Source organism: Lissotriton helveticus, chromosome 4_1 (genome assembly GCF_964261635.1).
Source record: "Lissotriton helveticus chromosome 4_1, aLisHel1.1, whole genome shotgun sequence".
NCBI classification, from domain to species: domain Eukaryota; kingdom Metazoa; phylum Chordata; class Amphibia; order Caudata; family Salamandridae; genus Lissotriton; species Lissotriton helveticus.
The window spans coordinates 174,351,002-174,495,180 of NC_136063.1; the positions used below are offsets into that span (position 1 = coordinate 174,351,002).

At 46.7% G+C, this 144,179-nt stretch overlaps 1 protein-coding gene across 1 annotated transcript; it reads right to left on the minus strand.

The window, feature by feature from the left end:
- Nucleotides 1–16,250: 16,250 nt before the first annotated feature.
- On the minus strand, nucleotides 16,251–84,007 carry LOC144827096 (uncharacterized). The gene is made up of 4 exons (XM_078685539.1): nucleotides 83,949–84,007; nucleotides 70,710–70,880; nucleotides 43,363–43,482; nucleotides 16,251–16,581 (listed from the first exon to the last, which is right to left on the minus strand). The coding sequence occupies exons 1-4, from the start codon at nucleotides 83,998–84,000 to the stop codon at nucleotides 16,388–16,390; spliced, it is 537 nt and encodes a 178-aa protein (XP_078541665.1). The 5' UTR covers nucleotides 84,001–84,007; the 3' UTR covers nucleotides 16,251–16,387.
- Nucleotides 84,008–144,179: the final 60,172 nt, after the last annotated feature.

Consider the following 144,179-nt stretch of genomic DNA (forward strand, 5'->3'; position numbering starts at 1 on the left):
TAAGTTCGATCTAAAAAACAATTCATCTTGGACATCCTTCAACCCATATAATTAAGAATCTATTCTCAAAATTCTCACTGCCTTAAATCCTGTTAATCACTTTGTTGACCCTCTCCCTGCAAACCTTGTAAAAGCCTTCACCCCGCTGCTGCTACCTCTCTGGACCAAGATCATAAATAATTCCTTACTCCAAGGTTGCATCCCAGACACCCTCAAGGCCGGGCACGGATCCCCCATTCTAAAGAAACCTACGGCGGACGCTGCAGACTTAAACAATTACCGTCCTATTTCCAACATACCTATCCTGGCCAAACTCTGAGAAAAATGTGTACACCTCCAGCTGCTAAGACATATTGAACAGTTTAACCTACTCAACCTATACCAATCAGGTTTCCATGCAGGTCACATCACAGAAACGGCCATGACCCATAGAATCGACGATGGCCTACAAATCCTAGATCAGAACGGGGCCTGCCTACTTATCTTACTAGATCTTTACTCTGCCTTTGACACTGTCAAACACGATAATTTGATAGCTCTTCTGGAACACAGAATGGGTTTAGGTGGATCCGTTCAGGGCCGGACTGGCTACCGGGCAGTTGTGTGTGCTGCCGAGCAGGGGGATGATTTCGTTGATGGGGACCTGTGTGTGCAAAACGAAATTCGTTTTGCTTTTTTTATTTCAAAGCGCACGCAGGTCCCCATCAACGAAATAAGCCCATACCACCGAGAAATCATCCCGGTAGCCAGTCCGACACTGGATCAGTTCTAAGTTGGTTTTCCTCGTTCCTCCAAAACAGATCACAACGATTCAAGGTCAATCACTCCCTGTCCAAACCTGTTCCGGTCACTTTAGGAGTCCCACAAGGATCTGCATTATCTCCGACATTGTTCAATCCTTTAATGGAACCCCTCACTGAAATTCTCTATGCGTACAACGTGCAATACCACATGTATGCTGACAACACACAATTATACCTGAAGATCCATACCCTAGAAGATATCAAATCGCTCAAAAATATTCTCGGAAAAACTCAGACATGGCTGGCAGAAAATCATGTAAAACTGAATGCCCTCAAAACTGAATTCCTCCTCATCACTCCCCCTGCCCAAGTACCCATAATGCAAGATTGGAACAAACACCTTACTGCACTCAATTGTCCACCCCTCATCGTGGATTCAGCAAAATCGCTGGGAATATCTCTGGACAGAAACCTCAATATGCAAAAACACATCAGCAACGCAACAAAGGGAGCAAACTTTCAGATAAAGACTTTGAGAAAACTGAAACCTTTCCTGCCAGATAAGGACTTCAAACTTGCAGTACAAGCTCTAGTTGTCCCGAGAGCGGATTGCGGCATTGTCTCTCTCTGCTGCCTGCCCAGAGCGGCAACGGCCCCTCTAAGAGCCTCAATCAACGCCGCAGCGAGGCTTATCACTGGCTCCAAAAGAAGTTTCCATATATCCCATGACCTAAAATCCCTTAACTGGCTACCTTTTGAAGCCAGAATTCATTTGAAAAGTGCATGTATGACTCATAAAGCCATTCAACACAATACACCCAGCTATCTGGCACAGAAACTTCTGCCCTCATGTGGGGCTAGATCCTTAAGACGTACTAACAACCAAGAAAAAAACTTATAACCAAACTTTTTCAGGGAAGGCTCCCAGAATTTGGAATGCTCTATCCCCAGAAACCAGACTCAATCCATCTATTGCACTTTTAAAAAAAGAAGTGAAATTGCTTGTCATGGCTAAATTCACCTGAGCAGGGGCTAGTATCATTGGCGACCTAAGTATCCTCCACGTTAAACTTTATAATGTGCACTGCCCAGCCAGGTATCCTAGATATTGTATCTATATTATGCGTGATATACAGTGAACGCTTAGTTTTGTATCTTATACCATGGATCAATGATTGGTTGATTACACTACCATTGTCTATCAGCGAACTTTATGCTATTTACTGTGTCCTTATGTAACTAAGACTCTACCTTGTAAAGCGCTCTGATACCTGCAAGGGTCTTGTTCACACTGTAAAATTCTCAAAATAAATAAATAAAATAAAATAAATATCTTTGGGCAGATAAAGATCTTACACTCAAAAATGCTGCAGACATTCCTAAGATGATGGATTAGTCAGAGTACTGTATGAAGGAGATGGGTAAAACCGATACTGTGGGAGTGAGGGGACCCTTATTGAAACAAATGAAACAAAGGCGAAGGCCAGATTGGATGTTAATTCCATTCTCATGACCAGCAATAGACCCGTTAAACTCAGAATTCCGGTCAGAAATTATTCTGAAGAGTGTAATAGGTGTGCCATTAACAATGACTGTAGGAAATATGGCTGTAAAGGTCATTGCACCCATGTGTAGGGTGTTAGGAACATAATTGGCGCAGTGTATGATAATGGCCTGTTGTGACCACAGAGAAGGCCTATGGCAGGTTATGCTTTTGTGAGGAACATAGATTATTGAGTCAAAATATTGTATTTGACACCTTTCCATTATTCAACATTAACAAGCTTATTTTGTCACTGAACGGTGGTAAGAATTTTCCAAAGTTGGATTAAAAAATACTTAACCCCAAATTCATTTACATATTGACTCCAAACCACATACTGCTTTTATCACCACGGAGGATGCATGCCCTTTGGCTGTGTGTTTTATACAAGAATCAAACTGGGATTGGTGCTGTTGTATCTCAGTTCCATTATAGGAAGGAATTAACAGTGGCATTTGCATCCTGATATCGTACGACCTCGGAAAGGAATTATTCTGTCATTGATTGGGAGGCCATAGCAGCGACATGGGGTGCAGAATCGTTTTGCACATATTGGGAAACACTGCTTGTGCTACAAACTGATCATAAACCTTGGGTGTTCCCAGATGGAACCAATCAAATATCTACAAGATTGGCCGGACAAGCTGCCAGATTGCAAGAATTTCATTTTTTGAAGGATTGAGGAATGCCCAGTCGGACATCCTTCATCGTCTTTCGATGGATTGGAAATGAGTTGATGGACCTTCTGTGGTTGCCAGTGAGAATAAGGGAACGGTAGTTTCTGCACAGGATGCAGTTGATTCTGGGCCAGGCGCGTTTAGGTTTGAGGAGTGGGAGCGTTAGATGAACTCTGATCTTACATTAAAAGAGGTGTTAGTTATGTTTTTTTTGCGTTACAAGAGAGAAAGTGCAACCTTGTTGGCAGCAAGAGGTTTTGAGAAGAATTTGTAGGAATTGACAGATTGCGGAGAGAAGGTATTGATAAGGTATGAGAGCTTATTCGAATTAGGTCACGAAGCACATTTGGGCTAAACATTGACAAATGTAAGGTTAAAAAAAGTGTTCTAGTGGCCAGGGTTAGATGATCATGTGAGTTTGTGGGTGGAAAGGTATGATAATTGTGACGAATGTGTAAAATAATTAAAAGTGGGTGGGCAATCTCATGTTGATCACTTTGCTGACCTTGAAATACCATGTCATACAGTATGTTTAGATTTGTTTTTGCCCATGGAATAATCAATAAATGACTTGAAGTTTGCTTTGGTAATGGTTGATGGTCATTCCAAATAGTTAATTGTAAGGTTTATGAGAGAAGCAAGTACCATGATCGCCATTAATTAATCTTGAGTCGATTTTTGCTGAAGAAGGTGTATCATCTATTCTTTTCACAGGTAAATCAACTGAACTCATGTCTAGCGAGATGATGACATTGGTAGTGTCTTGTGGTATAAAGCATAATCGCACTTCACTTTACAATGCCCAAGCCAAGGGTATTGCGGAGAGTGCAAACAGACTGGTCAAGGGTACCATTCAGATGATGTTTGCAGACAGCTGTGATGTTTTTAGAGTGATTGCTGACATTGTATGAGCATATCGTACCAGAAAGAACAGTGTCACACAGAAGGCATCTTTTGAATTGATGGGGGGATGTATTCCAGGATCAAAATTAGTTCTGGCTCAGTCGAAGGATTGGCTTTTGAATGATGGCTGCGGAACAATGAGTTCTGAAAGTAATAAACTCAGAGTGGGTTATTGGGATAAAATTAGGTCAGGTAGCGTACGGGGGTCTGTTGAAGCTAAACGGTCCATTCAAGATTAAGCAGTTACATAGGTTCTTTAAGTGAGTGCTGAAGAGTATTTGTCCATTGGTTCTTGCAGGCACAGTTCAGATAATGGCAATGGAGGTCGAGCAAAACGACCTTCAAGCGATCATAGACCTCCCTTATGTCTTTATGTAGGAAGGTGGCTACCTGACTATGGTTACCCCAGATTTTTTGCCTGTGTTTAGCTGGTTTTTTGACTTAGTTGACCTGGTTCCCTGCTAATCAGGGCCCCAGGCCATCTGCTCTCTCTGTAAAATGGATTCCATGTACCCTAGGTACATACCACAATTGGAAATGGACTCCTTGTCAGCCCCTGTATAATGCACTATAGGTGCCCAGGGCACAGGAGCCACTAAGGCCTACCAGGGGCTGCAGCATATCTTTTGCCACCCCTGTCTGGTTCTTAAATTGACACAACTGGCTGATCACTCAGCTGGGGTAAGGTGGTGTACACACCCCTTGCTTAGATATAGTATACCTATGTCTAAACCTATATCTGGACACATGTAAACCTGTGAGCCACTCCTATAGACAGGCCTCACCAATCCTGGAGGCTGGGTGCATGGTTTTTATGTGAGATGGAGCTCTAGCATGAGCTGAGCCTGTCTGCAGCCGTCGGGAACAAATCCCTAAGCTGTTTCAGGATAATGCCATACCATATACTATTAAGTGCCTTATAATCCTCGCGGTTATTTAGCAACTCTGGTTTGGCTTTATCAAAACATGTCGTGTAAGGTGTCATACGCTTTGGAATACCATCCCCTCGCCAGTTCTGGCGACGGGGATGGCATTCCACCCCTCTAGAGGGGTAAGACATGTTACTTCACTTTAATGCGGTTGATTTCTCCAAAGGCCTTAAGATCCACAAAATGGATGCCTCTGCCACAGACAAATGTCTGGACCCCTGGAGCTGACCGAAACCCAGTCAAGGGGGTCCTGGACAAAGGGTTTCCTGTCACAGGAGGGTGTCACCGCCCTCCAGACAGGAGATAGTGTATTGTAGCAGGGAGGTTTGAAAGAAACCAGACACTGCCTGGGGCGCACAAGGCTGCCCCTTGCATAATCCGGCCAAACCGGTTCTGGGGCACTCCAGCCCTCGTGCCAGGGCGGCCTGGATCAAAGGAAGGGGGTGTATCCACCCACTTCCTGGGTCCCACCCATAGGAGGGGACCTAGCAGGTAATCACGCCCACCAGATTCGAATAAGAGTGGGAGCAGTGCCAATGCACATCAGATTTCCTGGAAGAAACATTTGAAACGATATTCTGGACCCTTCGCCCTCCATCTCAACGTGGAAGCCCGAAGAATCTCCCTTGTGGTCAAGGAGTGACCACCCTGCAGCAGCAGGCACCATCCAGCCCTCGACATCTACTTAGTTGCAGTTCCCGCCGGAACTCGAGCGACTGAGATCGACGAGATCAAGCCTGCCCAGCTTCTAACAGCCCGATCCACAGTCCATGCAAAGCTGAGACCCGTGGAGGCGACCGGAAGCGTGGGGCACGCCATCTTGAAGTGACCACGAGACGCTGACCGTGCAGCCCACGAGTGACCCTCGAAGCTGTACACCGGGGTTTGAGAAGCCCCCACCCTGAGCTACTCCTGAGCCGAAGTTCAGCCCTCCACACTCGACGAGTGCTGCGTGGGGCCCTTTGGCACGATTTGGCTCAACGCGTTGGCCCGGTCACTTGCCAGCTGGCTTGTGGTCCCTGTGCCGACGAACTACAAAAGAAGACTCGTGATTCTGGTTGCTCCAGATCCACACCAGCTCCCCTGAAAGGGAGCCCCGACTCTGACCTTCCTGGTCCGAGTAAGACGCCATCTTCCAATCCCGCGTGGATTGCTCTTACCAAGGCTTGTTTGCTCCAAACCGGAAGCCGACTGCACCGACGGTGAGAGCCTGCGTGGGACAGATCGTGACCTGCTCCTGGACGTCGCAGATGCCCCAGAGCCCACGTGACAGCGAAGAGAAGCGCCTCGACGACCACCTGATTGCGCCCGACATTGCCTGGTTCCGTCCTGGTTCCACCCTGGTCACTGCTGAGTGACCCAGACTCTGTCCCCTCTGCTTTCAGGTACTCTACAACTTGAGTCCACCCTTGGACTCCACCGGACACTTCGTCTTCACCCTGCCTGCAGCCCTTTCAGCTTCAAGCACCAAGAGCCTGCGTGTCAAAACCCGACGCCACTTCGACCCTGTGCACCCACTTCCTGTGGGTGAGGTAACTTTGCTCCGCCGGTGTTCCCACACTGGTGCACACCTCTAGGGTCTGTGTGTTAAGTTTTGTTCCTCTAGGTTCAGCGGAAGTGTCCTTAAACTTTAACTATTTGACTTTTACGCACCATTGGTTAACATTGGTGCATGCGTGCGCTTTCCGCACATCTCCCGAATCCCGAGGGCCATTCCCGACTTCAGCATTGCTTGTCCTGACTGCTCCCAGCGATTCCCTAGGCCCTAGGCCTAACCACTGTTCGAGTGGCCTCTCTTATACCACTTGTTTAGTATATGGTTTGAGTGGCCCCCTGCCCTCATCCATAATTGTGCAACTTTGTATGTTTAAACAGTGCTTTTGATTTAACGCTTGTGCCCCTTTATTCATAAAGAATACTGGGGATTGTTTTTAGTAATAAACACATATATTTTTATAATATATACTTGTGTGGTGTCCTTTCATTTGGTATTACAGGATTGTATGTGGTAAAACAGCTCGCTTAACACGACCTCTTAAGTTAAGCCTTTAGGCTGCTTAGTCCATGCTACCCCTAGGATAGCTTGTCTAATAAGGTTGACTTACAACCAGACACCATAAGGGGATTGTTTGGTCAGGTAGTAGGTGGTTCCAGAATTGGAAACATCCCCTACCAGGCCAACTTCTCACATTGGTGAGCAGCGGTGCGGATTTGAGCTTGCTGTTGTTTTACCATTGCAATCTTTATATCAAATTGAAAGATCACATCAAGTACCTCTAGGTACATATAAAATCAAAAGCTTAGCATATTAAGTTCTACTGAACTTAGTAGTTGTAGGTTGAAGGGATTAGCACACCCTGACTACAACTAACTAGCAAGGTACAGTAGGAAAACACTTAGTGTAGGTAAGTGCACCACTTACACCTCACTAGTAACCATGTCTGACACAGGAAAAGCCTCAGGGTCTGCTCCTGTGACAGTTGACCCTACCCAGGCAACTTTTGGATATGACAAACTAACCCGCAGAGACTTGATTGCCTTGTGCAAAGCAAGAGGGTTAAAAAGGGGCAGAAGCCCCACCTGCCTAACCCTGGTAGAAATCCTAGAACAGGATGACTTAGAGAAGGCTAAAGCAGCTTCCCTAGACACAGGAAATGGAGAGAACCCCCCTGTAGTTGATCCCCCTGAAGAGGAGGATGATGATGACTTGGATGAGGACTCAGATGTTGGGGACTTAGAAGTACAGGATCAGGGTAGCCAGGTTCCAGTTGGTAGGCTTAGCCAGGCCAACTTGGACCTACTGGGGAATGGAGAGGGCCAGCACCTCCCCAGAACCCAACATGTGATTCTCCCAGGCAACAGAAGAGTGAGATCTCCCTCAGGGGACTCTCATCTTTCTAGTGCCTCCAGAGAATCAGAGAGAGGCATGAGTGCTTCTCAGAAAGCTGAGCATAGGGCTAGAATGAGGGCTGTCAGACTCCAGATAGAGAGAGAGGAGGTAGCCCTGAGTCAAGCTAAGCTTACCTTAGCTCAAGCTAAACTTGCCTTGGCAAGAGAGCAGAAATTGTGTGGCTTAGATGCCACTGGTGGCAGCAATATTCCTAAAGAGAAACCCAGGTCCTATGATAGCAGAAACCTGACAAAGATTGTGCCCCCCTACAAGGAAGGGGATGATATCCACAAGTGGATAACTGCTCTTGAGAGAGCCTGCATGGTACAGCAGGTTCCTGAGGAACAGTGGGCAGCAATCTTATGGTACTCCTTTTCAGAGAAAGGGAGAGATAAGCTCCTCACTGTTAGACATGAGGATGCAAACAATTACAAAGTCCTGAAGAGTGTTCTGATAGATGGGTTTGGCTTAACCACTGAACAGTACAGGTTGAAGTTCAGAGACACCCAGAAGACACAGACTCAGGACTGGACTGATTTTGTTGATTGTGCAACTAAGGCTCTGGAGGGTTGGCTACATGGCAGCAAAGTACATGACTTTACAGGATTGTATAATTTGATTATGAGGGAGCAGATCCTAAGTAATTGTCAGAACCAGCTCTTACACCAGCACCTGGTGGACTCTGATCTGACCTCTCCCCAAGAATTGGGAAAGAAGGCAGACAAATGGGTCAGAACCAGGATTAGGCCTAAGAATCAGGACAGTAACCAGAAGAAGGAGTCTACCAAGCCTCAAGATAAGGGTGGGGATAAAAATAAAGAAAAGACTTCCCCAGGGCCCCAAAACTCCAAGAATGGGGGTGGGTCCCAAGACACTTCTTCAACAGAGAAAAAGCCTTATTGTTATGCCTGTAAACAGGTGGGGCATTACAAAACAGACAACTGTTGTCCCAAGAATAGCAATAAAGAAAATATACCTCCAAAACCAGCTTCAACACCTCCTGTTACTGTCAGCAGTAATCCCCCAGGAAGTGGAAGCACACCCAGGAATCTGGGTGGGTTTACTTTTGGAAATCAGGTGGACCCTGGCCTATCCAGGTCCCCATCACCCAATGATCTTGTTTATGAGGTTGGCATGGGGTTTGCCAACTTCTCTGCTTGCCCAAATACTTTGAGCAAGTATAGACAAGAACCCATCATCAATGGTTTGAAAGTTGAGGCTTTTAGAGACACAGGGGCTAGCATCACCATGGTGGCTGATGGCCTAGTCCCCTCTAAGCAACTTTTACCTGGTGCCACATACCAGGTTACAAACATTGATGGAATCCAAACAAATCATCCCATGGCAGTAGTAAGTCTCAGCTGGGGAGGTGTCATTGGCCCAAAGAGAGTGGCAGTGTCACCAAACTTGCCTGTAGACTGCCTACTTGGTAATGATTTGGAAATCTCAGCCTGGGCTGAGGTTGAACAGGAAACCCATTCTAGAATGGTGAATTCCCATGGAAAGGTTAGTGAGGCTGTACTGGCTACAGCCCCAATTCAAGATGTCCTTCCTGAAAAGGTTGGTAGGGCTGAGAAACTCTCTGCCCCATCTTTAGCAAAAGCTCTTCCTGAACAGAATAGCAAAGCTGTTATGATAACAGCAGAAACCCAAACTGAGTCTCCTCCTGAAAAGGTTGGTGGGGCTGTGATGGCCACAGCCCAAACTCAAACTGATATGTGTGTTGTGAAACCTGAAATGATGGATAACTCCACACAAACTGAGAGCATGGAGGAGGAAGAGAAATCTCCCCCTCACCAGACTTTAGGACAGGATCAGCCTCCTCAGGGAACTGATCTTACCCCTGATGAAGGAACTGCCCCAGAGGTGGTTGGGCCTAGCCTGACAGAACCTCTGATGTCAGTGGACCCTTCTCAGGTGGGACCCAGTATGGAGCAGGTAACCTGCCCCTCTCTACCTTGCCTTAGCCAGCCCAGGGCTGCAGAGGACAAGAAGGACAGTGAGACCCAGAGGGCCCCCTGTCAAATAAAGCACCCCCATCAAAAGATTAGGTGCACCAAAACTAGTAGCCCTAGTAAGGTGAAAACTTTAAAAACTCCTAAGGGAGCCCCCTTAAAAACAGTTAGGGACCTCCCACAGATGGATTCTGTTGGGCACAGCCAAACCTGGGACCCAAAGGGCCCAAACCTGAACTGTCCCTCCAGCAAACCAAACAGAGGGACCCAGCCTCCAGCTTTAGGTAGCCAGAGGTTGACCCTGAGAGCACAGTGCAACTCAGTTAAAGAAAGAAAGGCACACATGGTGGAAGATAATTGGAGGAAGCTAAGCCCTAAATTAGTAGAGCCTCACTTCAATACTCCATATCCAAACCAGCCTTTAACTTTGCATAAACACACCCAAGGTAGTGATTCCCTATGGTGGAGACCCTCTAATACCCAAAGGGTGAGGGACTGCTTAGTGGACCATGAGACAGGGGGTACCCATGCTAGTGCAGGTACTTCCTTATATGGCCACTCAGGCAATATAGGCTTACCTGGCCAAGGATAGCCTTATCTCCTTTCGTTTGGGGGGGGGTTATGTAGGAAGGTGGCTACCTGACTATGGTTACCCCAGATTTTTTGCCTGTGTTTAGCTGGTTTTTTGACTTAGTTGACCTGGTTCCCTGCTAATCAGGGCCCCAGGCCATCTGCTCTCTCTGTAAAATGGATTCCATGTACCCTAGGTACATACCACAATTGGAAATGGACTCCTTGTCAGCCCCTGTATAATGCACTATAGGTGCCCAGGGCACAGGAGCCACTAAGGCCTACCAGGGGCTGCAGCATATCTTTTGCCACCCCTGTCTGGTTCTTAAATTGACACAACTGGCTGATCACTCAGCTGGGGTAAGGTGGTGTACACACCCCTTGCTTAGATATAGTATACCTATGTCTAAACCTATATCTGGACACATGTAAACCTGTGAGCCACTCCTATAGACAGGCCTCACCAATCCTGGAGGCTGGGTGCATGGTTTTTATGTGAGATGGAGCTCTAGCATGAGCTGAGCCTGTCTGCAGCCGTCGGGAACAAATCCCTAAGCTGTTTCAGGATAATGCCATACCATATACTATTAAGTGCCTTATAATCCTCGCGGTTATTTAGCAACTCTGGTTTGGCTTTATCAAAACATGTCGTGTAAGGTGTCATACGCTTTGGAATACCATCCCCTCGCCAGTTCTGGCGACGGGGATGGCATTCCACCCCTCTAGAGGGGTAAGACATGTTACTTCACTTTAATGCGGTTGATTTCTCCAAAGGCCTTAAGATCCACAAAATGGATGCCTCTGCCACAGACAAATGTCTGGACCCCTGGAGCTGACCGAAACCCAGTCAAGGGGGTCCTGGACAAAGGGTTTCCTGTCACAGGAGGGTGTCACCGCCCTCCAGACAGGAGATAGTGTATTGTAGCAGGGAGGTTTGAAAGAAACCAGACACTGCCTGGGGCGCACAAGGCTGCCCCTTGCATAATCCGGCCAAACCGGTTCTGGGGCACTCCAGCCCTCGTGCCAGGGCGGCCTGGATCAAAGGAAGGGGGTGTATCCACCCACTTCCTGGGTCCCACCCATAGGAGGGGACCTAGCAGGTAATCACGCCCACCAGATTCGAATAAGAGTGGGAGCAGTGCCAATGCACATCAGATTTCCTGGAAGAAACATTTGAAACGATATTCTGGACCCTTCGCCCTCCATCTCAACGTGGAAGCCCGAAGAATCTCCCTTGTGGTCAAGGAGTGACCACCCTGCAGCAGCAGGCACCATCCAGCCCTCGACGTCTACTTAGTTGCAGTTCCCGCCGGAACTCGAGCGACTGAGATCGACGAGATCAAGCCTGCCCAGCTTCTAACAGCCCGATCCACAGTCCATGCAAAGCTGAGACCCGTGGAGGCGACCGGAAGCGTGGGGCACGCCATCTTGAAGTGACCACGAGACGCTGACCGTGCAGCCCACGAGTGACCCTCGAAGCTGTACACCGGGGTTTGAGAAGCCCCCACCCTGAGCTACTCCTGAGCCGAAGTTCAGCCCTCCACACTCGACGAGTGCTGCGTGGGGCCCTTTGGCACGATTTGGCTCAACGCGTTGGCCCGGTCACTTGCCAGCTGGCTTGTGGTCCCTGTGCCGACGAACTACAAAAGAAGACTCGTGATTCTGGTTGCTCCAGATCCACACCAGCTCCCCTGAAAGGGAGCCCCGACTCTGACCTTCCTGGTCCGAGTAAGACGCCATCTTCCAATCCCGCGTGGATTGCTCTTACCAAGGCTTGTTTGCTCCAAACCGGAAGCCGACTGCACCGACGGTGAGAGCCTGCGTGGGACAGATCGTGACCTGCTCCTGGACGTCGCAGATGCCCCAGAGCCCACGTGACAGCGAAGAGAAGCGCCTCGACGACCACCTGATTGCGCCCGACATTGCCTGGTTCCGTCCTGGTTCCACCCTGGTCACTGCTGAGTGACCCAGACTCTGTCCCCTCTGCTTTCAGGTACTCTACAACTTGAGTCCACCCTTGGACTCCACCGGACACTTCGTCTTCACCCTGCCTGCAGCCCTTTCAGCTTCAAGCACCAAGAGCCTGCGTGTCAAAACCCGACGCCACTTCGACCCTGTGCACCCACTTCCTGTGGGTGAGGTAACTTTGCTCCGCCGGTGTTCCCACACTGGTGCACACCTCTAGGGTCTGTGTGTTAAGTTTTGTTCCTCTAGGTTCAGCGGAAGTGTCCTTAAACTTTAACTATTTGACTTTTACGCACCATTGGTTAACATTGGTGCATGCGTGCGCTTTCCGCACATCTCCCGAATCCCGAGGGCCATTCCCGACTTCAGCATTGCTTGTCCTGACTGCTCCCAGCGATTCCCTAGGCCCTAGGCCTAACCACTGTTCGAGTGGCCTCTCTTATACCACTTGTTTAGTATATGGTTTGAGTGGCCCCCTGCCCTCATCCATAATTGTGCAACTTTGTATGTTTAAACAGTGCTTTTGATTTAACGCTTGTGCCCCTTTATTCATAAAGAATACTGGGGATTGTTTTTAGTAATAAACACATATATTTTTATAATATATACTTGTGTGGTGTCCTTTCATTTGGTATTACAGGATTGTATGTGGTAAAACAGCTCGCTTAACACGACCTCTTAAGTTAAGCCTTTAGGCTGCTTAGTCCATGCTACCCCTAGGATAGCTTGTCTAATAAGGTTGACTTACAACCAGACACCATAAGGGGATTGTTTGGTCAGGTAGTAGGTGGTTCCAGAATTGGAAACATCCCCTACCAGGCCAACTTCTCACACTTTATGACTATGTTAGATAACTTTACGATATATGCATATGTTTTGTTTTCATATTTTTGTAGTTTGTTTATTTTTCTTACTTTGTGTTTGTACGATTGTATTAAGGGTAGGGAATGTGTTATATTGTTTATTTTCAATGTTAGAAGAATCTTTATATTGATTCCAATGTTTGCATTCCAGACAGTGTCAGTTGGTGTCTTGCTGTCTTGGGATCATCATGCTATGGTTGTGTCTGCAATAAATCTCCTTACTGCTTCAATGAACTGATCTACACTAATTTAGAAAATAGTCCACTTGTTGAAGCATTAAAAGAAGTTCACCCATTGCAAATCCACCCATGTAACCAACTGTGTAAAAAGGTATGTCAAACATATAGTGTTCAAACTTAACCCCAATGTGCAACAAAGTGTGGTAACAAGAAGACGAACCCCACTCTTGGGTACAACATTCTTCATTGCTTGCTCACAGGAAGACAAATCAGACCTGTAGAGTATTCAAGAACTGACAATTTTAAAATACAAGATATGTGTTGTATGAAGCAGGAAATCTGCCTATATTTATCTTAGAAATCATGCTGATTTGCAGTTGTAGCCGCCCTAGAAGGTAGTTGAACATCATTGATCAAACAAATGCCATTTTCTTTTTTTTTATGAGGTTGACTTACTTTTCCAGGTGAATTGAACATTTGTTGGTGATTGGGTAAAGTTATAAACAAACCTCATGTGTCGCATTCATGACCATCCCTCAGTAATGGACACATAAAAACACAACGGTGCACAACGACATACCACTAACTGAGATTTATCTCTGTGCTCGTTGCCTCTTCCAGGACCTTATTGTATATATGCCCTTATTTTTATTTCCGTAACTAGCCATGCTTCTGTTTTTTTACTCCCCAAACTTGCAGTGCTGATGCCATGTAGTTCCCCAAGCCTGGAGGCAAAAAAAATATAATGGGCTTCATTCAGAAGAAGACAAGTACTTGTCTGCACCCTAAGGGGTCAGTCATGTGGAGTAGTGTGGCTCACTGGTAAGAGGCGGCAGACCTGAGAGCAGAAGTCGGCCCGGGACCAGGGTTCAATTCCCGATGCGGCAGGGTCGTGGACCTGGGTCAGCGGACTCAATAATTCTCGCTTCGGTTCTTACTCTAATCAGGGGTTCCACTCGGCAACTCTGGGCATTAGCTTGCCTTACCTCCACAACGGCCCGATCAATTCTGGGGATGCCTGGCTCCACCTTGGGGGACTCCCAGCAGGGACCATCCCACAGGGAAAGCCAGGACGGGTTCCCCAGAGTTATACAGCGCCAGGAGACCTATGGACGGGTAGCAGTGCGCTTTACAAGCTCAAATACACACACACATGGTACAGAATGCTTCCTTGGTGACCTGCAGCAGGGGGCACAGTATCACGTGATAACGCTGCATCATCTCAACAAGCTGAATTATCCTCACGATTATTATTCGCATAGGAGAAAACCACAGTTTTCCTCACACCGGAGCATGAGGACATCATGGCAAAACTCATCCATTGTTAGGTGGCTACTAGACAATTGCCCAGTCTCCTAGCCAATGTGTAAGTGTTCTTTAGAAAATTAAAGAGCCACCGGGATATGACCCCCTGCAGTTCAAATCCTTTATATTCTGCAGTTCACAAGTTCGAAGGGCAGATAGTAGTGGATGACATTGTCTATTTTTAGTGTGAAATTTTGTGCAAATGACACCACAATATGTGAAATTATGTATGTTGCGAAATGTGGTTTGCCAGTCTCTTGATTGACTTTTTTTTGTCAAGGGATTCCGCTGGTACTAAAGTCTTGCGAGATACCGACGCACACTGGCGAATATGTACAAGAAAGTGGAGGAGAGAGGCATTAGTCTTCCTGGCTTCACGCCTCTCTCCGCCACTCCTGAAACGCAAGGCTGCACAATATTTACAAGAATGTGGTTCAGCCTTGGGTTTCCCCTTGAGATGGTGCTAAGCCATTGCAGGGACCAAAGGCAGAGCACCAACGCCAAGCACCAACGCAGGCAGCCTTGCACCAGAGTTTGCGAGCAGGGGAAGATTGTTTATGTGTAGGAGGGTGTCCCTTCCTGCATTTAACAATCCTAGAAATGCCATCCTGTCACTTTCATGCGTGCTGCTTCATGCAGCACACATAAAAGTGACAAAATGGCATTTTTTAAAACGTTTGTTTTTGTACAGGAAGGGACACAAGGAAGTTGTCCCTTCCTGTACATAAACAAAACATGGAATTTTGGACGCAGACGCAAAAATAAGGAGAAATAATGCATTTCTCCTATTTTCGCCAGCTTAAGACCAGTTTTATACCTGGCCTTAATTTTGGCTATGCCTTCTTTGTACACCACCCTTGTACATAGGTGGCAGTGTCAAAAGGAATGGGTGTTGCGGTGGAATGCTCACTGCAACACCCACTGCCCACCCCTTTCATGCTAACCATAGCGCGAAAGAGGGCCTTAAGTACAAGGCAGCGGTAAGACACGTTAAGTGACTTAACGCTGCCTTTACATAAGGCGCAGCCCCTATCGCCACCACAACATCAAAACAGGTGACATTATGGTGGCGATAGGGGCTTGTACATATGCCCCACTGTCTCTCAACTGCGCTTTTACAATTCCTTAGAGACATTTCTGCTAGAACCAGTCTTATGAGGATGAAAACTTTGAAATTGCATAATGCTAATTTTCAATAATTTTTTTAATTCTCTATAATATGAATTTCGTGAAAATTCACATGTGTAATCACAGTTCTTCTTCAGGTCTAATCCGAGCACATATACTTCAGTCTTTCATCCTTCTGCGGTTGCTAAATTGGTTCAGAGTAACATCTATTTATTTGCAATACCTAGAAATGATAGGCATGGAGTGAAAAAATCCGAATAAAAATAAGTGATAAACATTCTAAATTATAATATTGCACAAAACAACTCCAATCCCCAAGATATATATTTGGAGTCTGAATAAATAAAATAGGAATCATGTTTTCACAGTTATTTGAACTTTTATGATATACCGTCAGCTAATATAAAAAAATTATGTTTAAATAACATGCACAGGAGTACTGCGACAAGATAATTTCTTTGCTATTTTGGATAGTGCTGATAGAATGTCATATGGGTCACAGAGAAAATAATTTGAGGTATTCTTATTTCCACAAAGGAGGCTAAAAGTCTGATCAAAATTAGATCTTTATCTAAGGTTTTGCCATTTATCTACGATCTTTGGTCCCATAATATAAGAAGAGGCACAATTGTGCAGTATGTAGATTATTTTCGCTGTGCATCTTGGGTATGTATGCATTGGTGGAAGCAGCCAAGATGGAGGCAGATCTGGCTTGTGTCCTATGCATGCGACGTACACTAGAACGAGAACCTGGAGAAGGCTGCGATGAAACATGCAGCGATGCCGAGGCTCAGGGGGCTGCTTGTCATGCAGGGCGCGCGGTTGGTGTTACACAAGTCGGTGGTGCAGCAGGAAATGGAGAAGGCTATCCCGTTGATTTCGTCGTTGATTGGTACGCAGGAAGATGCACAGTTTTTGCTGATGGTTTTACCTAGGAGACAGGGAAAAACCCAGAAATCAGATTTATAGCACCTCATGACTTTGATTTTTGATGTCCATAAGATGCAGCTTACAACAGATGGTCTGCAATTGAATACAACACAATGTGCTAAAAAGACCAGTGGTTTCACAGAAGTCTAGGTAGAGCTGCTAGTCGAGACATAACATGTTAACCAACAAAGTAAATTTAGAATTGGGGAACTGGTGAAGCAAACATTACTAAATATAGAAGACTTTAGCTGGTTTATAGTACTCCTACTCTCACCAAACCACATGTCTCACATACCTATTACACATACATGCAATCAACATGCACGAAGAATGTCAGTGCAAGAATCTGGGATTCTCATAACAGCGGAACTTTACATGAGAGGATCTGTAGCGTACCCTCACACTTGCATAGTGAAAATGGTCCATCTAAAGTTGGTAAGTTACCTCCACTATTAAAATGACTTACCTAGGGCATGGACAGCAGTCTTATGCCCACATGAGCACATGCATTGTGTGCCCCTCAAAGTCACAGAAAATGTTCTGGACCTCACATTACCAGGTGTAGGCCCATGTCTCTGTGCACAATTATCATAATTTCAGAGCCTAACAAAAGCCAGGAAACAAGTTTCACATGCAGTAAGGCACTCATGGCCGGTGTACACTCATTTACCGAGTAGGGGACATTCCCAGTCTAAAACACATTACCTTTTTTTTTTTGATTTTCCAAGAAGGCCCAGTTTACTTCATTGAGATACTACAAGAATCCAAAAATCATACCCCCAATATATTTTCATTTATATGTATATTTTGGAAAAGATCAAAGCCTCTGATCAACTATTAAAGGAGTCTAACCGTGAGCATGATGTCCCCCTATTCTGCAGTACACACATCACCCACATTCACATTTTTGAGGAGGCAATCAGCATCTGACACCACACTGAGAAACTTAGTCAAATGCCACCTGTAAATCCATCCAAGCTCACACAAAATTGTAGCCACCATTGAGGCTGCAAGTAAGAAGTATGCATGTGATATTCTTTAACTGTGTGTCAATCTATCTGTCTGAGTGAGAATCCCGTCTTGCCTGAGATACTGAGTATCAGCACGTGGCTCTGTGAGGCTCTTTGTGAGAATATGGGATTCTCCTCCCGGTTAAACTCTCTGTTTCTCTCTGTTTATGTGATGTAATGCCTGTGCCATACTCTCCGTGTTTGTGAGATGTTCTGCCTGTGTGGGACTCTGTTTGTTTTTGTGAAATATTTGAAGCTGGTTTACTTTTAGCATTATTAACTCTTTGGCTGCCCTTTGGTGATTTCTTTTCATTTTTCCAGCTCTTATCATTAGCATTTAAAATGGAACAAGAGAATCAATTTTTATCGCCAAAATTTAGATGAATTCATCCAGCCATCGGTACAACAGGCAGTGGATTCCTCTATAAAGAGAAACATGTTGGCATCTAACAGTGGTATGCATACATAGCATCCTATGCTGTTTTTTAATTTGAGCGGGTTCACTGAGTAAAAGAATAAAAGTGTTGTGCATCGAGTGAATCCTTTCAATTTTAACCACTATTTTTCCCACACCGTGAGGTGTGATTTATCCTTTCACTTCACTATACGCACCTGTACATTTCTGACACTTTCCTTTGGACACTTTTTCTGTTGGGCTTAATGACCGCCAATGATGATAATAATGGGCTTATCTGGTGAGTACCTGCCAGTTGCCCGCTTGGTGTTGCGCCCGTGAGGGGTCATTTCGCCTTTCTCACATTTTTTGACACAAATGAGTGTGTGTAAGGGACTGAATGCTTTCTTACGAGTCCCTGATATCTTAAAAACTGTCAACAAAGTATTGATAAAGGCTTTTTTATGTTATAAACACTACTGTTTAGAGTGAGAGGGCTATGTAGAAAACTATAAGTCTTCTGTCTGACTACATTAGGAAATATGATAAATTTGTATTCCTGTGGTCTTATGATTCTGGTCTTGTGGTTGTTTATGACTTTTCGAGTGGAGGGCGACCAGAATCTGTATTCCCTCTATGCTCCGTATTGTTGGTGTGAGTGGATTCCTCGATGTCAAAAATCACAAAAACCTTGTGAGCTCAATATGTGGAAAAAAGCAGAACACTTACATTTATTTCTACAAAGATGTCTACTGTGTCCGAGGATTCCCTTTCCAAAGGGATAGCAAGTTCCTACATTAAACCCAGTTGTGCTTCTATGGTTGGTGAGGCTTCTTCACATGCGGTCGAAGACGACGTTCCCCCAAGGCCTCTGACTCACCATGACAAAAGATATGATTGATGATTCCTTTAGTCCTAATACAGATGATATATTGGCCCCAAAACTCTGAGTTTTGGCTGGGGCCTCAACAAAAGAAAAGGAAGGTTCCATCTCCTAAATCTGATCCTCTTGCTTCCAATTCTAAACTAGATTCCGAGGGAATGCCCATGTTTCATCCCAAGTTTATCCACCATCCAAATTTCACAGAATGGTTCCCAGCAGAGTATACTTCTATAAGAATAAACCGGCCTTTGGATAAGCAGACCAGAGCATAATTGCTACCCCAGTTATAGACCCAAATATGTTAAGTTTTTTTTCAAAATTCTGGAAGGACCCTAGGAAGGGAGTTTGGTCTATGTGACAAGATACATTGTTGGATGTAGTCTGTCCATTATACAGCATATTTGATCTGGCAGAAATGGCTAGGCTGGATGATTCGACAGTTGATGCAGAGGAGTTATCTATGTGGATTCAGAGAGCATTTTGTCACTTAGGTAATGCTAACTCCTCCATCGTGCATGAGAGAAGGAAGGGTCTACTCTTGAAACTGGATCCCAAGCTGGCTAATCTGGCATTGTTAGATCCTAGGTTTAAAGCTGACAGACTTCTGATCTGTGATTCGTTCATAAAAGACTTGACCAAATATGTGACCACATTTGCCTCCATAGACAAGGCTCAACAATCACTGAGGAAGGTCTTTGCCCAATGGATTTTTGCCAGGGCCGGCTAGGGAAGAAGCCACTCTGTCAGCAGTGGCTTCAGAAGTAAATATTCTAGAGCATAGGTACTCACAAACTTTCTCTCTGGGCCAAATTTATAGTGTGGTTTGTGTCTGAGGGCCACACCGGTGAGGGCGGGGTCAGTGGGGTAGGGGGCGGGGCTAGAGCAACAAAATAAACTGTGACCATGAGGTTGAACACAGGTCCCTGTAGAGGACGCCTTCGTCCACTGAGCTACCAGACCCGGCATACACACATCTCTCTCTCTCTCTCTCTCTCTCTCTGTCTGTCTCCCTCCCTCCATTCCCCTCTCTCTCCCTCTCTCTCTCCCCTCTCTATCCCTCTTTCCCTCTGTTTCACTCTTACTGACTCACTCTCTCTCTCTCCCTCACTCTGACTCTCTGTCTCCCTCCCTCTCCTTCCCTCTCCTTTCCTCTCCTTCCCTCTCCCTCCCTCCCCTTCCCTCCCCTCCCCTCAATCCCCTTCCCTCACTCCACTTCCCTCACTCCCCTTCCCTCACCCTCTCCCTCACTCCTTCCCTCACCCCCTCCCTGACCCCCTCCCTCACTCCCCTTCCCTCACCCCCCTTCCCTCACTCCCTCACTCCCCTTCTCTCACTCCCTCCCTCACTACCCTTCCCTCACTCCCCTTCCCCCACTCCCTCCCTCACTCCACTCCCCTTCCTTTACTCCCCTTCCTTCGCTCCCTCCCTCCCGTTCCCTCACTCCCCTTCCCTCCGTCTCCCTCTGTCTCCATCTCCCTCTGTCTCCCTTCCTTTCCCTCCCTCTCTCTTCCTCTTCTCTCCCTCCCTTTCCCTCCCTCCCACCCTCTGTCTCCCTCCCTCCCACCCTCTGTCTCTCTCCCTCCCTCTCCCTCCCTCTGTCTCCATCCCTCTCCCTCTGTCATCTCACCCTGCCTGTGTGTCAGCCCGGGCTGAGACAGCTCCCGGGCACACACAGCCGCACAGGAGCACTTCACAGGTCTTTAAAAGACCATTTGCATGTTAATGAGGCTTTTGTTCACCTCTTAGCGCCCCTGCAGCCCCACTCTGACTATTGATAGAATGAATCGACGGGCCCCCACAGAGCAGCAGAGTCTCTACGAGTCTGCGCTGCTGCGGGGGTGTTTGCAGACACTCTTTAAAAATGTTTTGATGTCTCAAGGTCCACGGGCCGCCACTGAAGGCCTGCCGAGCCACTGGCGGCCCGCGTGCCGTACTATGAGTACCCGTGTTCTAGAGGCTTTAAGAAATACAACTTCCAAGAGTTTGGGTCCCAATTCTATCCCCAGAAGAATAGGGAATTCTGAAACAGAGGTCAAAAGAGCATCCATGCAGCAAACGCTACAGGTAGATCCTCCTTCTGTTCCTCTTTCAGTGGTGGATTGACTAAGATTCTTTTTCCACAAATGGCAGTCCATCACCACAGATCGCTGGGTGTTAGACGGCATCAAGGGCTGTTCAATAGAACTCTTTTCCAGTCCTTTTCAATTGCAGACCCCGGAACCTCTGCGTTTTACTTGAGAAATGGCTGTTGGGATATTCAAGAGCTGGTTTTTCCTCCATAGGGATTTCGAAGTTCTCTCGTTTTTGTTTGAAAGAAAAATGAAAAGATGGGACCAGTCATCCATCTCAAACAGTTCAATCAATTTGTAGTCTATCAACATTTTAAGATGGAAACCATCATCCATCTAAGAGATTCTTTGTCGCAAAACCATTGGATGGTCCATCCAGTTTTACAATAAGCATACTTAACAGTTCCCATTCATCCTTCTTCCAGAAAATATCTTCAATTTCAAAGGCAGGGAAAGACTTATCAGTTTGCCCACCTCCCCTTCATTCTCTCTTCAGCACCTTGGTGCTTTATAAAGATCATGAAAACTGTTGCAGCCCTTCTCAGGTCTCAGGGGGTCCATTTAATCATCCACCTGGATGTTATTCTTCTGATGAGTCAGTGTCTGTCAACCCTTCAATCCCAGCTTCAAATCACTTGTTCTCCGTTGCAAGAGCTAGGCTTCCTAATCAATACAGAAAAATCAATTATTGCTCACTCCTGACAGTAGGAGTTCTTGGGGGTTTTATAAATTCAGAGTCAACAACCCTACATTTACCCATAGCCATGGTCAAAGTGACCAAAGCTGAAATTTTGCACACTTTACTCACTGCTTCCAAGTTTCTCAGGACCCTTGCCAGGATTGTAGGTCTTCCATCCTCATCAAGTCAGGCCATCTTTCTGGGGCACCTTCATTATCGGGCTGTACAAAGACTCAAAATCTGTCATCTTCATCATGGCCTTTCTTATTCCAATCTAGTGCAATTGGACCCTGAGTCTCACTTGGAGCTTCAATGGTGGATAGATCATTTAGATGCTTTGAACAACAGGGAGATCTTTGCCAGGACCCCAGATCTTCTAAGAGAATTTGATACAAGCCTGACAGGTTGGAGGGTCCGATGTGGACAGACCACGACTGGAGGTACAAGGTCATTGATGAAGTCAAAACTGCACATAATTTGTTTAGAGATACTGATAGGCTTCATTACTATGCAGAGTTTTACCAAAAACAAAGTAAAGTGTCCCGTACTTCGTGGAATGGACAATCTTTCCGCAGTGCAATATATAAATCATCTCACAGGCACTAGGTCCAAATCTTTGGCAGATCTAGCAAACGTTTTTGGAAGTTTTGACTCCAGCGGAGTATCTCTGTCCAAGTGGAATATCTCCCAGGCACTCTGAACACTGTGGCAAACTGACACTCATGTGTACTTTACGAATCCAGTGACTAGCAATTACATCTTTCCACCTTCCATTCACTCTACCACCAATGAGGTCCTTACACAAAGACCTGTTTGCAGCCAGACTCAACTCACATCTTCCTCAGTTCTTCAGCTAGAGGCTGTATCCATTAGCACTGGCGATAGATGCCTTTCTCAAGGTTTGGTCCCAGGACACCAACTACGCCATTCCGCCTTTCATTATAATCAGCAGAGTACTGGCTCAGGTCAGACCTCAGGCAGCTATACTAGTTTTTGTGGTCCCCATTTAGAAATCTCAGGTCTGGTTCCCGACTCTCCTAGACTTGTCAACAGATCATCCCATGTTTCTTCCAGTCTTTCTGGATCTTCTTTTAGACCCCAAGAGATCCAGGCACCCTCTCATTCTTAACAACGCATTCTTACTATTCGCTTGGAAAGTAGCAGGATGGCCCAATCTCATCCAGACATTTTGGCAGAAGCTGCAGAGTATTTCAGCAAATCCTGGACTCTAGACACCACAAAGGCTTAGAAATCAGCTTGGTCTGCAGGTACAAGCTGGTGTTTGGGAAAATCTGTATATCCCTTTTCAGCAGATGTCACCTATGTAGTAAATTCTTTGGCCTCCCTGGCTAGCAAGGGAAAAATGTGTCATATTGTCAATTTGAACAAATCCCCAATTTCAGCCAATCATCCCCGAATTGAAGTAAAATTTGTGGGAGAGCACCCAATGGTGTGTCGCCTGTTAAAGGGAGTATAATTTTGTAGTCCTCCTCTTCCTAAATCCAGCAAGTTATGGGATGTTAATTTGGTTTTACAATTGCTTACAAATTGGCCAGATAATCTTTCTCTCTTGCTAAAAAGGCTGTTTGCTAAACTATGTTGCTATGTTTCATTTCTATCAAATCCATTTCTGATGTCAAAGCTCTAGACATTTCTTCTTGTCACTCTACTCCTACAGGGTTCCTTTTCAATATACAAAAATGCACAAAGACTAGTTTAACTTATGTGTTTTATCCTTTCTGGCCAATCTAAATGTGTGGGTGATTGCTTGAATGTGTATGAACAATAAACCAATCTTCTCAGAACGTCCTCCGATACTCAACTCCTCATTTCCTTCAAAAAACCCCATGACCGGTTTCTTCTCCTACCCTGGTTTGTTGGGTTAAGTGGGTGATATCTTTAGCCAGGATTGATACCTCCATTTTTGGAGCCCAGTCCTCTAGGGGGCCGTGGCATCCAAAACCTTTTGGGCTGGTTCACGTTTGGAGGATATTCTGAGGTTGGTGCAAATAATAATACTTTTCGTACTTTTTATTGCGAACCTATACATGCTGCTTTATGTGTGGAAATAAATATGCTTTAAAGAAGCATAATTGGATTCTTCTTGACTTGCCATCAAATCTAGATTTTCCTAGTTTTATGAAGGAAAGTATTAATTTGATTAAAGACACAAACGTGAGTATTATTCCACTGCAACATTTTATTAACAATGTTTCTCCAACCCTTCCCCACGTCTATCCTGACATGGTCTTTTCCATCATAGGCTCACCCTACTGGATCCAGATTCTTTGACTTTAAGCAGGAAATATTTACCCTTTTGTTAGCAGTCTAGCTGATTTTTCAAATTGTACAGTTAATCTATTCCTCTGCATGACTTCTAAAATAAGAAAAGAGGATTATTTATGTGAATGGGTCTTTGGGTGTGTGAAATCACAATATAGCTCTGTATACAGGTTGCTAACAGCCCTGAACCCAAGTTTAAGGGAGAGGCCTTTACCAAGTGGTATAGCCAGAGGCTGATGGGCTATAAGGCTCTTCGAACATTCCACCCACTGAGGGTCGAATGTTCCAAATTCAAAAAGAAGAAACAGAAGGACAAACTTTGGTATGTTGGTGCAGAAGGCATATACCAGCCAAAATAATCCCTGGGCCACTTCATTGTTTTCAATGGAGCCTTCAACATTCTGTGTTCAAATTATTGTTAAACTCCCTGCCTCTGATTTTAACTGTGAAACTCTATGCATTTGGTTGACGCTTTGTTTATGGGAGACTCTCTGGCAGCATATGTGAGAGACAGTGTGTGATACACTTACTGAATGTGTGAAATCCCTGAACGTATAGATATCATATTATATATGTGTCACTCTCTGGCTGGTTATGGTCGTTATATGCCTTCATGAACCTTGATGAATGTATAGGATGTCTACTCATTGACACTCAATGCCTATGTGATGCTTTCTATCTGTGTAGACTGATTGTGTGCGTAACAGTGAGTGAGATATTTTTATGCGAAGCTCTCTGCAAGACTTCCAATACAGTTTGAGACTCTGAGTGAAACTCTTATAATTGTGGGAAAGTCAGGCACATCTCAAAGATGGTTCACAGTTGTGTCATCTGCACATAAAAAAACTGCGGATCCTGGCATTGTGCTTCAGAATCTAGATTTGAAATGCCCAATGGCCCTTTTATTAATGCATATTAATCTGTTAGTTTGTGTGTATTTCTCACTTGAGCTTTGTGAAACTCTTTATATATCTGGTGATTTCTGTTTTTGTGATATTAGCATGTACATTATGTTTAGTATGTTACCTTATGAATTCTTTAGAGCCATAAATTAGTGAACCCATCTCCACCATTAAACATCATCTCTTTTTCTTCTCACTGTTTCCTCTTCCTCTACTGCTTCAGTCTTCTTCCTCCACCTTTACTCTCCTGAAGCAGAGGAAGTGCTGACATTGCCCAATAAGATGATAGAATCCATACTGTGGCGATTGTGCCTAGCTTCCTGTGTCAAGCAATTCCTCGTTTTAGAAGACATCACACACTTCATAAACTGCTCCCTGTCCAAGAGAGCATATTCCTACCTCATTGAAACATGCCCTCAACTTCCCACCCCTGTAAGAAACACACCAACAGGCTGACAAATGTTAGGAAATTATTGTGCAATTTTAAACCTACTGAACCTCAGAAAGATCATGGAAAGTGAAGTCCCAAGACAGCTCCAAGAACACATGGAACATAGTCACCTCATCCATGATCATCAGTCAGGATCCAGGCCAGTGCTTAATTTGTAAAATATTAAGTGCCAGGTCTCTGACTAGGAGGCCACTGCATTTGGCACAACCCATCGCCCCTATCATCTCTGCCAAAACAACTACTAACCATGTCTCTCGTATGTAAATGCAACAGTTCAGATTATTCAAGGTCCCCCAAAGCTAAAGGAATGGCTGGGGAGGCAGGTAATAGCGATTTTAATGTGTATTGTATTCCTAAACTACTGTTGTTCTTCTCATCTCTAAATTAGATGAGCAGCGCCACCATGTGGTAGACTGTTCCAAGCATGATGTTGACAATTAGATGCGGGTGCCGAGCTCCGGAAACCAATTAAGTGCTGGTGCTGAGGACCGGAAAGCACTAGCTCAAATTAAGCACTGATCCAGGCCCATCAGGGACACCAAATTCACCTTCACCAACATCACAGAAGCTCTTCTCCTCTCTATGGATGAAGATAATCTGCATGCCTCTTCTTTGACCTCTCCACCTCCTGTGATGTAAATTAGCTACCAGTAAGGTGAGACATATCTGGAACTGCCTTGCCTTGTATACAGAGAAATGTCTGTCCATTTGCATCCAGAAAACAAGAAGCAGCGCAGGGCTCAGTGGAATAGTCTTCTTCACTGGTGTCATGTGGAGGACCCCAGAGTTCACTGTTCTATTGCTTGCTCTTTGGCATCTACATAAATCCTTTGCCACAGCCAGTGGTGGCTGCCGCAGGACAAAAATGTGGGGGGGGAATAATAATTAAATTAAAAAAACTTACCTGAGTACACGATTGCCACCTCTTCTCCAGCTCTCCTCGAGTCCCAGCATGCACTGGGGCTCAGGCTCTGCACCAAAACCTGGCACTGCTCTCATGCTATGAGAGCAGTGCCAAGATTGGGATGAGCGGTGTGGTTCGCCGCTCAAACAGTGCCTAGGCTCAGACAGTGCCTAGTGATGTTTCTCCAACCTGTCTGTGGAACACAGCCGGGATGTAGAAACCTAAGTAATCATGTCTGTTTGGTCGGCCTAAGACGGCCAACCAAACAGACATGCGCCACTCTACCCTGCTGTGCCAGGCCCCGCCCTACACTGCTGGCATGAGTCCAGTTAGTCAGCGGTCATTTCCTTTAGTCCCCGGCCAGGTGAGGGGGGGTAGCCGCGCCAGCAATGACGTGGCGATCCCCCTGCATACCAACCAATGGTAGGAGGCGGTTTTGTGAACCGGAAGCACTTTGGGTGCTTCCAGCCCCAAAACGTACAGCCTGCGACCAGGTGGGCCGGTCTGGGCTCTTCTGCCTGGTCACCACCCTTATAAGGGGGAAGTGGGGAGCAGAACAGTCTCTTTTTCTTGCTCCCCACAGCAACAACAACCGGACCGGCTGCGGGCCCGTAGTCAGTTTCATTTTTAATAAACACGGACGGGGGGATTACACCCCCCAAATCCAAAAATATAAAATTCGGTGTGGTTTCAAATACTCTTAGCCTGCGAGAGGGAGGTGCCATCCATACCCCAGTGTCTGTAGTTGGAGTAGGGGACCTAGGTAAGTACCAGACCATATGGAGCACAAGTAGATGCATTTTTAAATGTATGTCAATGACACCCAAATTCACTTTATGCTGGTGAATGTTATGTTATAAGTTATGTTATTTTATGTTATGTTATGTTATAAGAGCTTATATAGCACACAGCTGCCCATCAAAGGGATGTCCCGGAGCTTCCAACAACAGAGAAACAAAACTGGTTACTACAACGAGAAGCTCTAACATAACAAAGGCCAGAAAACTATTTTAAAGGAAACAGGTATGTTTTGATACCTTTCCTAAAATCCAACAGACCCTCCAATCCACGTATATGAACCGGTAAGGAGTTCCATAATTTGGCCGCCAAGTAATGGAAGAAACGTCCTCCCGCTCGACAACGCTTCACCCGGGGAACAGTGACCAAACGCTGCCCCAAAGAACGCAGTGGGGTGGAACATACGGGGTCAGCAAGTTGAAGAGCAGATTAGGTGTGGCAAATTTCAGAATCTTAAAAGAAAGACATAAAGTCTTAAATTGAATCTGCTCCGCCATAGGGAGCCAGTGAAGTTTCCGATGGTATTGGCGATAGGATAGGACAAAACCAAAGGAGCCCTAACAAGGCTCTGGCCGCTGCGTTTTGGATACGCTGCATCCGGATAATCTCAGCTTGATTAGCCCCCAATAACAAGGAACTAGCATAGTCCAGATGAGAAAGAATAGTCGACTGGATAATCAGCTGACGAGTTGAAGGATCGAAAAACTTCAAAAGAGGTTTAAGACATCGCAAAAGGCCGAAGCATGTACCTGCCACTTTTTTGGTGTGGATACGGAAACTAAGAGAAGAGTCCATCCACCCCCCCAAGTTCATAACCTCCTCCTTAGGTTCTGGAGCCTTGCCTAGAGCATTTGGCCACCAGTGCTCACCCCAAAGGCTTGCATTCTTTCTGACTAGCAAAACTTCAGTTTTATATGCATTTAGTTGCAAATAATTAGAAGTCATTTATTCAGCACGGCCGTCAGGCTGCTTCTGAACCTAGAGGCGTTCAGGGTAGAATCTTCAGCTAGTGCAACCACTAGCTGCGTGTCTTCCGCATATGAGACCATCGAAAAATCCCACTGCCTGGAAACCGCCGCCAGTGGCTGAACATATAGGTTAAACAATGTGGAACTCAGAGCCGAGCCCTGAGGAGTCCCCTGCTCAATGGAACGGACCTGTGATAGAAATAGGGGAGTAGGGACACAGAAAGATCTTCCGGTCAAAAAAGATCTAAGCCATTCCAGAGCCAGGCCCGTAATTCCAGCCTCCTCCAGACATTGAAGCAGAACACCATGCGAGACCGTGTCGAATGCGGCACTAAGATCCAGCAGGATCAGTGTCGCCATTTGACCAGAATCGAGAATAGTCCGCAGGTGTTCAGTCATGGCCAGGAGATCCGTCTCTGTACTATGACCGGAATGGAAGCTGTGTTGCGATGCATCCAGAATGTTATTGGAGTGCAGAACATTGGTTAGAGTGATGTTGACATATGCCTCCGCAACCTTCCCCACCCAGCGAAGAAGAGAAATAGGCCTGAAGTTCTCAGGTTTAGTCGAGTCCAGTGCTGTTTTTTTAAGAATGGGGGACACCCATGCCTGTTTCCACTGCGCCGGCAACATGGTTGATGAAAAGGAGGAATTCATTATCTGACGAAGAGGAGTCAGAAAAGCAGAAAGGACTCCCTAAACTGATCAGGCTTTAGAGGGTTGACTGGAGAGCCGGACTTAATTTTCGCACTCAGCCTAATAAGCTCCTCATAAGAAATCTCAGGAATCACCATAAGACTGGAAGTCGGCCCTGGTCTTGAAGGAGTATGAGTAAGGGAAGAGGTCGTAGAAGGAAAGGACCTATAAATAGCACGCACTTTCTCCACAAGAAAGGAGGCCAGTGTTTCACAATGGAGTTCAGAAGTGATTATAGGCGCCAAATTTTTCCTGTCTCTGAGATCTATTAAGATTTTAAAAATGCATTTAGCAGGGTTAGAACTAACCTTGATCTCATTGGCATAATAGGCCACCGAGTCTTACAGACTTCTCTTTGGAATGACCTTGAATACCAGGCTAGCCTAGCTATGTGCTTTGATCATATCTTGTACTGGTTGAAGGAGAGTTGCTTTGCTCATGGGAGTGACTGCCCCATACTCCTTTTTCTTTTATGGCTACAGACTTTGGAAAACCCGCAGCAACTTCATCTAACATCAAGAACCTGGGAGTAATGTTTGATTCTGAGCTCTCCTTTGGCGAGGCTCTACATCTCCAATGATGACTCCAGTAAACGAAGACAGTTTTACTTCTTGAAGACTTTCAGCTCTCTGAAGTAACCAAAAGGAGTCGGAAAAGACTCTGCAGATAAAAGAAAAACAATAAATAACAAGCATTGGCTTAGCCAATAGGTCTCGCCTTTGGGACCTTATAAGTGTTTAGCCATGCAACAGTTGATGTTGTTGCACCATGGATATTGTGCTGCATAACTAAGTACTTAGAAGGTGCCAAAAGCAAGACCAATTGGCTATGCCAATTCTTGTTATTTTTTGGTTTTCGAAACCCCGGAAGAGGAAGATGCAAACAGGGGCCTCTAAAGAGATGCAACAGCGGCTTCGAACCGCGTCAGGCCATGGACTTCAAAGGGTATACAACCTTTACAACGAAACTTTTACAATGACCTACCATTACAACGCAACTTTTACAACGCAAACTATTACAACGCATTGCGCTGGGAGGCGCTCTAGGATAGGGAATAGGTTAATTTACTATCCAATAACCTTCCCTACTATCCACGGGGACTGGAGTTGGAATAGTAAATTAAACTATTCACTATCCAGCACCCCAAAGCTTATGCGTTGTAATGGTATGCGTGGTAAAAACCGCGTTGTAAAGGTAGGCGTTGTAAAAGTATGCGTTGTAACGTCATACATCCACTTCAAAGGGATGTTAAGCTGCCTGCTTGGTTTAAATAGAGTTTGTTACTCAGCTGCAGTAATATTACTTTTAAACTAAGTTTACTAAAAATTAAACAAGAAGGAGAGGAGGAAAGAAGAGGAAAGGGGATGTAAAATAAGTGAGAAGTGTGCCAGGAAGGCAATGAGAGAGAGGAAGACAACTGGAGGTTCAGTGGGGATAGAGAGTGTGAGAAGAGAAAGTGAGGAGGAAGTGAAGTGAGGACAGCAGGAAGAAGGGCCTGGATTTAGAAGGGGACTAGATAGGGCAAGGAGAGTGGGAGATGGCATGGGATCTAAAGATGAGAGAAGGGTGCGGGGAGATGAGGGAATATCGATGGAAAATGTGGAAGATGGAGGGAGGAGAACTAAAAGGTGATAAGATGAGGCAGGGTCACGAGGGGAGAGTACAGAAAAAGCAGAAGCTGGGGAAGGAGGGAGAAAAGAAAATAGAAGAAATGGGGAAGCTTAGGGCGGGAGTAGGAAAAAGATGGGGTGATGAGAGAATAAAGAGTGGGAGAGAACGACCAGGATAAAAGGATGGAAGGTGGAGAGAAGAGGGAAGTGGATGAGATAAGGGGGAGGATGTAGGTGGAAGAGAGAGAGACTCCAAAGAGATGGGAGTAGAAAGAGACTGAAGGAAAAGGAGGCTGGAGAGGAGCAAGAATGAGATGTGGAGGGCGGGGGGGGGGAGGCCTGAGGAGCTGTGAAGCATCCAGATCGTCCTGAAGGAAATAAGGTGCGAGGTTGGTGTGAGGCCCGAAAGAGGTGAGAAGGGAGGAGGGAGAGGGGGGAGAGGAGATGGACATATGGCGGCGGCAGATATGGATAAAAGAAAGGTTTTACGCGGGAAGAGCGGAAGAAGGACGCTACAAGGCGAGGAAAGAACATCGGAAGATGAGAAAGAGGGGTGGGGAAAATAGAAGGAGATGAGGACGTATAAGCAGAGGAAGAGAAAATAAAGAAAAATTAGGTGAGAAGATAACGAGATACAGATGAGACGACGGTGGAGGGGACAAATACAATGAGATAAGGATGAGAGGATGGGACAAAGGCTGGAGAAGTGAAGGGCGTGGAGGGCGGGAGAAGGGTGGGCAGTGCTTGCTGTGAGCCTGGAGTGGGCGGACATAAGAGGAAATGCGCGAATTAGTGAGAAGTGTGCCAGGAAGGCAAAGGGAGAGATGAAGACAATTGGAGGTTCAGGGGGAATAGAGGGTGCGAGAAGAGAGAGTGAGGGGGAAGTGAAGTGAGAACAGCAGGAAGAAGGGTCCGTATTTAGAAGAGGACTAGATAGGGGGAAGGAGAGTAGGAGATGGCATGGGATCTAAAGATGAGAGAAGGGTGCAGGGAGATGAGTGAACATCGATGGAAAAAGTGGAAGATGGAGGGAGGAGAACTAAAAGGTGATGAGATGGTGGAGAGGAGGTGAACATATGGCAGCGGCAGATATGGAGAGTAGAAGGTTTTTTTCGTGGGAAGAGCGGAAGGATGCTGCAAGGCGAGGAAAGAACATCGGAAGATGAGAAAGAGGGGTGGGGAGAACAGAAGGAGGTGAGGACGGATAAGCAGAGGAATGGAAAATAAAGAACAAGGTAGGCAATTATATTAAACGTGTGTCTTTTATTGTCTACTGAAAGAACTCTCGGCCGAATCTGTATAACATGATTATTGCAAGTAAGGCGTGTGTGTTTAACTAAAAGTGAAAAAACAAAAAACGAAGATCAAAGAAGTCGCATGCCAGCTGGGGGTAGGGGAAAGCATTCATGAGCACTTAATCAAAAAAGCAGCAACAGCTGTGCACGACGCGCGCGCTCTTGTGTGCGTTGAAGCAAGCTGATCGCCGTCAAAGTAGCATTTCTCAGAGCACCTACTAAATGTCTCGGCCAGGTTAGCGCATGTGCTGGATAAAGCCGAGACCTAAAAACTATGGCTGTGTGTGCTTTTGCCTTTATGAGACTGCCCCTCGTCTAAGACTGTATGACAGTCATGGCATTTGTGTGCTCACTGTGTGTGCATGATATCCACCCTGTTTATGAGGGAGATTTCCTACCTGTGTATATGTGTGTGTGTGAGAGAGAGACAGAAAGTGTGTGTGTGTGTGTGTGTGTGTGTGTGTGAGATGCAGGTTTTGGTTGAGTAGGGCCCTGCATCTGTTTAAGTCTCTAAGCTTGAAGATCAGTGTGTTTGTGTTGTGTTTGTGTGTGTTTTGAGTGTTTATAACTTTATGTGTGGCGCTACTTGCGTGAAAGTTTTGAGACACTATCTGTATGAGACTGTACCAAACGTTATTTAGGGGTGGCCAGTGGTTGCAACTGCGACCACTGGCTTGACCCTTGCCACCCTTGACACTGCCTCTGCTACCCCCGGCATCAATGGTGGCAAAATCAGTGGCAAAAACAAATGGACAGCTGTCCTCTCCTAATTTTGTGTTAATTGTTTATTACACTAATAGTGAATAATGTCCTATTATTAACTGATAGTGCAATAATAAAAAAGGCACAATTAGCTGGAAAAGGACCTTTGGTGCCAGCTGAGGAAAGTAAAAAACTGCTTTGAAATTAATGTTATGTGCATGCTTGCAGGAGAGATTGTGTTTCTGTAAATGTGAGCATGTGTGTTTTTTTGCGAGTATGCCAGTCTGTGTAAGCATGTGTGTATGACAGCCAATGACAGGTAGTGAGTAAGAATATCAGAAAGAATAAGAATGAGTGAAAGCTAGTATTAAAGAGTGTGAGTGAGTGACTGTGAGTGAGTTAAAATGTGAGTCTGTTGTTGACCCCGGCATACTTGTCTGACAGACACAGCAATTACGAAATATTGGCGCTTGCATACATGAAGCAATTCTAACATGACAAATATTTGTGGCAAAATACAGACACAGACAGTCCTTTTTTGCATCATGGGAACCCTTGGTATAATACTGTTTCTTGCATACTAGAGGTAATTACTGCATATGGGGCACAAGGGAAAATGCTGACACACTTGAGGAAATCCTTGTCATGGGGGCATCCATGAGTAAATGCTGGTACTATCACATTGGAGGTCATTCCTGGCATAAATGAGGATAACTTGACATATGGGAGGGTGGCAACGATGACATAATTCTGATCCTGGCATACAGACGTCATTTTGAAATAAGGTCACCTGTAGCATATGCATAGCATACATGGCACTGGCTTACTGGGGACACCCATGGCATATGTGACACGTATAGTAAAATGCAAGCCCTGGTACAATGGAGGTCATTTTTGACACAAGGGGCACCCATAGACACATTTTGAAAATGGAGTCAACTCCTGAAGAGCTTCTATTTGCCATAGCTTGCCAGCCCATTAAAGGAGTTAAATATTTCATAAATATTTTTTGTGTTTGTATACTGACTTTAACAGATTAAGACCAATATATTAAATGTACCCCAGGACAATGCATTGCACTACAATAGACAGTGTAAATAGGGTAAGCAATTGACTTAAGCAGTAACAGCATCAATCTTGACTAGCTGCAAATACGCATAAAGCTAAGTGCCGCAGAGCATCGCCGACAAACTCTGGACACACACGTGCCTGTAGAATCCACAGCAGTGGTATCCTGGCATAGACGGTGTATCTGCTTGCATGTATAGCCAGAGGTGCATTTTTGATTTTCAGTCTAGACCCAGCGCCCGCCCGACCATAGGGCATCTAGTTGGCTCAGAAGCTTCTTGTGCAAGTAGAGTAGGTACTCTTGCAGGGTGTCCCATATGTTTTTGGGTCTGCTCGTGGGTGGGAGAATAAGGTAAAAATTGTCCAGTTGTTCATGGTAATATGTGAGGTCACAGAGCCATGTTGCTACAGTCAGCAAATATTTCTTCCCCCAGTTGCAAGCAACCCACCTCTTAGCCGTCAAAGGTGCTATAGATGTATACCTATGTACCTTCCTTAGCATATTAATTGTGCATCCCATTAAGATCAATTTAGGGAACAGAGTCACTGTTAACCAATCATTTTGGAGAGAAACTGGAGTATCTGAAGCCATTAGTTGGCCATGGGGGGGCACAGCCATTCGCAATGGATAAAGACCGGAACAGGAGCATAGCAGCAGGAGGATTTGGAATCTGCCCTACTTTTCCCTGCATACAAGGCAAGAGGGTTGCAGTATACCTAGTGCAGAAACTAAAAATGTATAAGGCGGAGCTGGCCATTAGGGGCCAGACCTCTAGTCTGCATGCAACAGTAAGTCAAGTCCTTGACTGCCACCATCGCTCCGATATCTGCCTCCCACCCAGGGCTCGAGTCGGGGTACCACGCGGGTGGACGGCGTTTCCCCACTTATTTTACGGGGCGTCGCAGTCCTCCCTGCCAAACAGCTGGACTTCACTCTTTGGCCTCTCTGGGACGAGGAGCTCAGGACCTTTCGTGACGTCACTTCCTGTTGTGACGTCACATCCGGTGACAGCATCCCCCCACTTCTTTTTTTAGGACTTGTGCCCTGCTCCCACCATCCCATGGCAGCTCGCGGCTCTATTGGGGCTGCAGATTGTGTGGTGATATATAATCTAGTAACCATATGTTTGCAAGACCTAGCCATCAGCAGGATGGTCAGCGCATGGCATTCAGGGGATATTTAATCAATGTTCTTTTTACAGCGTGTGGCATTTTAGCAAATTTATGTGAAAATTGTGCTTTAAAATGCACTATGACATGCATTTCCCTTCAACTTTTTTTAGGGGAGCGAAACCCCCTAGAAGATGTCTGGCTTCCTTACTTTGCTCACTCAGTACAATTCAGGACAAGCATTGTGACCCAGAACTTTCAAAGATCAAGTCAGTCCCATAGTATAGGTGTTATCTTAAATAAACACGTGCCTGTGTGGTGTTGTTAAATGAATCATTCAGTTATTATGAAACTTCAGCGTTGTCATTTATTGTGATTTCATCATGGGTAAGGTCATGTGACTTGATTTCCGGAAAAAAACAAGGATCAAAGTTATAGTATGTCACTTCCTGTGATTTAATTAAGGGCAAAGTGTAGGTGATGTCACTTTTGCTTGTCCTGGCATTTCAGTGAATTACCACCCATGGGAACAGCGCGCTATGGGGACTGGTGCCAATAGAGGGGCAGATTTACAATAACTGGCGCATCCCTGCATATCAGCAGGGATGCGCCAATTATTGTGCGGTACGGCTGCGCCACCAGGGATGTGCCGCATTTACAATGCGGCGCACCATGGTGCAAGGATGGACAGATGCGTGACGCATCTGCTGCTGTAAAGGCGGCGCATTGTTGGAGTTGCGTCGCAAGCGCAACGCAGCTCCAGCAAGGCTCGAGGTGCCCTATCCCTGACATGCTGCGTCAACCCTTACGCCTGCTTCAAGCAGGTGCAGGGTTTTGACGCAGCATGGCCTTCATAGTGACTGAGTGAAATCTTGTAGATTTCACTCAGCCACTTTTAGGAGGCGTTCCTGCGCCGGAACGCCCCCACCCTGTGCTGGAACGCCTACATGTGGCACAGGGCTTTACAACATGACGCATCTCTCAGATGTGTCACGTTGTAAATACCCCGCAGCATGGCGCTGGCTTTGCGCCGCCGCTGCATCACAAAAGTGACGCAACGGCGGCGTAAAAGAGGCACAAGGGGCTTGTATATCTGCCCCAGAGTGTTTAGGTATTTTGTTTCAATCAAGTGTATAAAAAAAAACTAAAAGTATATTTGTTTTGATTCCCAAGATAACCTACCCAGAATCAAGGAGCATGTGGAATTAGAGTAGCAAATACACATTCTATTACTAACTGTTACTGGTCCTCGTATAAATAGGCATGTCAAGCTGTGTGAGTGTTTGGGAGAGGTAGAGAGTCTTTACCTGTGTAAATCTATTGGGGTGTCAGGCTCATTGCCTGTATGACCCTGATTGATACTATAGGTGAGTAGCTCATTGGCAGTGTGACAATCATCGAATGCATGAGAATCTTGTTCGTGTGCTGAACTCTAAAAGTGTGTGTGTGTGTGTGTGTGTGTGCTTTTGAGAGAGAGAGAGTGAAACTATGCATGTATGAATTTATATATGTGTGTTTGAGAGAGTGAAGAGCAGTGGTAGAGAAGGAGAGGTAAACCGAAGAGGTGAGGCTATGGGTCATAACTAACAAGCCATGTGGGTTACACCTACAGGCTCCAAACCTAGTGAAAAAATCAGTAACCTTCCATCTGAAAGAAACATGGTAGATTATATAGGGGGATACACTGTCATCATAGGAGTATGGGAGGGAGAAGAGATGCTCCTCATTAATGTATATCTAATACCAGGATAGTGAAAATATACCATGCAGGTGATGGGGGACATTTGCTCTCCACTGACCACACTAAGAGGTGAATTTAACGCATCCATGGACCCGACATTCGATAGACTCAGTAGCACAACGCCACCCAAATACATGCACACTACACTGAATAAATTAACTAAGTCCATAGGCAATCAAGATATATGGAGTTCCATTCATTAAAATGATTAATATTGTATCCTTTTACTCTGGTGCTCACCAGTCCTACTCTAGAATCAATTATTTATCACACCCACTACAGCAATGTATAGATTCAGTAAGGCAAGCAATTAAGCCAGGGACATATTAGACGATCCCCTCTAACTAGAACCTTAACTATTATGAATGTAGGACAATGGAGAATGGAGTTATGACGCCTCTTAAATCCCAAAGTAATAGATGATGTGCAAACCGCTAGAGAATACTTCTTCTCAGATAACACTGTCACTTTAGACAAACCCAGAATGATTAAGGAAGGAATAAAACAGTGGAATAAAACAGTGGCTTAACAAAACTTGAGGGAGTCCCTCTGCAAAATACATGGAGGGGGCCCCCACGCTCAGGCCCAGTCAGGAGTTCTCAGGTCAGGGGCATGCCGCCTGTGTACAGTGTCGGGGGTGCCCCCTGGAACTCTGCAACGCAGGGACCTACGGGTCTATTGCTAAGACGCTGGTATCCAAAACTGTCAATAGATGAAAACTAATATCAGGGTGAGTACAAAGTGATCAGACTGGAAAGAAATATTACACTTAGAGAAATGATAATGCAATGAAGGCGATATGAAATCTGATGCATTATGCTAATAGAATTTGAGTGTCAGCACCTCAAAGACCCCTGTTAACCTACATTTATAGTGTAGGTTAAGTTGATATGTCAGGATCTAGTGGCTAAGGTCAGGGCAAATAGGACACAATCTTGATGTTTCCTAAATTACTAGAGAAACAAGACATGGATGCCCACCGGGAAACATCCTTTACAACGCAACTTTTACAACGCACTACCATTACGACGCAACTTTTACAACGCAAGTCATTACAACGAATTGCGCTGGAGGGCGCTCTAGGATAGGGAACAGTTTAATTACTATCCAACACCTTCCCTACTATCCACGGGGACTGGAGTTCTCAGGACACCCCCGCGCCGCACGGCCACCAGCTGTGTGTGTGCCCCCTCGCTGCTGCTCGCAGCCTCGTTGTGCCTTCCCCAGCAGCTCCGCCGTATTCTCGTTTCTCGTTTTGTTGTGTTGTATTTTTCTGCCTAATTGTTAATTAGTTGTTGTATTTCTCCTTGTGCCTGCCCGCCCAGCTCCCCTGCTTCCCGCCGCCGTTCATGCGGCCACGTCCCCTTTTGTTCCGTGTCCTCCCCGCTCCCGCCTCCCAGGTGAGTGTGACCTGTTCTCAGGACACCCCCGCGCTGCACGGCCACCAGCTGTGTGTGTGCCCCCTCGCTGCTGCTCGCAGACTCGTTGTGCCTTCCCCAGCAGCTCCGCTGTATTCTCGTTTCTCGTTTTGTTGTGTTGTATTTCTCTGCCTAATTGTTAATTAGTTGTTGTATTTCCCCTTGCGCCTGCACGCCCCGCTCCCCGTTTCCCGCCGCCGTTCACGCGGCCACGCCTCCTTTTGTTCCGTGTCCTCCCCGCTCCCGCCTCCCAGCTGCTCCTCCCTCCCACTTAGCCTTAAAGGGCGACAGCAGGACGCGCAGCGGTCACGTGCAGCGGGCGCGCCGATTGTGCGCCGAAGGCACGCCAAAGGCAAGCCCGTCTGCGCCGGCCGCACCTGGACCGCGCCCAGTGCCAGGACCCCTGGCCCCCACCGATGCAAGACGACCCGACAAACCTACGACGCCGCCGCCCTCAACACACTCAATGCCGGCCGGAACCCCGCCTGCAACCGGGCCACCCCGAAACGCAACCACGGACCCTTCACCTGCAAAACCTGCAAGTTCACCTGCCTCCGAACCTGCACCGCACCCGCCAAGCCAAGCACCAGCAGCAACCACCTCAAGTGCATCCTGCTTAACACCCGCTCCATCCACAGACACTCCGTCGAACTCTGGAACCTGCTCGACACAACATCACCAGACGTCGCCTTCTTGACGGAAACCTGGATGACCGCCTCCTCAGCGCCCGACATCGCCGTCGCCATCCCGGACGGGTACAAGATCATCAAGAGGGACCGCGTCAACCAGACCGGAGGAGGCATCGCCATCATACACAAGAACACCATCCGCATCATGACCGACTCCAACGACTCCTTCGCCGCCGCCGAGCACCTCCACTTCCAGATTCACACCGACCCAAGGACGACCCTCAGAGGCACCCTCATCTACAGACCCCCGGGACCACGCACTCAATTTAACGAAGACATCACAGACTTCATCAGCCCACACGCCCTCCCCTCCGCCGACTACATCCTCCTAGGGGACCTCAACTTCCACCTGGAGAACAACAAGGACCGCAGGACCGCAACACCACCATCCTGCTGGACAACCTCGCCAACCTCGGACTCAAGCAACTGGTCAACACCCCCACCCACTACGCCGGCCACACGCTCGATCCCGTCTTCTCATCCAGCAAGCACATCACCTTCAGCCACTCCACTGGACTCCACTGGACCGACCACAGCTGCGTCCACTTCAGCTTCAGAAGAACCACTACCCACCACCACCCGCAACAGGTTCCTCACAGGAGCTGGAGCAAGATCACCGCCGACCAGCTCACCACCTCCCTCAGCCAGAACCCACCCGCCAGCACAACGGACCCCAACGAAGCAGCCCGCAACTTCACGAAGTGGCTGACCGCCTGCGCCGACGACCTCGCACCACTGAAGAACCCTCCCAGCAGACCCAGAAGCAAGAAGGCCCCCTGGTTCACCGACGAACTCAAGGACTCAAAGAAGACCTGCCGCACCATCGAGAAAGCCTGGCTCCTCGACCAGACCACTGACAACATGACCGCCCTCAAACACGCCACCCGCAAGCACCACCAGCTCATCCGCACCACCAAGAAGAAATCACTGAAGGAACGACTGGACAACAACGCCCACGACAGCAAGGAACTCTTCAGCATCGTCAAGGAGTTCTCCAACCCCAGCACCGGCAACAACGACATCACTCCTTCACAAGATCTCTGCGACTCTCTCGCCTCGTTCTTTCACCGCAAGATCGCCGACATCCACAACAGCTTCGGCACACCATCCACGCACCCAACCGTCGAACCAACGCCCCCCACCGCCACCCTCCGCACCTGGACCACGGTGACCACCGAAGACACAGCCCACACGATGAACACCATCCACTCCGGATCTCCTACTGACCCCTGCGCCCACCACGTCTTGAACAAGGCCGACTCCACCATCGCCCCCCAACTCCGGAACGTCATCAACACCTCCTTCGACACCGCCACCTTCCCGGAGAGCTGGAAGCATGCCGAGCTCAGCGCCCTACTGAAGAAACCAACAGCGGACCCCACCGACCTCGGATCCCTCGACCCCTCGCAGTCCGGTTTCAGAGCCAACCACAGCACCGAGACCGCCCTCATCGCAGCCATCGACGACATCCGAGCCCTGCTCGACAACGGGGAAACAGCAGCACTCATCCTCCTGGACCTCTCTGCAGCATTCAACACTGTCTGCCACCGCACCCTAGTCCAACGCCTCAGCAACATCGGCATCCAAGAGAAGGCACTGGAGTGGATCACCTCGTTCCTCGCCGGAAGAACGCAGAGAGTCCGCCTCCCCCCGTTTCGATCTGAGGCCACCGAAGTCATCTGCGGTGTACCGCAAGGATCATCACTCAGCCCCACCCTCTTCAACGTCTACATGAGACCTCTTGCAGCCATCGCATGCCAACACAACCTCAACATCATCTCCTACGCCGACGACACCCAGCAGATCCTCTCCCTCACCAGAGACCCCGACACCGCCAGAACCAGCCTACACGAAGGGATGAAAGACGTGCCGAGTGGATGAAGAACAGCCGCCTGAAACTGAACTCAGATAAGACGGAAGTCCTCATCCTGGGACCATCGCCCTCCGCCTGGGACGACTCCTGGTGGCCCCCAGCCCTGGGCACCACTCCCAAGCCAACAGACCACGCACGCAACCTGGGCTTCATCCTGGACTCCTCCCTCTCGATGACCAGGCAAGTCAACGCCGTCTCCTCGTCATGCTTTCACACCCTACGCATGCTTCGCAAGATCTTCCGATGGATCCCGACCGAAACCAGGAAGACGGTCACCCAGGCCCTCGTCACCAGCCGACTGGACTACGGAAACACCCTCTAAGCCGGAACCACAGCCAAGCTACAGAAAAGACTCCAACGAATCCAGAACGCCTCCGCCCGACTCATCCTGGACATCCCCCGACACAGCTACATCTCCGGCCACCTGAGGGACCTGCACTGGCTCCCCATCAACAAGAGGATCACGTTCAGGCTCCTCACCCACGCACACAAATCCCTCCATGACCTGGGCCCCAAATAACTCAATGACCGCCTGACCTTCTACACGCCCACCCGCCAGCTACGGTCTACCAGCCTCACCCTCGCCGCCGTACCACGCATCCGAAGAGCCACCGCCGGAGGCAGATCCTTCTCCTATCTGGCGGCCAAGACATGGAACTCACTCCCCATCCACCTTCGGCTGACCCAGGACCATCTCGCCTTCAGGAGACAACTCAAGACCTGGCTGTTCGAGCAGTAGCGGACCCCTTCCCCCAAGCGCCTTGAGACCCTTCCGGGTGAATAGTGGGCTATACAAGTGTTATGATTGATTGATTGATTGAATAGTAAATTAAACTATTCACTATCCAGCGCCACCCAACGCTGTAACGACTTGCGTTGTAAAACCTGCGTCGTAATGGCATGCGTTGTAAAAGCATGCGTTGTAACGTCATACATCCTAGACCTATCACTCATGTCGAACCTCTGCCCAGGTGGATAGGTGAGGGCGCTCTGTTAAGGAGCTGAGTCTAAGGGAATTATTGGAACCACAGAATATTGTTGTATGCAGATAATGTCCTCCTTGCCATAGTTAACCTAGACCTACCATTAGATAAGCTCAAACACATGTTTAACAATTATTGAAAATACTCAATCTTGGGTATCAACTGGAATACATTTCTGGTGTTCCTGTTGTGGGGTGGGGCGGGGTTAGAAATCACAGAAGATACTTTCAATGCCACTGAGAGTGGAACTTAAATATTTTAAATACCTCAGGATCCGAACATTGAATGAAGAACACATGTTTTATAAGGACAACTTAGAATCAATAATTGGAAACCTAGGGGTTGATGACTCCCATTGGTGCCACCTTGGCTTGGGACAGCCACAATGTACAAGATAATAACACTCCCTAAATTCCTGCATATTCTGAAACCCACCACCTAACAGATCCCTTAAACAGTTTTCACAAAAAATGATCACTAGATGAGATGATTGATTTGGGAGGGAACCTCTCCAATACATAGGTCGACCTATGAGGAGGTAATAGCACTACCAAACATACAGCAGTACTTTGAGGCTCCACAATAGTTGTAGTGAATTACTGGGTGTACTCTCCAAAAGAGGACTTTCATATAGACTGCCACATATTGGGTCGTGAAAAGGAATCCCATATGTACTACAGTGGGAAGCCCCAACTAATCATGGCCTCCCTCGCTACTACAGGTTTGATCAAAATGCAGAACAAACTAAATAAGGACATGGGTTGGGACTGCAAATTAAAAAGGAAAGGTCATAAAATAAGACTCTACCCTAGAATGGAGACTACTCAACAGATGATAAGGAAGGCCATTTCCATGGTAAATACCAAGTCAGAACTTACTACTCAAAGAGAGAAATGTAAGGCAGGTACTGGAGACATAGGGGCAGATTTACAAGCCCCTTGCGCCATGTTTACACCGCTGTTGCGTCACGCAAGGCGGCATAAAGGTGGCGCATCCCTACGAGGCATTTACAACGTGACGCATCTATGGAGATGCGTCACGGTGTAAGGCCCTGCGCCACATGAAACCTGCGTCTGGTTTCATGTAGGCGTTCCGGTGCAGGGGGGGGGGGCGTTCCGTCGCAGGAACGCCCCTAAAAAGTGACTCAGTGAAATCTACAAGATTTTACTGAGTCACTTTCCCAACGCTGATGCGTCAAAACCCTGCGCCTGCTTGAAGCAGGCGTAAGGCTTGCCGCACCACGTTAAAGATAGGGCAAGTTGGAAAAGTGCTGGAGTTGCGTGCCGCACGCAACACAACTTCAGCACTGCGCCAACTTTACGCCCAAGATGCGACACGCATCTGCTCATTCCTGCGCCATGGTGCGCCGCATTGTAAATGCGGCGCATCATGGGTGGCGCAAGGATGAACTTGCGTGCCGTATCATTCCTGGCGCATCTCTGCCGATTTGCAGAGATGCGTCAGGCAACGTAAATCTGCCTCATAGAGAATACAATGTGAGAAAAAATAGTGAAGGCCCTCTAGGAAATATCAATTAAAACGAGCTTCAGATTAATCCAACTAAAAATTGCACACAGGACTGATTACACTGGGATACAACTATAGAAATCTGGATCCATCAATTATAATAGATATGCCCAGGTAGTGTTGGCAGATCCAAAATTACAGAATGAAGCTACAAATATGATTGGAAGCATATGTCTGTGTGAGACTGGGGGTTTGTGACTGTGTATGAATGAGGGGTATATGTATTGATTAGATAGTCGACCTATAAGAGACACTCTACATTTATCAATCTCTACTCTGCTTATATGAGACTACAAGCCAGACTTACTATATGTTCGCGCTGTCACTCACCTGCCTCTCTACAGTATTTCAGGGTTCAAAACTCAGACTGCAGCACGGTTCACATTTTACCAACAAAAAAAATTTTGTGGCAAAAATTGACTCAAGATTTGTGATAAATTGCTTTTGCTGGAGGCAGCCAACCCTGAAAAAACTTCCCAGAAGGATATATTTAGCACCCGGAAGACTTGCTTAGGTATTTAGTGACATATAAATGACAGATGATGATGGTGATGTTGATAGGCAACCTTACTATGTCTTACAAGTCATTTCCCTCACTCAGCAAGTCAAACCACAAAGCCCACATCATTAGAGAAGAGGCTGGCGGAACCTGATCATCCAAGTGATACATAAGACAGTGCTCCTTGCAGATGCAAACCTGACCTTCCCCAAAAGCCACATGGCGCTTACCTGCTGATGAAGTCGCCACAGTGGTCTGACAGATTGTGTTCGGAACTGTGCAGTTGATGATGGTCTGACACTTGTCGTTGCTGGTTACTTGGTCGCATGTGTGGCACCGCAGAGTTGTCGCTGACAAAGAAGAACAAATTCAACACAGTGTAGTGAATGCAAGGCTGCGCTCTATGAGATTTGTGGTATACCCACACCCACACACACATATATCTATTATTATCGGGGCCGCCCATTGAATGTAATGAAGTGTGTATTTACTATTCTGACTCCACACACACTCGAGCACAGCCACACACACACATACACACACACATGCACACGCACACATGCACACATACATACACACATACATACACGCATACACACACACACACACATACACACACACACATTCATTTTCCTACAGACACAGATTTCACACACACAAACATTTATTTCCCTATACACATAGAGCGGGAGGAAAACTTTGATAAATCAGGCCCATAATTATTTGTAAATATTTATTTATAAAACAGATATCATACATGGCATGCCAAATACAAGTATCCTTACATTCTATGGTGCCGCAAAAGTGCAATTAGACAAGATCAAGTGCCTATCAATCTGAAATTGCTTACGGGAGCACTTGGTTGAAAAAGTGCTTCATAGCTGGTGGAAAGTCCGGGTGTTGCCCTTTGGACTAATTGGTATCAGGGCTGGGAGAAATTTTCAAGCAAATTTTGGAACCCATGAAATTTGCCATTTGTTTCCCATCTACGAGGAAGGATTAGGGTTGCTCCATACACAAGAAAAACAAGCATTGGCATAGCCAATAGGTCTCGCCTTTGGGACCTTATATGTGTTTAGACATGCAACATTTGATGTTGTTGCACCAAGGATATTGTACTGCATAACTAAATATTTATAAGGTTCCAAAGGCAAGACTTATTGGCTATGTCAATGCTTGTTCGAAAGTAGCCTTTGCACTATATTGCCAATGCGCAACCTACTGCCTTTGCCATTCTGATGTTTTCATTCAACTCAAAGCTAATAGCACTGCTTGTGCATAATTCCCAGATGCAATCAGAGCAGCTGGTGTTCTGTTTTACCTCAAAGGCGTTCTACCCAGGCTCTGGTTGTTCCTAGAAACAGACCAACCACCTGCATCTGACTGCAGGAGAACAGAACTCAGATGAGCAGGGTTAGCTGTTCCTGAAGGTTAAGCGGACACAATGTAGCTAGAATTAGGGAAACATTGCTGATCATTTTTTCAAGCAATTTGGCTCTAAAAGTTAGCACCATAAAAGGAAGAATCAGACTAACAGGGAAAACCGTAGAAGGCTAATCTAAAAGAACCTTTAGCAGTTGAGGCGCTGATATCTTGTACATTTGCCTGTCAGTTTTACTTTTTTTTTTAAAGTTGTTTTTGTTAGGGTTTTCATATACAAATAATAACAGTGGTACAAACCATTTCCATCTTTTCGATTCCTCGCACAGCTCCCGCTGCAGTGACCTCTGGAGGTGTCGTGCCAGTGTGTCTCTAAATCGGGAGGTTTTGCCATCAGTGTCCCAGGATGAGGTGAGAGAGACAGATAAATGCCTTATTCTGGCCTGCATCAATACGTCCATTGTGTGAACTGGAAATAGGGGTGAAGATTCAGACTCCATGATAGCCGGGTTCGTACCTGTGGAGCGGTAATGCTAAACCCAGGACCGAGCTCCAGCTGTGACATGGTGGGTTTTGAGAGTGTGGTTCCTACCTCAGTGTAGCAGGTGACACTGTTTTGGGGGGCAAGAGGCGGGGCATGTGATGTGTGAGTGGGGATAATGTAGGTCAATGGTTAGCAGCTCGGTCTGACGCCTGCAGCGCCTAACCCTCAGCCTTCACGTATTCCTGCCTCACGCCATGCCATGCCACCTCCGATGGCGCCAGTTCTGCCCTCCACTGTAGGGGGAGGGCTCTCTTTGCAAGGAGGACCATGCCAGCATTGTTTTCCCTGATCTTGTGTAACTTCTTACGCTTGAGTATGCCAAAAGTGCAAGCTTCCCACGTGCTGATGTCTAAGTTTGGTAACCGCTTGTAGTACTGTGTACTACGGCCACGAAAGAGCAGCAAATGCCCTCATGCTTGTGCTGGTATCCGCCTTGTGGGAGCGAGCAGCGGCGGTGCGAGAGCCATATGTTTTCAACTGCCATGCGCGCCGCTGCTAGCTCCCGCAAGCTGGATGCCAGCACAAGCACAAGTGTGCTTTTAAAGGAGCAGACCAATGGCTAAAGGCCCTCCTAGAGCAGCGCATGCACGCTGCCTAGATGAGACCTAAAAACAAAGCCAAACAGAGTTGGCTTTGGGAGCATTTTGGGGATATGGGCAATATAATTAGTTTAATGAAAATTCCCCCCTTAACGGTGATCTTGAAAGCAAGTTCCTCCACATGGGAAGCATCACCCACCTTTATGGTCAATGTGGGATTCTAATGCCACAGGCCACCCACTGGTTCCCTTGTAGGGAAGCTTGGTATCAGGCACTGCAAGGGACGGTGGTGTAATTAGCGTTCCCTCCATCCATTACTTCAGGGAATGTGGAATTCTTCTGCTGCAAACATCACACCTTTCTACATCCAGAGCAGGCGGATGTGGAACCAGTGGAATTGCCCACAGTTTTGCATCAGCTTACCATGGATTTAAAAAAAAGAATTTGCCCACACCTGTTTAGTAGTCTACGAGTAAGAACACCAGCAAAGCATACTCAGGATTCCCTCATTCAAGTTCACCGAAGTTGTGGCATTAATTGTGTGAATTTTCCACCGATTAATTGCAGGCCTTAGAAATGGCCAACTGCTGATTTTTTTTTTTTTTGAAACTTTTTATTGATTTTATAACACAAACACAAACAACTTGCAAGGAGAGAAGAAAAAGAGACATCAATATATACAACGTTGCAGTACATGGTGGCGGAGCGGGAAGGGCAATACCATAAGCATTTGTTCCATCGAGAAAGAATCTCACAAGGGGGGGGGGGCAGAAGAGACAAATTGCAACCAGCATACAATAGCATGTGAAGGAACCCTCGGGTTACGGGGACGTGGGTGCTACATCTGGGTCAGGAAGAGGAGGGGCACATATATCACCACGGTAAGTGTTCCATTGAGTCCATATCTTCCCCCATTTTCGGGGGGTACCTCGAGAAATATATACAGTTTTTTCTCTGAACATGCACCAGTCCATGTTTTGTTTCCATTTCCGAATCCCGGGCGGGCCCTGAGCGCCCCACAGTTGCGCAATGTCTCTTTTGGCAATCATATTGCCCAAGGTCACCCACCGAAGCTGCGACACGGAGTAATCATTCGGTTCCCATACATTCAGCAGGCATCTCCTAGCTTCCGGCATCGATCGCACCCCCGTAACCTCACTCATCACCTCGTGCACACGGGACCAGAATCGCACTATCTCAGGGCACTCCCAGATGATATGTAAAAAGGTGCCCAGGAGACCGCATCCACGCCGACACAAACCATCCACAGAGAAGCCCATGTGTACCAAACGAGGACCAGTGACATACACTCTATGCAGGATTTTAAGTTGCACAAATCTAAGGCGCGCCTGGATGGCCACCTCTTTAGGGGAGGAGATCGCCGCCTGCCAGTCCTCATCGTCCAGCTCCAGCCCATCACCAGTCCAGACCTCTCTAAGGCGAACCAGGAGATCAGACCTGGAGTTGATTAATTTTTTATAAATAAGCGAAATCGTACTATCAGGAACATGTCCGTCCAGTACCCTGTCTTCAAGCGGGGACGACTCTGGTATCTCCACACCCGAAGGGAAGACCGAGAGCACCGCGTGGCGGACCTGCGCATAGCGAAAAAATTCACGATCGCTCAAAGCGTACTCGGTTTTCAATTCCCCGAACGTCTTCATTCTCCCCTTAGTCCAGACATCATCAATCCTGCTGATACCAATCAAGTCCCACCTATCAAACCCCCGGAACTGCCAAAGTGAGCCAAGTCTATCAGACGCGTACAGGGGGGTGGCACGAGTCAATTTACCAGTCCACCCAAGCGCCATGGAAGCATGTCGCCACACCTGGACGGCAGTCCTGGTGGGGCCCGTCACGTTGCGAGGGGTGATTTTCGAGTAGAGGGCTCTATTGAAGTCACCCCCCGGTAACAACCATTTGTCCATCTCGAAGGCCGGATTCGGCAAAGGGCCATATATGCAATGATTTATCGCCCCCAGTTGAGACGCCCAATAATAGCGACGGATATCAGGTAAAGCAATTCCACCGTCGTACCACGGGAGCGACAATTTAGCAATGGCGATCCGGGGCCTACCCCCCCACACCAGTTGCCTCTGTAAACTTTCAACCTCACGGAAGTATGTAGCCGGGACGACGTCAAGTGTGTTTTGCAAAGCGTAGAGGAAGCGGGGCAGTGACATCATCTTAAACAATGCCGCTCTACCCAGGGGAGAGAGAGGAAGTTTCCCCCAAGCGACCACATCCACCCGAAGGCGCTGAAGAGGGGGCAGTAAGTTACGGTCAAACCGCAGTGCAGGGCTCAGCGTGATAAAAATGCCCAGGTATTTAAAGCCATCTTTCACAATCGCGATAGGACAACCACTTGGCAGAAGGGGGGCGGCACCCGACAGGACGTATACACAGGACTTCGACCAGTTGATGACAAGACCCGAGTTTTTGCGGAAGGACGTTAAGACATCAAACAGTACAATGAGGGATTTACGGGGTGATGTAAGATAGAGCAGAATATCATCAGCGTAGAGAGATACACGGTCTTCAAACTCCGAGTTCCACCTAATGCCCTTCAGGGACGGTTCCCACCTCAACCAGGCCGCCAGCGGTTCCAAGGCGAGAGCAAACAACAAGGGGGACCAGGGACAGCCCTGTCGCGTCCCTCTGCTCAGAGCAAAGGGCGCAGAGACCCGACCATTGACCACTACCTGAGCCATGGGACCGGCGTAAAGCAATTTGACCCACCGAACAAACTCCGAACCGAAACCAAACTTAGCAAGAACCGCCCACAAATACGGCCATTCTATTGTGTCAAACGCCATCGTAGCGTCTAAGGACGCCAAGATGGCGGGCTCACGCAGCGTCTCGGCCCGTGCCAGGACGCCATGCAACCTTCGGAGGTTAAGCGCCGTGTTACGATGCGGTATAAAGCCGGATTGATCAGGGTGAACCAGTTCCCCAATAACGGTCGCCAAACGTGTCGCCAGCAACTTGGCCAAGATTTTGGGTTCCGCGTTAATCAACGAAATGGGCCGAAAAGAGGCACAGCAATCCCGAGGTTTACCATCCTTGTGGATGACAACAATAGTGGCCAGTCTCTGGTCTGGCGGGAGAAAACCCACCTCCAAAGACTCAAGAAACATAGAGCGCAGATGAGGAGCTAGCGAATCCGGGCGCAGTTTATATAGCTCAATGGGGAGCCCATTAGGGCCCGAGGCCTTGCCGGATCGGACCGAACGGACAGCAGCGGCAATCTCGTCCACAGTAGGCGGGGCATCCAGAGCATCTCTATCAATGTCAGACAATCGGGGAAGTGCAATATCACGCAATAGCAGGCAGGAGTCCTGCTCTGAACGATCAGACACCTGGGAGTACACCTCGCGGAAATAATCGGCAAAACATGCAACAATATCAACAGGGTCTGTACAACACTCTCCATTCTCCGCAACAATCATAGGGACGACACGACTTGCATTCTCCCTCTTATCCAACCAAGCAAGCAGTTTCCCAGCCTTATCACCCACATCATACAAGCGTCCCTGCTGTTCCCTCCCCATTTCCTTAGCAGCTTCAGTGACCAGAGCTCTGTATTCATGTTGCTTCAACTCCAGTAGATGCAACCCCTCAGCGGTAACCCCAGATTCCAAGCGCTCTTCCAGGGCCGTGACCTCCCCCTCAAGTCGAACCATCTCAGCACGGTTGGCCAACTTCACGCTACCAATCAGTGAGAGGGCCTGGCCACGAATGACCGTCTTGTAAGCTTCCCAAAGTAAACTAGGGGAGGAAACAGAGCCCACATTTTCCTCAAAATAACAATCGTGTGCTTTAACCAGCTCACCCCTGACCCTGGGGTCCCTCAAATACCAGGGGTTGATCGGAGCCACTCGGCCCGCTGAACCCTGCCGTGCATCAACCAGCAGCCAAAGAGGAGAATGGTCCGAGATGCCCCGTGCCAGATGTTTAACTTCCCGTATGAGGGATGCATGGGCCGAGGGCAGTAATACGTGGTCCAACCTCGAGAGACTACCATGAGCACCAGAATGATAGGTATATTGCAACTGTCCTGGGTGAAGCAACCGCCAGCAATCAGTGAGCCCCAGCGTCTCCAGGAAGTCACTCAACCAAGTCTGGGCCTTCAGCAGTTCCCTGGGAGGGTGACGATCACGCATCCCCGAGACCACTGCATTAAAGTCACCCCCAACCAAAAGCAGACCCTCGGGGAGACCCAGGATAAGTCCACTGAGATCAGCAAATGTGGTGGCCCGGAGGCCCGGGGGCACGTACACTGAAATCAAAATAAGAACCTTCCCCTCCCAGCGCCCCACAATGGCGGCGTATCGTCCCTTATCATCCAGAATGACATCATCTATGGCCAAGGGGAGGGAGGTCCGAACCAGAATGCCTGCCCCCCTAGAGCCCGAAGTGAAACCCGAGTGCGCCACAAGGCGATAACCACGCCTATTCAAAGCGTAGCACTTGTTGCCGAGCAAATGAGTCTCCTGCAGTAAAACGACATCTGGAGTCAAACGTTTCAGCAATTGCAACACCACCCTCCTCTTAATGCCATCCCCCAACCCGTTCACGTTCCAACACAATAACCGAAGTCCCCTACCCCCCATCCCCGTGTTCAGCCCCTCCCCCGCCCCACACCCAAAGCGACCGCAAAAAACAGGAGTGCGCCCTTCCTTCGCCTTGCAAGTAACAAGAAAATTCAAACAAACAACCCAGTTCCCCCAACAATGTCAAAACAACTATACCCCCCACCCCGCACCCCTGCTGAAGACCAAAGAGCCCCATAAACTTGCAGTGTGCCTGTCGCCCAACCACCCAACTAGTCTACGAAAAGAAAACCCAGGAGGAGAAAGGACCCGTTCACCCCCCACCCACCCCCAAAAAGACTATTACTTGCAAACATTAAGAACAAAACATAGCACAGTTCAAAGCCAAAGGGAAGGGTACGGGGTCAAAGTCAACAGCTACTCCTGCTCTGTCGGGCCACCTTCCGCCCGATCCGACTTGCCAGAGTCCTCAAAAGGTTCAGGATCCGTAGGCAGCGTGTCAAGCCAGTCACTCACGACCCCAGGATGGTCGAAGAAAAAAGTACGATCCCTATATACCACCCGCAGACGGGCCGGAAAGAGCATGGCATACTTCATAGACCTTTCCCGGAGTCTCTTCTTGACCCCTTGGAACCCCAGCCTCTGTTTCTGGACCTGTTGTGTAAAGTCCGGATAGAAGCTGACAGTAGAGTTCTCAAAGGCAATGGGACCAGACTGCCGCGAAGCCTGCAGGATAGCGTCTCTGTCCCGGAAATGAAAGATCCTCGCAATGATGGGTCGAGGGTTCGCACCCGATTTAGGTGTGCCGCCGGGGATCCTATGTGCACGTTCTACAGCGAAGAACTTGCTGAGACCCTTGGGCGCCAAGTGATTCAGCACCAGGTCTTCCACCAATAGGTCCGTCGAGGCAGCAGTCGATGATTCCGGGACCCCAATCAGGCGGATGTTATTGCACCTGGCACGGCTTTCATAGTCCTCTAGGCGCCCAGAGTAGTAATCATTGACTTTCCTCAGAATCCCGACTTCAGCCTGTAAGTCAGAGACATCGGTGACCAAGCTAGAGGTTGTAAGATCCAGGGATTTGACCTTTTCGTTTGTCTTCGCCAAGTCCGCCCTGATCAGATTGACATCAATCGCCACCGTATCCAGTTTAAGAGTCAAGGCCTCATATTGTTGCCCCAATGAGGCCTTCATACCGGTGATGGCACCCATGAGATCTCGCAGCGAGGGCTCGTCTTCGATCGACGAGTCCTCCGGCATTGTCGTCGAGGGTTTACCGACTGCTCCCGGCGATCCCTTAGCTAGAGTGTACCGGTCCATAATGTTTGTTTGCAGAGCACTCCCTCGAACGCCCGGTTTAGGCCCACGCTTCCCACCCTCAGGCTTGGTGGCCATCTTGGATCCTGGACCCGTACGGGTCGCCTGTTGACGGGTAAAAATGGTGACTGCGGAGGCAAATGTAGGACCAAAAGGGCGAAGGTGGTGCCAGTCTCAGATCTGGAAGTCGCTACAGATCGGCCGTAGGAACGGAGAGACCAAGGGTGTAGGAGCGTCCGGCCGTCCACGGAGCCAACAAAGTCAGGTTGAGCTCCGGACAGGAATCGAAACCGAAAGCTGTCGCCTGCCCACGCAAGTCTGGCAGTCCGTTGTTGTTCACTTACTGGACGGCAAGCGAGACAAGATAGCGCGGGGCGTCACCCTGGAGCAGGCCAGAAAACTGCGACAGTCTGTAGCTCTGGACCCCGAAGTCCAAAAAAGTTCGCTGAAACAAATAAATGAGCAGTAGAACTGTGCCAATAAACACCCGTCGTCCGAATCAGGATAAATTACAGGATAGTCGATGGAGGTGGCGAGGGTCCGGGAGCCCTGTGCTCACGCGACCATCTTGGGTGCGCGCGAAGCTCCTCCTCTCCCAACTGCTGATTTAAGTGCAATATGAAAACAGGCATTGGCGTTGGCCACTAGCCTTTTGACTTCGGCGATTCTAGTTTTGTTCTGTCATGTTTCTGAAACACTTTATTGCTTGGGGAGCTGTTGGGAACACATGAATGTAACAAAAAATGGCAAAAGGCAAAGATGTTTTGGGATTCGAAAGCAAATTACTTTGTGCGTGGATGTGCTCCTTGTGAAATGGCGATTCATAAAGGGGGTGGTGATGGACAGAGTATCTGAATTAAGCAGAACACTCCTACCCAGTCAAAGGATCAGGGCTTGATCCATCACCGTTTTTTAGCTCACTGCACCATCCCAGCTCAGAACCTGGCTACATGCAAATTAGTCTGACCCTGGCCCAGTGCATCATGGGAACAGGGCAGACCAAACTACCAAGCCAATTATTTACTGGAAAGGAAACAAGCTTCCGGGGACCTGTTTCTGGCTGAAATGCCAGAAAACGGTCCCCGGAAGCTTGTCTCCTTTCTGGTGAAGAATTGGCTTGGTAGTTTGGTCTGCCCTGTTCCCATGATGCACTGGGCCAGGGACAGACTAATTTGCATATAGCCAGGTTCTGAGCTGGGATGGGGCAGTGAGCTAAATAACGGTGATGGATCAAGCCCTGATCTTTGGACTGGGTAAGATTGGTCTGCTTTATTCAGACACTCTGTTCATCACCACCCCCTTTTCTGAATGGTTTTTGGCCACTATAGGTGTGGCAGGGTATACTCAGACATGAGTCCCTTGCTCACTGCTCCATCAGGATTCAAGCAAGCCGGGCTGAAGACGGCTGAAATGCCAGAAACCGGTCCCCGGAAGCTTGTCTCCTTTCTGGTGAAGAATTGGCTTGGTAGTTTGGTCAGCCGTGTTCCCATGATCCACTGGGCCAGGGACAGACTAATTTGCATATAGCCAGGTTCTGAGCTGGGATGGGGCAGTAAGCTAAATAACGGTGATGGATCAAGCCCTGATCTTTGGACTGGGTAAGAGTGGTCTGCTTAATTCAGACACTCTGTTCATTACCACCCCCTTTTCTGAATCGTTTTTGGCCACTATAGGTGTGGCAGGGTATACTCAGACATGAGTCCCTTGCTCACTGCTCCATCAGGATTCAAGCAAGCCGGGCCGACGACGGCTGAAATGCCAGAAACCGGTCCCCGGAAGCTTGTCTCCTTTCTGGTGAAGAATTGGCTTGGTAGTTTGGTCAGCCCTGTTCCCATGATGCACTGGGCCAGGGACAGACTAATTTGCATATAGCCAGGTTCTGAGCTGGGATGGGGCAGTGAGCTAAATAACGGTGATGGATCAAGCCCTGATCTTTGGACTGGGTAAGAGTGGTCTGCTTAATTCAGACACTCTGTTCATCACCACCCCCTTTTCTGAATCCCTTGTGAAATGGCAGCATGCTGTAACTCGGAGTTAAGTCAGCCAATGGCTAAAGATGGCTGAGCCTTTCCCCCATGATGCATGCTTATATTGGAGAAAGAACAATGTTAATGACACAACAACAGGCAAATGGATTTTGTCTGGCTGAAAACCGCCTAAGTAACTTGATTGTTCACACAATTTTAAGCAAAAGCAAAACATCTTAGCTAACACCAGATCTAAGAAAGAAAATTGGTCTGCTGCTGGCTGCCAGTCTCTTGCCTTTGTTAATGCTTTTTTGTAATGTCTTTGTGAATCTTTAATTGCAAGTAGAGAGAGAGAGAGTTGAAAGGTTAGAGGGGTTTGCAAGGATGGACGGATGGCTGGCTGGATGGATGGATGGATGAATGGAAGGATGGATCGATGGATTGAGGGCTCGATGACAGGAAATTGGAATGCATGGTAAAGGTTCAATTAGCAATATAATAGCTAATTGAGTATATGAGTATGACATACACGAGCTCCATGAGGCCTTTGTTTTTCAAATGAGAACATTCTGCCCTCTAAGGGCAGAATGATCTAATAGCCTTAGGGCCTTCCGTAGCGGGCTCTACAGGCCATTAAAGGCCTCCTCCCTTGTTAAAATTCCTCGCCTTCGACGCAGGCCGTTAACGCTGGAGCAGGCCTTTAGTTGTGAGTAGTTCTCCCTACTTCGGGCTCTAAGGCTATATTGTGAGGCTGGCAGCTGTGTACAGTGAATGTCATTTCCTGTGGAAAATACAATTAATACTGGTACAAAATCATAGTTCACCCTCGGATTATCTTTGTCTATCATATAGGCAAGGCTCTTCTCATGATTCCGGTAAGTACACTTCTGCCTTGAACAAGTGGCAAATCCGATTATTGAAGACTACAGGCAACGCCCACGGTAAGCAGCGACCAGCCGGCCCGGATTCCAGCATGAACTGACTAACCCTGCTGGAATCCACGCCTGTTGTTCTAACTGCAAGCACCAGGGATTTTCAAGAATATACGTCCCACAACAAAAGTAAACAGCACAAGATGCACGCGAGGTGCAGTCAATTACATCACAGTACTGGATCACCTTCCACCCAACAAACACAAATGAGGTGAGACAACAAAAAAAATAAATTAACAGAAGCATTCTGAAATGCAAATACAACCTGTCAATGATATAGACAAGGAGAGAAAGGGCGGCATTACCACATAACAAAATCATTGCATCTCTGAGGTTTTTTTCACTTCTCGTGACTTTGAACATGCAACCTTGACGGGTCTTTTGACCAGGACATATTCACCAACCGTTACATCATCATGACCACTGTGACCCTTAAAAAAACTGCACGTCATTTTCGCTTGTTAGACACTCTTGAGGCAACTTGATCCTTTGTAGTTGTATCTCCAACCACTTCATTTCCAAAATCTAGCCCTTCCTTTAACCAGGTGGTAAACACCCCGCAAAAAGGTTTCTTCTGCATCTCAATAACAGAAACGAGCAGAGGCGTAGCTAGAGCTTGTGGCGCCCGGGGCTATCCCTCAGATTGCCGGCCCTGGGGGGGAGGGGTGTTGGGGAAAAAGGACGGTGAGCACTTGAAAGAGGTCTGAGAGACACGTAGTATCGCCGCTAATAGCTAACTCGATCATGCAAGTTACATGCACATACATGACACGGTCCAAGGCTACCCAGTTGAATACACCGGTGACTGGCAGTACAAAAGAGAACACACAGACTGCATGATCTATCTGGGGACTCGGAAAAACTGCATTTGACGTCCATCAGAGAGCTGCTGGAACAATTACCTGGTAATCCCCTCAGCACATGGAAACATGACACTGTTCAGGGATCCACCATCTACAGCTGACATTAAATGACCATACATCAAGGTTCCCCCATTAAAGCAGTGGGGACCTGCACAAAAGTGATGTGCTCTGGGGACCCAAAACCAACTTAACAGTGTCGAAGCCTGTGATTCAAAAACAGCAAATTAATTATTCACAGGGAATGACTCACTGTGTGCCCTTAGAACTAAACGCAGCACAAAGGGGTCAGTCAGTTCCACCTTGCCAAACCAGACCGAATACAAAGCCCACTCTGGTGGCCCAAAGGCAACAACCAATGGGGTCGACCCCTGTCATTACTTCTTTTCAAATCCTATTGTTTAGCAAGCCAACTGCAATGGCTATCATACTGGCTAGCCAGACATAACCTGCACAAAATAGCATACACTCCCCATATGCTCGAACTCTGTAGACTACACAAGATATTATAACCCCCTGTGTGCACTCCAACTCGGGCACTGATACTATTAAAAGTCACCCTCATATACTGGAAACGTACCCTTAAATACACGGCAAAGACAACTCCATATGCACCAAATATTCCACTTCTAGGCCTCTCCACCCCAAAGGGCTTACTGACGTCGCAGCGCTTTCACATATGGGAACAGGCCAGAGTGTCCACAATTGGGACATTGTTTGGGGATGGTGCGCTGTTAAACCACATGGATTTTATAAAAGCACACAACCAACCGGACTCCCTATTTCTTACACATGCAAGCATAATGTGGCATGTAAACCTACATTGGGCCCCAGACAGTTTCAAAGGTACCAAACATGAATTCATATATGCACTACACTAAATGGGTAACAGCAAACACCTGACGCGGTGGCTATAACGTGGACTGAGGAACCACCTAGCAGTACCCCTGACTCAACTACAAGCCAAGTGGGGACAGGATATTGGGAGGGACCTGCAAGACAAGGAATGGGAAACTGTAATAGAATTCCCAAAGAAGGTCTCATGCAACTCCAGATTCAAGCTTATACAATTTATGATCCTGCACAGAGCCTACCTTACACCACATACACTATGTATCCAGAAGCGTCGTCAGCATGCCCAAGATGCTGTACACAAGACACGTTCGTTCAAAATAACTTTATTTCGATTTCTCAAAGGAAATCATAAAAGTATACAAGTTAAAATAAAACAACATTAAATCATAATACATTCAATAAAAGAAAAAAAAAGGCATCATAATACATTTTGCACAATTCTGATTTTACACAATACAAATCAATAACGGTTTCTGATGGCAAGTGCCGCTCTAATAAAGCTTAATACACAAGACACAAAACTAATACACATGCTGTGGTCTTGCCCTACCTTGTAAACCTATTGACCACAAGTAACAGTTATTATATGCGAGACAATAGGAAGCACGATCTGATGCTCAGCGGAGAATTGTTTGTTGGGCCTGCATCCCCGTGCCAATAATTGCACGGCACAGACGACATTTATAGACCTGTCCCTTATTCTCACGAAGCATCAAATAATGAAACAATGGAAGTTCACATCCCCCAACTATCTCAACCTGGCAAGAAGATGTTATTCCGTGGGGAGGGGCGGAGAGCGGAGTACTCCGCAGGGAGGAATATAGAGGTCTGTGGAAGAAACCAATTGCAATGGACTGGGACACCCTCATTGAATCTTTCAAAACCGTGGAACTACCAACCTTTTGAACATATGCACTTTTACCTCTAACTTCACTGAACAGTACACTAAGCTCCTAGCTAGGGCTAGAAACTAGGCATGAAAATGTAAAGATGCATAACTAAACATCGAGATACATATATATGCCCCAACCCCGACACATCTTCCCCGGTACATCAGGGGTCATGTCCCCGGATGTCCATGCATTACAAACCAAATCGGCAAAAGTGAAAAATTCAAACGCCACTTAAAAGACACGAACAAGGCCACTGTTAATACTCACACTCCACAGAAACACAATGGGTCACCAGTGGAGGAGGGAGGGAGTTTCACAGTTTATTAGTTTAAAATATATAGGACAATCATCTAGCAAATCCATAATAAATAACATGAAGGTTTTGTAAACACTGTCTGAAAAAAGTTTAGCAATTAGCTCTCCTCTTACCTTACTCCAGGGTCTCTATGGCAAGCAGGGGTTGGTTTGTTCACTTCTGCTGCAGAAGCCGCCAGCCAGCAAATTGCCCAGCAGCACTGCCACTGCCCCAGGCCAGAATTGACTCCTCACAACTCACGAGAGCACGCAGTGGTGAAGCATGTGATTTACTGTCCTACCCCGGGAAGGACAGTAACTCGTGTGATTACGGTGTAATCTGTGTAACCTCACTACAGAGGGACAGGGCAGTAACTCACATGATTTCGATGCAATGTGTGCAAGCTTAATACAGAGAGGTAAGACAGTAACTCGTGTGATTCCGGTGTAATATGTGGCGAGTTCAATATAGGAGTTTGTAGCAATCACCCTGCAATATGCTTCTAAAATGCCCTTTGTTTATGATGTCAGATGGGGTTTTCAGATGTGCTGTATCGTCATTCGCCTTCAACACCAAAATCTACTCTCCCTACTCCCCTCCCACACTTTTCAGTGTGACGAGCTTCCACAGGCAGGCAGGGCGAGAGTGAACTGGCACTGATGGGGAGTGCAAGGATCTTGCACTTGTGAAATGTTTAAGAAGCAAAGCAGACTCTGGTGCACAGCGTTAGCCCATGGCACAAATAATACCATGCAGCTGTGGCGGGTCGGTGGTGGGCAGTGTAGGAAGAAGCAGGCTGAGGCACTTTAACTGATGGCAGCATCATGACGCCACGTCCGCATGGGCTGCGCCTTAAAGCCTGTTCTGGGAAACTCTGAAAGAAGTGAGCTTCGCCGTGAACTTTCACTTCTCCGACCTCTCAGATGCTAGGAGAGTCGTTCTGATTAGACCACCCTCCGTCCCGGGGGTGTTCTGAGCTGCTGTATAGCACCTTCTCCCTTTAGCATGGCAGGGAGCACTTCCTTATTCTGGGTATCTTATGGTTCGAGGACTTCTCGTAGCTACTTGTGTACAATTTTAGCTGCGTGTGTGGTTAATACTGATCTGTGCCCACCCCAGCCTCCCCGATACTCTCCAAGGATTCACTGCGGTCTAGTGGTCCCCCTTCTCCGGAGTCTCTGCGATGCTATGATTGCGACAATTAAAACTAGTTAAAGTGCCGTTAGCAGGCGGATGATAAGGGGTTTTTAAATGATAATGAGCCTTGGAATGGAATTACTTAGGCGTTCGGAGAGGCGGGATGCGAACAGGCCACTGGCGAGGGCGGCCGCCACGGAAGCCCGGAAAGAGACCGCAGACTTGCCTCATGTGCTTGTAACTGGAGTGCAGAATGACACTGCTGTGGTGAAACAGCTGAGGGGGTTAATGGCGCGGCAGGACGCTGGGCAGTGTCTTGCAAGCTGAATGCCTTATCGGGTAATATTGAGCCGGACTATTCTGCAAAAGCCCCTGATTTTGTAGCCCAGAGATCACACGGTGGAAGAGGTGTGGCGCCGCGGCCAGGGCGACTGACGCTGGAATCTGGGGACCACGGTTCGATCCCCGGCTCCGGCGGCAAGTCAGCCCAGCACCATGTGACTCTGGGCAATAGCTCGCTTAATCTTCCCGACGGCCCCCCAGCGCCTAGAGACCCTTACGGGTGATTGTGCGCTTTACAAATGTGGACTTTACTTTTACTTTACAACGAGAGTGGTAATCCGTCCAGTTGTCTTCAAACTACGTCAGCAAGGCTGGACAGACGGATTCAGACAAGGGCGTAGCTTGGTCTGTAAGATTGTGGGGGGTGTGGGGGGCTGCAACGTTCTCATCGCGAGACGTGAAGGCTGGCCAAAATGATGCCCAGGGCCGTCATTGGTAGCTCCCGTGCGCTACAAGATTGACAGCCCTAGGCAGAACCAACAACGAGCAAGCTCAAACACGGGACATTGCGGCGGCAATTATCAGCGCTGCAGGCGCCGCGCATAGGGTGACCAACTGGCATTGGTGCAAATTCAGGACGGTGAGTGTAAAAATTCAGGACAAAGGGTCAAAATTCAGGACACAAATTCAGGACAGGAGGTCAAAATTCAGGACAAAACGTCAGGACAATAGGTAAGTTTTACAGACACCTCTGAGGTCGCGCAATAGTATATAAGTAAGCCCAGCCATTTCCAAACATATTCAACCATTTGCAAACCTATCCATCATGTATCCTTCCATCTATCATTTCACTCATCCATCCCTTCATCCATCCTTTCACTCATCCATCCATTATCCATCCATCCACCCTTTCACCCTATCCATCTGTACACTTATCCATCCACTCTTCATCCCATCCATCCATTCACTCATCCATCCAGCTATTTACCCTTTCACCAATCCAGCCATCCTTTCACTTACTAATCCTTCCACCCATCCACTCTTTTAGTCATCCATCCATCCTCCCTTTCTCTCTCCATCGACCTTTTCACTTAGCCAACCTTCCTTCCATCCATCCACCCACCCATCCATCTACTCATCCACTCATGAATCCATCCATTGACCCAATCACTCATCCATCTATCATTTCACTCCTTCACACATCTATTCATCCTTTTGTCCATCTACCCTCCTTTTCACTCACTCATCCATCCTTACATCCACCCTTTCACTCATACGTCCATTCATTCACCCTTGCACTTATCAATCCATCAATCCATCCATCATATCACTCATCCACCCACCCACCCACCCATCATCCACCCAACCAGAATCCACTCATCCATCCTTTCACCCACCCACCATCCACCCACTCATCCACTCATCCATTCATCCATCCTTTCACCCACCCACTCATCATCCTTCCAACCATCCTTTCACCCACCCACTCTCGATCCATCCTTTCACCCACCCACTCTCCATCCATCCATCCTTTCACCCATCCACTCATCATCCATTCATCCATCCTTCCCCTCATCATCATCCATCCTTCCCCTCATCATCATCCATCCTTCCCCTCATCATCCATCCATCCTTCCCCTCATCATCCATCCATCCTTCCCCTCATCATCCATCCATCCTTCCACCCACCCACTCATCATCCATCGATCCATCCTTCCTTCCCCTCATCCTTCCTTCCCCTCATCCATCCTTCCTTTCATCCATCATCCATCCTTTCCCTCATCCATCCATCCTTCCCCTCCATTCATCCATCCATCCTTCCATTCATCCATCCATCCTTCCCCTCCATTCATCCATCCATCCTTCCACTCATCCATCCTTTCACCCACCCACTCCTCATCCATCCATCCATTCTTTCACCCACCCACTCTCCATCCATCCATCCTTTCACCCACCCACTCATCATCCATCCACCCACCCATCCTTCCCCTCACCATCCATCCATCCTTCCCCTCATCATCCATCCATCCTTCCCCTCATCATCCATCCATCCTTCCTTCCCCTCATTCATCCATCCTTCCCCTCATCCATCCATCCATCCCATCCATTTATCCTTCCCCTCATCATCCATCCATCCTTTCACCCACTCATCCATCCATCCTTCCCCTCCATCCATCCCCTCATCCATCCATCCATCCTTCCCCTCCATCCTTCCCCTCATCCATCCATTCTTCCCATTCATTTATCCTTCCCCTCATCATCCATCCATCCTTTCATCCACTCATCCATCCATCCATCCTTCCCCTCCATCCATCCCCTCATCCATCCATCCTTCTCCTCCATCCATCCATCCTTCCCCTCCATCCATCCCCTCATCCATCCATCCTTCCCCTCCATCCATCCATCCTTCCCCTCATCATCCATCCTTTCACCCACTCATCCATCCATCCATCCATCCTTCCCCTCCATCCATCCCCCAGCCATCCATCCTTCCCCTCATCCATCCATCCTTCCTTCCCCTCATCCATCCATCCTTCCCCTCATCGTCCATCCATCCTTTCACCCACCCACTCATCCATCCTTCCCCTCCATCCATCCCCTCATCCATCCATCCTTCTCCTCCATCCATCCATCCTTCCCCTCATCCATCCATTCTTCCCATCCATTTATCCTTCCCCTCATCATCCATCCATCCTTTCACCCACTCATCCATCCATCCATCCTTCCCCTACATCCATCCCCTCATCCACACATCCTTCCCCTCCATCCATCCATCCATCATTCCCCTCCATCCATCCCCTCATCCATCCATCCTTCCCCTCCATCCATCCATCCATCCTTCCCCTCATCATCCATCCATCCTTTCACCCACTCATCCATCCATCCATCCATCCTTCCCCTCCATCCATCCCCCATCCATCCATCCTTCCCCTCATCCATCCATCCTTCCTTCCCCTCATCCATCCATCCTTCCTTCCCCTCATCCATCCATCCTTCCCCTCATCCATCCATCCATCCTTTCACCCACCCACTCTCCATCCATCCATCCTTTCACCCACCCACTCATCATCCATCCATCCTTACCCTCATCATCCATCCATCCTTCCCCTCATCATCCATCCATCCATCCCCTCATCATCCATCCATCCATCCTTCCACCCACTCATCATCCATCCATCCATCCTTCCTTCCTCTCATCCATCCATCCTTCCCCTCATCCATCCATCCTTCCCCTCATCCATCCTTCCTTTCATCCATCATCCATCTTTCCCCTCATCCATCCATTCTTCCCATCCATTTATCCTTTCCCTCATCCATCCATCCTTCCCCTCCATCCATCCATCCTTCCCCTCATCATCCATCCATCCTTTCGCCCACTCATCCATCCATCCACCCATCCTTCCCCTCCATCCATCCCCTCATCCATCCATCCTTCCCCTCCATCCATCCATCCTTCCCCTCCATTCATCCATCCATCCTTCTCCTCCATCCATCCTTCCTTCCCCTCCATCCATCCATCCTTCCCCTCATCATCCATCCATCCTTTCACCCACTCATCCATCCATCCATCCATCCCCTCCATCCATCCCCTCATCCATCCATCCTTCCTTCCCCTCATCCATCCATCCTTCCCCTCATCCATCCTTCCTTTCATCCTTCATCCATCCGTCCCCTCCATCCATCCATCCTTCCCCTCCATCCATCCATCCATCCATCCTTCCCCTCCATCCATCCATCCTTCCCCTCCATCCATCCCTCCTTCCCCTCCATCCATCCATTCATCCTTCCCCTCATCATCCATCCATCCTTTCACCCAATCATCCATCCATCCATCCTTCCCCTCCATCCCCTCATCCATCCATCCTTCCCCTCATCCATCCATCCTTCCCCTCATCCATCTTTCCCCTCATCCATCATCCAGCTACCCTTTCACCCATACATCCAGCTATTTACATTTTCTCTCATCCATCCTTCCCCTCATTCATCAATCCATCCATCCTCTCTCATTATCCATTTATTCACTCTTTCATTCATCCATTTACCCTTTCACTAATTCATCCAGCCATCCACTCATCCCTTCACTTACTTACTCGCTCACCTTTCCATATTAATTTTGAGCTGAGCCCTTTTGAGAAGAGGCCCATCAAGAGCTTCACGACTGGGACAGAAGCCACCCAGGGCAGAGACATGATCCACCACAGGGGGGACAAGAGCCATCACAGGAGGGGGAACAGGATCCACCAGGGTGGGCACAGGGGTGGGCATGCAGTATTCTAGTATCATCTTGGGCTCCTCGCCCCCTCCTGCACAAGAGGCTCTCTGTCCAAAATGCCACCCCCCACTGTGATGTACAGTACTTACAGGAGATACTCTAAGAGAACTGATTGAACTGATTGTCCTCCATACTTTGTTAATCAGTGTGGGTGCGATTGTGCCTTTTCTTTATTGTATTACATTATAGACTGCATGTTTGAAGAACCGAGGTTTGCTTACAATTTAGTGACAGTAATTAAGCTCTGTGAAGAGAACCACGTGCTGCCTCCGTGTAATCTGACTGAGCGAGGATGTTTGGGGCCCTGGGTAGAAATGGAATGTGTGAGGCCCCTCTAAATTGCAGAGACGTGAGGCATTTAGGGCTGTTTGCATCTGAATAGATGCCCCTGCTCCTGAAGTTGCAGCCCCTCCTCTCAGTCACCTTCGAGCACCTCTTAACAGCTCATCAAGGGCTGGAGGTGTGAGGGTTGCCATCCCGCTGTGCCTCTCCACTGCTGATGGGTGTCTGAGCTCTCGAACAGCATCGGAATCAAGAAGGGAGGTGGGGGCAAGCTGTGCTGGCTTTAGGGTGGGCGACCAGGGCCCGGCTAAAATGACGGACAAATGGCGTCCGTTAAAGAATCCTTCACGGACAACGGACAGACAGTCAAAATTACGGACTGTCCGTGAAATTTACGGACGGTTGGTCACCCTAGCCGCGCAGCAATTACAACAAGCAAGCAGGTCAGGTGTGCACTTGCACTTTCAAACTGGGCCACGCGCGCCGCACTGGTGGCCCGTTGCGGCGGCCTTTATAATTTATTTGGGGACACTGACACTACTGTGACTGACAGTAGTGTTAGTGAGTGCCCGCAAATAAATTATAAAGGCCGCCGCAACGGGCCTCCAGTGCTCCGCGGCCACCCCCAAAATAGGGCCGCCTGGGGCAGACCGTCCCCACCGCCCCCCCCCCCCAGCTACGCCACTGGAAACGAGTGACCCTAGTTGCGCAATGTGGGTGTTATATTCCCACACCTTCTGTTTGAGGAATTGTTTTACATCCATGTCTGATGCGAGTGCAGTCTGTACGCCCTCGTTGCTCACTATGTTGCCTCTCTCTACTAAACCATTTGAAGATGGCGGGTACAGAACAACACATAAGTTCTTGATGTCATGCCTGGTTAGGAACTCCTGCATTTGCTCAGACACAAAAAATGAGAGCCGCTGTTCGTAACCAAAAACTTGAGTGATCTTTCTATGGAAAATACCTTATCCAAAAACGTTGTTGCAACGCCTGTGATTCTACAAAGGAGAAATACAACTACCCATAATCTACCCAGAGTGGTTGGCAGTGGTTCAGACTATTTGCAAGCATTCCTCCTACCACCTTTGGTATCTTCTATGTAACACCCTAAGGCGCGATGGGTATGCCAAGATGTAAAGTAATGTAATGTAAGTCCAACTTATATAGCGCGGCTGTCACCCAATGGGTATCCTGGCGCTGATTTTTCCTAAAAACACTGTGCGTACAACTGTACGAGCCTAGTAGAGGGGTAAGTGACTATTCTGAGCTAATTTCTGGGAAAGAGCCACGTTTTCTGTTTCTGTCTGAATTGCATTAGATTCTCAGTTTATCTATGATTGCTTGGAAATTCATTGCACCCTCTTGAGGCGGCAGAGCTAAAGGCTCTACCCCACAGACATTTTTTTTTTATTTGGGTATGCACACCAGTTAAGCTGACGACGATTGAAGATTTCTATCTGGGAGATACCAGGTAAATCTTCTTTGCAGCGGTTTGGGCCCCATTCCGTGTACAGCCTTGTGGATGATGCAAAGTGATTTAAATTGAATTCTTTTCAGAATTGGTAACCAGTGAAGATCCTTTAAGGCTAACGATGCGGAGGACCTGCGCTGTCTCATATGTGCTAACTTTGCAGCAATTGTTTGTATTCTCTGCAATTTTTTTATCAGAGAGAGTGGTGCTCCAAGAAGCACAGCATTGCAATAGTCCAATATGCTAAGGACAACACTCCTTACTACTTGCGGTCTAACGTGGATTGGCAGTAACGGAAGTATTTTACGAAGGGCTCTAATCAGTGATATACATGTGCCCACTGTCTTATTATCTTGTGAATCCAGCTGCAGATTGCAATCAAACAATACCCTCAGGTTTCTTACCATTTTGGATGGAATCAGAGGATTGTTTGTTGGATTTGGCCAAACGTCCGCTGTAAGTGGGTGAGGTATTTTATTTGTTGTGCATTGTACAATCTCGGTTCTCTCTCTGTTGAATTGTAGGGAATTATCCCCAAGCCACTCCGCAGTTCTTCGCATACACTCATGGAACCTAGCCAATGGTATAGCTTGGTTACCTTCTAATGAGAAGACAAGTTGTGTGTCGTCTGCATAGTTCACCACTTCAATTCCAAAGGATTTAATTAAGGAAATGAGTGGACGCAGATAGATGTTGAATAAAATTGGGCTTATTGCCGATCCTTGAGGGACCCCGTGCTTTATGGAGCTGTTATGAGATAAGAAAGGTGGCATGGCCACTGCCTGCTGTCTACCTGACAGGTAGGACCAAAACCAGTTCAACGCTCTCCCCACAATTCCAGACTCCTCAAGCCTTTTGATCAAAGCATTGTGATTGACCGTATCGAATGCCGCTGACATGTCCAAAATTACTAATATGACCACCTGGCCTGAGTCAGCACACATTCTGAGTTCATCCAGAACGGTCACCAGAGCTGTTTATGTACCATGCGCAGGTCGGAACCCGAATTGGACCTCATCCAGCACATTATTTTCTGCTAAAAATTGTGAAAGGGCTGTGCTCACCACCAGTTCCAGGATTTTTACAGGATAGGGTAACAAGGAAATGGGTCTATAGTCGGAGGGACGTTGAGGGTCCAGTGTTGCTTTTTTCAATAGGGGGTCACCACTGCCTTCTTCCAGCATTCTGGGACCACACCACTAGTGTGTGACTGGCGGCACATTTGGTAAAGCTGGGGGAGAAGCTCCAAATTGAAGGCCTTCCACAATCTATGTGTTAGTGGATCCAGGGGTGATCCAGAGTAGATACTGCCCGCTCTCTTTCTGAAATCCTCCTCTGTGGGAGTCTGAGAAGATTCCAGGACTAACTGTTTCTCTTTCTCCATTTACTCTTTCTGTATTTCAACTGTAAGTCACTCAGCTAGATCGGTTCTACTAATCATCCCCTTTTCCATATTAATATTCAGACCACTTATAGTTTTGTTAATTTTTTCTTCGAAGAACACTGCCAGCTCATCACATAGTTCTTGAGTGGGTGTAGTCTTATTCTCTGCAGAATCTGGTTTGGATAGGTACGTCACTATGTTAAATATTGTTTTAGCCTTATTAGGTGCCGTCAGAATGGTTTCCTCATAGTGCTTGGCCTTAGCCTTAACAATTGTTCCCTTATAAATGTGCAATGCTGTTTTCAAGGCTGTTTTATCTTTTTCCTCATATCGTGTCCTCCACTTTCTCTCTGCCTGCTTACATTTTTTCCTTAATATCTTTAGCTCCTCAATATACCATGGGGCTGATGTTTTTTTCTTGTCTTTTTACATTTTTAATGGGGCCTGTTGGTCGAGTGTGTGGGTGATTTGGTCAACACAAGTTAAAGTAGTTTTCATCTACTGTTTTACTGATATCGAAGGAACTCTTATCATTAAGTTGTGGCAGTTTTTCAGTTTTTAGCAGTTTAGACCATTCTCTTCCCAACCTAGTATTACCCTGATTGGTGACTTTTTTTACCTGTTTTGGGAAGTCTTAATTCAAATTGTATTAAAAAGTGATCAGTCCAACATAGTGGCCAAATTTCCCCCACCTCTGCTTCCGATTGATTGGCAAATATGAGGTCCAGTACATGTCCTCCCTGATGTATGGGGGGGGTGACACTAGTTGCTATAAGTTTATGTTCTCACAGGCTTGCTGTAATTCTTTCAAGGCCAGCTCTTAAATCCCATTATCCCAGAGATTCAAATCGCCTAAAATGATGGTTCTCAAATGTGTTAGTGACATCTATATAAATGTAATAAAGAGAGAGCCCAAACCTTTGAGGCGGGTAATCTCAGGAACCACAGCACCAATCACAACACCCAATACAGCGTTGGAAAGGGCAGTTGCAGCAGAAGGACATAGGCAATGCAGACGCCCACCATATACATTTAAAAGGTAGAAGAACCGTGCCAGCAAAGTAGTCCCTTGTGTGCTGTGGGCGTGTACTGGGGGCATGACAAACGCTGGGGGCGTGTGGTACGTTCCGCCCTTCATGCCATGTCTCATATCGTGTGCTAATCCCACCTTGCTCCCTTTAAATACCCCTGCACCTCATAATCATAACCCACCCTTACTCCTTAAAATACCCTAACACCCTTAAACACTAACCCATCTTAACCCTATAAATATACCCTGTACCCCAAAACCAAAACCTAGCCCTGAACCCTATAAATACCCCTGTACCTCAAAACCCAAACCTACCCCTGTACCCCAAAACCTAAACCTAGCCCAGAACCCTAAAAATACCACTGTACCCCAAAACCCAAACCTACCCCCAAACCCTAGAATACCCCTGTACCCCAAAACCAAACCTAGCCCTGAACCCTTAAAATACCCCTATACCCCAAAACCCAAACCTACCCCTGAACCCTAAAAATACCCCTGTACCCCAAAACCCAAACCTAGCCCTGAACCCTAAAAATAACCCTGTACCGCAAAACCCAAACCTACCCCTGAACCCTAAAATACCCCTGTAACCCAAAATTCGAACCTAGCCCTGAACCCTAAAAATACCACTGTACCCCAAAACCAAAACCTACCCCGAACCCTAAAATACCCCTGTACCCCAAAACCCAAACCTAGCCCTGAACCCTTAAAATACCCCTGTACCCCAAAACCCCAACCTACCCCATAACCCTAAAAATACCCCTGTATCCCAAAACACAAACCTAGCCCTGAACCCTAAAAATAACCCTGTACCCCAAAACCCAAACCTACCCCTGAACCCTTAAATACCCCTGTACCCCAAAACCCAAACCTGGCCCTGAACCCTAAAAATACCCCTGTACCCCAAAACCCAAACCTAGCCCTGAACCCTTAAAATACCCCTGTACCCCAAAACCCAAACCTACCACTGAACCCTAAAAATACCTCTATACCCCAAAACCCAAACCTAGCCCTGAACCCTTAAAAATACCCCTGTACCCCAAAACCCATACCTATCCCTAAACCCTAAAACTACCCCTGTACCCCATAACCCAAAACTATATCTGAACCCTTAAAATACCCAAACACCCCAAAACATATACCTCAGTACCCCAAAACATATACCCCTATACCCATACTTACCTTATCCAAACATTAAAAAAACATGCTTTTACCATTCATGCATTTACAACGAATTTCGTTATAAATGTATGCGTGGTAAAAGCATATAAAATGTAATGCCATGCATTATAATGGCATTGCGGAGTCATGGTACTTTCGTAATGAAAGTATGAAGAGTTATGGTATGTTAAAAAGAAAGTTGCGGAATAATGGGTGTTTACCCTCCCCCGGTAAGTACATTGGTGGCACGGCGGCCCACATCTCCAGCAACATACTCATATTTTTTCACCACCCATTTGAAAAATGCACAGGTCTCTCTTATTGATGGCCAGCACCGACATACACTTTTAGACACACCTCCCGCCACAAGTTCTAGAATTGCGAACTTTAGAGCTGGGGAGCTACGTTCGAATCTCGGCATCAGCTCAACATCCTGTGATTCCAGGCAAATCGCTTTGTCTCCCCGTGCCTACCACAAATGAATGTGTTCTTCTGTAATGTAAATTGTGCTCATGCCATGTTGTCGAGTTCGCGCTATATAATATTGCAAGGAAAAATAAAGTAGGGAAACTCGAGTTCACACACTACTGAACGCGCACTCTTAAGTGCATCAGCAGTGCACTGTGAATCGGAGCGTTTCACAGGCCTGTCACAGATAAGAAATGCTATCAAAACAAAATCCTACAAAACAATATACTACTGGCTGGCAGCAATTCATACCCGGACAACGTCGGGACGGGCTGCTAGTATTGTATATAATGTCAATCAAGTCTTGGTATTGGGGGCTTCCACCTCTGCGTGGTCTGTAGCACAGTATGCCAGAGAGTAGTTGTCCACTGGCATCGCTAAGTGAGAACCCTAGTAATTCAATGCCCTCCATATCATCTACCACCATAGGTGCAAAATTCCATTTGTCTTTGTGTATCAGTCCCGCTCCACCACCTCTCCCAACAGATCTGGGTTTGTGAAAAAGTTTGTAGCCTCGGAGGCAAGCCAAACCCAACTTGACCACAGAATTCGGTTGTGCCCAAGTTTCTGTTAGGAATAGTGCATCTAAATTCTGATCTTCTAACAATGAGAAAATCTCCTGATGGTGTTTTACGAAAGATCTAACATTAATTAATCCACATTTCAGATTGTCTAAGTTGGTATTTCTCAAACTGGACTTTTCGTATTCTTTCATTTCCTCGTATTTTTGACCCACGCCCCATTGCTCACCTATCGCTATTAACCGCTCCCTCGAATAATGAAGACCAGCTTTCCCATGTTGATCAGGATTCACTTTGGCAGCATGGCTGGTGCTGTGTGCGGCCGGTGCGCGGACGGGCGCAGACGGGCTTGCCTTTGGCGTGCTGGTGGCGCACTCGCTGCGTGCGCGGGGTGCGCACTTGCACTTTCCCTTCTTAAGTAGTGACAAGCGATCCTGACGACTAGACTGCTGACCAAGATGGTGTTTTTTTAGGTGACTTGCTCCAACGGCAGAAGTACACCGGCACACCTTGGTCAGCTAAGTGCAGCGCAAATGCGGGCTAAAAAACTCAATTCTGCTGCTAAAACACTTTATGACACTTCAAGAACACAGACTAAATAAAATCAGAGCAGAATCCTTCCTCTACAATAAGCATTCTATAGCGAGGTCACACTTCAGCTTTTAATATCGTAGTTATCGAACGCGCAGCGGGTAATCAATTTAGATATGGGTCTCCTGCTCACTGGCTGACTGTGAAACGAGCTCCAAGCTAAATCTCACTGGCAAGGCCGAAACCAGTCTGGGGTTGATTCTGTTCCCTTTGAGAGAGGTCTTGCCCGCTAATTCAAGAAGGGATAGTCCATGAGGTGAAAGATTAGTACTGATCAATATAAGGCCGGTCGCTGTCTACAGTGGCACAGTGGGCAAAACGCTATAACTTGGAATGCTCCTCTGAGTGATTGCCAGTGGTTTTGATTATTTGCAAGCATTCGTCCTGTCAGCTCCTGTGTTTTGGAATGTTATTTGCACGCTCTAAATGAGGCCTTAAGACCTAAGTACCACTAAGAGATCAATATAGCAATGCTTGCTGCCTCATCAACAAATGTCTGACCATGTCAGGACAACGTACCCCAGTCAGCCACACAGTAACAAACTACTATGATTGACCAACCTTCTAAACGGTGACACTGTAAATATTGATACTTAGTGACGTAAACAGAGGTCTCTGTGTCCTGTGTCCAAACTCCTAAACTTACTGCCAACTTCCCATTTGGCTCCCACCATTTTCTCATAGAAGATCTGGGCACATACCAAATGCACAAGCATGCATATACAGGAGGTGGTGGTTGTGTGCCCATTCCACAGATTGGAAAATAAAAAATACATAATGAACTCTGATCCCCTGATTCATTTTCCAGTGGCATTGCAGGCTGCCATTTAATAGGGTACCTTTGGTATTTATCTTCACATTGTTTCCTGGCACCTTGGCATTTGTTGTTGTTGTGGCTTCTGTAGCTCTAGTGGCTTCGGTGACTTCCCCGGCAGGCAAAACATCTATGGTTCTCCCGGCATCAGTGATCTCAAAAACATTATCTGTTTCCTCTTTCACGATGGATTGACCTAAGGAAATGGAGAAAACAAAAAACCCCATCAATGAGCGTTTCTTAATGGGCTGTGCCTAACGACCTCCATATATAGCCGTGTGTCCCCACCCACTGGTGTACTGCTCCATGAACGCTGCTCCTCAGCTTTACGGCATGACAGGAGGCGAGCACTATGCATACAACTTTTATTCACCAGCTTCTGAGCAGCAACCATTAAAAGTTCCAATAACAGAACACTAGTATATCACAAAGTAAAACAGAACTCTCAAGTCCATATAAATGACTCCTATTATCTTCCTCTTTTATTTGCTGCTTCTGAGCAGATAAGTATTTCTCAGTATCACTTCTCTTCATTCAGGTTTGGTTCAGGTAAACCTGGACATTTCATGGTTTCCAACAAAGACCCAAGGGACAGATGTAGGTAATTCCCATTTACCTACTCTTAAATACCGATTCATACCGATTCGGTATTTAAGAGTAGGTAAATTGGAAGTAGGCAGATGTAGGTAATTTTTATTTTACAATTACCGATTCTGTAATATTCGGTATTTACCGATTCGGTAAATACCGATTCGGTATTTCCCATTGATTCCTATGGGCCTTGAAGCCCATAGGAATCAATGGGAAATACCGAATCGGTATTTACCGAATACCGAATCCTGGCAGGGGGAACGGGGTGTCACTTTGACACCCTGTAGCTTCCCAAAGGGCATGTCTGTGTGCCACATGGCATAGGTGTACATGCACAGATGTGCATGTACACTGGAATTAGGTATTTTACCACCCAATAGGATTGGGTGGTAAATTAAGAATTCCTAAGTGCCTGTGGCACTGCAAACTGAGCTACCTACATATGGATTTACAGAATCGGTATATTTACCGATTCGGAAAAATACCGAGGCGGTAAATTTACCGAATCGGTAAATATACCGATTCTGTAAATTCCGAGCCAATTTCGGCCGTTACCGACCGGTATTGGGAGACCTACATCTGGCCCCAAGTAACTTATTTTTAATTGCAGGTTATGAAAATCCTTTATTGTGCATCCTACCAATAACAATGACACTCACAAGAAGGTGGGGAGCCATACTGAATGCTACCGTCGGCGAAGGTCAACGAGTAAGGAACCAACAAAGGCTCTTCAGAAGACTGCGTACGACATGTACTGGGGTACACGTAAACAACTGTTCTGTCAGCCATAGTGGCTCACACACACCAGTGTAGTAACATCTCTCCTACCTGATCGATTACACGGAAGCGAACAGAATTTATTCTGGGTGTCAATATTGCTCCTGAAGAGTTGTACACCTAGTTATGGTGGTAACAGAGTAACTAATGGATTCAACAACTAATACTATAAGCAGATGTGCAACCTAGGCCACGATGCTGCTAGGGCCAAGTTAGATATCAGGCCTGTGATCAAATGCTACTAAATGTAGAGCCAGACTTACACACTTTTTGTACTGGGTTTGTGACGCATAAGTGACGTAAACCTGAGCAAAATGGGGTTTCTTTGGATTCACTTTCCAGCGCACATGTTTTGCACTAGAAAGTTGACTGAAAGTCTGCACTAAGGGAGCATTCCTGTGCAGCCACTCATGGATTTTGATGCAAAACCCTATCCACTAAGAATAGTAGGCAGAGTGATGCACCAAAATATAACGCCCAGTGAAAGCAGGCGCTGAAAAGGAGAAATACTTTTATTTATCATACCTTTTCTAACTGTGCCTGTGTGCTGCACTGTACTAAACACATACAATGTGGGATTTTTTTCTTACATTTCTCTAGGCATAGTGTTTTGTACCTAAGACTCAATCAGTTACATTTGCACTATGTCACAAAGGTGGTGTGTGGCGCTCAGCAGCTTAATTGTGTACCAGTGTTAGGGACAGTGCATAATAGTGACATATCTCAGTAGATATGCACTTTCCTGCACTCTTCCTGACACGTAGTGCAGCGCAGAACCTTTGGGCAAGAATCAAAGCTCCCAACTCTGTCAGGCATTCGCCCATAGGGTTGGCTCTTAGTGGTGTCTTGCTGCATGTCGCCAGATCAGTGCCCACCAAGAAACTCTGGGTCCTGGTCAGGACAATCCCTCTCAGGATTCTGTGCATCCATGTGCCTCAGAAAGATGGGCTGCTCCACATGAAGAGTGTTGGGGAATCTGTCTAGGGTTGGCTCAACAATGCCTGGGGCCTGGCCGTTCAGCCCTTGGGTTGCCTCCGGTCTGGTCCTTCAGGCTGGGTGGACTGGATTATTAAGGTCTCTACCTCCAGAGGTGATGTTCAACCTTACCACCAATGGGGGATTTTGCTGGGCATGGGCTATTATTAGAGACGAGTAAAAATCTAACCAAAAATGCATTGCTATTGGAAGGTTCCACTCTTTCATGGACTACCAGGCACATACGGCCAACTTATCAGACAACTTCCTGGTCAGCCAAGAACTCGCTACCCCATCAGCTCTTGCATCATCCTTCCTTCTGGGTAGCTCTGGTTACAGTCCTCAAGCTCAGTTATAGGCACTCACCAGTGTTTAATTTCAGCCGGTAGTTTTTGGTGCTTGTCACCAGCACTTAATTGTCAACACCGGCACTTGTGACAGTCTGCCACAAGGTGGCGGTGTCTGGCTAATTTAGAGACAAGCAGAACTACATTCAATTATTAATTCAATATACATTAAAAATGACTATTACCTGCTGCCCAAGCCATTGTTACAGCTTTGAGGGTCTGGAATAGTCTGAACTGTTACACGTGTTGGAGTGTGATGGTTAGTACTTGTGTTGTTACTGTCATTGGCAGCATGGCTGGGGCAATGTGTGGTGCAAGCTGCAGTGGCCTCCTGACGAGAGCCCTGACACGTATGTTTTTTTTTTTACAAATTAAGCACTGCCTCTCACACATATCTGGAGGGAAGGGCAAACAAACTCTACAGCTTTTCGGGTAACTAACAAGCTGTTATCTTAACTGCCTGCCTTGGTATGCTGTCAGACCACAATTACACTGCATTTTTCGGCACCAACATAAACATGGGCTCGTCTGCCCTCTGTAGCATTAAACACTGCCACCTGCAGGATGGGAGGCGTCAGGTCCAGTCTCAAGACAGCAGAATTCTTTCAAAACAGTGAGTGCGCCATTAATTGGCATGCGTGTTCACGTTGGAATAGGGAGGTTTTGGTAGGAAGTTGAGATTGTACAGTGCTACCTCAGCAACATTATTTGAAATATGCCAGTCATGTCGAGATCCACGCTAGTCCTGAGGTTGTCCTAGCTAAATATTTTAGAGCCACGACCTGTGTTTTTATGAGAAGGCAATTAAAAAAATAGGGAATTCAGTAAACGACAAAATTTTCACCATTTGCAATATAAACCTAATGCTGCACCTACCAAGTTAAATGCTTCAAAAGTATTTTAGAGCTGTATTCTAGAAGAAGAATTACCATTTCAAAAAAAGAATATGGAAGATTTTTAACAAATTCTTATTCAAGTACAAGCTTGTGGCCCACCCAGGACCTCAAAAACTGAACGAATGGCCACTATTTGTTTCTTGAAAAGGATGGGGCATTGCGGCTTTCTGTGATCTCAGTATGATCCACAGAAGATCATACAATCTATATGGGATTCACGGAGTTCCTGCCATAGGCTCCTAATTAAAAGAAACATTCGAGATGATGTCTACAGAGCAGCCATGCCAATATTTTTGCAAAATAGTTTTATTTTAGCATGGCGTTACACTGTTTTTATAATAAGCACATACCCACGATTGGCACTGGAGAGTTTTTCAGTCCAGGAACTATAACAACCCTGTCTCCGCAGTACTGTATTACAGTAATATATCTGAAGGGGTTGTAGGAGGTGACGGGCTGTAGGGGGTGAGGGGGCTGTAGGAGGTGAGGGGACTGTAGGAGGTGAGGGGGCTGTAGGAGGTGACGGGCTGTAGAGGGGGAGGGGGCTGTAGGAGGTGAGGGGACTGTAGGAGGTGAGGGGGCTGTAGGAGGTGAGGGGATTGTAGGAGGTGAGGGGGCTGTAGGAGGTGAGGGGCTGTAGGACGTGAGGGGCTGTAGGAGGTGAGGGGGCTGTAGGAGGTGAGGGGACTGTAGGAGGTGAGGGGGCTGTAGGAGGTGAGGGGCTGTAGGAGGTGAGGGGCTGTAGGAGGTGAGGGGGCTGTAGGAGGTGAGGGGGCTGTAGGAGGTGAGGGGTGCTGTAGAGGGTGAGGGGCTGTAGAGGGTGAGGGGGCTGTAGGAGGTGAGGGGCTGTAGGAGGTGAGGGGGCTGTAGGAGGTGAGGGGGCTGTAGGAGGTGAGGGGTGCTGTAGAGGGTGAGGGGCTGTAGAGGGTGAGGGGGCTGTAGGAGGTGAGGGGCTGTAGGAGGTGAGGGGCTGTAGGAGGTGAGGGGGCTGTAGGAGGTGAGGGGGCTGTAGGAGGTGAGGGGGCTGTAGGAGGTGAGGGGGCTGTAGGAGGTGACGGGCTGTAGGGGGTGAGGGGACTGTAGGAGGTGAGGTGGCTGTAGGAGGTGAGGGGCTGTAGGAGGTGAGGGGCTGTAGTAGGTGAGGGGACTGTAGGAGGTGAGGAGGCTGTAGGAGGTGAGGGGCTGTAGGAGGTGAGGGGGCTGTAGGAGGTGAGGGGGCTGTAGGAGGTGAGGGGACTGTAGGAGGTGAGGGGGCTGTAGGAGGTGAGGGGCTGTAGAAGGTGAGGGGGCTGTAGGAGGAGAGGGGCTGTAGGAGGTGAGGGGACTGTAGGAGGTGAGGGGGCTGTAGGAGGAGAGGGGCTGTAGGAGGTGAGGGGACTGTAGGAGGTGAGGGGGCTGTAGGGGGTGAGGGGGCTGTAGGAGGAGAGGGGCTGTAGGAGGTGAGGGGACTGTAGGAGGTGAGGGGGCTGTAGGAGGTGAGGGGCTGTAGGAGGTGAGTGGCGAGGGGCTGTAGGAGGTGAGGGGGCTGTAGGAGGTGAGGGGGCTGTAGGAGGTGAGGGGTGCTGTAGAGGGCGAGGGGCTGTAGGAGGTGAGGGGCTGTAGGAGGTGAGGGGGCTATAGGAGGTTAGGGGCTGTAGGAGGTGAGGGGCTGTAGGAGGTGAGGGGATGTAGGAGGTGAGGGGGCTGTAGGAGGTGAGGGGATGTAGGAGGTGAGGGGACTGTAGGAGGTGAGGAGGCTGTAGGAGGTGAGGGGCTGTAGGAGGTGAGGGGCTGTAGGAGGTGAGGGGGCTGTAGGAGGTGAGGGGGCTGTAGGAGGTGAGGGGCTGTAGGAGGTGAGGGGATGTAGGAGGTGAGGGGACTGTAGGAGGTGAGGGGGCTGTAGGAGGTGAGGGGACTGTAGGAGGTGAGGAGGCTGTAGGAGGTGAGGGGCTGTAGGAGGTGAGGGGGCTGTAGGAGGTGAGGGGGCTGTAGGAGGTGACGGGCTGTAGGGGGTGAGGGGACTGTAGGAGGTGAGGGGGCTGTAGGAGGAGAGGGGCTGTAGGAGGTGAGGGGACTGTAGGAGGTTAGGGGCTGTAGGAGGTGAGGGGCTGTAGGAGGTGAGGGGGCTGTAGGAGGTGAGGGGGCTGTAGGAGGTGAGGGGCTGTAGGAGGTGAGGGGGCTGTAGGAGGTGAGGGGCTGTAGGAGGTGAAGGGGCTGTAGGAGGTGAGGGGCTGTAGGAGGTTAGGGGGTCTGTAGAGGGTGAAAGGGATGTAGGAGGTGACGGGCTGTAGGAGGGGAAGGGCTGTAGGAGCTGAGGGGACTGTAGGAGGTGAGGGGGCTGTAGGAGGTGAGGGGACTGTAGGAGGTGAGGGGGCTGTAGGGGGTGAGGGGACTGTAGGAGGTGAGGGGCTGTAGGAGGTGAGGGGCTGTAGGAGGTGAGTGGTTGTAGGAGGTGAGGGGGGCTCTAGAGGGTGAGGGGACTGTAGGAGGTGAGGGGGCTGTAGGAGGTGAGGGGGCTGCAGGAGGTGAGGGGCTGTAGGAGGTGAGGGGCTGTAGGAGGTGAGTAGTTGTAGGAGGTGAGGGGGCTGACGAGGGTGAAAGGGCTGTAGGAGGTGAGGGTCTGAAGGAGGTGAGGGGCTGTAGGAGGTTAGGGGGGCTGTAGAGGGTGAAAGGGCTGTAGGAGGTGAGGGGGTGTAGGAGGTGAGGGGCTGTAGGAGGTGAGGGGGGCTGTAGGAGGTGAGGGGCTGTAGGAGGTGAGGGGCTGTAGGATGTGAGGGGGGCTGTAGGAGGTGACGGGCTGTAGGAAGTGAGGGGGGCTGTAGGAGGTGAGGGGGGCTGTAGGAGGTGAGGGGCTGTAGGAGGTGAGGGGCTGTAGGAGGTGAGGGGCTGTAGGAGGTGAGGGGAGCTGTAGAGGGTGAAAGGGCTGTAGGAGGTGAGGGGCTGTAGGAGGTGAGGAGGAGTGTAGGAGGTGAGGGGTTGTAGGAGGTGAGGGGATGTAGGAGGTGAGGGGCTGTAGGAGGTGAGGGGGGCTGTAGAGGGTGAAAGGGCTGTAGGAGGTGACGGGCTGTAGGAGGTGAAGGGCTGTAGGAGGTGAGGGGGCTGTAGGAGGTGAGGGGCTGTAGGAGGTGAGGGGGGCTGTAGGAGGTGAGGGGCTGTAGGAGGTGAGGGGCTGTAGGAGGTGAGGGGCTGTAGGAGGTTAGGGGGGCTGTAGAGGGTGAAAGGGCTGTAGGAGGTGAGGGGGTGTAGGAGGTGAGGGGCTGTAGGAGGTGAGGGGGGCTGTAGGAGGTGAGGGGCTGTAGGAGGTGAGGGGCTGTAGGATGTGAGGGGGGCTGTAGGAGGTGACGGGCTGTAGGAAGTGAGGGGGGCTGTAGGAGGTGAGGGGGGCTGTAGGAGGTGAGGGGCTGTAGGAGGTGAGGGGCTGTAGGAGGTGAGGGGCTGTAGGAGGTGAGGGGAGCTGTAGAGGGTGAAAGGGCTGTAGGAGGTGAGGGGCTGTAGGAGGTGAGGAGGAGTGTAGGAGGTGAGGGGTTGTAGGAGGTGAGGGGATGTAGGAGGTGAGGGGCTGTAGGAGGTGAGGGGGGCTGTAGAGGGTGAAAGGGCTGTAGGAGGTGACGGGCTGTAGGAGGTGAAGGGCTGTAGGAGGTGAGGGGGCTGTAGGAGGTGAGGGGCTGTAGGAGGTGAGGGGGGCTGTAGGAGGTGAGGGGCTGTAGGAGGTGAGGGGCTGTAGGAGGTGAGGGACTGTAGGAGGTGAGGGGGCTGTAGGAGGTGAGGGGGCTGTAGGAGGTGAGGGGCTGTAGGAGGTGAGGGGCTGTAGGAGGTGAGGGGCTGTAGGAGGTGTGGGGGCTGTAGGAGGTGAGGGGCAGTAGGAGGTGAGGGGGTGTAGAGGGTGAGGGGCTGTAGGAGGTGAAGGGCTGTAGAAGGTGAGGGGGGCTGTAGAGGGTGAGGGGGTGTAGAAGGTGAGGGGGGCTGTAGAGGGTGAGGGGCTGTAGGAGGTTAGGGGGCTGTAGAGGGTGAAAGGGCTGTAGGAGGTGAGGGGCTGTAGGAGGTGAAGGGCTGTGGGAGGTGAGGGGGCTGTAGGAGGTGAGGGGCTGTAGGAGGTGAGGGGATGTAGGAGGTGAGGGGCTGTAGGAGGTGAGGGGGGCTGTAGAGGGTGAAAGGGCTGTAGGAGGTGACGGGCTGTAGGAGGTGAAGGGCTGTGGGAGGTGAGGGGGGTGTAGGAGGTGAGGGGCTGTAGGAGTTGAGGGGGGCTGTAGGAGGTGAGGGGCTGTAGGAGGTGAGGGGCTGTAGGAGGTGAGGGGGGCTGTAGAGGGTGAAAGGGCTGTAGGAGGTGAGGGGGCTGTAGGAGGTGAGGGGGCTGTAGAGGGTGAAAGGGCTGTAGGAGGTGAGGGGCTGTAGGAGGTGAGGGGGCTGTAGGAGGTGAGGGGCTGTAGGAGGTGTGGGGGCTGTAGGAGGTGAGGGGCTGTAGGAGGTATGGGGCTGTAGAAGGTGAGGGGCCTGTAGGAGGTGAGAGGGCTGTAGGAGGTGAGGGGCCTGTAGAGGGTGAAAGGGCTGTAGAAGGTGAGGGGCTGTAGGAGGTGAGAGGGCTGTAGGAGGCGAGGGGCCTGTAGAGGGTGAAAGGGCTGTAGGAGGTGAGGGGCTGTAGGAGGTGAGGGGCTGTAGGAGGTGAGGGGACTGTAGAAGGTGAGGGGGCTGTAGAGGGTGAGGGGCTATCAGAGGTGAGGGGTCTGTTAGTTTTTGCATGATGGCCAGGCCACCACCTAGAATTACCCTGAGCATCCTTTCAGGAGCTGCTGAAATCATCCCCTACTCCCACTCGCAGGGACTGTAGTTGACTCTTGGAGATCCTTAACTGGCACCTAAGTCGTTTGATGTACAGTCGCAAGCCTCCTTCTGCCACGGACGGTCATACTAGTTCTTGCTCTCTCGAGCATGGTTGGGCTGTCTCTCCCGCAGGGATTGCGTGACTGCCTTTGCTTTCCAAGTCTGACATGACTTTTGATCCATTTGTCTGACTCTAAAAACCTATCATCAAATTTCCCAGATGCATGCAGTAATGAAGGATCCTCTATGTAGGTAGCATATTTCAGCTCTATGATAGAAAACAAGAAAAGCATACAGGTTCTCATCAAATGTTGTGTATTTGTGCAAGAGTGGTCTTCCTGTTGATGTAGTCTTGAAAGTAATATTGGTGAAGTGGGAGGGCACAAATAATAAGACTATAACCATTTATGGCAGAAACAGAGCTGAAGATGAAGACATATTCAACATTCTGAGCTCAGCCCATATTTTAGCATATGGCATGTGTATAAGGTCCGAGCAGGAGAATGGGGCTTCAGTGGGGCTTTCAACAGAGTAAGTTCTTCAGAGGATACTGAACTTCACACTCTTGTATCTTCTGCCAGGCAAGTCACAGTTAGGATGTTCTGTAAGCAGAGGCATCCATGGAACCGGAGAACCCACTGTAACTACTGGACCACCAATGCGCGTTAACTCCAGCCCTAGATGGAATACAACTCTAGAACAAGAAGGGCCCGAAGGAAAGCATCTGTGAAACTGGCTTTATGCACCTGAACACTTCATCACAGCCTAGACTGAAGACTTACAAACATCTGTATCTTCCTGGGGCTGAAAGTGGAAGATACAAGCTAAAGTCAGAGATGGTACCAGATAGGTCGGAAGCATGCCTGCTTAACATACTCACAGCCCTAGAAGGCTTTCTCTGCAGAGCTTGGATCTCCTGGGGTGGTTGTAGCCACCTGGCTGCAAGGTCCTTGTGTTTACAGAATGCCTCACTCTATCAAGACAAGCTCCACAGAGGCTTCAATCACATGGACTTGGCCTTTAATCCCCTGCCCAGGAGCCTGCTTCTCCACTCTTATAGCACTGCAACAGTGACTCCCCAGTTCTAAGTCATGGCCCTGGTCTGAAGGCAGTTCAGTAGCAAGCAGAATCCTCTCCATGGTAAGCATCTCCCTGGGTTTGGTGAACGGAGGGCACAGAAACACCCATTCTGATAGGATGGGACGGCTGACATCCTTTGTTTGCTGTCTGGGAAAACTAAGGAGCGTAATAAAGCCTGTGATTTCTCTGAATTTCTACATTTCAAACACTCTCCATATCAGGAAAGATGGTACCTGCCATAGATGTACGCTGCCTTGCCAGGAGGGCGGGCACGGAATGGTCACTGGGATGTAGATTGCCTCCTCAGCCAAGATCTCTCATCACTGACAATGCTTGGCACATATCACTGGGTAAGGGGAGGTCCGGCAATGCTACTGGGTAGAGGTGGGCTTTCCAGCAAATGGTTCCATACCACCTGCCGACCCAGCCAATTGTACCCTTGCATGTTTAGAGGTGAGGAGGACCCCAAGGGACACCGGCATGGGGGGGTGTCACATCCTTGCCACAAAGGAGAACAGCAACTTGAAGGAAAGCACCATTTATGCAGCCATCACCGTATCCTCCAGAACACAACACTGAGTCTGCACATATTCGGGGACCTACTTGTGCAACACTCCCCACACAGCTCACCACATGCCATGATGGAGTAGTAATGACCCCAGATGAGGGACACCAGAGGGGTACTGAAAGGTACTGATCATCTCACGCCACACTCATGGCGCATGTTCAACGCTTAGCTCTGCGAGCACATGCGTTCACCGCGGCCTACGCGTGAAGATGCGCTTTGGGTTCAGCCCATGGGTCGTAGAGCTCGAGACCTGTGTCATTAAAAATAGGGCTCACCTCAAGTGTACCCACAGAGTGCAAGGTCCCTGTGGGATAAACACGGTGCAGGCCACCGTAGCAAGGCAGGGGTGTCATGGACCTTATGCCTTCGGTGCCTTCAGCCATAACCACGAGGCACTCAACCCATCACACCCCTGGGCACAGGTTCCACTTCACCTGCTGCACAGTGGATACCCATGGACCAGCAGTCCATACAAAAATCAAACATGGCACAGGGGCACCGTTTTGCTAACAACACAGGAATGTTATGCCCACAACCAGCAGCAACACTTTCTTTGCAACTCCACCAAAAGCTGATGTGCACCAACACCTCAAACAAGAGCCAAGCAAAGACACTGGGTGCATGCCACCACCCACCCAACACATGCGTCTGTGATTACAGAGAGGTGAAGAGATGGACAGATTGGTGCATGATTAGATAAAGGTGAATGGATGAATAGGTGGATGATGGTTGGAGGATGAAACTTGGAGTGTTATATTTGCTGGCTTTGCGTGCTCACTGCCATTGGAGCCATGTTTCAAGTGGGGCATTTTACTTTCCTGGCTGCTCCCTTGGCTGTCATTCCTCTTGTGGCCCGCCATAATGTCTTATGCTGTTGATTCTCATATCTCCCTTTTCTCATTCCGTTCTCCTAAACAAAGATATTTTTCCATCCTCACCTCTACCAGCTCCTCGGTAATTTCTCTCCCATTTCACCATAACATGTTCAAAAGTGACATTCTAGTCTTCTCAGCTTCCATCCCACGCCTCTTGCGGCTTACATATGGTTAGAGCAGCAGGTGCAGTGGCACCAGGTCCGAGGGGTGTGCGGGGCCTAACGCACCCCGACTATGGCAGTCTTGACCATCAAACCAAGGCACAGGGTGGCACATGCTTGCATTGGGGAACACTGCTCAATTACTATGCCACTATTCCAGACCAACTCACCATTTTCACTCCACTATCTTATCTTTACTTTTTCCCCCACACCCCCGCAATGTAAACATAACCTTTGACCCCGCCCTCCAAAGCTGCTTCCAGCGGGATAACATTCATAACCTAAGTTCATCTATGATTCTAATGACACTACAGCTCTCCATCTTACTCCACCTTTCGCTGTTACTCCTGCCTGCTTACTCCCTCCGACTTAAATCAATCTACAACTCTTCCTTCCACCTGCTCTTTAAACGTCGGTCCAGACATGCGTACACTTTGCACAGGTGCAATGTCACTGAAACTGACATAAACTCGTGCAAAGTGTTTTCTTGGATTTACTTTCCGCTCAAATTGGTGACATTTTTCCAGTTTTCATCTTTTGCTTGACAAGTGTGACGTTTGTGCCAATGTATGTCACATAAGGTAAAAGTTTGTTCCAATAAAAGCAGCTTCTCAGTTCTCTTTATTTCCTCAAAATGTATTTATGGTCTGACTCTGAGGAGTGGAAAAGCAAGGCAGTGTGTCGATTTACTATATTGCTGGCGTTCAATCAGGGAGAACACAAAATCTTAAAGCAAGCCTTGCTAGTAACCTAGATAAAAATGCTCACAATATGTTTATAACAAATTCGTAGGGGTGTGCACACTATTTCGCTCGCGCTATTCCTGTCTTTTTGCCCATACTGTATTAGCTTTCAGGAAGACATATTGCCAATTTATGGGAAAAGAATAAGCAAATGCCTCGACATCGGAAAAGCGGGAAACAACTTGCACTACTGATAGGCCAATACATACGCTAGAATTAACACAGAAAAAAACCCACTATTCACAATTCCATTTACAAGCTGCACATTTTGCTTATTTTACACTACAGACTCCACATCTATTCCACTTATTTGTAACTAATATACTTCTTACGAGAGAAACAGCAAGATGCCAAATATATAATAGGATTTTGGGAGACACTAATGGAGTCACCATGTATTATACAGATTAAAATACCCTCTTGTGTTCAAAAGAATAATATCACAAGCCACCTCTGAGTTCTATGATTTTATAAAGGAACGGATGCCTTGTTTCTCTGGTTCTGTAGCCGTTTCAGGGGCACAGTTATCAATAGTGGTTAAGCAGGCGTAGTGGCACCGGGGTGCAGTACTCTTAGTAGCTTGTTACTCCGAAATTATAGCTGTTTTTTAAACTAATTTAACCAGGAAGCTTGATGCCTTGTCTTGCTTGCATTAAGGGTTGTTGCATCCTTGCTATTATACTGGTCCATACATTGTACAGTATGTCATAATTTATTCCATATATGAAGTATTTTGTGAATAATCATGACATAGGCCTGCATTTGCCTCCTCTACATGACTTAGACCTAACAGAACAATGCATACACGAATAATCTATCATTTATACATTTGCATCCAGGGCTTTAAGTGGGATGAAAAACTAGGAGGTCTCGAAAAGGGGCGTGGACAATCTATTTAGGGCGTGGCTTAAAAACATGTATGCTAAAAATCTGTGCTTAGCATAGTGTGCCACCCAACGTGTATTTTGCTGTGTCTGTTATTTCATCCGGATATATGATACAAGTACCATCGTACCTCCAAGAAGTCAGGACTATTGGCTTTGTCAATGATTGTTAGTTGCATAAGATAAATAAGCAGAAACCGTGGCTTGTGTAGAATATTGAAAAAGCGTCCACTTAAATCCCTGGTGACACCACCTGAGTTTCAATAAGAGAAGGGACATCCAGAGAGAAAATGACTCTCTTTAGAAGATTTCCCTTCCCCTACAACGCTCACCTGGCATGACGTCACTCATGGCGTAACTTCTCCAGTCATCAGAAGTGAGCAGTGTGAGCTGCACACGTCCATGTGTCTGCTGTCATTGTAGTCCGGAAAAAACACGGACCGCCTGTGCACAAAACAGAGCCCGATAGAGACCCGTTTCGAGGCCCCCTTTAAAAAACTGCCGGTGCTCAGCCCCGTTGAGACCCGGCCCAATTAAAGCCCTGTTTGCATCTCTGTTTGATATCCTGACCTGTTGCTTGGAGGAGAGCCGCGGCCAGCAGCAGGATGGACGGCGCCTTCATCGCGAGATTTGATGACGATCCGGTAAGTAACTGAAGTCCTTCATCCCCACGCACTTATATCCCATTCGCCGTCCACAGGACGTGTTTGCTTTTCACCGTCAATACTATAATAAGTAATCTTTTCAGCAGATTTATTATTTGCCATGATGACGTAACACTTCTCATAATAGGACTCAGAATGGGTGAAAGAAAACTTCAAACTGTGCCCTCTTCACCGCCCATGGACTGGGCCCAGCTCCCCCTGAAGGGAGCTCGCTAATGGGTTTCGGTGTTTGCCATCAGCTGTAAAACTGCTCTTACTCGGGGTGACCTTGAAATGTTTTCTATTGATGAAGGCCTCTCCAAGCACTTGTTAAAAAGAGGCAGCAAATAGAACGATGTGGGCGGAAAGATGGAGGGAAAAAGTTTACGAGGGCAAGAGTTGATGCTTTTAGTCTCTGTACTTTTTTTGCCCAGAAGTAGGCAACTGTGTTTTTACCTTTCTGCTAAATAGAAAGTGGGTCCTTGGACAAAAACGCGTGTTTTACTCATGTAAAAGACAGCAAGACTGGTGAGCTGGCAGGCCCAGCCAATCAGAGCAGACAGCAGCTGCGACCACTTTGTAGTGCTTGTGATATTCAATCACAGGAGTAGGCGCAACAAGGTTACTTGGATGTGTATTGGCTGTCAGAAACCCATCACCCCAAGCAGGTATGAGCTGTTGTTGGACAGATCAGGGGAAGTGCCTAGTTGCAGCCAGTGCCTTGTCTCAGGCAGTTCTCCAGGGCTGACAGAATACATGGTTTTCCCAGATAAGCTGTAGGGATTCCGATGGGAAGCTAACTGTAGGATATCTTGTTTTCCATAAAGAAGGACAACCGAGAGAGGAGCTTCCACATGGGGCTGGAATCAGTGTGTCTTCAAAGAATCCACCGCTGGTGCAATACATGAACCCCTCTCATCTTCTCAAGCACACCATCCACACCCAGGGTTAAGCAAAAAACTTCACTTCACTTTGGGGGACAGAGTGGGTTTTCCTCAAGGGCAGTAGGAAGTCCCTCTGCCAGGGGTAGTAGTAAAATAGCCTGGTAAGAGGCATTAATAATCATCTGCCACCGGTCATCAGTCTTACTCTAGCCTGATGAAGTGGTGGCAGCCAATCTCCGCTTACCACCAGCCCTGCAGAGCACCACCGCTTACCACCAGTCCTGCGGAACACCCCCAATTTCCACCACTCCTGAGGAGCACCACCACTTACCACCAGTCTTACGGAGAACCAGTGCTTACCACCAGTCCTGCAGAGCACAACTGCTTACCACCAGCCCAGAGCACCACTGCTTGCCACCAGTCCTGTGGAGCACCACTGCTTACCACCAGCCCAGAGCACCACTGCTTGCCCCCAGTCCTGCGGAGCACCACTGCTTACCACCAGTCCTGCGGAGCACCACTGCTTACCACCAGTCCTGTAGAGCACCACCACTTATCACCAGTCCCACAAAGCACCTCCGCTTGCCACCAGTCCTGCAGAGCACCACCACTTACCAACAGTGCTACGGAGCACCACCGCTTACCACCAGTCCTATGGAGCACCATCGCTTACCACCAGTCCTGCAGTGCACCACCACTTACCACCAGCCTGCAGTTCACCACCACTTACAAGCAGGCCTGCAGAGCACCACTGTTTACCACCAGTCCTACAGAGCACCACTGCTTACCACCAGTCCTGCAGAGCACCCCCGCTTACCACCAGTCCTATGGAGAACCACCACTTACCACCAGTCCTGCAGAGCACCCCCAATTTCCACCACTCCTACGGAGCACCACCGCTTACCACCAGTCTTACTGAGCAACACTGCTTTCCACCAGTCCTGTAGAGCACCATTGCATACCACCGGTCCTGCGGAGCACCACCACTTACAACCAGTACTGCGGAGCATCACTGCTTACCACCAGTCCAGCAGAGCACCACCCCTTTCCACCACTTCTGCAGAGCACCACCTTTTACAACTGTCCTGGGGAGCACCACTGCTAACCACCAGTCCTGCGGAGTACCACTGCGGAGCACCACCGCTTACCACAAGCTCTGCAGAGCACCACCTCTTACCACCAGTCCTGCTGAGCACCACCGCTTACCACACCGCTGCTTACCACCAGTCATGTAGAGCAGTACGCACTTGTAGGGGAACAAATAGTAACACTAGAAACACGATAAGTGGGATCATGCTGTCATGTGTCCTGGGTGAAAGCATTGACCGCATACCACCAGCTCACCCTGGTGAAAAAAGTCAAACCCTTCCTATCCGTCAATGACTTCAGGACAGACATGGTAGTCTTAATCTGCTCTCGGTGTGCACACGTTACAACGCAACTTTTATAACGCATGCTTTTACAACGCAATTATTACAACGCATGATCCATTACAACGAATACCGTTACAACGCATTTTTTTACAACGCATATACCTTTACAACGCATACCATTACAACGTAAGTATAGGGAAGTAGGGTTTTTGGGTAAAGGGGTATTTTTAGGGTTCAGGGCTAGGTATGGGTTTTTGGGTAAAGGGGTATTTTTAGGGTTCAGGGCTAGGTTTGGGTTTTTGGGTAAAGGGGTATTTTTAGGGTTCAGGGCTAGGTATGGGTTTTTGGGTAAAGGGGTATTTTTAGGGTTCAGGGCTAGGTTTGGGTTTTTGGGTAAAGGGGTATTTTTAGGGTTCAGGGCTAGGTATGGGTTTTTGGGTAAAGGGGTATTTTTAGGGTTCAGGGCTAGGTATGGGGTTTTGGGTAAAGGGGTATTTTTAGGGTTCAGGGCTAGGTTTGGGTTTTTGGGTAAAGGGGTATTTTTAGGGTTCAGGGCTAGGTATGGGTTTTTGGGTAAAGGGGTATTTTTAGGGTTCAGGGCTAGGTTTGGGTTATTGGGTAAAGGGGTATTTTTAGGGTTCAGGGCTAGGTATGGGTTTTTGGGCAAAGGGGTATTTTTAGGGTTCAGGGCTAGGTTTGGGTTTTTGGGTAAAGGGGTATTTTTAGGGTTCAGGGCTAGGTTTGGGTTTTTGGGTAAAGGGGTATTTTAAAAAATTAAATTAAATTAAAAAAATTTAATTAAATTGAAATTAAATAAAATAAAAATATATTACATTTAATAACTTACATTTAAAAAAAAATAATATACTTACCTATACTTACGTTGTAATGGTATGCGTTGTAAAGGTATATGCGTTGTAAAAAAATGCGTTGTATTGGTATTTGTTGTAATGGATCCTGCGTTGTAAAAGTTGCGTTGTAAAAACATGCGTTGTTATAGTATGCGTTATAACGTCATACATCCCTGCTCTCATCTTTATGAAAGTTGTGTTCTGCTCAATGGCAAACTGGAACTGCAATGTCTCTCTGTCCAGGCCTGCATCAGTATCAAGGCCAGGTTCATCACCACATCTACTTAACTGGCTGAGAAATCAAACATCTCAGGTCTACAGCACACTGCCAAGAGCCATAAGATAAACAGACTGGAAACAGAGGGCCTCATGTACAAAGTGATTTAATGGTTACAAACCTTCAGATTTGTTAAATGCTTTGTAAAATCAATTTGGAAAAGGTTTTTCTAGAGTGTTAAATGAGCTTATGAAACTGTGAGTGCTTAATGCATTCCTTCCAAATACAAATTCCTTATGTTATGTGTAATTTTTTGCAACTGACATCCGGTCACAACACTAATATGTCTCCACCATTTCAATTGAAGATGGTGACCCATTCACAAACTCAGAGGGGCTCTTGAGGGACTCCTCCCCTTCTGGGATGTTGGCAAAAACGTTTTTAGGAGTAGGCAGAGTGTAAAATACAATCCTGTACCTTACACAGCATGCTGCCTGGCCTTCTTTTAGGTGCCTCCTTGTGAGTATCCAGTTATGCATCCAGACATATCACACAGCAGCAAATGCGTGCCTAAAACAAGCCAGACCTATTGATTTTGTGAATGCTTTATAGCAGTTTGATATAAATAACAACACTGGTTTTGTTGGAATTAATTAGACTTGGTAATCACAAATGGTACATATGTGACCACTGCCTGCTCCTATTAAAGATTTGTCTAACTTTAGATTATTTAAAAGCTTCCCATTTTCCTTTAAGGAAAATGGGCAGCATTTTTTTAAAAAAGATAGTGTTTTTTAGAAGTAATCACAGACATGGTGGTCTGCTGACCCCAGCAATCCTGGCCCATCATAGTGGGTCACAATTTGCCATCCACCGCATGGATATTATATGAGAGGCGGGGAACATTCATATTCAAATTAGGCTTGGCTTGCCCAAAAAGGGTCAGTCCAGCCCATATTGTTAAGCCATAAATGAGAACACATTCAACCCCTGACACTTTTTGACCTTGTTGAGCTTCATCAATAAGATGCAGCATGAATCCTATGGCAGAGTCAGCCTCAAGTCCCAAGTCAGAGGACACCCATCTTAATTAAAATTACTCACTCAGCAGAACTCAAAAGTAGGGGTGGGCAGAATGTGTCATTCTGCCCGTGGATTTGCCATAATTTGCCGACTCCACGTTTCACTTGTAATGCAGAGTTCTAGCCAAATTCGCCAATCGATAGTTGGCAGAATGTTTTCTCGTGAGGGGCAAGAAATTTGAATAGGAGCAAGATTTGGGGTCCCCTTGCGCCATCATTTCTTAACGTGGGAAGTCGGGAGTGGTCGCTGTGAGAGGGCTGCTTCTCAGGGAGATGTACTGCTGCGCGGTTAGATTGTTTACTCGAGCAGCAAAGTCAACGTGAATGGTCGAGCACTCTGCACACCGCATGGTGCCATTCATGCTGATTTTCCAGTGCTGCTCATGCTTACTGGCACAACATGCATATTTCTGCCATTTGGGGTATCTCTGCGGATTACGTAACTCTGCGGATTTCCTCAGAGTGAAACTCTATGATTTCCGTCCAACCCGTACTCAAAAGGATGTATGGAATGCTTGAATTAATCTACCCCTCTGTAATTACTCTGTGCAAATTGCAGTCCATCAACTATTGTGCTCACAGTGCCACCACAGACAGGGGCCAACCATATACAAATCAGTGTATAAAGAGGACCGTCCAGCTCAAACTGCCAGGCCATTTCTTCTCTGAAGAAAACACAAGCAACCCTCGGTGTCGTTTTGAGGACTAGAAGTCTCATGGGTTGTGAAGTCCAGAAAAAGGGTTCTTGGGGATTAGGAGGGAGCATCTAAAATGTGATGAGTCCCACACAGGAGGGGCAAGGGCAGGCTGATAGTGAGTGCTATGGATTTTATCGACACGGAAATGGGCTCTGATCTGCTGTGGCCCGTTCAGGTATGAGCGGCGAGGCAGTGGGGCTGTGTGGGGAGTATTTCGACAGGCGATGACGAGGGAAATTGTATTATTTATTTTATTTTCCTCCGTCATCGTCCATCAAAATACTGCTCACATGGTCCCACCGGCCCACCACTCTTACCTGCACCGTTCGCGGCTGGCTCTGGTACTCAGGGGAGTGTGTCTAAAAGCTCTGTAGCGTACTTACTCAAGATCAGAGTACACTGATTTATGAGAGCTCCCTGCAGTGCTCTTCAGGGCTGGGTGATAGCAGGCCCTCAAGCGCACTTAGGAAAGCTTGTGTAGAGGACCTGGAGAATGGATCTCATCCCTAGCAGGTCACCTCTCTCAGGCAGTAGAAGGGGTCTTAGGACATCTGAACTCCAGCTTAGAGGCAGAGAGCTGGCTTGTGGAGCTTCAGAGAGCTAACATAAGCCATCATGGAGTCAATGAGGACGAATTAGGGGACTTTTTTGATCAGTGGAGGTGGTCTGAAGGGCTCTGTTTATGGCAATAAGCTATGAGGTCTGCAGAGGCAATTTCAGGGTCATCAGTGGGTCTCTAACACCTTATTGTCTTTGCGTGAACAAATACGACTAGAAGTCTTTTGATAGTTCTTTTTTTATATAAATGAGAATATTTACAATCATTAGGAAGATTGCGATTGAAGCACTGATTGAGAATTCGCAAACATTGTGAACAGAAAAATATCTGGATTCACCTCAAATATTCCACTCATTGGGGTGAATTAGACATTTTTTACTAAAAGAATGAATCTGAGATTGAGGATGGTTGCTGCTGAAAGGAAGTGATGAGGTCATCCCATAGCCCGTAACCTTGTTCCCAAAGATGCTTATGTTATCCTGTTAAAGCACAACCCGAGGAGTTATCCATGAGCACCTGCTATGCATGGTTGGACAGGACAAGCTTGGTCGTCCCCTGAATGCCTGCACCCACCTAGAAGCAAGGGAACCTGGCTCAAATTAAGTGGTGGGAATATTGAACTTCTAGGACTTACTACCACAGAGGGCTGCTGCCCGGTCACTATGGGCTGGATATGTAAGCTGGAGCCGAACAGAAGCTCACTGAAGACTGACGCCACAGCAGACATGTATGGCCTTTGCTGGTTTGCTTTCTAAATGTGGAGCCAAAAGCTGCTAATTTATTTAAGTTTGGGTCTAAGTTTGAGACTCCTTCAGCATCTGCTGGTCTGCACTGCTATATTTCTTGAGCGAAAGACAAGGATTTCAAGGAGTCCGGGGAACAAAATTAATAGAGTGGCAAGAAGTCCTCTTTACTCATCACCAGAGGTCAGAGGAAGACTTCCCCAGAAAACACTCTTGTGCAGGTGGGCTTCCAGGAGCAGCGACCCAGCCAGGAGAACATGCCCCCATTTTACTTTTGTGGGAGGCCTTCCTCCCATTTATTCATCCTCGATTCAGTTCCCATAAGACATGGTGTCAACATGGGGTCATCACCAGCCTGTTGGCACTGGAGCCACAGCAAGTCTCCAGAAGCCACATTTGGCATCCTTTTGGTACTTCCTGGCTGTGGAAAGGTCCAGCACCTGCCTGGCTTGTTTGCTTGCCTTATCCAGGGACTAAGAAATGTCCTACATTGTCATTTGTGTCCTTGTAAACTTCTGCTCCTTTTCCTACCAGTTGTCAGAACCGAGCCCGAACACCGACAAGATGTGTCCTACAGGGACTAGGGGCTGTTGACCTAGTGCTGGAATCATCTTTGCGCTAGGAGATAGTCAGAGTTTAAGTTTCATGGACACCCTAAACTAAAGGAAAGATCTCCCTGATCAGAATTCTGTTGTAAAAACCCTTCTTTGGCTTCCTCTACCTAAGAGAATGGTGTTTAAATCTCTTTGCACTGTTCACAGAAGTCTGAATCAAACGGGTCTCCTGCTTTTACAGCACAAATGTGTGCATTACTTCACTCAGCGAACACTTCGCTCATTCAATGCCAATCCGCTGGCGGTCTGCAAGACTAAAAAGACCTGAGCGGGCATCCAACAGTCCGCCTCCATTACTTCTCTCCATCGCTGATCTTATGGTCTTTAGGAAGGCCTTGAAAACATAACTATATATTTGTTAGATTTGTAATTATGTTTTGTGTGACAGCCAGCACCAGGACACCTTTCTAGGTTACAATTCTTCTTTATGAACAATAACAATCATTATTATAATCATAATCATCATCACATGTACATTGGAAACCAACTTACAAATGTTTTATCAAGATTGTCAATAAATTGTGGGAATTGTTTTGGGGTGGACCCATTCGTAGTAGTAACTGTGATGAGTTAGTGATCCTAAACGGTGCAGCAGATTGCCATAAGCTTTGGCAGGTGGGTCAGTACTCAGAAGCAGCCTCATAGGATATCATTACCCTATTGTTTTGGATGGGAGAAGCACTACTCTCAGTGTAATAAGCTTTACATTGTGAATAGTGTTGATTGATCGCAGTAGTAATCACAGGCCGCGTGCTGGTTGCTGTCATTCTGTCCAGAGGATCGGTAGTCGAGTCCCTTTCCATGGGATAACATGGGTCTTTGCATCTTATGAGAAAGGATTGTGATCCTTATATATCGTAAACATAACATTACTAATAGTACAGTGATGTTGTTAATTAGAAGGATTACTACTAGAAAGCTTTTTCAGACCTAGTTCATACTTTTCTTTCGTGACCTCATACTGGTTTGTTAACGTTTTATTGTGTATGATATGTTATAGTGTTATTCGAGTGTTGCTCATATAACTAAGAACTCTGTCTGGATGTATTTACTGACATTGTAATAACTTTCTTTAATTACATGCAGTATCCAGCTTCACATCATCCCCTGGTATCTAGGTCTTGTTTCCTCGACCAACCTCCAGTGGACATTGAAGGAGGCTTTTCAAACAACGTTCCATAGAAGGCCATTCAAGTGCCCAGCATTGGTGCCAGTAGGAACCACATACCGCTTCAGCTACAACACTACCAGGAGATCCCTACATCTTCATGGAGACAAAGAAGCCTACCACCTGCCCAGGAGCGAGGCTAGTTTCATCACGGAACAACTGTGAGGAAGAAGAATAGAACACAGAATAATAAAAATTACCAATAAGTAATCAGGTAAATCGGTAAGCTTAATGATACCGCACACTTACAGAACTGACAGCATTTGTTTTAGCATAGCAGGTCCAAACAGTAGCATTTGAAGGGGCACATCATATCAAATGTTATGTTAGCAAATGTATGTACAGAGTACCAGTGAGGCAGGGCAATAAATAGCGTATATGATACTATGGTTCTATACTCCATATACTCTTTTAAGCAATCAGGCTTTTTCGTCTTATATATTAGAACATTGGAATGTTGAGCGCTCCATTGACGACAATGGAGTGCTCTGGGCTTCTAATGGCTGGTAGAAGCCCTGAGCATCAACATTCCAATGTTTGTTCACAATTGTTGCAGTGAACAGAGGCCTCACTGAACCCAAAGTATTTTCAACCCGCTCGGCCTCTGTGAGACCTTTTTCTTAAAAATTTGAAAATTCTGCCCTCTAGTGGTGGAATGTTCTAACAGCCTTACACCTGCTCCCTTGTTGAAGGTCCTCGCCTTTGGCTTGAGCCTTTAACGCTGGAGCGGGCCTTTAATGGCTGTTAGAGCCCGCCACGGGCTCTAACGCTATATTAGAACAGTACAATGAAGTCAAGTCAAGTCAAGTCAAAGAATTTATATAGCGCACTACATACCCAGAGGGTCTCAAGGCGCTTAGGGAGGGGAGGAGGATTACTTGTCAAATATCCACGTTTTTAGTTGCTTTCTGAATGCTAGGTGGTTCTGGGTAAGGCGAAGGTAAGTGGGGAGTGAGTTCCATGTTTTAGCTGCCAGGTATGAGAAGGATCTGCCTCCCATGGTAGTCTTGTTGATGCGAGGTACAGTGGCGAGGGCTTGGCTGGAAGAACGTAGTTGGCGGGAGGGGGTGTAGAAGGACAGTCGTGAGTTGAGGCATTCTGGTCCGATGTCGTAGAGTGATTTGTGTGCGTGGGTTAGCAGTCGGAAAGTGATCCTCTTATTGACGGGTAGCCAGTGGAGGTCTTTCAGGTGATCAGAGATGTGTTCGTTACGCGGGATGTCTAATATGATCCTGGCTGAGGCGTTTTGGATTCGTTGGAGTTTCTTCTGGAGTTTAGCGGTAGTACCTGCGTAGAGGGTGTTTCCGTAGTCCAGTCGGCTCGTGACCAGAGCATGGGTGACTGTTTTTCTGGTTTCGGTGGGGATCCAGCGAAATGTTTTTTTGAGCATGCGAAGAATGTTGAAGCAGGATGAGGAGACGGCGTTGACTTGTCTGTTCATTGAAAGTGAAGAGTCCAGGATAACGCCTAGGTTCCGTGCGTGGTCTGTCGGGATGGGTGCTTTTCCAAGGGCTTCCGGCCACCAAGAGTCGTCCCATGCAGAGGGGGATGTGCCTAAGATGAGGACTTCTGTTTTATCTGAGTTCAGTTTCAGACGGCTGTGTTTCATCCATTCGGCAACTTCTTTCATTCCTTCGTGTAGGTTAGTTTTGGCGGTGCTGGGGTCATTGGTGAGAGAAAGGATCAGTTGCGTGTCATCCGCGTAAGAGATGATGTTGAGGTTGTGTTGGCGGGCGATGGTCGCGAGGGGGCTCATGTATACGTTGAAGAGGGTGGGACTGAGTGAGGATCCTTGTGGAACGCCACAGATGACTTCAGTGGCTTCGGACTTGAATGGTGGAAGGCGGACTCTCTGGGTTCTTCCGGTGAGGAACGAGGTGATCCATTCAAGTGCTTTTCCTTGAATTCCGATGTTTCTGAGACGTTGTAAAAGGGTTCTGTGGCAGACTGTGTCGAAGGCTGCAGAGAGGTCGAGGAGGATGAGGGCGACTGTGTCTCCATTGTCCAGTAGAGTTCGAATGTCGTCTGTTGCTGCGATGAGGGCGGTCTCAGTGCTGTGTTTTGCTCGGAAGCCGGACTGTGAGGAGTCGAGGGATTTGTTGGCTTCGAGGAAGGCGGCGAGCTGGTTGTTGACAGCTTTCTCGATGACTTTGGCCGGGAAAGGAAGGAGCGAGATGGGGCGGTAATTTTTGAGTTCGGTGGGGTCCGCTGTGGGTTTTTTCAGAAGGGCGGTGAGTTCAGCGTGTTTCCAGCTTTCCGGGAAGGTGGCGGAGTTGAAGGAGCAGTTGATGACGTCTCGGAGGTGCGGTGCTATGGCGGAGTCTGCTTTGTTGAAGATGTGGTGAGGACATGGGTCTGTGGGGGATCCTGAGTGGATGGAGTTCATCAGGCGGATGGTGTCCTCAGTGGAGATTGGGTTCCAGTCGTTAAGGGTGTTCAAGGGGGGAGAATGTTCAGCATATCGTTGGGTGGGTTGGTCTCCGGGTTGGTTGTCGAAGCTGTTGTGGATGTCTGCAATTTTGTTGTGGAAGAATGAGGCCAGGGAGTCACAGAGGGCTTGAGAGGGGGTGATGTCATTGGAGTTGGCCGAGGGATTGGTAAATTCCTTGACGATGTTGAAAAGTTCCTTGCTGTTGTGGGCGTTGTTGTCTAGTCGATCCTTGAATGCTGTTTTCTTGGCCTTTCGGATCAGTTGGTGGTGTATGCGGGTGGCGTTTTTGAAGGCGTCCTTGGTGCTGGTGGTTGGGTCTTTTTTCCAGGCCTTCTCTAGGGAGCGGCAGAGTTTCTTGGACTTCTTAAGATCATCGTTGAACCATGAGGCCTTCATGCTGCCAGGTTTGCGTTGACGTTTTTTCAGTGGTGCTAGGATGTCGGCGGTGTTGGATAACCATAGGGTGAAGTTGGTGGCGGCTTGGTCTGGGTTAGAAGAGTGGGCTGGGGTGTTTAGAAGGAGTGATGAGGAGATCTGGTCGATGGTGATTTTGTTCCAGTTTCTTTGCAGAGTTGGTTGGGGGTGGTTGTTGGAAGTGGGCTTGTTGTAGGTGAAGTGAACGCAGCTGTGGTCAGTCCAGAGGAGATCCGTAGTGTGGCTGAAGGAGACATGATTGCTGGAGGTGAAGATAGGGTCGAGTGTGTGACCTGCGATGTGGGTGGGGGAAGTGACCAGTTGTTTAAGTCCGAGGTTGGCGAGGTTGTCCAAGAGGGTGGTGGTATTGCGGTCGTTGTTCTTTTCAAGGTGAAAGTTGAGGTCTCCCAGAAGGATGTAATCTTTGGAGGGGAGCGCGTGTGGAGTGATGAAGTCCGTGATGTCCTCACTGAATTTTGCGCGGGGTCCTGGTGGCCTGTAGAGGAGGGTGCCTCTGAGTGTGGTCTTGGGGTCGATGTGGATCTGGAAGTGAAGGTGTTCAGAGTTGGCGAGGTTGACGTCAGAGCTGGTTGAGAGTTCCCTGAAGACAATGGAGTGGCTCAGGGCCAATAATTGCTGTTTTAAGCCTTCTGGTCTGACATTTCAATGCATTTCTTTCTGTTTCTCCTTTTTTCAGTTTAGAACATTCTACCCTCAGTGGGTGGAGTGTTCTAATAGCCCTAAAGCTTTTCTATTGCTGACTCTAAAGGTTGTTAAAGGCCCTTCCCCTCATTATAGGCCCTCTACTGAGGCCCTCAGTAGTGGGCTCTAATGCTATAAGTCAGTGTTTCCCAAACTGTGGTCCACGGACCCCCAAGGGTCCCTGACACATATCCAGGGGGTCCGCAGGCAGCAGTTAAAAGGACTGCAAAGTATAATGTTTAATTAGCAGTTTTCAAAGAACAATAAAAGTGTCAAGAAGATAACATCAGTGATTAATGTCCCTGCTGGAGGGAGATGAGAGTTTTGTCCAGTGGCAGCTATGACTTATCTAATGTAGCACGGCTACAGAAGACGGGTGTGCCCGGTCCTGAGAAAGCACTAGAGACAGGCTTCATTTCTTAGCACCGCCTAGGGCTTCTGTGGTAAACAATATGAAGTTTATTTCAACCAGAAATGTTATTTTTAATGGTGTTGTCTTGAAAATGTGCTTCTGATCAGTTGTTTTATTTTTGGATCAACGTCTCTCTCTTTTTAGCCCTGCTCTTGGTGCCAAGGGGAGCGGATGTGGGGTAAGGGCCAGAGATGCCAACATAGGAGCTGGGAAAAAGGTTCGATCCTCCGCATCGGCTGAACATCCTGTGATTCTGGGCAAATCACTTAACCTCCCAGTGCCTACCAAAAATGAATGTGTCATTGTGTAACATAAGTGGCGCTCATGTAAAGCGCTCCGATACCTTTGGGTCGACGTTGCCTTTAAAAAACTGCAAAAAGTAAACGTGCATTGGGTACAAATCTGGCCTCGTGACTCCGAAGGTGCTCCGAAAATTACAGTAGGGCTCACTCCCACCCTGGCACAGGCAGCTCAAAGCTGTAATCCTCACAGGCGCTTTTTTGGAGAGGGGGCCAGCTGAAGTGGACAGATCTACAAAGTGCACCTGCCCGATCCTGAGGAAGCAGACATTCCTAATCTGATGGCGCTCCCAGCTAGGACTTCTGTATGAAACGAATTTGGAGTTAATGTCAGTTACATAAAGTTTATATTTGATCGTCCTTCATTTGTGTTTCACAAGTGTTTCTGAGCATTTGGTACATATTTAGGTCAACTTCACCCCCTCCTCTCACTGCCCCCTCCAAGCCATGTAGTGTTTCATAGCCCTGGGGCTCCACTTGGTAAACACGTGTCTTGGGTTCAAATTGCAGCTGTTTTGTACACAAATCCCTGACCCCAGCAGAGCGCAAGAATAGGATGTGCCCAGGGAAGCAAATCCTGTGACTTTTCCCAGACTTGTTGCAATACTGTTCTGTGCTTTTGCTATAACTTTAAAAGCAAAAAAACCTGGACAAGGGAGGTGGCGGCCTTTTTCAATTCTCGCCTAGGGCGGCAAAACACCTAGAAACGGCCCTGGCACAGAGGGTTAATATGCCTACTGCAAAAAACGTGTACCATGCATTTTAAAAAACAGTATTTTTTATGCATAGGTCAGTGTGTTACTGCTTTTGTCAGAGAGATTATTTTGTTACTGTGCCGTTCATAAGTGACAATCCTAATCTAGCACAGTGACCTATAAACTGTCATCAAACAGCTGCTTACAAACTGCAAGGTACAAGTTAGTGACTTATGTTTTTTCCCAGTCTTTCATTATCCCGATGCTGCTAAAAAGGCTTATTTGGGTGGAAATAATTTTTTATTGTTAAAGTCAATGCTAACCACTGTGTCATGTTCTGAATCCTGAGTTTGTGCTTCTCCAGACCAAGCACTATTTAAAAATGCTTACCAGTATGGATGGCCTGTGAACCCTAAACCTTGTAGTCCCCTTTGCCTTATGTAACATTTTCTATACACTGATTTACTTGTATGATTCACTGTCTCTATATGTGTGTGATGTAAAGTGCTCTGACATCCTACAATGGTATGAGAGATGCTATAAGACCAATGAAATACATGTGTTAGAGGGCTATGGAGCGATGAGAGGCACTGTTGGAGGGTGATAGTGAGGGAATCATTGAAGAACCCCCAGAAAGATTGTTGTATTCTGGTGCATAGTCAGGTCTTCATTTACTATTCTTCAAAAAGCTAATACAATTCAATTTATAATGATAAATGTGTTGTAGACTGCACCATAGTTTCCTACATTTTTGGGGGGGGAAAGCCTCCCAAAGCCTCCTTTATAGTGGTCAGGCTCACTCCCTGCACTTGGGGTGCACCATATGGGGACTGGTCTGAAATCATATGCCAGGGCTGCTTTGGGTTTCCAGTCTGGCCCTGGCAGGATCAGGAGCCTCCTACTGCAAAATAAAACCAACCATTGAAAAGTTAGTCACGGAGATGCAGCACCAACCTTCCCATTAACTTTTTTCGTTTTCTTGCAAATTCTTTCAATATAAAATACAACGGAAGTGGCGGAGAGTGTCGTTATCCTCCTTTGCTTAACAACACACTCCGCCACTTAAGAAATGCAGGGCTGCACCATAATTACAAGAATATGGTGCAGCCCTGCATTTCTCATGCCCTGGCGCTACACTTAACAGGGGAAGATTATATATGTACAGGAAGGTCCCCCTTCCTGCACATAAACAATCTTGAAATGTCATTTTGTCACGTCTATGTGTTCTATGTGTGCTGCTTAATGCAGTACACATGGAAGTTACAAAATGTAATTTTTTTTAAAGATTGTTGATGTGCAGGAAGGGTCACTATTGAGGAGAAATAAAGTATTTCTCCTTGTTACGCCAAGTTAAGACCAGGTTTTTCCTGGTGTTAATTTTGGCGCTGCCCCCCATTTATGCTGTCCTTGTAAATAGGGGGCAGCGTCAAAACCGATGGGTGATACAGGGGAAACGCCCACCGCAACACCCACTGCCCAACTCTTTCACGCTAAGCATGTTAAGTGGCTTAACACTGCCTTGTAAATAAGGCGAGGTCCCTATCACCACGAGAACGTCGCAAAAACTGATGTTCCCATGGTGATAGGGGCTTGTAAATATGCCCCTAAAATCCTTAGTAATTCGAGTATTTGTTTAATTTTTTTCGAATTACTGTTTTAATGTTTGCAATTTAAATCCTACAAATTGTTTGTGGGTCCCCGGCTTCCAGTGGTGACTCAATGGGGGTCCTCTGGAGTCAAAAGTTTGGGAACCACTGCTATAAGTGATAATAAGAATGGGATCCCCCTCAGGGCCGGCTCTAGGGTGGTGCGACCGGTGCTATCGCACCGGGTGCTGGCTTCCTGGGGGCACCGTGTTTGCAAATTTATTATGCTTTTAAAGCAGCTGCTGCTGCCTTCCTTTCCTCCTGCAATTATGGCACCTCACAAAAATGTCACGATAACTCCTGTGATTAATGTTCTTCCTGGACTAAGATCAGAGTTTTGTGTAGTTGAGGTTTTTGACTTATGTGAAGGTAGCACAGAGGGTTAATATGCCTACTGCTAAGAACATGTAACAAGTAGATTACAGAGTGCATTTACTGTAAATAGATCAGCAGGTTACTGCTTTTAAAAGAGCCATCCTTTTGTTACTTGCAATTTATAACTTAAAGTCCTAATATAGAATAGTGAGGTATTAATTAACTTTCATCATAGAACTGCATACACTCTGCAAATATAGAACATTGATTAATATTGCAAAAAGTGTTCATTTGGGTAGAAATGTTCTTATTATTATTAGGAAAACTCGCAACTATGGTGTTTCTTTTTTGACTCTGAGTTTGTGCTTCTCCACACCAAGCACTCCTAAACTATGCTGCCTACCAGTATGGATGACATTTGACTGCTACACTTTTAGCCCTTTGGTTTATGTAACATTTCCTATACACTGATTTACACAAGTATGATTGATTGTCTGTGTAATGTGTGCGTGATGCCAAGTGCTCTGACATACTTTACCGGTATGAGTGACGCTATATAACGAATTCAATGCATCTGAGAGAGAGTGGGTATGGAGACTTGGACACTATTAAAGGGTGCCAGTGAGATAATCCGTGGTGGAGGTGGTCATTGGGGGTGCCAACTAACATTGTCGTACTGGGCGCCACCAGTGCTAAAGCCAGCCCTTTTTGTAAGCTTCTGCCATGCTTTGGATGCATATTGCTTCAGAGTGGAGAGACACAGATGGAGCAGAAAGAGATGCTGCTGGTGTGGGGTTTAAGTGTGCAGTAGAAATGGTGCAGCTAAGGTACTGACTGTTGCTCTTTACTTATTCTGTGCTCATCATATACACATACCTCTTGTAAACAAGAGTATGCTGGAGCAGTGCTAACGTGTTCCTTGGTGCTCCCATATTCACCAGTAAATAAAAAGCAAAAAGTTCCTGTGTGCTTGGTACCCCCCTGAGTAAAGTGATTGAGGCTGATGATTCTTTTCTATATTTTTTTTAAAATAAAGTAATGGCAAGGACTAACTTTACACTGTAGTCTAGTTTGTATGTATTTTTCTGATAATCATCAAAGCAATTAATTTTACATTATCTTAACCAGTGTCAATTGTGTAAACAATAAACCACCAAAAATAACACTTGATGTAAAAACCATAAAAACTAGGTCAAAGTGGTCAAATATAGGAGAAACAGAGACAAGGAAATACATTGGGAGAGGATCTACGATAATGAACAAGAATGAATTAAAATGTAATTACAGATGATAAATAACTTTTCACCAAGGTATGCTTAAGTACCCTCAAGAAAGGGTTTGTGCTGCACCATTCTGTTCATTTTCAGATACAATGCAGAAACCACCCCAATCGGCCCCCCAAGCTGCTAAAAAAAACCACAGCTGGAATTCAAATACCAACCCCACGGGCATTGCCCGAGTGCCCAAGTTACCAATCCGACGCTGGTTGCAGTGTCCCATTTTCACGGTTCGAGGGAAATTTCTATGTAATTTCGGTAATTTCACAATATTATTATGATGTAAAATTCCCAAAATGTAACTATTAACCTGTTCTGTGCTCATGACGAGCTGAGCTCGTCATGAGGCACAGTGCTCAGGTGCTCATGACGAGCTGAGCTCGTCATGGCTCGTGGAACGCTCACACGCGGGGATAATTCCCCTGCTCTGCTGAACGTTCCACGGAAACGGGTGCTGCCGTGACGAGCTGAGCTCCTGAGCACTGTGCCTCATGACGAGCTGAGCTCATCATGAGCATGGGGGAGCTATGCGCGCCCCCCCAACCCCCAGCACAGCGGGGGAATTACCCCCGCATGCAAGGGGTTAAGCCTCATCACATAATGATATCTTTCGCAGCAAAATTTGGGGGGATATTCACAAGGACTCAACTCTGAATTATCCCCACCTTAACGCATCAAATGTTGAGCCAGATTTAACACCCTATTCACAAGCTGGTGCAAACTACAGACATCGCCGGTATTCCCATGATAACTGCCCTAAAATGTGTCTCCACGGTGGACACCACCAACTAACCCTAATGAGATGCAGAGTAGGCGTTCCTGTGCAAAAAATCACAAACAAACAACAACACCACTTTCACAACAAACTGCCAGATCTGCGATGCGAAACAAAAACAGGCGATAAGCTGCGGTAGCAGCAGGGAATTAACACCTGCTCATTGCTGGTGTAAAGCAGGACGACAACCTGCAGTATAAAAGCAAGCTCAACAAAGAGCCACATCTGAAGACCCACAGATGCCATGGAGACAATGACCATGCACCGCGGATACCCATGAGGGGCATAACGTCCACCATAACCACCCCAGGCCCCGCCCGGCCCCTCCCGGACATACACATCCCGTGCATGACACAAGACCCACAACAAATACATGATGACGCACAGTACCAAAATAAATACACACATGTGTGGCCAGAAGAATGAGAAACAGTCACACAGCACTGAAGTAACAACCAAAAACTTTATTGAAACACAACATAAAACAGCAATTCGGAAGACTCCTGTCTTGTCCACCAGGGATAATCTCGACGACACAGCCTGGAAAAGAAAGCACAAAATCAGGACGTGTGTCATGCGCACATCAAAGGAGCGAGACACAGAGAAACAGAGAAGGAAATTGAGCCAGAGAGAAAGAGAGGGAAGGAAAGGAAGCGAGATAGAGTGAGAGAGAGGGAGGGGAGAGAGACTGAGAGAGAGAGAAGGGAGAGAGAGTGAGAGAGAAGGAAATGAAGGGAGAGAGAGAGACACCACCGCCCCTGCACACATAGGCCCCACTATTCACCTGCTGCCACCGGTGTGTCCATCAGTAGGCACACCACATGCCTGTGCGAGTTCCAGGCCCCGGGCACACCACCACGGCATGGTCCACATCATGCGGGCCTGCTCTGCGGCCCAGCTGGTCCCACACATGATGCTGATTCCTGAACCATCAATGGCGGAGACCACATCATCATCGCAGGCTGCGCACCCACTCAGCAATTAGGTGTGCCACTAACCCTGTTCAACACCAGTCCACGCCACATTGTGGTAGGGTCGTGTCGGCCGCAAGGCCTCGGGTGCCACTAACCCTGTGCAATGCCAGTCAGTGCCACGTGGTGGTAGGCCCATGTCGGTTGCAAGGCCTCGGGTACCACTAACCCCGTGCAACTCCAGTCAGCGCCACATAGTGGTAGGCCCTTTTAGGCCGCTAGGCCTCGGGTGCCACCAACCCTGGGCGCAGCAAATCATGGGCCCTTTATGATTGAGCACCGTGGAGCGTCCGTCATTCAGTCACCACCGGCAGAGGGGAATGTGACATTATAAGCCCCTTATACTTGCGGGGTCACATGGCATGTGATGCCTGTGCCAGATGGGTGTGTTGCGTGAGCAGACCTGCCCACAGGTAATGGCCGTGACATGCTGACAACTAGACCAGTGACCTGCACACCACCAGCGAGTATGCCTGCGACAGGTAACCATGTGGGCCCCCCTCTGAGCGTCAGCATAGTGATCTGACCTGGCGTACGTCGGACCAGCGCAGGGCTTGAAACAATGACTCGGGGCTCTGGGCGCGATTCCGTCCATGTCCGGACAAGGAAGTGACTAATGTGTGTGTCCCTGTTGTAGTGTCCACAATACCCGGGACACAATAGGCAATGTAGCACAAGGTGACAGGCCTCCCACTAGATAAGCATCATTGACGTAAGGTAAATCACTGTCCCTACTTCTATCCACACATTCATACATGAATGATAAAAGACATGACACAGCAGTGCGTTACTGGATGTTTATTGCACATCCAGTGGAGTTTTGCAGCTGGAGCGGTACAGGGCCATGCCAAGCACACTACACAATATGGGCCCCTGGAAGGCCAGCCAGAGTCCATCCAGGGATGACAGGTACAGCGGAAGAGGAAGGGTACAGTCCGCAGTCTGGTCGCCGTGTCATTGCTCATCAAACAGGATATGGCAGTCCATGTCGTTGTCCAAGGTGAGTGCTGCGGAGCGTATCGGGGGTCAGTGGGAGGTCCTGAGGCCATGTGCGACACCAAGCAGAAACAGGCCAGGTGGCGGAAATGAATGCTACTGCCTCCTTCTGACAACAATCCCATCCACGTCCTCGTCATCGTATGTGTGCTCTGCCCCACCTGTGGGTGTTGCGGTACCGACTGCGGCACTGTGTGCCACTGACACAACAGGGGCCGGAGGAGGATTGTCAGCCGCACTGTGTGGCAGTGGCACATCAGGTGTGGAGTGGATACGCGTGCCGCACTGTGAGGTACTGATACACCAGGGGGCGGAGAGGTGGATGATGTGGGGACAGCAGCATCCATGAGCGACACGCCGTGTGGCAGCAATGTCATGATGAGGATCTGCAGAACATGGTAGACCCCAGCTACATTTCACTGATGTGCAGCGGTGGCTGCCATCCTTTCCGCCTGCATCCGCACCATGTCCTCCATGAGTCTCTGCATGTGTGCCAGCTCACGGCTGGAATCGCTGGAGCCAGTCTGAGCGGACATGTCTTCTTCTCTCCGCGTCATGACTCCAGCGATGTCAGTCAGGGCTCATTGGAGACCATGGAGCGGGCCGTGGGTGTCCGATAGGGACTAGAGCTGGTCTCTGATGGGACCTAGACACCCATGGATGGCATCCAGTTTGGTAGCCATGAGGCTGAACCCAACCCGCATCTGCACAGCCGTCTCCCTCTGGCCCTCCAGCACACGATGTTGGAAAGCCATGGTTTGTTCCTGGGGTCTTGGGAGAGTGCCAGGCCTGTGGGTGCCTACTCCTGGGTGCTTTTGGTAGTGGGTGGGGTCTCCTTGATGCCGCTGGGCTACCCTGATCCTGGAGGTGAGTTGCGGATGGTGTCCATGATGTGTTGGAGGGGTTGGGTATTAATGCTGGGGGTGTCCTCCTCGTCATCAGTGAAGAGTGGCTGGGACTGCTCTGCAGGGGGTGTTGACAGTACCCCTGCAATGTGAAGGGGAGGTGGTGTATTATAATGTGTCCACATGTATGTAGCCGCATGGTACATGTTGACATTCAGGCAGCATGGCATTGTACATTGTGACAGTCTGTAGATCAGGGCCATGACCCAGAGTCATTGTGGGTGTGCACTGCTTGATTGTGCATGTGTGCCATTATGGCCCTCTCCACCCATCCTACCAGTACCTTATGGTCACTCACCTAGTTGTGGTTGTGTTGTGTCCTGTAGAGCTGTGTCCGGTCCCCCGACTCCGGCCACAGTCTCCACACTGATGACTGTCGACACCAGCTCCTCCATTTCATCCAGCACAAGCTGTGGCGCTGGGCTCCCACCTCCAGTCTGCATTGCTGTCGTCTGGTTGGCTGCGATTTTCTCCTTGGTCTTGCGCTTGATGTCAATCCAGCGCCTCTTGGCCTAATCCATTGACCTCTTGTGCTCTCCGACAGCATTCACCTTGTCCACGATGTTCCGCCATATCCCATTTTTGGTTCCCAATGACACGTTGGAGGTGACAAACAGTTGTTGATGGTGTTCCATCACCTCCGTAATCAGGATCCTGTTTTCCTGCGGATTGAACTTCGTCTTCCTCTTCTTCTTGTCCTTGCCCTTCCCTGAGGTCCCAGGCTGGTCGTCCGGGGGGGCTTGTGGGGTGTGCTCGTTCTGTGCACCTGCTCCGGCTGCCTCCATGGTGCTTGGGTGTTGGTCAGCTTGTGTTTGAGTGTTATTTTCTACTTTTATAGAGATTTTTCCCACCTGCCATGTGTGTGTTGCAGGCATGGCGCTGCTTATCGCTGATTTCCTCATCGCGCTTTTGCCCATCGCATGTTTTTTTACCGCGTTGAGGTTTGTGGTTTTATCGCCGTTGAGGTGGTTGTATCGCGGACATTGGCCACGGTTTCGGCAGACTGTCGCATGCTACCGCCTTGTTGTGAATTCCACCTTAACACAGGGTTATTTTCCCGCAATGGGCTTTGATGTGTAAAGGTGCATTAACATTTTTTGTGATGTTTAGCACCCATTCTTGTAAATATACCCCTTGGTACAGGCACACGGTAACAGTAGGAATGACAAGAATGCGCGCATCTGTTGTTTGTGACCTTGTGTGTGTTTTTGTGCTATTTTTTTTAATTTTTCATTCTGTTTATTATTGAAGGGGCAGATTGAAGAATCATTGCAAATTGAAAAATTGTTCCTGTTTATTTAGTACAAATTTCGATGCCAAATGCAAGTCAATGATACAGTTAATACATTAAATATGAGATAGCACGATATAAATCCCCTGATTTCTCACCACTTTGTGCTATTTTTAACGTGCAATGCAACCTCTCATTGCACCGATATATAGCGTCAAATTACGGTTTTGCATTTTGCGTAATTATGTATAATCTCATGCAATTTTTCCGAAATTCTGTATAATTGCTCAATAGCCAATTACGTGAATTTCACAAATCCTGAAATGTAACTTCCTTAGCAGGCGTAAGCAAGAGGCATTTTCCCGGCTTGCTTTTGTTCATCAGGGAGGGATGAAAAGCTGGTCTTTTCCCGTGGCCACATACTTAATCAAAGTGAATGAAGACCGTGTAGCGGATGTATTGGTTCGCTGAGACATAAAAGCAGCACTGACAATATTTAGCACACAGTGCGGATGAGGGGCCAGGAGAATATAAGCGCTTGTGTCACTCGGTAGTTGTGATAGTGCCGACAGCACCGTCTTTTCAATCACATAAAAGCTTTCATCGCTCGCTGTTGAATCCCAGCTGCATTGTGCCACTTAAGTGGCTTTTTATCTTCGCCGCATATTTGAGAAGGGTGTTTGAAACACTAGAAAAGGTTATTAGCGCGTGCTGCTTTGTTCCAGGCCTGGCCCTCCATGTTTGTTGGACTTGAGGGTGGCAGGTGGACATTTAAAAGTCATTATCTTTCCTTTCAAACTCGTGATGTCAACAATGGTTGCAAGATTTTAGGAACATGCGTAAACCGTCAGACTTAGCAATGGACACGTTTTGCTGAATAACATAACATAATACATGAATTTCTCGCACATTCACCATTTTAGTGCCCCATTTTAGTGTGTCTCATCCACAAATAATGCTCCAAGACTTTTCCCGCCTTATTGTTTTGGTAGGTACTGCAAAAGGTACTTTCGGGATACTTTGGGGCATATTTAGCAATGTGTTGCGTCGGCCTTGCGCCACGCAAAGGGCACTCGAGGCTAGAGTTACAGCCTTGTTACCCATCAGCACGGGGGGCCATATAAGACCCTTCCAGGTGGAAAACGTACTAAATGGAAAAATGTGACAGGGCAATAAGTGGGATTCAGCAAGGGGCAAGTAGACGTGATAGAAGGGGCCGAGCAGGACGCAGACATGAAGGTGGGGAGAGGGAGAACAGAGCCCCCTCTAGCATTCACATCTGCAACAGGCTGATGTCCGTCTGAGATTGCTAACGCGGGATTACTGGTTACTAATTATCTTACCAAATCCCAAACTATGTCGACTGAATCGTTGGTACCTGTCTTGGAGTAAAAGGTAATCTCGCAATAAGTCAATCAATTTAAGAACTTACACCACTCTAAATGACCACTGACCAAATGTAAGTTTTAAAGATTTAATATAAAGTCAAAGATAACTGAAGATACAAACTTCTCAAAATGAGATTCAAAAGGTAAATCGGTATCACTATAAACATGAACTTCTTGAATAATCTAAGTCTGAAGAACAAAATAATAAGTACAAGCTCAAAAACCATAAGGGTTGTCAAAATAGATATAAGTTGCAATCTCAAAGTCATTACAGAAAAGAAAATTAAAGTTAGTCTGTCCCTACACTACTTTAAATGACATCCCTACTTAGCAAGATCTTAACCCTCTAGGTGTCAGCCGTGGTGACTTCCTAAGAAGATCACGCACTTCTCTTTGTCTCTTCTCTGATAATGGGTCTCTCCTGATCAGCCTATCTGCCTACCCATCCGCTTCCTTAGGCTCCCAAAATCATCTGCCCTGCTCTCCTCCCGGGTCTCTTTCCCTAATACCAAATCACATTTCTGATAGGAACGCCCCTTGGGACGCCCCTCACGTGGTACATCTTTGCGCGGCAAACTCCATGATGGTACTCTTGAAGACCCTCGTTATAGTTGACCTTGGTTCCCAGGCTTCTTCTCCAGTGCGCTGATACCCCCTGAAATTCCTGGAAACTCCTACAGGCCTGCGCAAGGCGCCACTGAACAAAGTCCCTTTCATTCGAGCTGATTAGGACCCTCGCACCTGCATACAGCTCATCCTGCAGTGGGCCTCAAATTCCAGACTCCACCATATCTTTAGTCATAAAACACTCTCAAAGCTCTGTGCTGGACACCTCTCGACCTCTTCCCTAACGAGCACATGACAATTTAAACTACATGACATTATCGGCTCTGGCCTACTTGATTTACATGCAGCAGGTCCCTGCACTCTTAAAACGTTAACTTGATTTAAACAGCAAACATTCTTAACTAGCATACGTTTCTAAAATAACACATCTATAAAGCATATACTTTTAACCCTAAGTTCAATAGTACATTTGGAAGAACCATGTCAACCTTATCTCACATTAATTTAGCAGCACGTTCAGGTTTGCCGTGAATTGCCCTAAGGCCTACACATAATACTGGATTTTCAAAGTTACATTTAATTCGGACATGATTCTTTTAACATGAGAACATGAGGTTTTCACATATATTCCAACATTTCTACATTAATCTCACACCGTTATAATTATAGTTACTCTAGTTAACATTCTATACATTTCACTACTGAATATAAAACACTCTGTATATTTCACTCCTGGATATAAAACACTCGTGTGCAAAACATGTTTAAACTAACTACGTGCTTGTAAATATGGCGTACTTATACATTTTTTTCAAACTTGTGCTCTCTCAGTCCCCCCTTTGATGACCTTCAGGGGTCATCATCACCATGACACTAAAAATGTAGAACCTTTTAAAGTGAAGACAGGGCAGTTCCACCTCTTTTCATACTCTCTAATGCTTTCAGACTCTTATATTGAGTGTCCTGCATCGCTGTCAACTCTTCTTCCTGTTTCTTCATAGCTCTCTGTAACCTATTTGCTCTATAACATTGATACAAACGCACCAATCCCCACAACGTGATTACACAAATCACTATTATGATGATGGGTTTCAATATGTACCAAACGATACCCTTTCCTAAGTTGGCAAACCAACTTCCAACTTTACCCATTCCATGACCTACTTTTTCCCACACATTTACCTTTGCTAGGTCCTCAATTTCGTAATGTATGGCAGTGATGTTTTGTATATACTTCTCTAGAGGTTTTGAATTGTCTGGAATGTAAGTACAGCATTCCTGGACCTTCAAAGCCTTACAGACTCCTCCCTCTTTTGCTAACAGAACGTCTAAAGCAAGTCGGTTCTGAAGAACCATTGCCCTAATCGATTGCATCTCCCCTTCTATCAGCATCAAGGATCTTGCAGTACTGGCAGATAGCCTATCTACGACTGTAGCTAACCTCCTGATCTTAATGTCATTCATTATCAATCCTAAGAAAGGGAATGCAGCACCTAGTACATCTCCAACTACCTCTGCTGCACCCAGCCCTCGTTTCCATCTAGTTGATATTTCCTTCTTAGGCGTGTCTAAATTCTCAACATGATATATTTTAGGAAAGACAACAGCCAGATAGCATGATCCATACCAATTATCTGGTAACTTCACATAGGCATATCTTCCACATACAAAATATACATTTGGTATTGCTTGCATCCCTTTCATAAAGTTCTTAGAGTAATACTCCAATTGAAAGGCATGTTCACAATGGACTTGACCTACATAAAAGTTTTCATAATATGAGTAACTCCTGTGTATGCACAGTTTTCCCCGTTTATCCTTATCCAAAGCAATTGGACCAATACTACCCTTTCTTTGATGTGCCCTCTCCTCCTTGGTCCAATCTGTTTCCCATTGTCCTGATGCTTTCAAAATCTTCTGCCTCCTGTATCTAGTATCTACTTGTGCTATAAACGTTTTCTCAACCTCTGATATTTGACAAGTCAGATTGTTTCTTCGAGCATGTGAAGTATCTAACGTTTTCCATGGAATAAACCATTTGTGTAATCTGTCTTCGCTTTTGTAGTAGTCCCATTTGTTCAAATGCTTGAAATTCGGAACCTCTGGCAATGTCGAGTCGAAATTCGAGAAATAATACTCGAATCCTTCTCGTCCATAAAACATGCTCAACAATAAACTGCACGTTATTCCATATGTCAACGGAAGATGATGGTATCTGATACCCTCCTCCACTGAAGCTGGTAATTGCATACAAACGTAACAATCCTTTACTTCCATGGCATCAACATATTCATAAAGCAATTTAGCATAAGCATTTGACTTGTAATTTCCCTGTGACTCGTCGGTGTGAAGCCTTTTTATTTCTGCATCTAACAATGCCTTGTCTTTCTCATTGATGTTTCCCTTCTCTTTAATAATGGTAGTTTTCGGTGTTGACACTCCCGTATCCTCCTTGACTGCGGTTTCATCCCCCTCGTGTCCCACTAGGAATGAAACAGTTACCACTAAAATTATAAGAGAAACCACTACTCCTAAAAGTGTAACAGCTATACATTTTGCCCTGCGGTTCGGGTTGCCAGCCTCCATGTTCTCAAACAGTGTAGTTTTTGACTTTCTTCCAGCATTCACTTCCTCTTCTTTTCAAACAAAGTCTTTCTCTCTTGCAATGTCTTTCTTTGAACACTTGGAAGCTTGACAATTTGTTTCCGCAAAACAGTTCAAAGTCCAGTAAAAATAGACAACCCTAGCCCTTCTCCATCCGCTAAAAGGAAACCCCTACCATTTTTTTTTTCTTCCACTCGGCGCTAGGTTATCTTGCAACAAATTTACAATTTCTTTTCAAAAGTCTTATTTTCGTCTGAAGTTATGTATGACTCAAGGAGTGATACTACGTCTTCATAAATGTCCATCCGAAGTATCATTCCCTCAGGTTCTGGGCAGTTCGTGCCACACCATGGAAAGTCAACTTTTTCTAGGATTATTCTCCTTATTTCGCTCAAGACAAGTGGACGGACAAAATTGAGAGTTAGCGTTTTTTCAATTTCCACTCCTGGTACTATCAGTTCTACATCCACAATTACAAAGGGGTCCGTTCTAATCAAGATCACTTTCTTCACCTTTCCAGTTCTGCGCCCCTTTGAAGACATTCACAATATGGTATTAATCCACAACAATAAGCGCTCCTAGCATTTCTACTACTCGCTCAAGCATTTCCAAACGAAGAAGAGTTCCCTCCAATATTGGATATCGTGAACAGCAAACTGGAAACTCAACTGTCTCTAAAATCAATTTTCTTATTCCACTCAGGAGAGCAGGATGAACGATGTTGAGTGTCAGCAACCTTTCGGTCTCCGCTCCTGGTAGTAGAAACCTTATTTGCACTGTGATGATCGGGTCAGTTCTGATCAGTTCCACTTTCCTGATCCTCCCTGTTCTGTGTCTCCCAGACATCTGCAACGAGGTAGGTCCAGTCGGGAGTAGAGTATCTTCTACTAGGCACTCGCACCCTCCTTGATCTTCTAAGACCCTCCTCGGCTTGATCCTGGATATCTTCTTCTGGATCTGAGTCTTCGGATATAGGAGTAAGCGTTTCTTCCTGGGCCGACCTCAAACTTAGCCTTCTTCTCCTAGTTGGCCAAGTGGCAGCTCCAAGCCTTATTCTCCTATTCCTTGTCCTCCCACTTGGTTCTTGGTCGCTCCGATACGGATCTGAGTCTGAGTCGTATTCACTTCTGCTCTCTCCTTCAGTTGCGTCTTCTGTCTCACTGCCGTCCTGCCTTTGCTCTTCTTCTGAATCCGTTGCGTTCCCAACTTCTTCTGACACCCCCTCAGCCGCCTCTATCCCTTCTTGCGACTCTTCTTCCACTTCCGGGCTTTCGTCTGGGATGGGAGCTGTTCCTTCTAGAGGTGCTGGAACTCTGCGAGTATGGGAAGCATGGATCCAATTTGGCAGCCCCCCGCACTTCACCGCGGTGTTCGTTATCAGGATTACCTGAAAGGGCCCACGCCAGCGAACATCTAGGCAGTTCTTCCGGACGTGTTTTTTAACTAAGACCCAGTCCCCTGGGTTCAGGTCATGACACAGGTTCCTCGCTGCTGGAACTTCAACTGCATGCACCTGAAGGGACACAGAATGGATGGCGTCAGACAGTCCTTTACAATAATCCAAGATCAGATCATCTGTAATATTCAATAGAGCAGTAGTTGGAACTGTAGGAAGTCTCATGGCCCTCCCCATCAGGATCTCGTGGGGAGAGAGACCTGTCCTCCTATCAGGTGTGCTGCGCATGCTCATGAGCACTAAAGGAAGAGCATCTGGCCAACTCAAGGATGTGGATGCCACTACTTTAGCCAATCTATTCTTCAACGTGCCGTTCACTTGTTCCACAATTCCTGAAGCTTCTGGTCGATAACTACAATGCAGCTTTTGATCGATATTCAGTGTGGAGCACAACATCTTCACTATTTCGCTGTTAAAATGTTTTCCTCTGTCAGATTCCAAAGAGGCAGGCACTCCGAAGCGCGGTATCAACTCCCTGAGCAACAATTTAGCCACTGTGAGTGTATCGCACCTACGTGTAGGGTACGCTTCAACCCATCTGGAAAATACGCATACAATCACCAACACATACCGAAGGCGATTGACTCTTGGCATTTCGATGAAATCTAGTTGCATTCTATTGAAAGGCCCCCCCGACCTCCCAATGTGACTCAGTGTGACTGGTGTTCGTTTGCCTACGTTCAGCTGTTGGCAAGTAACACATCGCTTACATACTGATTCTGCTGCTATTCTGAATTTCGGGCAATACCAAGTCTGCCTAAAACCTCTCATCATAGCATCCCTTCCTAGATGTACTGGACCATGTATTTCTCTCGCCATGGGATTAGCTAGTTCTTCAGGTAACACAGCTCTCCCATCTGCTGAAACCCAAAAATCCATTTCACTTCGCACACAACCTGCTATTTCCCATGCCTTTTTCTCTGTTTCAGGTGCGTTCTCCTGCATTATTCTTAAATCCTCCCAAGTGTCTACAGTTTCTAACATCATACTTAATTCAGTCTTTTCTTCTGCACCTTCTATTTCCACCTTTGAGAAAGAATAACTTTGTTCCGCACAATAGCGTGCGACTTCATCAGCATATCTATTACCTTGTGACACAAAATCTGTATTCTTAGTATGAGCTACACACTTCACTACTGCGATGTCAACAGGACCTTGTAATGCTTCTATCAGCAATCGCACAAATTCTCCATTTCGAATGGGCGAACCAGAGGAGGTCATGTAACCCCTCTGAGACCACAACTGCCCGAAATCATGAACCACACCGAAACCATATTGGCTGTCCGTGTAGATGGTGACTCTCTTTCCATTTCCTGCTATGCAGGCACGAGTTAGGGCAATAATCTCTGCTACCTTTGCGGAATGTACTCCTTCCAGGCAAGCGGCTTCCACAACTCCAGTAATGGTACAAACAGCATAAGCTGCTCTCAACCGACCAGTATCGTCTCTTAAACATGAGCCATCAACAAAGTAAATTTCATCGGGGTCTGACAATGGCTCATCCACAATATCTGGTCTGGGTTTCGTGCATAGTTCAGTCACATCAAGGCAATCGTGGTCTTCACATCCTTCGCCTTCTATTACCGTAGGTAATGGCATCAAAGTAGCAGGATTCAAGACAGAGCATCTCCTGAGAGTCACGTTTTCTGCGGCAAGTATAACTTGCTCGTAACGCGTGAGCCTGCTATTGGTCAGATGCTGCGTCTTCGTCCTGGTCATTAACAATTCAACTGAATGTGGTACATACACCACTACTGGATGTCCCATCACAATACTCTCGCTCCTTTCAATGCTGACACCCGTTGCAGCAACGGATTTGAGACATCCGGGCAACGCTGCGGCTACTGGATCTAATGTAGCCGAAAAATATGCAACTGGTCTACGGGCATTACCGTGGGTCTGTGCCAAGACTGACAAAGCACATCCCTCTCTCTCACAGCAATAGAGTGAAAATGACTTTTCGTAATCTGGCATTCCCAGAGCCGGAGCACGACATAAATCGTCTCTCAGCTGTAAAAACGCCACCAGACATTCTTCATCCCATGGTACCGGATCACTCACCTCCTTGTGCGTCAGTTTCTGTAAGGGCTTTGCTTTCAGTGAAAAGTTAACTATCCACTGTCGGCAGTAACCCACCATTCCTAGGAACATTCTAACCTCTCTCTGAGTTGTAGGCGCATTCATTTTCATTATCGCCTCAATCCTCTCTGGGGACACCTTACGTTTCCCTTTTTCTAACCTGTGCCCTAGATACTGTACTTCTGTCAGACAATACTGCAACTTGCTCGGAGATACCTTATGTCCATTTTCAGCTAAATGATTCAGTAAGGCAATTGAATCTGCTTTACAAGCTTCCTCTGTCTCTGACGCAACAAGTAGGTCATCTATGTGCTGTACCAGAACCGAATTCTGTGGCAGTACTAGATTCTCAAGATTCTTCTTCAGCAACTGATTAAAGATGGATGGGCTATCTGTGAATCCTTGTGGGATTCGACACCATGTTAAAACGCGATCTTCCATTTTAAAAGCAAAAAGATACCTGCTCTCTTCATCCAATGGGATTGAAAAGAAAGCCTGACAAAGATCTATCACTGTGAACCATTCTGCTTGACATGGTATTTGAAACAATATCACTGATGGATTCGGTACCACGGGACAACATGAAACGACTATGTTGTTAATCTTTCGTAAATCCTGTACTATCCTGAATTTCCCACTAGGTTTCTGCAAACCCATAATCGGGGAGTTACAAGGACTACCCACGATTTCTTTCAGTATTCCCTGCTGTATCATTGACTCGATCACAGGTTTTATTCCCGCAATCGTTTCCTGGGACAATTTGTATTGAGGCGTTCTTGGAAACTCAACATTTGGTTTTACCAATATTTTTACCGGTTCTACCCCCTTAATCAATCCTATTTCTTCTCCTGTGAAATCCCATACCTCTGACGCCACTGCATCTCGTAGGTCTTGGGGAAGATCTTCTATTGTCAGAGTAGGATATAGTTCTACACAAGATTTGGAATTGGCCACCTTAAAAGTAGCATCTTCGTCGGTAGTCTGTACCTCCACTCCTTGCGGGGTGCAGTATATGGTGCAGTTCAATTTGCACAACAAATCCCTTCCTAACAGACATACCGGACTCGAGTCACAAACCACAAACTGATGTTCGTTCATGTGGTTTCCAATTTTCACAGACACTGGTTCTGTCAAGGGACTAGTCATTCTTTTATTTGCGACTCCTACCACTTGAATTGTTTCCCCTGACATTGGCAAGTCTGAAACTACCGCTGATCTCAGAGTCGAACGAGTAGCCCCAGTGTCCACTAAGAACGTAGTGGGACACCCTGCCACTTCTGCCTCAACAAATGGCCCTCTCTGATCCACTTCTAGAACTGCCCCGAGGGTACAGTCCTCTTCACTGCTCACCCGTTGTCCTGTCAATGGGTCAATGTAATAACACTTTTCTTCCTCGATAAACAGAGGCATTTGTTTAAAGACCTTTCCTCCAGCTGCTATCTTCGGTGGCTGTGGGAATTGGGCCCGTGGAGCCGAAGTCCCCCCTTTGGCCACCTTACTGCTCGGAACTGTCACCTTTTGCACTGGGTCTTCTTGGACCTGCTCTTCTACTTCTAGCTCTCCATTTTCAGGGTTAAAGGGACACTCGCGTCGCCAATGCCCCACCTGGTGACACTGATGACACTTTGTCGTTTTCTTTAAAGTGGCAAAGTCTATCCTAGGTCTCTGCCCTTCTTCATTATCTTTGCTCTGACCATTTGGTTTTCGTCCCATCCCCTGCTTCTGCTGGCCACCCTTCCCAGCGGACTGCATTTGCACCACCATCAATTTCTCCTTTAGATTCTTGGCTTTAGAATCTATCTCGTCACTGCAGTACCTCGCATATCGTAAAATCTCATCTAGTGGTTTGTTCTGCCAACAGATTAAATGTTGCTGTATCATCAAACAAATATCAGGTCTCAACCCCAAGACAAACTTTGACACAAACTGCCCTATATCTTTGGGATCCATTACATCTAGTCCACTGTATTGCTTGAATGTTTTCAGCAACCTCTCATAAAACTCATGCACGGTCTCCTTGGGTTCCTGCCTTGTTCGGTCTATTTTTACCCAATCTATGTCCTGTGGTGGTACCTTATCTTTCAGCCATGATATTACCCTTTCATACTTTCGCATGACAATCTCAGACGGTCCATTAGTCCGAGCATCCCTCACTGGTTCAGTATTTGGCCATTCGACACTAGTCTTGCACGGGGTCCACAAATCAGATGCGACCACGATGTCAAACAACGTGTTCAAATCAATCCACAATACCTTCGAAATTTTAACAAACCTCTCTACCTGCTTATACCACTCTACTGGATTGTCCCGCAACTTCGGAAATGAGTTGGTAAATGCGGCTAAGTCTCCTCTACTCCAGGGCACATGTACATAATTTCCATTTGATATTTCTCGCAAAGGGAATGCCTCCATCTGCATTACCCTTCCCTCAGGGGTCATCACATTTGTACTTCGCCTAACCGTGCCCTTTTTCGACCACCTTTCTTCCCATTTATCCAGATCTCTCCACACTCGTATCCCAGCTATCAACTCCCTTATGTGAGTTTTCAATCCAGTAGTCCTTTTCTCATCTAGATCTTGATCTGAGTATTGTAACCTATGGTTACTCTGTAGTGCCCTTGTCCTAGATAAATCTACAGCATATCTGTCGGCCAAATTAGACAGTTTCTCGTGGAATGCTCTAGCTCTCCTGGTAGTATCCTTCGCTATGAACAGCAACTCATCTTGTTCGTACAAATCGATCCTTTCTAAAGGCACCGTTCCTTCTATAATCTCGTCAAGATCGGATTTTAGGCTGGAGACATCAAGCCTTTTAACCTTTATCGCAGCTTTCAGCACCTCTGGTCCAGAAGTACCTTCTGCCTCCCTCCCGTCCCAGCTCCTAGCCCTGCGCCTAGGCACTGGTGAGTTAAAGGGAGTTCTCCCCTGTTCCCATCTCTCTAGGTCCCATGCCTTTCCATCTTCTCGGGGTGGATGATGAAATACTTCCTTGTTTCTCATTTTTCCGCCTTCCCCGATCTGCCTGTTTTCTCCAGGTGCATAGTAAGGCATCCCATTGCTCCCCCTCTCTTCACTGTTTCCCTGTGATTCTTGGTTACTCGAAGCATGGCGGGACCTGTCACTATTCTCCTTCCTCCAATGTTGGACATCTTCCCCGAGTGTATGATGAAGGCACCTAAACCTATTCTGAAAAGCCCGTACCATTTCATCTCCCCCTTTCTCCCAGAGACGGGACATTTCCTCACACTCTACAATCCTAGTATTTTGTTCCGGCTGTTCTCTCTGATTTGTAGGACATGCCTCCCCTCTATTCTCCTGACTTTGGCCTTCCCGGCCCTGACTACTCTCGCTGGCCCCACAATGAGATACTGTCCCATTGCCCCTGGTATCCCACTCTGGTTCCGTCCTTGTCCTGTTACTCGGGGATACTATGGACCCGTCCCATTCCCTCAAATCAGCTCTTAATTCTGAATAGGGTCTTGGCCGTGGTCCCCTTAGATCCATTGGTCCTCTCGGACCTCCCTGTTCTGAATTGGGACCGACAGTTGTGTCTAATGGGGTATTCCATGTTACTGATCCTGGCAATTGTTTCCATGCATTTGTCACATTATTCCTCCTTTCCATCTCAATCCTTTCCCTATCCAATTGCCTTTGTTGTTCCCCTCTATCTCTCTCAGAATTATAGATCGAAACTATGGGTCCTATGGTAACAGGCACTTGAAGAGCGTCTGGCAATCCCACAGACTCAACCCTTTCTGTGGTTGGCGTTTTCTGCACCACAAACCTTCCCACTACACTCTGTACAGTGTTGTTTGGAGGTGTTTCTCCGCCTTTAATAGGTGTCCATTCCGATATAGGGAGTGGTGTATATCCCTCTATGTCATTTCCATCTTCCCTTGCGAGCCCTCTATCTTCTATTAACCCCACTCTCGGAGGTGGTCTATCCATTAACAATCTGTTTATTAGATTGTCCTCCGACTCGCTTTCCTCGTCTTCTTCCATGAGGTTTCCTCCTCCTGACACCTCCCTCATCGGATACATTTTCTCCACCTCAATAGTCTGTACCCTCCAACGCTTTTCCTCCTCATCCCATTTGGAATCTCGCACTGCCCTTACCGATCGCGTCAGTCTTTGTTGACGCCTGTTCAAATTTCGGTCGTGTGCAGCCTTAATCCATGCATTAAGAGCCTCAAACTGTGTTGGTCTGGGCGAGGGTTTCAATGAGGACATGGTTGCTTTTAGCCGATGTAACACCTCTAATTTAAACGTCCCGTACCTCGGGAACTGCATTTCCTCATTCCCTTCCGTAAGCTTATTCCAAGCCCCAATCCACAATATCGTATGCAGCCCAACATTCGTTGCCATGTAATGAGCTGGCGTACCCTCTGGGGGAGCCTCTTCCCCGTAATAATGTTCACTTCGTTTACGTTTAAAAATCCCTTTCAAACACTTAAAACACTTCATGATTTCTCTTTTCTCCGCGTTTGTTTACTTCCTGATGATATTCCACCAATCTCAGCCCCGTTCTCACTAACTGGCCTATCCGTACGCGACTTTCCTCCGACGTCACTCTAGCCGCCCAACCAGAGCGCGGCTCTAGCTAACGTCACACCAACCGCTCAATCAGAGCGCGGCTCTAGCCGACGTCACCCGTCCCCCTTCGCAGCAGTTCCCCTCCTTTCTCAGCTCGTCTCCTCGGTCATGCACGCATCCCATTCATACTCTGAAAAATGATTACTTCCGTCCAAGCGATCACCTTTCTTGACTGTACGCCCACAGTCTTTCTGTAGTTGTCACCTTAACTTGGCAAAATGTCTTTCCGTTTACTTCCAGACAATCGCCTTCTCCGATAGGTTACTCACACGCAGTAACTTTCGACCAGCGTCCGTTACTCATACATTCACTCTTACACTCCCCCTATCTTGGATCCACGGCGGTCAATGGTACCTCGTGACCTCCGTACTATGGTCGACAACTACCCTGGATGTTCGATACACCCAAAACCACTTAAGCTCTGGCCTGAACTTAAGATTTCACCAGTTCACCCGTTTACCAGGTTACCAGCTTACCAGGTTGCGCGCGCTCACAACCTTCTCTCATTCACACTACAGGCATTCAACTCCGCAAGACATTACAATACAAATACAACACAAAACACCGCAATCTGTTCACGCATGACCCTTTTTATACTCACTCTCCGATACTGCTGCTTTTCTCGCACCGTCTGCACCTGTCGGCACACGATTCTTCCGCTGCTCGTCTCTCGGCGTCTCGGGCCTTGGGGTAAACTAACCTCTCTAGATTACCTTCCTCAAGAAGATAACCATCCTCACTCTGCTACCAACTGCTAACGCGGGATTACTGGTTACTAATTATCTTACCAAATCCCAAACTATGTCGACTGAATCGTTGGTACCTGTCTTGGAGTAAAAGGTAATCTCGCAATAAGTCAATCAATTTAAGAACTTACACCACTCTAAATGACCACTGACCAAATTTAAGTTTTAAAGATTTAATATAAAGTCAAAGATAACTGAAGATACAAACTTCTCAAAATGAGATTCAAAAGGTAAATCGGTATCACTATAAACATGAACTTCTTGAATAATCTAAGTCTGAAGAACAAAATAATAAGTACAAGCTCAAAAACCATAAGGGTTGTCAAAATAGATATAAGTTGCAATCTCAAAGTCATTACAGAAAAGAAAATTAAAGTTAGTCTGTCCCTACACTACTTTAAATGACATCCCTACTTAGCAAGATCTTAACCCTCTAGGTGTCAGCCGTGGTGACTTCCTAAGAAGATCACGCACTTCTCTTTGTCTCTTCTCTGATAATGGGTCTCTCCTGATCAGCCTATCTGCCTACCCATCCGCTTCCTTAGGCTCCCAAAATCATCTGCCCTGCTCTCCTCCCGGGTCTCTTTCCCTAATACCAAATCACATTTCTGATAGGAACGCCCCTTGGGACGCCCCTCACGTGGTACATCTTTGCGCGGCAAACTCCATGATGGTACTCTTGAAGACCCTCGTTATAGTTGACCTTGGTTCCCAGGCTTCTTCTCCAGTGCGCTGATACCCCCTGAAATTCCTGGAAACTCCTACAGGCCTGCGCAAGGCGCCACTGAACAAAGTCCCTTTCATTCGAGCTGATTAGGACCCTCGCACCTGCATACAGCTCATCCTGCAGTGGGCCTCAAATTCCAGACTCCACCATATCTTTAGTCATAAAACACTCTCAAAGCTCTGTGCTGGACACCTCTCGACCTCTTCCCTAACGAGCACATGACAATTTAAACTACATGACATTATCGGCTCTGGCCTACTTGATTTACATGCAGCAGGTCCCTGCACTCTTAAAACGTTAACTTGATTTAAACAGCAAACATTCTTAACTAGCATACGTTTCTAAAATAACACATCTATAAAGCATATACTTTTAACCCTAAGTTCAATAGTACATTTGGAAGAACCATGTCAACCTTATCTCACATTAATTTAGCAGCACGTTCAGGTTTGCCGTGAATTGCCCTAAGGCCTACACATAATACTGGATTTTCAAAGTTACATTTAATTCGGACATGATTCTTTTAACATGAGAACATGAGGTTTTCACATATATTCCAACATTTCTACATTAATCTCACACCGTTATAATTATAGTTACTCTACTTAACATTCTATACATTTCACTACTGAATATAAAACACTCTGTATATTTCACTCCTGGATATAAAACACTCGTGTGCAAAACATGTTTAAACTAACTACGTGCTTGTAAATATGGCGTACTTATACATTTTTTTCAAACTTGTGCTCTCTCAAGATCAGCAGTAACCAGCCTGAATAATACTCACACATCATGCACGATTCACCAAAAATGTTTTGTATTTGCATCCGTACAAGTACTCCTAGGCAAAGGTGTAAATGTACGACTTCTGGAAATTCGCAAACATTCTCGTTAGCACACCAGCTTTCTGTTTCTGTGCATACTACTGGGGCTGTCATGTGACTTTTTTCAGACAAGAGAGTTCCCACAATCCAGAATTGTACATGTAGTGCAAGCCAGGCATAGAGACACTGGTGTCTATAGATGCAATTCCACAGTGTTTTTCTACACTGGAAAAATATGTTAAGCAAGGAGAAATACCTTCTCCGGCACCCCCTCAAGGTTTTGGGCTGTTATGTTCCCCTGCAGACCCAGGCAAGGCATCAATTACAACTCTCTTCAGGAACAAATCTCTGAGGATTTCCAGAGTGGGACAGGGTTGGAGAGGAGTTTGTGATTATTATCAAATTCACAAGGCAAACCACACCTTGAAACACCTTTTACCCCTTTCGACGCATGAGATTTACGCCTGTATAATTGTAAGCCAGAATTCAGCTAAAAATGGCATGTATCACTCACAAAGCGCTTAACTACAATACTCCAAGATACCTTGCCCAGAAAATTTTGCTATCTGGAGGAAACAGACCATCTAGGAGTGCCAAGGAGTTGGTGCTGAGACCACCCATCTTCCGGAAGAAGAAAACCTACGATAGAGCTTACTCATGAGCAGCACCCAGAATCTGGAACTCTATTCCACCAATCATTAGAAAAATAACAAACACAGCGTCATTCAAGAGGGAAATGAAAATATTTCGAAAGAGCAAATACTTCCCATAGACAAGACTGATCATTTTAAGCTCCATGTTATACTATAGTAACCCCTTTAATTTGTAATCGGTTTGTAATTAACTACGTTATTTAACCAGGTATAGTTGTAATTTTCAAAACTGTGTCTGTTTGCACTATACAAGATTGTGTCTATTCTACCTCATGCAATGTAAAGCGCTCTGATATCCAAGGGTCTTGTTCGCGCTATACAAAACTCTCTAAATAAATAAATAATAAATAAAAGTAAGCAGTCGTGGCTTACAATTACATAGGAGTAAATGGATTTACACCTTCTGGGTGTCCTTTTGTGACCCCAAAGCAGGTGTAATTCCAGCCACTTTGTGAATCAGGCCCATTGTGTGTCACTTTTCACAGTTAACTTCCGATTAACCAAAAACATGTTACATGCAACTCAGAAGACGTACACTCACTCATACAGCAGGTGGGCCCCATACACCACCGTTCTTCCCTGCTTCTCATTTTGCTGCGTCATTTCCAAGTGTTCTGGCACGTTAACAACTTTTTCACTCCTGCAAGTAGTCTCAGCAGAGAGGCCAAGGACTGAATGAGCAGAGATTCCAACCCTACTTCTCACAGTTATAGTGAAATACTGGCACCATTACACAGGACTTCATACACCACGACTGACAACCCAGCACCTTTCACGTTATACAAACAGACACCCTAAATGTATTGATGCAGAGAGAACTGATACAGGTTATTGTGTGCACTATATAAAACATTTTTTTTTTTTAAAACAAGAGGGAAGTCAATAAAAAGTGGGGGTTAAATCTACCTGCGAAACAGGGTGGAGAACTAAGTAACATTAAAATGAGTAACAATTCTACATATCGCTTAAAAAGCACAAAAGCAGTATATTCCCTCCCTCGATATCAAGGTGCATGGCCACCAAGGCCACAACGATCCGCTTTGAGAGTTACAATGCCTAGACGAGGCTGCTGTGCTATTCGGTTAATCACAGCATATAGTTAGGTTGTGTGAATCTAGCACCCCATAACACTATAAGCATTGGTAAAGCCAATAAGTCTGGCATTATTGTGTCAACATATAGAAAAACAGGAATGCACAAATACACACAGACTGTTACTGCTGTTTCTCTGTGCAACTTCCATTCCTTTTTCACTGCATCCTGTGTTTGTCCTTTTTTTAATTCCCCAGGCTTGCGGTACTGAATGGCATATCTTTTTATGTGAGGAGTCTCTGCCACGAGTTGGTGTCTCTGCAGTTGTAAAATTATTGTTAGTAAAATTAAACTCACTGGGCCTGATTCACAAAGGTAAACCTATTTTATTGGGTAAGTTTACTATTTTTATGCTATTCACAAACTATGATTTAACAGTAAGTTTATGACTGAGGTGACTCCACAGTCAGGGAGGAGAACTCTGGACGTAAAAAGAAAGGCATGTCCTGGGTAAAATTATGCTAATACACACACATACTAACTCAACACCTTAAAGTTGTCTTTTCACGCCATATTTCTATAATAATTTTGCTTTAGGCATTAAAGTTCTTCCTGTGATAGGCTGATTAGACAGGCCTATCTTTTTAAGGGCAGAGTTCTCACCCCTGTGTCTCCATAGTTCTTACTATTAAATTGTAGTTTGTGAATAGCAAAAAAAGAGTAAATTTACACAAAAAGTGCAAATTTACCTTTGTGAATCAGTCCCATAGTTTGTGAATTCCCCCAAAACAGTAAATTTACACACAAGTGTAAATTTACCTTTGTGAATCAGGCCAACAGTGCTTTTGCTATTACAGATTGTGTCTGAATGTGTGGACATCGCATTGTGCTCTCAGTAAGAGGCAATTTTGCTGTCAGTCAAATCTTTATTTCGGCATTACGCCATAAAAGAACAGATTAAACATTACAATTTGATAAAAATAAATGACAATCACTAAAAAAATAAAATACATTCTATATAACTGTGCAACACATATTGGAAAATACTTGGAGCATAACAATAAAAATCATATGAGACAGGAGGACACCTCAATAGTTATATAAGCGAATTCGATTGTGTAGTGCTATTAGTGCTAATATGAACAATTTCAATTCCATAAATCAGGACCAAAGTTATAAAAAATTCGATTCACAGCTGATGGCCCATTTTTTCCCTACGGTAGCAAATAGAAAGTAGAAATCTACTGACACTGAATGTTATCTGTTGTGAAGTGTTAGTAGTCAAAATTCTCAGAGCCTGATGGCAGGACCTCAAGCCTAATAGAAGGCATATCGGTTTAATCCATCTTTTTCTTTCATGGGCATAGATAGGACAGAAGAAAAGAATGTGCTGCTCATTCTCTATTTGGTTGTTTTCACAAAGTGAGCAGGCTTCGTCCAATACCTCGGCCGATGGATCACGGTTCCTTGCCCAACGTGCCAAAGTTGATTTTAATAAAAGATTACCATATCTAAACTTTAGAAATAGTGTTTTGGCAAGTGGGGGCTCTATTTCGTCCATAAAGGACTCATATAAGGGTTCGGCCTTAAAACTTAAAAATTTTAAGACGAATGAGCCACTAGTACTGATATTTACAGTCATATTTGCTACATAGGACCAAAAAGCTTTTTTCAGGACTAATTTGGGATTAGATGGTAACAGCTCGGGATGCACCCAAAAATGTTTCAGGCCTATGATGTTAAGCCAAGTCCTAACGTGTGTAAGCCAAGGGATTTTTTTGTTACTGTCCAACGCCATGATCTCTATCAGCCCTTCTCTATATGCTTGAAGCTCAGAAACGTGCCACAATCTTACCCAGAGCATAAGCGGTCTAAGAAGAACGTGATGATCTGTTCTTTTAAAATCGAGGTCCAATTGCAGGGGTACTAATGGGGTTCCTCTCGGAACCCTTACCAAGCTTCGCATAAAGTTGTTATCGTGGATACTAAATGTCTCCTTGGACCCTGGCCCCCACAATTCAGCACCATATAGCACTGATGATTGAACCTTAAATTTAAAAAGTTCCATAACTGGACGCACCGCTTTACTGGTGCTTAAGCTTTGCTCTCTGAGTATTGGTTTGACGTTCTGAGCAAATAACAATTTGCTTTTTTCCAATTGTGCTTTCCAGGTAAAGTTGCAATCTAGTGTCACCCCTAAGTAAGAAAAGTGAGACACTGATTCCAACTTTGACCCTTTTAAAGTTAGGCAACCCTTGTCTGGTTTGGTTGGATTAAGGGCCATGTATTTCGTTTTCTTTACGTTAATCTCTAGCCCCTTTTGACTACAATAATCGTTAAAAGTATTCAATAAAGTCTGCAAGCCGTTTTTTGTTTGGGATATCAGAATAGTATCGTCAGCAAACAATAGAGATGCTACCCTTTCGCCATTCAATTTAGGTGCATCATTTTTACATCTTTCTAAGTATGAGGGAATATCGTTCACAAAAATGGAAAAGAGCGTGGGGGCCAAAACACATCCTTGGCGAACTCCACGTTCAATTGGAATTTTCCGTGATAATTCGCCATTTTGTCCCCATCTAATTCTCGCGAAGTTCCCATCATGTAGTTTTATAATTTGAGCTACTATATTGTTTGGCATACCCGCTGCACTCAGCGTCTTCCACAGAAGATCACGTGGGACCAGATCGAATGCTGCCCTTAAATCAACAAAGGCAACATATAAGTGGGCCTTCTTTATCTTTACGTACTTCCAATAGAGGCAGCAGAATCTAAAGCACTGATCTATAGTGCTGACTTTAGTTCTGAACCCGGCTTGAAATTTAGTCAAAAATAAATTTTCATCCAACCAGTTACTCACTCGTACTAAAATATGGCGTGAGTAAATTTTCTGAAGGATGTCCATTAAGCTTATTGGGCGATAATTACAAGGATCCTTCCTGTCTCCTTTTTTATATATTAAAACAATTTCAGCTCCTTTCCAGCTTTCAGGAAATTCTAAGCTGTAAGATAGTTTGTTGCATAGGTAATTGATATAAGGTGCCCATGTTTTCAAGTCATGCTTGTAAAGATCCCCGGGGATTTTATCCAAACCTGGGGCTTTCCCAGTTTTTACTTGACTTATGGCCAGCTCTGTTTCCCCCAAAGTAAAAACAAGCGGATCTACTGGAATTTCAGGACTTGTTGCGGTGGATGCTGTATAAGGGTCGTCATATTTCCTATACAAATTAGTAAAATGCGTTACCCAGGTTTGCTCGTCTAGAAAAGTGTCTTTGACCACCCTTCCAACCTAATTCCCATTTGCTATCAACTTCCAGAAAACTACAGTATCGTGTGATCTTGCAGCTGACAGCAATTCCGCCCACTTTTCTTCCTCCCACGCAATTTTCGATGTCCTTTGGGCAGTTTTATAGTTACTTCTAGCTTTTTTTACATCCAATTGCGTCTTGGATTTAATAGCAATTAACAGTTCCCTCTTAGACTCTCTACAGGAACTGTCATACCAGGGCTTGCTATGAGACAGGTTCTGAGTCTTCTGCTGGGATTTTTTATGCATTTTTGTTACCAGTAGCTTTAATTTTTTGAAAAACTCCTGATGTATAGTCAAAAAGGGAGTTTTTGCTTCCTCCTCAGCAGGTAGACTTAGATATGTAGCAAAAGTCCCAGCAAAAAGTGAGTATATTTCAAGATATCACCATGATCCAAAATAAATGGCCATTTTAGCGATCTCCTGTTGTTACTAATATGAATATCATTACCATCCCCAACACCCTCCTCAAAGGAGAGTGGTGAAGAAGGATCGCTAAATAATGCAACGTTTAGGGTCAAGTTTAATGGAAAGTGATCACTTTCTGCCCTCTCCATTATTTCAAGATCTATGAGATACGACCAAAGAGGGATAGAAACTATCGCAAAATCCAAGATACTCCTATATGTATTCCTACTAAAGGTTGGTTTTTTTAAGGTGTCAGACGGTAACCGGCCGTTACAGGCCCTAAGGTGATGCTCTGTACATAACTTGATAAGTTGGAGAGCCAGAGTGGAACATTTCACCGATTTGTTGCTCCCGAGGAGGGGGATTTTGTTTGCCTGATCTTCCTCCTCAAAAATCTCACTTATGCCCAACACAGGTTCGTAGTTACAATTCAGATCCCCAGCCAAGATGACAAAATCCTCCCCAGGATCCAACCCTCTCAAAAAGCAATCCAACTTTAAAACAGTCGGGGATTCCTTTGATGACGGCGTTGGCCTATTATAGATATTTATTAGGAATAATTTGTTCCCATTGGAGGTTGTTATTTTTAATGCTAGGATATCTGCAGCGTTTGTGTCTATCACCTCAATATTAACCCTTAGATTGATATTTGCCCAGATCAGGAGACCCCCAGACGGCCTACCACTTCTAGATGGGATTGCTCCAATACCAAAAGTCTTGTAGCCCACCCTATGGGGAGTGTCCACTGCCCATGTTTCCTGAAGTAAGCAAAAGTCAAAGGATTCCATAAATGCGGCCCAGTCAGGATCCCTCAAATTGCTGGCAACCCCAGCTACATTCCAACTGACTAGCTTAACCGAAGTCCCCGGTACAGGAGACATAACAGTATTAACCCTTGGCATCTCATCACCGGTATATGTCACTTGTTGGATTCCCGAAGATATTCCCTCAGAAGGTGAGTGTCTTAAAATACGAGTTGATTCTACCTGTTCTTCAGGAATATTGACGCTACATGTTACATTATTTTCCAGAGATGTTACATTATTTTCCAGAGATAGGTGCCTGGACTACCTTAAGGATCATTGTAAAATAATGCATCCTTCCACATGCCTTGATGCTTCGAGACTGTTCTCTTTTGGACAGCACATTGCCTATACATGTGCAGTTCTTGCACAGTGGTGCGCTGTGCTTGGCATCTGCAAAACTCTGCTCTATGTGGCCCTTCAGGTTCTAGCTTGCACAGGCGCTCTCTTGCAATGTTAAGCACTGTTGTGGTTGTCGTGGATAACTTTGCTGCATCAGGGTTAGCCTGCGACCTCTCGGAACCTTCCTGTGGTGCACTAGTATAACCTTTCACTTTCAAACACTTAAGTAGGTTTTGTGGCTCACTGTTTAAGTTTTGTGTCAGAAGATAATATGCCTATCTGTTAGACTCTGGGTTGTTAGTTGACTTGGGTGTGACCCCTGGTCAAGCAGCAACCACAATCCCTGTCAGGATAAGGCACAAGCAAACCCCAAATTAACCTGTGCTCAACCCTCTGTTAGCTTGGCACAGAGCAGTCAGATTTAACTTAGAGGCAATGTGTAAAGTATTTATTGAATAATAAAAACAGTACAACAGTGAAAAGACCACACAACACGATTCCCACACCAGGTTAGAACATTAGAGCTTAATTGAATAAATAAAACAAGACCAAAACGAAAAGAATCTAATCAGTAGAACCAGAGTTATGAATTTTCAAAAATAAAGTGAAAAATAATGCCTAAAGGCATACAGCGCCAATTGGGGATATCTGGACAAGGTCAAACTAAAACATTCAGACCGATCGCAATGGAGAACAGGTGGGATACAGTTCCAGATTTGTCAAGCTGAAGGTTTACCTTCTCAAGTTTTGTGCCAAGAGACCTGCTTGTGTTTGAGAGGGTTGCAGAGAGCAAGAAGAGCATTGGGGGAGTTGATCGGCGTGGCATGGACAGCAGGCAGGACAGACTGGAGCTTTGCTTTGGCAGCTCTCTGCTTGTGATCGATGCTTGCTGTGCAAAGAGATGGTCTGAGGACGGCCTGTGCTACACTTTGGTGCGAGCGCTGCAGTCTCAGTGAGAATGGGCCTATTTGCTGTCACGAAGTGCCCAAAAGCTTGATTCAAAGAGCCCATGAACCCCACCAAAGAACCAGGACCTAAAAGGTACCACTTGGGGGAAATGCACTCATTTCAGCTGGGTCCAGGATCAGTATGGAAAGCCTTTTCCATACTGACTCAGATCAGGAGGCCAGCGGTTTAGCCCTTGGAGTGACTTTGGGGCCCTGGGTTCAAGATAGAGTTGCAGGTCTAGTTATTCTTCCCCAGACAAGAGGGCAGCAGATCAGCACAGCAAGGCAACAGTTACTTTAGAGCAACAGTCCAGCAGAGTAGCAGTCATTGTAGCAGCAAAGCACTCCTTCTTTCTGGCAGAATATCCACAGGTCCAGAAGTGTACTGAAGAGTTGGTGTTTGAGACCCTCTTTTTATACCCTGGTACCTGGTTCTAGAAGGTAGAAGATCTAGACAGTGGCTTTGAAGTGCATGGAATCTCCTGCCTTGTCTGCACTAGCTCCAAGCTGACTGTAGTAACAATGCAGGATCGTTACATTATGCCCTTTGTGTGAAGGAAAAGCTCAGGCAATTCAATTGTAAGTGGGGCTGTACTCAGCTCCACCCACATCCTGTCTGCAGATGCCCATCCAGGCACACCTAATGCCTCTATTGTGTGACTGTGTGGGAGTAATTCACAAAGTCTAATTCTCAGTTAGACCCAGCCATGTGACCCAAGACAGCACAAAAAGACTAAGGGCAGGAAAATGCCAAAAATGGTCTAGCCACCCGCTCCCAATTGGAAATTACAGCTTATTAAATGCAATAAGGAATCCACAATGTTATCGTATGGAAGGGGTAGGCCGCACAGTAGTGAAAAACAATTGTAAGAGTTTTTCACTACCAGCACATGTAAAACTTAAAAGCACATGTCCAAACCTTCAAGTAAACAGCCTCCTGCTCTATGGGCTACCCGGGGCCTACCTAGGCGTGACTCATATTTAATCAAATGGGGAGTTTAAGGCTTGGCAAGGGGGCTTAAATTCTAAGTTGACTTGGCAGTTTAAAATTGCATTCATGCAGCAATTGCAAGCCGGGGACATGTTTTACAGCGATACTTAGCTGGGTGGCACAGTAGGTGTTGCAGGCCCACTAGTAGCATTTAATTTACAGGCCATACATACATTTAGTGCCACTTTGGCAGGGACCTATAAGTAAAATACATAAATTGTGCATAATCCAATATTGTCATGTTTAGAAGAGAGAGCACAAGCACTGTGGGACTGGATAGCTGTGCAAAGGTGTACAGAGTCCCAAGGCCAACAAAAACGAATTCAGCAAAAAGTGAAGGGAAAATGGCAAAATGTTTGGGAGTGACCCTGCAGCGACGGCCAGATCCAACACTATCATAGGAAGAACTTTAATGCATCAAACAAAATCAATATGGAAAAATGTCATGAAAGAAGATTTGAGATATTGAGTTAGCATTTGTGTATATGTGCATACGTTTTCCCATGATGGTCATTTACCTTTCTGCGCGAAACCTATTTGTAGAGTCTTAGTCCTCTTTGTATGTGTACTGCAGAATAAAGCACACATACAAATAATTATTAATAATAATGTTACTGCTGGTTTTTAGACTCTGCACAGTGGGGTACTGCTGCGCTGCCCAATGTATGTGCTCTGACCTCTAAAACATGTAGAAATTGGATAATCCATGATTAGTGTATCTAACTCACAGATAAGGCCATCGTATATAGTGTAGAAGCTGCACCGTGGCATGGAAAGGTAATATCACATGTGGACAGCAGCACCTATTGTACCATCCACCTATGTGAAAAGGAAAACATTGGTTCAGGCCTACCATTGAAACTGCTGTAGTTTCAACCTACAGTAAGACCTGTTAAAATAACTACTTTTGACAGGTGAAAAGGGAACCTCCCTTCTAAATATTATTAAGTCACCCCTATGTAGTCTTGTAGACCACAAGGTAGTGTTCACGATCTCTAAAAATTAGACATGTAGAAAATACATGTTACCATGTCTCTAGAGTGACAAGGTCCTGGTAGCTATTTTCACTGAAGCAGGCCTAGCTGTCCTATATAGGAATTGAGAGTAAGTTTAAAATACTAATACTGTATCTCAAGAATGCAACCACCTAGAAAAAAAATTAAGCAACTATTTTTACTAGTTATTAAAAAAACAATGTAATAGTCAAGTCTGGCAATTAATAAATACTGAGGAAAAGTAATGGTTAAAAAGTTACCTTTACCCTTTCTGAAGTTCCTGAAGGATAATTTTCATTAACCTTCCAGCGTCTCCGAGCCTGTACTTGGCCTTAATAAGGTGTGACTAATATGTAAAATTCTTCCCTGTAGCTACACTATAAGTCACTGTGATCGACAGGTTGAGTTGAATGGCAAGGGATGATTCCTTTGTGCTCAGTCGAAGGGTGGAGGCCTGCCATCCTGTGGGTACTACAGTGTCAAATCCTGCCTTACAGATCTGTTTGAGACACATGTAATGCTTTGGCACACATGAAAGGGAGCAAACCGGATGAGAGGACAATTCTTGTGCAGCCCTATTCTGTTTGCTGAAGTCCCTGCTTTTGTACTACCAGACATCTATCTTCTGGTTTGTTGTGGGTACAGGGCCTACTTCAAAAAGGATGTAATGTTAGTTGTGGGTAGAGGCTGGTGTTTTCTATAGCCCACACTCCAACACACCTCTAGCCATCAGAGCCCAAGTTTAGTGTGGCTGAAGACTTCTGCCGTCTTGCAATTGTACTAACAAATGCCATTTTGGGACTGTTCGAGATAAAGCAAACAGGAACTACTGAAACAGTGAGTAGTATTGCTGTCGGTAACTTTTACCCCATTGGTTAGGGAGTGCCCAGGAGTTACTCCCACCCACTATCTGGTGCCAGGCACAAATGTGGCATACAATGGCACCTCCTCAGAAAATGCTCTGGACCTCCAGGAGAACAGAAGGGGACTGGACCCGCTATCTGAGTCCTGAGAGGAGCCCTGAAGAACTGAACCTGCTCCCGGTTGTACCCAGGAGAAAGAAGTGGGGGCCTATTAGCAAGTACGGGAGATAATTATCTCCCACTCCAAGTATCGGGATTTTTCTTATCGCCACCTTTTCCCGATAATTTTTGTTTTCTTACCGACGTATTATCAACACGTCGGTAAGATGCGATAGTGGCAGGAAAAGGGGGCGATACCTCCCGCTAGCTGGCGATAAGTATTCATGTGATACCTTACCTTTGGCGGCCTTGGGTACGTTAGCGGGATTTAAATTGCAGCTAAAGCAACTTACGCCCCAGAGTACCTGCAAACCTGGGTGGGCGTGTGACAAAATCATCACGTACTGCTGTCTCAATGCAGAGGACATTGCCTGCTACCTACAGTACAAGTTGAGAACATGACCGCAATATATTGCCACAAGTTTTATCATTATGTATTGCTATATCGGTGCATCATATCTTGTTCCAAAGCCATGTGAAGATCTCCGATATTGTGTGTGTCACTCAGTGCCTCCCAGTGAGTTGGAAAGTCTGACTTTGTGCTCAGGGGCTAATAATGCAGCATACCCATTACCTCTTTCTGTGGGTCTTATGATGGAGATCTGAGCTTTAGTCAGGTTTTTATCAGGCGTTCAATTCCTGCGATGATCGGGGTTTAGCAAGACTTTTGTTATCGTGGAACATCTTTGCTAATAGAGCGAAGTTGTTTTAGCGACCTTTTCCTTGTACTTTTTGTAAGGAATGTCTTCCTTGCATGTCGCTGGCATGCAAGGCGATAGAAAAACCTGCATATAACGCCAGAAAGCTGGCGCTAATGCATGTTAGCACTGGCTAGCTAATAGGGCGATAAACATATCGCTGCTTTATCGGCAAAAAGGGCCGCTAAAGCGATGATAAGGCCCTTGCTAATATGCCCCGTGGAGTCTGCTGGTTGACCTTCTGGGTAGGTTCAGGGACACAGTCAGCTTCAAACGGCCTTTTTCCTAAAGTGACTTGGGGCACCTGGACTTGGAAAGGACTTTGCCATTGGCCACTGTCTGATACCCTGAGAACCTCTACGTGCCCTCTTCTGGGTTCGTGGAGGCCTTAGAAGTATACTTCTTTGGTGGTTTGGGCATGAGAACAAAGTTTGGAAACTGAAAATCTTTTGCTCCAGAGTTACTACTTTTTTTCTACTCTGTGCCATAGCTACCAGGTGTTGAACTCAGGTTTAAGTAACTTAAACTTTTAAGTAGACCCAAAAGGTTGGTAACCTTTTTGCTTGTGGTGGACTCATACCCACCCCAACTAACAACCCAGTGTCTTTCAATAACCTACCGCCTAATTCATCCTAAGTTCCACTACTAATGGTGAACCTGAAATTCTAGAGCTGAGATCCTGTGTGCTTGGACATATGTATGTATACTATTGGAAGCGGTATGCAGGACATGAGTGACTGAATGAAACTGAGTAATACAGGCCTGTGGCTTCCATTTTGGAAGCCCCAAGCCTATTCACGTACAAAAGATGGAGGTGTGGTTGCTTTCCTAGACGGTAGAAGTGCATTTGTGACTTTCATGAGACTGGAATGAGGGAACCTAGACAGTGAAGTGGGGATAGAGGAGACAGGCTTTCCCTTAGAAATTCAATAGATCCTTTCTGATACAGAAGGCTGCAGATTAATCTTCCTAAGGCTGCCATTTGCTGGATGTGAAGGCTAGAAGTGCAGTTATCTGTAGTCAAGATGTGAAGGTTCTTTAGAAGGGGAGGGACCCTTTGTCTCTATTCCTGATCACTGTCAAATGTGGCTGTTGATAGTCAAGGAGAAGTCTATTCACAGTTTTTTGTGCTTTTTTTGTGTGGGCTCTAAACTGGAGACAATCCTGCTGTGAAGAGGCTGTATCTGGAAGACAGCCTGAGAAGAACAAATGAAAATGGAACTGATATAAACAGGTTCTGCAAAGGCAGATAGAGAATCGCCGTCTTCTGAGTGTCACCTCTATATAAAAATAGGTGCTACTGACACCCTTGTTGTTTCATTTCCAAGTTACCTTCATCCGAGGAGAGGCAATGGCTGGCGTCTGCCAGGCGGCCAGCTCCCCAGAAATGTTGGGGCACCACTGGGAGATCAATATGAAGTACAACTTGCCAACTTGCCCATAGGAACCCCAGAGACCTACCTGAGCGAAAGTAAAGGTCTGTCCTGACCCTGCAGAAGGAGCTGACAGTTGGTAGGGGCTAAAACAGTTCATCCTGGTGCAGGCATCCATTTACCAGACACTGTGTGTTTGCTGTGTTAGGATCACTGATCCACTGCCACTATTGTTGGAAAAATTTTAAGAGATCATTTCATATGTCAAAGAATATACAATTGTCAAACAATCATTAACACATAAAGACAAAAACTTACAAAAATACATATTACACACAATCAATGTAATGAATTACTGTGCACACCAAATTGACAAATATACAATGCCTCAAATACTTTGTTGTAAGACGCCAGTCCTTTATATTACATATATATACACAGACAAGCGGATATTAATTATAATGCAGAAGCCTGCTTGTCTAACTGAGTCAGAGACTCTTCTTCTCATTGGGGTCCAACTTATAGGGAGTGGTACGAATGATGTATGCTTTATAATGCCCTAGAAGCGCCCCTTCATTTTTGCTCGGACTCAGAGTCAACGCGTTTCGAACCACTGTAACAAAGTAATTTGAGGCATTGTATATTTGTCGATTTGGTGTGCACAGTAATTCATTACATTGATTGTGTGTAATATGTATTTTTGTAAGTTTTTGTCTTTATGTGTTAATGATTGTTTGACAATTGTATATTCTTTGACATAGGAAATGATCCCTTAAAAATTTTGGATAAAATATGAATGACTAAATCATATAGTCGTCCTACCTAGAATCTGTGTGCTAGGCACGGTATAGTGTGAAATAGAACCTGTCTGGCCATTTGTTTTTGTTTGATACAAGGTAGTGGTCCAGGCCAGACAGGGACAGGACCCAAGCCTTCTCCTCTGTCACTATTGTTGGAAAAGCAGCAGCATTTCTGAAGCATGCTGAGTGGCCTCCCTGTGTTACCCCCCATTAACACATCCAATGCACTGGTGTCAGTCAATCAAATCAATCAAACAGCATTTGTAAAGCTCAACACTGTCACCACTAGGGGTATCTGGGTGTCAAGTGTACTCAATTGACCAGCTCAACTGAAGCAATCAAAGACCTGAGTTGAGGACCCCAGCATGTGCTAGGGAACCTAGACAGTGTGACGACACCACCAATGACCGTGTACCATGGGGAACGACTACTGAGAAGTAAAGGCTGCAAACCTGCAGTAACCGCAAGGTACTGCCAATGAGTTGCATACCCATCACTGCCCAAAAAAATGCCTGGGTTAAAGTGCTACTCTGATGAGGGAGGATATCACTTCAAAGCATCCCATGCCAAAGTTAGTAACTGGCCAGTCATGGGATGGAAGAACTCAGCGCCATTCAAGTTTCAAGTTTACATTTATTTGATTTAGTTCTCTGCTGAGAACAAAAAAAAAAATACATGTTGTTATTAAATATTAATAAAGTAATCATTTTAGTACAATTTTAAAAACGTTTTTAAAAATGTGAACAGATTATAACACATGAATTCACTAGGTGGTGACTTAAGAAGCAAAATCAAGCTCTGTACTATTGTAGTATTACATCTTGTTTGAATTAATGTTAGGTACCTCTTACTCAGCACCGTTCTGTCCCAGCATAGTGTAAAGAAGTGTGTATTTGCCGCCAGAGACCTACTTCTGCATCAGAAGCCTGCCATCTGCCTCCACCTGGGGAGGTCCAAGCATGACTGACAAAGAAGCAAAGGAACCAGGCTCACTGAGTCTGGGAGACCCACTGGTGCAGATGGCTGTAGGAGCTCAGAAGAGGGCCAACTTCTGAAGCACTAACTCTTGCCGCAACACTACAGAGACTGGCTGTGCTGCCAGCAGCCGGGCCTCCGCAGTGGTACTAAAATGTGTTAGTCTAATGCCTAATGTTTGGTACTTTGAGGGCTGTAATAGGCATTCAACATATGCTGCAGGAGATAAAAAGCATAAAAGGAATGTTCTGTGGTAGGCTAAGGATAGGACACATCATTGCATTTTCACAGATTCCATTGTGGTGCTATCTTGAATAACACAGACATCTCTCAAGGATGTAGCATTCACATTTGACAAACGTGACATTGTTGCATTAAAAGACTTTTAATGGAAAATATGCTTTTGAATACTGTATCCTTTTTATGTTTGTTGTATGTTGTAAACCTATCTGAAGACCCTTCATGTGGTGATGTAGGTGTAGAAATACACTGTCTTTTCACTTTAAGCAAATGTTTGAGTGATATTTGCACTTATATTTGTCACTGCACCCACACACGCGGTTGGGTTCTTGGCGCACATACCCTTGGCTGCAGCGCACAGAGACCTTATACTGCCGCACACAGAAGAAAATAATTAGAGGGAACATTGGATGGAAATAAGTGAGAGACTATCTAGCCTGAGAGCCAGGAAGAAACTTTGGGGCATATTTACAAAAGAATGGAGAAGCGTGGTGTTAAGCAAACATTGCTAACGCCCTGCTTCTCCATCCTGAAAACGCAGGGATGTGACATATTCACACAAGAATGCAGTGCAACCCGGCATTTCCCCTAGCGCTTGCACTGAGGTCAGCTGCCGGATGTATGATGTTACAACGCACACTTTTACAACGCACACCTTTACAACGCATTTTTTACAATGCAACATCCATTACAACGCATTCCATTACATTGCATGCCATTACAACGAAATTTTAAAAACTACATTTACAACGCATTCCATTACAACACATACTACCTTTACAACGCATACCATTACAACGCATTACATTTCATTGCATGTTTGGTAAGTATTGGATAGTGTAGGGGTAAAATGTACTATTCTAACTCCAGGGGGTGCAACAGTAGGGTAAGTGTTGGATTGTGAAGGGGTAAACATTACTATTGTAACTCCAGGGGGGTGCAACAGTAGGGTAAGTGTTGTATAGTTTAGGGGTAAAAATTACTATTCTAACTCCAGGGGGTGCAACAGTAGGGTAAGTGTTGGATGGTAATGTTATGCGTTGTAATGGTATGCGTTGTAATGACTGAGTTGTAATGACATGCGCTGTAGTGGTGTGCGTTATAGTGTCATGCGTTGTAATGGTTGCGTTGTAAATGCATGCGTTGTAATGGATGTTGCGTTGTAAAAGTTGCGTTGTAATGGTAGTGCGTTGTAAAAGTTGCGTTGTAAAGGTTGTTTCCCTCAGCTGCCTAGCACCAATGCCGGCACCCTTGCACCATAGTGCAAGTATGTTTGTGTTGGGGGAAATGATTGTTTGTGTGCATGAAGGTGTCCCTTCCTGCACATAAACAATCCCTCATGGCGTTTTGAAACTTCTATGTTTGCTGCTTAATGCAGCACACATAGAAGTTGCAAAATGTCATTATTTTTAATAATTGTTTATGTGCAGGAAGGTGACCCTTCATAGCCTATACACTACATCCATGTGTACTGCACAAATCAGCACAGATAGAAACATAAAATGGGGAGAAATAAAGCATTTCTTCTGGTTTTGCCTGATTAAGACCAGGGTTTCCCTGGTCTTAATTTTGGCGCTGCCTCCTATTTACACCACCCTTGTAAATAGGGGGCAACATCAAAATCAATGGGTCTTGCAGTGGAATGCCCACCGCATCACCCATTGCTCTCACCTTTCACTCTAAGTACAGCGTGAAAGGGTGCCTTATTTACAAGACAACATTAAGCCATGCTAAGTGGCTTAACACTGCCTTGTAAATAAGGCAAAACCCCTATCGCCAACGCATTGTCACTAAAAGTGACGTTGTTGTGGCGATAGGGGCTTGTAAATATGCCCCTTTGTGCTGAGAGATGGAGGGAGACCTGTAGACTTGTATCTAGATCTAGAGAAAGGGGTCGTACAGCTTGAGGTCTTGTTTTAGGAGGCTTCCAGTCTCGCTGTGCCCTCTAGATCTTCAAAGGTGTTATTGTCATCTATACAGAACACTTATGGCACTGGTGTGGCCCTGCTACCTCAGAGGAGTCTAGGTACATACATGTGTTGATGAGTAAGATTTAGTGGGTGAGACCAATGTATCGAGCAGAGGGTTTTGTTTGTGTGAGTGCTGGAGGGTTTCCCAGTTGCATCATAGAGAGTATCTAGCCGGATAAGGCAAAAAGCTGCACATGAAGAAAGTGGCGTAAAGAAGGCGTTAAGGCATGATTTTGAGCATTGGGAATAAGGCAGTGTGGGGCCTGCTGAACCTTTTTGCAGGAATGCAGAAAGGGTATAGCTGTATGTGTAAGTGATGTGTGTTGGGAGCAGGTATGTACAGTTGTGGTGCACTGGGTGGCATGGACAGCTAAGAGAAGCGATAACTGGTCAGTAGATGATGTAAAGTGCATTGTTTTTTGGGGCAGGCTTGCAGTATTGTGGAGGTAGAGACTGTGCATGATTGCCAGAGGTGTGCTCCAATCAAGGCTTAGCTACTAGTGAGCACAGAGATGAGGACGGGTGTTAGAAATGGGGATTTCCGGTTGGCTAAGGCTTGTGCCAAAGCCAGGCAGAAACCACCACCCTAGTCAGGGCAAGGGAGTTACACGCCAAGATAACCCCAGCTCACCCACTAGGCAATGTGACACGAGCAGTAAGGCTTATCCCGGAGGCAATGTAAGTTAAGTATTTGCGCACGCTCCCTCCAGCAACAACATGCAAGGCTCCTCACAAAAGGAATTCCACACAAGGTTATATAAAAATAGCCTTTGTATTATCAGAACACATCTGAATCATAATCACAGGATGTACATTGTGCCATAGGCACGGGCAGAATTTACAGGGGATTATATACATGGGACAGGGCCACTGTCAGGAATAAGCACTTTTAGAACTAGCACTTGGTAGAAATAGCACTTTGTAGGAATAACACTTAGCACATATAATAACTGTAGCACCAAATAACAAATGTAGCACACAACCAGTAACCACTGGTAAAAGGTAAGTACCACCTACGCAATCCTAACCACCTTAGGCATATATCACGCAGGGAACCATAAACTCACTAGCATAACCTTTACTAGGAAAAACAACCTCCTAAGCATGAAAACACATTCAGAGGTATAGGCAAGAAGCTTTTCACATGATGCATAAAAACACATTCAGATGTATAGGCAAGAAGCTTTTCACAAGATGCATAAAAACACATTCAGAGGTATAGGCAAGAAGCTTTTCACATGATGCATAAAAACACATTCAGAGGTATAGGCCAGGAGTTTTTCACATGATGCATAAAAACACATTCAGAGGTATAGGCCAGGAGTTTTTCACATGATGCATAAAAACACATTCAGAGGTATAGGCCAGAGGTTTTACACATGATGCATAAATCACATTAGGCAGGTAATCACAATGCCGCAAAAAAGTACCCAGAACTGACCCCAGGCCAACCTGGCCTCTCAGGGGCTGAAACGCCATGTGTCCAGAAAAATCAGGGCAAGCTGCGCAGGCAGCCAAAGGAGATGCGCAGGGGGCAAGCCTAAACGAAGCAGCTGCCCACTAAGTGCTGGGCAGCCGGAACTGAGCCTGGCACCAGCGTGCCTCCTGGCTCTCTTCGGGGCTCTGAGGAAACAATAGGGCCAAAACAACGGGCGAGCCTTTGGAGCCTCGTGGGCCCTGAAATACAAATATGCCCCCGTGCAGGTGGAGCCTTTCAGGCTCAAAGCAAATGCCCCGTGGAGCCTTTTGGGCTCTAAATATAAAATGCCCCACACGTTGGAGTCCCTCGTGGACTCTGAAGAAATGCTGCCGACACGTTAGAGTCCCCCCTATAGGGACTCGGAAAGACAATGGCCCCTGGAGCCCTCGCGGGCTCTAAATACAAAATGCCCCCGTCGTTGGAGCCACGGGGCTCTATAAAGACGGTGGGGCGGCCCACTGCCATCCAGGGCCGCCCTAGCTCTGTGCTCCCCGTGGGAGCGGAAACAGGTATATGTTATGTTGCTCCCAGCCACTTAACAGTATATCATCAAGGGAGGCACCGGCGTGGTGCTTCCCTACTGCCCTCCCCCCTGCCGGCTTCACATACCGGCTCAGCCCGGGGAGGCTCTCTTCGTTGGGCGGCGTCGGTGCTTTTCGGAGCTCTCTCCATCCGAGAGCCCCGCCTCTATAGTGTGCCTGCTTCACTCTTCTCCCAGGGCTCCCTCCATCGCATGGGAGCCCCGTACCACTCGAGCTGCTTCCTGCGGCGGGCGGGCAGCATCTCCGGTCTCCCTCTCCTCACGGGAGACCGTAGAGGCGGACAATGGCTTCCCCCAGGCAGGGGGAAGCAGAAGTGACACAATCCAGGCCCCGCCCACAGTCAGGCGGGCGCTGGCCTGGCTTCCGGTTTTGCCGCGGCGGCGGCACCAGCATTTTCCTTCGAGGGGAATGCGAGGGGTAGGCTCCCTTGAAATGAAAGTAAATGTTGGGGTGGGCACCCGACGTAATTTAAATATCAGTAATACGGGCAATCGGCCTCCATGCAGGGTGGGCACATGCTATTTTAAATAACCAGTAATAACGCAGGGTGGGCACCTGCGAGGCAAAAAGTGGAGGGGGGATCCCTACGAGGGGGGATTACCTCGGCGAGGACTGCAGCGCTGCGCTGCTCAACGCCCCAGCTCTCTCTCTTTTTCTAGGGAAGTAAAAAAAAAGCGCCCAGTCCAAGAATAGGCGCAGGAAGGCTGTCACAAGCCTGGGGAAAAATCCACAAAGGAGGAAAGGGGTCCCAGAGGTCCTGGGCATAAGAAATGGAGCACAGCAGCTCCCAGCAAGGCAATTCCTCCAGCATCCAGGGGCTGGGCAGGGCCCAGGGAGGCAAGTCTTCCCCTGGGCCCCAGCAGCAGCACACCTCTGGTAGAATCAGGTCAGGAAACAAGAACATTTAACATGAGGTCACAGCCTCTTTTTATACACAAAATCCCTTTGTCTCTAGGGTGCAGGGTGGGGGAAAAACAGACACAGCTGGTTCTGGAGCACTCTGTTGCTCAGCCCCTCTCCCCTTTCACTTGTCAGGCTAGGGTCATCTGTCGCACCACAGGGGGCGGAGCCAGCATTGTCGAGAGAAAGCCCAGCCCTATTCAGGTCCCAGGTGCAGCCCCTCCCTGCCATCAACATGCAGATCTCCCCATTCAGCACCGGGGCAGACCCATCCTGACTTCTGGAGCCAGGCACACCAGCCAGTTCCAGCCAATCACAAGCCAGACAGTCAATACACACTCACTGCACAGGCAGGACAACTTCTAGAAGTGTCACTTCCACACTAGACACATTAAAGCATCACACATCATCGCGCAGCATTTAATCACACGAGTCCGCACATACCAAATTCAACCTCGCACTCCCTACGCATCAGGAATTACCATGGACACACACATTCCCCATGCATTGCTATGGGAGGGCAGGCCAATCTCACACACGCACTCAGAGAGCGCACGCATTTTACACTGCGCCACAGTGCTAAAGTGCGCAAAGACCAGAAATCATTATACTGATGTAACATTAAAAGGCAAAAAGTTCAGGGGTGAACCTGCCAGAAAGGCCAAGTCCAACAACGGGCATCATTCTGTCGCATACTGATAGCATGCATTTTGGGCAAAGCATCTTGTTACATACTGATGACAGACAGCCAGGAGTGCTCCTTAGACAGCTTCTCAGGTGAATTGAAACTTTCAAGTCATAAGAGCAAAAGAAAATGCCAGATGATCATGAATGTTCCTGATGCGGGCAGGAAGCGTGTTCTATATTTGTGCTATCTACATGGAATAAGTCCAGCGTATAAATTGTGATTGTGTTTTTTTAATTTCAATTCTCACATGGGTCTTGGATTGGAGATTGCCTCTGGGCCAATCTGGCCATTATGTCAACTGGAGGAAAGGAGGTCCTCTTGCCTGTAGAGCCGTGTTGACAGGACAGAGGGTCTCCGAAAGCTGGGATGATTTGGTCCCATGGTTGGGTAAGGAGAGGTGGTTCTAATGCACTGTTCTGCACCCATCGCAGTCTGGGAACAAAGGGACTTGTGTGCAGTGGGGTAGTCCAGGCATGAAGGCACAATGCCTGTAGTGAGTGGAAGTTTGAAAATGGAAGACTTTTCTAACATGACCGAAGGAAAGAGGTTCTGCAATAAGGTTAATTAAGGGGACAAGGGTGAGGCCAGTGTCCAGGGTGACTTGAAGGCTTTTCAGAAGGTTCTGGTTTTGGGATTGCTGCCCAGTTAGACTTAATTTCTGACAACAATCAGCAGGTCGTGATTTCTGTTTGTTAGCTTCTAGTGTCAGATCATTTTTGGTCATTCAGTTATGGATGGTGCCAGATGCAGGATTGGAGTCCAGTGCAATTGACGCCTGATTGTGGTTTTCATTCCAATTTGCAGAATCTTTCTATCATTTGCATAAAATGTAGCAGGTCAGTCCATAGAGGTAAATGAGATAGAGCAGAGACCTGACAAAGTTGCTGAATAAAGTTGGAGTTATGATGGATCTCTGTGGGATGCCTGTGTCGAGAGGGCGAAAGGAAAAGACGCAAGGTGGAAGGTAGAGTGAACTGTCTTATAGGCCTCTGAGAGGTAAAGAATTATGCGAACAGCAGTTTTTTTAATCCTCCATCTCTGCACTGGGACATTTAATGCTGCAATGATAGTAAATGATATTCCACAGAAGAGGGTGAAAGACAACCTGGTCACTGGTCAATAGATCATGGACTTCAATGTAGTCTTTAACTAAGTGAACGCTACCTTTTCAATCAACTACCCCAAGAAGGAACAGTTGGCAATCTGCCTGTAGGGAGCTGGTTTACTCGGCTTAAGTGTGGAAATTATCAGGTGTCCCATCCTGGTATAAGGTTTTCATAGCGTCCACCAAGATTCCCTCTTGAGGACTGAAATACAGGAGGGTTCAAACCATGAGGGCACTGTGGAGAAAAACAAGAACTTCTTAAAAGCAGCTGAAGTGCACAGGCCTGCTGGTGGTCCTGATTATACTATGAAGCAACAGTGCTAGAGAAGTTGGAGTCTGATGTCTGAAAGAAGAGAGATAAGCCAGAGGAGGATTGTGAATGGTGGCTGCACATGTGTAGAACTGGGTATTGCAAATGTAATTATTATTTATTTTCTGAAAAGAGCTACGAGAACTGGTCAGCCAGGGCATTGCACAAGTATTGATAGTAAACCGATTCAGTACACTGGGTTCCAAGTTGTAGAGATTAGTAGAGAATTTTAGAGAATGTTTTTTTTGTTGTTGAAAAAATGAAGAAATATGCTCTGGGTGCATGGATGCGCCATAAAAAAACAAAAAAAACGAAGTGCGGGCTCCTGTGGTTGTTTAAAAATTAGCTACCTGGGAGGGCCAAATCCCGGGGTTTAAAATACTACATTTGATGGGGTCTAGAGAGGCCCCGGAGCCCGGGGACCGCCATTGCTTGGTACTACAAAATAACTGGGTGAGGGACCTCAAAGGTCCGTCTAAGCCCCAGGGATTACCACCCTCCGGGGCTTTTTATATTTCGGGAGGGGGGCGCATGGTCTCCATTCTGGAGCAGTTGAGAGCCTTGGGGAATACCACCCCCCAGGAGTAGCTCCTGCTGTGTCTCGGGGTGTCTACCCCCGGACACTGCTGTTTGCTATGGCAGGGAGGGAGTCGAGGTTCCCGCTGTGTCATAGCAAGCTTGAGGGCATATTAAGAAGTGCCATTTCGCCGCAATTTTTTTTAAAAAAAGCCCAAAATGCGATGAAATATCGCCCTATTTACTAGGTGACGCTAAGATGCAATATTGAATGTTAGCAGCCGGTTTGATAAGGGCTCGCTTTGTATCTCCAGTGAGTTGCAATATAGGTTTTCTCAGTGGCAAGGTAGGTGTTTATATGAGAATATTAAAAGGAAGAGGGAGGTATGACAATAGCGTTGTATTTACAAGGCGGCCCTGGATTTGAGGACCAATAGGAAAACTCTTGATAATTGCGGTTTATGTTGGATGTCTGCGCTGGGAAACCCTTGGTTGGGTAGCTGTGCACATTAGAAAAATAAATTAACATAACGTAACATAACATCCTAACATCTGTTCTGAAGTACACTTAAACATGTTTAATGTGCAAGGTGGATTGATATTTCAAGTGCTCAGTCTTATATTAACAAGGTTTTCACTTGCGAACATGAATTTCAATGTATTTCTCGCAATATTGGAGGCATATTTACAAGGACAGCGTTAACCATATCATTGCTTTAGCGTTAGGACAGTGTCGTTAAATGTTTTGCGGTTTCCTGGAAGCGTAAGCGGAGTGGGCTGGACTGATGTATGCCAGTGCTGCGTGAGGCTCTGAACCATGATTCTGGAGCTATGGGCATGGTTCCGTCGTGAGGTATATGAAAAATCAACTGATTTGGGTGTCCATGTTGTAGTGCTGACGTCACCCGGGTCTTAAACGCAAATGTGTCATTATATCTGTAAAGTACCACAGCATGGTTAACATGGAAGGGACGAGGTATCACTGACCCTATATTCATCCATAGTTGCACACATAAAAGATAGTGGAGATTACATATTTCTGCGAATATGAACGTTTCTTGTACATTCAGTGGAGTGTTGTTGCTGTAGTAATACAGGGCTATGAAAGCTTTAGGATGCAGTTTTTGGCACATGAAGGGCAGCTAATATATATATTTATGTGGTCATTCAGGTACACTGTCGAACTTGGTGCTGGAAATCAGTTTTTGTGCCTCTGAGTCATGTCCACATCCTGTTATTGAAGAGAAATTACGTAATCTACGCCTGCCTGAAAATGTACTGTAAATACAGTGCTCATGTAATTTGCTGATATAGTTTTAGGTCGTCTACGCTCTATATAAATATGCACACACTCCCTTTTTTCTCCGCAAACACTATTTTCTATTCAAATCTTTTTTAAACTGTTGCCCCAAATGTTTGTTAATATAAGAGGGCATGATTTACTTTCAGATAAAGTAGAATAGAAGTGCTACTACAAACACTCCCTCACTACTTTATCATTCTTTTTTGTTTTTTGTACATTTCTTTTCAATTACTCTTCATGAAAACATTGTGACTGTTAAAAAGCATTTTGTTATTATTTGTTAATTGACATTAATATTTTTTTCATGTTTACTGCTTGCAACGATAAACCTTCAGTTCTTCATGAGTAAAAATATGTCACAGTACTAGACAATATACATACTGATAGACCCATTTTTACTGTAGAAGAAAAGGAGAATTACTTTAACATTTTCTTTTTATTTGAACATTTTTCAAACCTTCTTTTTTCAGCATCTTCGTAGTATTTTCAATTTGCGACGATAATACATGAAC

What these genes read in the sequence shown, in the direction of transcription:
- LOC144827096 (XM_078685539.1), bottom strand. Translation starts at nt 84,000, where the DNA reads ATGAAGGCGCCGTCCATCCTGCTGCTGGCCGCGGCTCTCCTCCAAGCA. An exon ending in GGCTCTCCTCCAAGCAACAG is followed by an intron (nt 70,881 to 83,948) that starts GTCAGGATATCA and finishes CCATTTCCTTAG; the next exon opens with GTCAATCCATCGTGAAAGAG. An exon ending in TGTGAAGATAAATACCAAAG is followed by an intron (nt 43,483 to 70,709) that starts GTACCCTATTAA and finishes CTTCTTTGTCAG; the next exon opens with CGACAACTCTGCGGTGCCAC.